The sequence below is a fragment of the Urtica dioica genome, chromosome 5, assembly GCF_054948205.1.
Source record: "Urtica dioica subsp. dioica isolate 48M chromosome 5, U.dioica_male_clone48M_v1_H2, whole genome shotgun sequence".
Taxonomy (NCBI): Eukaryota; Viridiplantae; Streptophyta; class Magnoliopsida; order Rosales; family Urticaceae; genus Urtica; species Urtica dioica.
The window spans coordinates 42,275,316-42,414,757 of record NC_142760.1 but is presented as its reverse complement, the minus strand read 5'-3'; the positions used below and the strand labels follow the sequence as shown (position 1 = coordinate 42,414,757).

The following is a 139,442-nucleotide window of genomic DNA, read 5'->3' as shown; positions in this document are numbered from 1 at the left end:
AAGTTCTTGCTGTAGTAAATTGTAGTTATGTCAGACTACCACCTCCTCCTCCTTTTCCATTTTTCAGCAGTGAAATCATTGATTTAGATCTTTCATACAACAAATTTGAAGGCCAGCTACCCTATCTTTGTAGCAACTCATCAACTAAAAAAGCTTTTCTATGTGACTCTTCAACTCATCAACTCTTGGGACCTCTTCCATTGAACTTATCAAACTTGAGATTAAACAACAACCTTCTTTATGGGACAATACCCACTTGGTTATATTCCCTTCCAAATCTATGGTACTTGGATCTAGGGAACAATAACTTGAGTGGTGTCGTGATATTGGAACATTTTTTAGAGCTTAGAACACTTAATCATCTGGACCTTTCTTTTAATAGCTTATTATCTGTTTTTTCCATCCCCCATTCTAACTACACTGTATTGAAGTCAAATACTCCTTTGACTTTGAGGTTGTCTTCTTGCAATATTTCTCAGTTCCCAAACGGTCTAAAAAGCTTAGAGCGATTACAAAGTTTAGACCTTTCCCAAAACAAAATTGAAGGTAGTATTCCCGCATGGTTGTGGAATCTCTCCAAAGATTCAGGTAGTATTCATCTGAATCTTTCTTACAACTCATTTACACACATAAGCCCAGTTCCACCACTGAATCAAAGCTTCCAATACATTGACGTCCGATCTAACCGACTTCAAGGCCATCTTCCGAATCTGCCTCAGTCTACAGTTGCATTTTTTGCATCCAACAATCAATTGAGTGGAGGAATATCATCTCTGCTTTGCAACCACAATTTTCTCGAAGTTGTCGACCTGTCAAACAACAGCTTCAACGGCAGTATCCTTCCGTGCCTTGGAAATTTCAGCAACTCTTTGTCAGTTTTGGATTTGAGAATGAACAAGTTTGATGGCATTATTCCTTCAGCTTTTTCAAATGGAAGCTCTTTGAGAATGCTAAACCTCAACGGCAACAAATTGGAAGGCCCGCTGCCGCGATCTTTGCTTCACTCCAAGCGTTTGGAAGTTCTAGATGTCGGAAACAACGAACTAAATGGCGTTTTTCCTCAGTTCTTGGAGTCTCTTCCAGAGCTACGAGTTCTTGTATTGAGGTCTAACAGATTTCATGGTGCAATAAAGAATCCCAAGAGTAGCTTTCCTTTTCAGAATTTGAGAATCATGGATCTCTCCGACAACATGTTTGTGGGTGTCTTGCCAGCAAAATATTTTGAGAATTTCAAGGCAATGATCGGTGCGCATGCAAATAAATTGGAATACTTGAACTTCCATGATGAAATGATCGGGCCTGGCTATTATGAAGACTCGGTGATGGTGTCAATGAAAGGAATCTACATCGAGCTGGAGAAAATCCAAACCTTGTTCACAACGATTGATTTCTCAAGAAATGGATTCACGGGTGCGATTCCGAAAACGATCGGGAAGCTGGATTCGCTCAAAGGCCTCAATTTCTCTAACAACAGCATCGTCGGTCCGATCCCACCCTCGTTGGGAGATTTGAGTAATCTCGAATGGTTAGACCTCTCATTCAACGAGCTCGTCGGAGAGATCCCGCAACAACTGGCCTCGAACCTGAATCAACTCAATTTTCTAAATCTCACCCACAACAACTTGGATGGCAAAATACCTCGAGGAACACAATTTAATACGTTCAACAACAATTCATATGGTGGAAATTCGGGGTTGTGTGGATTTCCATTGACGAAGCCGTGTAGCGACGAAGAGGATGACAATGAAGAGGTTGACAATGAAGAAGATGACGATGAAACACTGACGTGGAAGCTATTTGCAACTATTGGATACGGTGCAGGTCTCGGAATCGGAGTATCCATTGGGTATACTCTGTTCTTCACCAAAAGATTCGATTTTTGGCTTCAAAAAAGGATGGCTAGACAACAATACTGCAAATGTCTAGCGGACATAATAAAGCAAAGGAAATAAGGTGTGATTTTCGTTAATTTCCTCTTTGATATATATATATATATATATATATATATATATATATATATATATGCTTGTTCAAATTTTTAACTCTTTTTTTTCCTACCCAGGAATGAGCACGAGAAGTGGTGTTTTCAGTTCTGCGTTTGTTTGAAGATCAATATGTATTTTTTTTTTTTTCATTTTGTTTAAGTGTAATCAAGTTGAAAGTAATTATCTAGATGAATCCCGACTAATTTACATTTTTTAATGAATGAAAAATAAAATCGACGGCGTGATGATATTTCACAAAATCCCATGGTAACGTTACGCAAGTATTTAGTATACTTGTATTAATGAATTTCGACCAAATTACTGAGAGGATATATTTGTATTTTCACATGTTGTCTTTTTGTACTATCTCACCCATTGTCATGAAAAAAAACTACATTAACGATATTTTAATGAGAAAATGTTATTAAACAACTGTTTTTCATGACATTACTGTTAATAGTTTTAGAATAAATGGCTCATATTGAATAATGAGAAAAAAAACACTACCAAGATGTCATATTTTTAGATTTATCCCTATCATAAACTCTATTATTGCTATATAATAATTGCAATTAAAATTCGACAAGAGAGGTTAACCACTTCTCAAAAACACATGGAAAAGGGTAGGTGTTCGGGTAATTAAAGAAATCAGCAGATTCAGAAGAATAGGAAACGGTTATCAAATGTTTCTTTTACCATTCACTACATGTATTACCTAATCGAAAGGGTATAGATTGGATATGCACCGTGACAATTATATAAACCCTTTTTATTTGTTGTGGTATTAATCATATTTTAGGACCTTAAAGGCAGCATGGTAATTAAAAACTAATAGCTAGTTTGACCAATTACTTGGTTATAAATGAGACGTGAATTAAAGGAATAGGAAAGCAAATATTGAGCAAAGAATTGGGATGGTTTCCTTGGGATTGGGAGGGAACAAGACTCTCCAAAGCTTGTAAAATCTTGTATTTTTCTTATTTTGTAGCAATGAAATATTTTTCAGGCGCGTATCATTACCAATATAATAATATTTTGCTGAAGAACATAACCATTATTACGTATTCATTGTTATTACTGAAGTTTTAACCACTATATCAATATAATGTTTAAAAGGAGTTTTGCTTATATTTCTAACACTAGATGATCCTTATAATATGTACTTAATTAAAGTTATACTTATCCCGACATATGTGTTTTGCCTTGCATGAGAAAGATGTTCCTCTCTTGTATTTTTGTGTCTTTAGATCTAATTTTATTAGAATGTTTCGTAGAAGTAATAAAAACAAACAAATTAGGTAATTAATTAGTCTTCCATTATCAATTTTGCTACCTGTTAAAAAATTCATTGGACACGTATTAAAGATGTGGTCCAAGTGATATTAATCCTAATTGAACTGCGATCATACTTGCTATGTGAAGCTCTCTCTACTCTCGCCCTCTGATCATCGTCATCACGGTGGGCGGGAAGAAAAATATCACTCCTGTGAAGCTCATGAGAGAGCGGTTCATATGCTCCTTCTATAAGAGAGTCTTCCCGGGTCACGCTGAACTCGTGAAGCATCAGACGTCTCATTTGAACAAAAAAAGAGAGACTCGTCTGAAATATGCTCACGGCAAGATTTCCAAGATGAGAAGGCAATTAACAATCATCAGTGCTGCAACGCGCATATATTTTGACAATGTTTATACAATGTTCGACTATAATTCACTCAAGAATTCAATTGTAACAACGGAAGTTCGTTTATTATAAAAAAAATCAATCTCTCTCTCTCTCTCTCTCTCTCTCTCTCTCTCTCTCTCTCTCTCTCTCTCTCTCTCTCTCTCTCTTATTCAGAAAAAAAAAAAAAAAAAAAAATTTCTTGAAGACATCGGAGCAAACTTAGACTATAAAAGTGTTCCGTTCGGTGCTTCATAGCACAAATCCGAAGAGACAAAGAGGTCAAACGATTTGATGAATCCATCTTGATCTCTTTTTTTTTTTTTTACAAATAAAGTATCCAGATTTTAGGAAGTTGATATTTATTGGAGCTTGGTAGTTAGATTAATGATTAGCCTAAAGACTAGCCTCAGCATACAAAGCCGAGCGAGCTGGAGTGAGCTGCGGACTTGAGCGATCTGGAGCGAGCTGAGGAGTTGAGCGAGCTTGAGCGAGCTGCAGAGTTGAGCGAGCTGGAGAGCGAGCTGAACTCTGATATCTGTTTTGGCTTGATTACGTGTTATATAAGTAATCAAGGTTATCAGGTTGTTTGTCGTTTTTATTTTTCCCTTTAGTGTCAAACGACTTGTCGTCATCAGTTTGATACCTTTGCTGTATAAAAAGGATTTTGTGATCCTCGAAGTAATACAATTTTCAAATTTCTGTTATTCTCTTATTCTCCGCTTTTGTTTTCTCTGATTCGAGTTCTCAAAATCAATATGGTATCAGAGCGATTCCGCTTCTGAGAATCTCGTTCCTTTCTTCTTTTATCTCTGTTTCTCGATTTCTTCATCCTGTATCTGTCGAAGTTAATGGCGGACCCTGAAATGAAGTCGACGGAGCTCCCAATCATCGGTATCACCAGAAATTCTAGATCGCGATTGACGATTGAAGACCAGTTCTCACCTTACTACCTCCACCATTCTGATTCGTCTGGAGGAAGTCTGGTCTCCAATGTCTTGATCGGAACCAATTACCAGGCGTGGAGTCGATCGATGCTGATAGTTCTTGAAGCCAAGAACAAGCTAGGGTTCATCGATGGAACAATCGTGAAGCCAGAAGATCCAGATCTCCTACGCTTGTGGAGCAGAAACAATTCCACCATCATCGCCTGGATCATGAACTCTGTATCCAAGGAAATAGCTGCGAGCATTCTTTTTGGAGGAACAGCTAAAGACATCTGGCAAGACCTCAAAGATCATTTTCAACAATCCAATGGACCACGGATCTTTCAGCTGAGGAGAGAGTATGTGAATCTTTCTCAAGATCAGAACACCATTGGAGTCTACTTCACCAGATTGAAGTCTGTCCATCAAGATCGAAGTGATTTCAAGCCCGAATGCATTTGTCCATGCAATTGTGGAGAAAAATCCAAGATTAGCGAATTTGAGGAATCAGAATATGTCATGCAATTCCTAATGGGACTCAACGATTCATACACTCATGCTCGAGGTCAGGTATTGCTTATGGACCCTATTCCTCAGATCAGCAAGGTCTATGCTATGTTGTCTCAGGAGGAGACGCAGAGGAGTGTTGGATTGTTGTCCAATGGATCCAATGATCAGTCCAATTCTCTTGCAATGGTGGCGCGTGAAGACCAGAAGAAATTCAAGGGCAAAGAAAAGCCTACATGTACTCATTGCAAATTGGTTGGACACACCGTTGACAAATGTTACAAGATTCATGGATATCCTCCTGGTTACAAGTTTAAATCCAAGAATCAAGTCAATACTGTGGAAGGATCGAGCAATGGTGGCGGACATGACAACTCTGCATCAACCAATCTCTCCAATGAGCAGATTCACCAGCTGATTCACCACCTCTCAAACTAGCTGTCATCCTCCACAACACCTGCCACCAATGGTGAAGTCAACATGACTTTATTCCAAGGTTTATACGGTTTGGTCAATCTAACTCAGAATATGAATTTAGATAGTGAGTCTTGGATTCTGGATTCAGGTGCTTCAAAACACGTTTGTGCCAAGAAACACCTCTTCTCAGAACTCAAACCACTATATAATTCTACTGTTACTCTCCCTAACTTCACTGTTATTCCTGTCAATTTTATAGGAACTGTCAAACTGAGTACTGATCTCATTATACACAATGTGTTGTTTGTTCCCACATTCAAATTCAATTTGATATCTGTCAAGGCCTTAGTCAAGGATTCTAACTTGACAGTCTCTTTTAACAATGATGGTTTTCTTATTCAGGATTCCAGGGACTTGAGGATGATTGGCAAGGGTAGAAGTACTCAAGACCTATACATCCTAACAAGGGAAAGCCTCATCAGTAAGAACACTGCTTTTGTGAATAAAGTGACTGCAAAAGTATGGCATCAACGACTAGGACACTTATCCTCTAAGAGTCTGAGTTCTCTTAGTCATCGGTTAGATTTTCCTAAACATGACATTGATAAGAATCCTTGTTGTATTTGCCATCTTGCCAAACAGCACAGATTACCTTTTCATTCTGAGAACAATTTTTCTGATTCTTGTTTTGATCTTGTCCATTGTTATATATGGGGCCCGTACGAAGTTGCCTCTCGCTTAGGCCATAGATTTTTCTTGACTTTGGTGGATGACTGTTCCAGGTTTTGTTGGATTTTTCTTTTAAGACAAAAATCTGATGTTCATAAAATTGTTCCTGACTTTTGTGCTTATGTTCAAAACCAGTTTGATGTTACTATTAAGAGTGTTGTTACGTTATTTGTTGGCTTTATTTTTTTAGTGCAAGTTGTTTGGAAAGATGTCGGTCTTCATGCTGCAGCTTCTGGTACGACATCTTTTCTCCTGTGTGCAGACTTTATTTCAGGCAAGTTTCCAGGATTGCCAGATTGCTTCGCTGGTGTCTTAATTCTGGGATATTGCCTCGCTACTGCCTTCATTGCAAGATATCTGCCTCGATGCTGTCTTCATTATAAGATATCTCTTGCTGCTGTCTTCATTGCACAATATTTGCCTCGCTGGTGACTTTACTATGGGATTTTCGCTTGAGGTTGGATAAGGAAAACCTAGATTCACTTCCAGGATTGTACAGCTGCTATAAAAGCCCTGCGCTCCCCCCTTAGTAGCTTTGACGCTTTATCAAAACACTTAGAGCTCCTAGACGTGCAAGACCGGCGGATTGGGAGGCTTTGTGTATTGATAAGAGCGGTGTAATTCCTCAAACACTATTCCAGAAAGATTGAGTGTTTGTGAGATTTGGGTTTTGTGTTTGCGTGATTGAAGGTTCACGTACAGTTGAAGACTAAAGGTCATCCGAGCCAGGCGGTTGCTCGAAGGGTGGAATTGAGACGGAGCTCAAATTCAGGGGGAGTCCCTGACTAGGTGATCACTGGTGGTAATAGTCTCTAGGTTTTATTGATTTGTCGATTGTAATCAGATATAAACCTTGTGTGTACTATTGACTACAAGATAGTGAAATCCTTTCCACTGGCAGAGTGCCCCCAGACGTAGGTGATGTTGCACCGAACTGGGTAACCATATTGTGTGTCGTTTATTTATTGCACTGTTTGTTGTTTATCCATAATCTGTGTTCAAGCAAGTTGTCGGACACATTGTCGACACATTGTGTGCGACATCTTGTCTTTGCGATTAATCAGAATTTCAAAGAGTTTTCGATCTGACAATGCACATGAGTTAGTGTTTAAAGATTTTTTTGCCAAGCAGGGAATCATTCATCAATTCTCTTGTGTTGAAACTCCACAACAGAATTCTATTGTGGAGAGAAAACACCAACATTTGCTAAATGTGGCTAGAGCCCTTCTTTTCCAATCACAGGTACCTATCAGGTTTTGGGGAGATTGTGTCCTTACAGCCACTTATATCATCAACCGTATACCTTCTCCTATCTTGGGGAACAAGAGCCCTTATGAGCTTTTGTACAAAAAGATAGTGAGATACCAGCACATGAGAAGTTTTGGTTGCTTATGTTTTGCCTCGACTCTCAAAGCTCATAGGACAAAGTTTGATCCTAGAGCGAGGAAGTGTATCTTATTGGGATATCCTCAGGGGGTCAAAGGGTATAAACTTTTTTACCTTAATACTAAGGAAGTATTCCTGTCCAGAGATGTGATTTTTCATGAGAATATCTTCCCTTTTCATGAAAATGGGAATACTGATGTGGAAAGTGATCCCTTTGAACATGAACCAACTCCTGTTCTTATTCCCAATCTCATTCCTGTCCCTGATTCAGTGGATAGAAGTGTGGTTTATCATGGTGGTGAAACCACTCCTGATCTTGTTCATGAACAAGAAATCCCTGTTATTTCTTCAGAGGACACTCAGACAGATCAGCAGATTCAGACATCGAGAAGGTCTACTCGACAAAGCTTGCCTCCCAAGTATCTGCAAGAGTATCATTGTAACCTCATCAAATCAGGTGGTTTTTATTCCTCAAAACACACTCTTGATAAAGTCCTCAATTATGAGAATATGTCATCCTCTTTTAGGAATTTTGTTTTGTCTGTTTCAGTGAATCAAGCACCACAGTTCTTCCACATAGCTGTAAAGGCCAAGGAATGGAGAGATGCAATGGCCGAAGAAATTGAAGCCATGCACCACAATAAGACCTGGAATGTGGTTCCTTTACCACATGGTAAAACTCCTATAGGTTGCAGGTGGATCTACACCAACAAAATTCATTATGATGGCACATTAACAAGGAGAAAGGCCCGGCTGGTTGCAAAGGGGTTTACTCAAAAACAGGGAGTTGATTATTTAGATACTTTTTCTCCTGTGGCTAAGCTGGTTTCAGTTAAAATTTTGCTCAGTTTAGCAGCTACACAAAACTGGTTTTTATGCCAGTTAGATATAAGCAATGCTTTTCTAAATGGTGACTTATATGAAGAAGTATACATGGAATTGCCAATGGGATATACTGTTCAGGAGGAGTTTAAAAGTCCTAATGCCAAGTTGGTTTGCAGATTGCACAAGTCTATTTATGGGTTGAAGCAAGCTTCAAGGCAGTGGAACCTCAAATTCACTGAGTCAGTCTTAAAAGCAGGTTTCTCACAATCCAGGTGTGATTACTCTATGTATACCCGGGGTCATGGTGATAGTTTTGTAGTTATTTTGTTATATGTAGATGACATCATCATTGCAGGTCCAAACAATGAGGTTATATCTGGTGTCAAAAGCTTTCTCAGTTCCACTTTCAGATTGAAAGATTTAGGGGATTTGAAGTATTTTCTTGGTTTAGAAATTGCTAGATCTAAGTCTGGTATTGTTTTGAACCAAAGACAGCATGCCTTGCAGATATTGGAAGATTCAGGTTTTAGTGAGGCCAAGGCCATCAAAACCCCCATGGATCCTAAGGTTCATCTCAATATGGAAGATGGTGACCTTTTGGAGGATCCTACTGCTTATAGAAGACTTATTGGCAGACTTTTGTACCTGACTATAACTAGACCTGATATCACTTATGATGTTCATTCTCTTAGTCAGTTTGTGCAGGCTCCGAGGAATCCACACCTACAAGCTGCACATCATTTGTTGCGCTATGTGAAATCCAATCCAGGATTTGGATTGTTTTATCCCTCTAATTCTTCTACTCAGATTAGAGCTTTTTCTGATGCAGATTGGGCCACATGTTCAGATACAAGAAGGTCCATAACAGGGTTTTGTGTTTTTATAGGGGATGCTCTGGTAGCTTGGAAGTCCAAGAAGCAAACTACTGTTTCCAGGAGCTCAGCAGAAGCTGAGTATCGGGCACTTGCAGCTACAATGAGTGAAGTGGTTTGGATTCAGGAGCTAATGAAGGATTTTCAGATTCAACAAAAGAGCACGGTTGTTATATATTGCGACAATCAGGCTGCTTTGCTCATAGCCTCGAATCCAATATATCACGAGAGGACGAAGCACATTGAGATTGATCTACACTTTGTTAGAGAACATCTTCAGCGTGGCTTAGTCAAGTTACTCCCAATTCGGACTCAGCACCAAATTGCAGATGCTTTTACCAAACCTTTGGCTTCGCCGGCACTGCAACTTCTCACTTCCAAGATGAACTTGAAGAACATTTTCAGTTCACCTTGAGGAGGAGTATTGGAGCTTGGTAGTTAGATTAATGATTAGCCTAAAGACTAGCCTCAGCATACAAAGCCGAGCGAGCTGGAGCGAGCTGCGGACTTGAGCGATCTGGAGCGAGCTGAGGAGTTGAGCGAGCTTGAGCGAGCTGCGGAGTTGAGCGAGCTGAACTCTGATATCTGTTTTGGCTTGATTACGTGTTATATAAGTAATCAAGGTTATCAGGTTGTTTGTCGTTTTTATTTTTCCCTTTAGTGTCAAACGACTTGTCGTCAGTTTGATACCTTTGTTGTATAAAAAGGATTTTGTGATCCTCGAAGTAATACAATTTTCAAATTTATGTTATTCTCTTCTTCTCCGCTTTTGTTTTCTCTGATTCGAGTTCTCAAAATCAATAATATTCAATGTTTTGGTACGTACAGAAGGGCAGAGCTCACCCCATTTCAAGAAGTCTTATCTTGTAAAAAACACATGAGATTTTCTTAAAGAAGAACATTCGGCTCCAAAACAAATCTTCATAAACGATCCTCCTGAATGCGCTACTGTAGGGTCGTCGTTTTTGGCTAAATCCCCTGATTCTGATTCCGACTTTCCGAGTACACCGAGGAAAGAAAACCTAATGAACACGACGATGGTGGAAGATTGATTTTAGATCCATGCAAGCTTGAAATAAATGGTTTATTTTAATGGTTTTATATCTAATATCTTTAGTCTTTTTATTTTGCTCAATCATTATAAAAGAAGTGTAAATAATATTATGAATTTGAAAAATCTTGACCGTCCATTTTTATTCTAAGGGCTAAAGTAGTGACAGAGATATAACTTTGTAACATTGAATATTTTTCCCGCAACTTTTAAAGAATGAGTATTAAACTGCAACAAATCGTAACCTTTAAGTATTTTTGCCGCCAATAACTTAAAGATGAAATTGAGAATCAAAGAATTTTATGATAAAAATTGGACTTATCGTAATACAGAATCAGGTTATACACATCTAACGACTGAATTAACCTAATATCGCATGGCATTACACTATTGGCTTTATTATAACACATATGCATTTTATGACTATTTAAGACAACACATTTTGTCGACCTTTATATTTTCATACACCAGAAACTTAATAAAGTTTCAAAAGGCGGTAAAATCGGAAAGTGCTTTTGGCCCTATTTTTCAATTCATCATGACAAGTTTTTGGAATTATGAAGTCAAGAAATAATTGAAGTCAATCGGTAAATTATATATGAGATGTACTCAATTTGTATTTCTATTAATTGCCATTCATATCTCGGAGTGTCGCACTAGATATATTTATATCTTTTTTTAGGACAAAAGACTCGGAACCATCTATTAGAAAGTGAGCATAACATCTACAAATACAGCTTTAGACCTTCTTGATTCAAAGAATAATAAAGACCTAAATCGAAAAAGATATACCGCTAGCGCTTACGCCAGATACAGATAAGCCCAATTTGTGCACAAGAGGCACAATAAGAATAGAACATAAATTAAGCTCTTTTCAGGTAACCTTCAATGGATGGTGGAGACCAATATAATGACATGTCTTCAGGCTGTATAGGTAAAAGTCTAAGAGAACTTTCTGAGCAAAAAATAGACGACGGCTAACATGTCTCCAATCTAAAACATAACACAATAGTGCCAACTTAACTTCTTAAAATATAAAGTAAAGATGAATGAGATAATGGAAAAACAAAAACAAATGCAAAACCCAAGGGTATTATCCACAATATGAACCCAAGTCCAAGTCTACTACCACACGAAACCCAGGTTTCCCACGAACCCTTATAAGGCGAAGACCACCAGAGAGAGAGAACCAACGCCGCTAGAGACCACATGAAGTCGAGAGTCATAGCTTCCGTGAGCCAAACGAGGTCGGCGAACCGGAGCTCGCCGAGACTCTCAACAACGGCGACTCAGACCCACGACGCAGTGAACACCCAACACGCAACGTCGACGAAATCGCGGAAATCGACAAGGGAGACGACGGGGGCTGATGCAGAGGTTCTTGCGGGACGAGAGCCAAGGCCAAGGAGTGAGGTGGCGCGTGGACCCACGTGGCGGATCTTGAAACGGTGGAGGCGCATGAGCTTGGCAGCGTCCCGAGAAGCGGATAGACGGAGGACAATGATGATGATGACGTCGAATGGAGAAGAAAGAAAATCTTTAGAAGCGACAAGAGACGTCGTGAGGAATCGCTCTCCCCGAGTTAGAGCCGTGTTGATGACGACGTCCAAAACTCAGAGGGTGTAGGGTTTTTAGAGAGAAAAGGAATTTATGGATAAATAATTTTTATTAGTTTGTTTTAACAAATTTATTTTCCAGGATCAGATTTTAAGCTCTAATCCTAGAAAAAAAAACCTCTAAATCTAAATCTTTTCAATATACAAACTCTCTACATAAAACATGAACATTTAGGCCATGTTTGTTTCTTCATTTGAAAACTGTTTTTGACTTTTCTAACTTGAACAGTTTTATGAAAAATTGAATTGACTGTTTGTTTGATGATTCTCAAAATACAACTCAAAAAGTTTTCAAACTGTTTTCTGTTTTAATGAAGAAAATTAAGAAACAGTTTTTAGGTGTTTTCTAATTTTTTCACTCAACTTTTTTAACTTTTTTTTTTTTTAATAATATATCATATTGACATTTCCTTCTCTCCTATCAACATCATTTCATTTTCCTCACTTTTGATTATCGAATTTGTTTTCGTTCCCTGGAAAACTTAAGTTTTACAATTATGACAAACTTTAAACAATCGGAACTCCATTTTACAAACTATTAATTGGTCGTGATCCTCTCGTCGAACACATGAGTTTTCACTATTTTTAGTCAACATTAGGTATCAAAATTTGATATTTGTTGTATTGACTACAAAGACAAACGGTGTTTTTCGATGAACTTGTGAACAATCATTATTACAAAAGGTACGACCATTATATTCGCAGTAAAGACTTTCAATTAGTATATATCTCGACGCCTAATTCTTATGTTAATTATTACACTACAATTACAAAAAACTGAATAAAAAAAACTGAAATCCTTACCAAACAGTTATTTGAAAACAGCCGCAAAATTTTTTTAGACTAACTATTTGAAAACAAAAACAGTTTGAGTAAATTACCAAACATGCCCTTAAATTTTGACTTAAAAGTTAAAAGTAAGTCAAATGTTTACTATTTAAATATGTTTTTTCATTTGTATATTATATATGTGAAATTGAAAGGGCAAATTAGTCACTTTGCTTGACTATACCAAGCAATCGCAAAGCAATTCTCTTTCTGAAGCTCTCGTCTTCTTCAGAGAGTTCTTTCTCCGATATCCATGTCCGTATACTCAAACCCACTCATGTTTTTGGTCATTGACAATGTCATAGCTTGAAAATAACCAATGGACATAGCTTTAGATTCCTCGAATATCAGCTCTAAATGTCTGACCTTCTTGAACTACAATCCGCGAATTACAGTTCCAATACGAATCCGAAAATTCCCTCGAAGCAGTCGAAGCAATCCGTACCCTTTTCGACTCTCGTCTCCCAATGCAATCGAGCTCAAGAGTTTTCGCTACCCAAAATGGAAAGCAACAGACTTTGGCCTCGAAGCATCGATATCGACAAGAAGCGAAGACAGAGATTTGGGTCCAAGTTCGGAGGTCTTGAAGGGACTGTTAAAACGTGGCGTGGTTTTGGCGGCGATGGTTTGTGGGGTTTTGGTTTGTGGAAGTCAAAGGGCTTTGGCCTCGGAAGGACTAGTCAGCGTTGGCTTTGGGGATTTTGGTCAGAGCGTAGTATTGGCGATGAGAAACGCTTGGCCCAAGACTCTTCAGGTTCTTCAAGTTCTGAAAGAGCAAGGCATTGTGTTGGCTCTGCTTTTGGGTCTCTCTGCGTTTTTTTCCATGGCTGAGACCTCAATCACCACGCTTTGGCCTTGGAAGGTTAGTAATCCTTTGGCTTAGAAGAATTATTGTAGATTGATTAGAAGTTATAGTTAGGGAATGTTGGGGATTAGGCGATTATAATTAGGCTTAGCAAAAAATTTGATCTAGTTTTGAGGGCAGTCTTGGATAAAGTAAGAAAGAACGACAAGAACCAGATAGTATTACTGTATTAGCACTAATATATTGACACTTGACTTAAAGACTGCTTAGAGTGAGATTTTAATGAGTGAGCTGGTTTGCAATCACCAAAAGCATAAGGATTTCACTGAGCTTGTTCAAATTAGTAGGATTTTGGCTAAGTGTCATCTAGCTTGTAAAATGCTTTGGTAGGAATATGATGCTCTAACCAAAGTCTCTTTAATAAAAAAAATTAACATTGCTAATCTCAGAGTTTAACATTATAATGGTTTAGGTGGTTAGCTTGGTTACCCATATAAAAAGGATTAACTCAAAGGTGGCTTTTCTTTAATGCAAAGACAGTGAGAACATAGAGTGATAAATATAAGCAAACGTGTGTGTTAGTTCGCATGTTGGCCGATAGAGAGTCGGAGTTTGAATGTATGAACATTGTAGAGAATTTATAAGAAGAAGTTAAGTTTGACTGTATATAAGAAGAATTAGTAGAGAATATCATCATGAAAATAGTATATGAGAGATTGGTGTGACGAAAGAGATATTCCTGGTGGGAGAGCACAGACCACTTGAGCGTGCGATATCCGTCACTATAATTCCCTTCTTTTACATACTACGTAATATGAGCAAATATATCAGTTCGTATCGGAAACCAACACGACTCTTCTTGAATGTGAAGACAGTTTGAGAACATAGAGCGATCAATCTTTTAGCAAAATCTTGTGTGTCAGGTTCGCGAGTTGGCCGATAGAGAGTCAGAAGACGGTGTGTTCAAAATGCTCCGTAAAGACGTGACTAGATTCTTGACAACCATACTCATCGGCACAACGTACTTCCTTAATTTCCCTCCATTTTATTTTACGATTGTAGAGCGTTCCGATTCTTTGTTCTATCTTGATCTGTTTTTTCTTTTCTTCTTCTTCTACAGCGTTGTCAATATTGGAGCTACAGCTTTAGTAACCGAGGCTGCAACGGCAATATTCGGAGAAGCTGGTATTAGTGCAGCCACTGGAGTAATGACTGTAAGTTCATATTTTTCAAATGGGAAGTTACTAAATTGGGTCTTTAATTTATTTTGATGGGAAAATGACAAACATATTCCCTGAGTTTGGTCAGAGTTCATTTTTTTTTTTCCTTGTATTTTCAGTATGTAACGATCAACCCCGAGTTCTTCAAATTGATTCAAATACATCCCGAACCAACTTTTTCTTGCAACTTGTTAACTTTTAAAAAATTGCACGACTAGATGATGTTGGTATCAATTTATTAATCTCGGGGGTCAAAAAGTGAATTTTAACCGAACTTGGGGGATATATTAATTCCTCACCGAGAACTTAGCAAAAGTCCAGTGCTCTCTTTTGTACATATCTCACCAATGCACTAGTTGTCTTGTCTCTGAATGAAATGTTCCAAGGTTGCGATTTTGCTGCTCACTGAGATCACTCCGAAAAGCATAGCGGTTCACAATGCGACTGAAGTTGCAAGGATCGTGGTAAGTTCTAAGGCTCTCCGACTTTTGTTCTTCGTCGTTCACAATCTTCTGTGCCGAGACTGATTTTTACTTGATTTAGGTCCGGCCAGTGGCTTGGCTCTCATTGGTATTATATCCCGTCGGAAGAGTGGTTACGTTCATTTCGATGGGAATCTTGAAGTTGCTTGGGTTGAAAGGAATCAGGTATGTTTCAGCTCTTTATAGCAAATTCTATTTCGAATTTTGTCGCCGGGTTTGAGAGCTCTAGTGTCTTTTTTCTTTAGCGAACCATATGTTACAGAAGATGAGCTGAAATTGATGCTGCGAGGCGCCGAACTAAGCGGCGCAATAGAAGAGGAAGAACAGGTATTGCTTCCACCAACTTCTTTTTTTCGAGAAACTAATTAAGACCCGAAAAAGGTAAATAAGCTATTTATTTATTCTTTTTTTATTTAATTGTATTATTGTACATAAATAAGTCATTGGGGTGGGTCATTTGAGGTACGATATTGTTGTCCTTTTCACACCGAAAAAGTTGGGCGTTCCAGTCATTAAGAAAATTTTATCTCATTAAAAAAAAAAAGATTTCTTCTAGCCAATCTGTGCCTCAAGCTAATTTGTTTTCCAGTTTTTTACACTAACTACAATTATTTTGTTATTTATTTTTTGGTAGGATATGATTGAAAATGTGTTGGAGATCAAAGACACGCATGTTAGAGAGGTAATGACACCTCTTGTGGATGTTGTTGCCATCGACGCCGGTGCAACGTTGATAGACTTTCACAGCATGTGGTTGACTCATCAATATTCAAGGCAATGCTTCGATAATTACACCTCTTTAAGTTATATATTGCTAATGATCAAAGATGACACTAACACTCAGATATATTTGTCTCTTTTAGAGTGCCCGTGTTTGAGCAACGTGTGGATAACATAGTCGGTATCGCATATGCAATGGATCTACTCGACTGCGTTCAAAAGGTTCAGCAAAATTCCATTTCTATACAAATTTTATAGTTTGTAGCGTTAATAATGTTTTATTTTTTATTTTTAAAAGGGTGATCTACTTGAAAGCACCACTGTTGGAGACATGGCTCACAAGCCGGCCTACTTCGTCCCTGGTAAAAGTTCATCTGAATTTCTCGTGCTACGATTTGTATTAAGATCTGAATATAGTGTGTAAAATCATTTCACGTGTCTTTTGTACGTAATTTACGATTTGTATTAAGATCTGAATATAGTGTGTAAAATCATTTCACGTGTCTTTTGTACGTAATTTATCGACTTAGCTAATATCTGGTTCGAGTCTCGTTTTTTAGAGTAGATTTTAGGGAACGGAAATGACATTGCTTTATCGGTGCAGATTCAATGTCGGTGTGGAATCTTCTTAGGGAGTTTCGAATCAGAAAAGTTCACATGGCAGTTGTTCTTAATGAGTATGGCGGGACCATTGGGGTATGTTTGTATTGAATGACGAGTTATTATCATTATTTAAGTGTTTTAGCTAAATAGTTATTTTTAATTATCAAATTAGATTTATCAGTAGTATATTCGTTTTTTTTTATCATCAAAATAGATTTCTGAGCAAACTAGTTCTCAAACTACTGATTTTGAAGCATTTTAGTCCTTTTTTAAAATATCAAATATGATCTTAACATCTTTTTTCATCTCTCTTCTTTCTTGTATCCGATGTAATCAGTTAGTTACTCTGGAAGACGTTGTCGAGGAAATCGTCGGTGAAATCTTCGATGAAAACGATTCAAAGGTACATTTAAAACAAATAGGGTCAAGAACACAATTCATTCTCTATTAACACATAGAGATCTTATTCTGTCAATGAATAAATAAATAGGAGGAGATTCAGAAGAAAACCGGGTACATCGTGATGCGTGCCGAGGGAATATTCGACGTCGACGCAAATACCTCCATAGACCAGCTCTCTGAAGATCTCAACATCAAAATGCCAGAGGTTTAAAAAAAAAAAAATTAAATTTCATTACTAGATTCGTCTTTCTTCAACGTGTATGAATGAACGAATGTCATGATAGTTTCGAAGCTTGTTTTATCTGTTGTGGTGATTATAGGGTCACCAATACGAAACGGTATCGGGATTCATATGCGAGGCTTTCGGGTACATTCCGAGGACGGGTGAGAGTATCAAAGTGTTCCTCGAAAAAGAGAACGAAGAGGAACAAAACGAGGAGTCCAAACCCGATCACTCCGATCAGAAAGAAAAACATCAGCTTTTCAAGCTCGAGGTACTGTCTCTTTTTTTTTCGCTATGGTTAGGCTTATTTTTAATAGAGGGTTTAGAGCCTGTTATTGCAAGCTCGTTTAATTAAAATTGAATAGCTTATAAGTATGACGTAGGATAATAGCCCTGACAGAAATTTACCTTTAATGGCTTTAAATCCAGGGTCTTCTCCAATTTTTTTTCTAAGTGGATTTGAATTTGTAGCCCGAGTAGTCCCTGAATCAAAATTTAATTAATTTAATGGGTTTTTAGCCAAAAGTCCCTGAATTGTTATACACAATCTTACTCTATTTCTTTTTTTAAAAAATGGGTTTTCTTAGTGGATTCGTAGCAAATTAATTTGATCGGTTTTTAGCCGAAATAGTCCCTGAATTGCTGTGCATAATCTAACTCTAACAATCCAAATGTTTTAACTAAATTAATAAGTTTCTTAGGTGATAGATTTCATTAAAATGACTAGAACAATAAAAAAAATAAAATAAAAAAAACAATAATTTCGGACCGTTTTGCTCAGAAAGTAAGTTCAGGGACCAAAATGCAAACATAGTAACACTGGTTCTGAATGACGTATAACGGTCTAGGCTTTCTCTCGTTGCAGATACTAGCGGGAAATGCGAGGAAGATTAGCGCCGTTCGGTTCGAGAGATTAGAGAACGGTGATGCGGGATCGGAGGCGAAAGAGGTGGCTCGGATCGTACCGAAGATCGTGAAAAGGAAGTGGAACAGCCGAGAAGAATCCGAAAGTACCGAATGTGACGAGGACTCTTTCCAAAAGAGGCACCAAAATAGCATCCTCGAGGAACATGACAATTATGATAGTGATAGTAAACCTTAATTATTCTTCAATTCTTTTTTTTTTTTTTTTTTGTTCCATATTTTTTTTCACAAGAAAGCGGCAGAGGTTAAACCTCAAACCGGTGACCGATTAGACGGAAGAGCAACGAAAATATTTTTCGCCAGTGAAGTAAACCCTAATAAATGTCTTTCTATTCCAACTTCAATGTACAAATTATTTAACCACATTATAAGTTGTGTTTCTAAAACCTCAGTAATAGACATGTCGTTCATTTTTCAAGGAGAAAAACGACGTCTCGTTCATTTTTCAAAGAGACAAACGTTCATTTTTCAAAGAGAAAAACGACATGGCGTTCATTTTGAAGGAGAAAAACGACATTTCGTTCATCTTAGAATAAAACGACATGTCGATCATATTTCAAGGAGGAAAACAACATTTCGTTGGATTAAACGACATGTCGTTTATTTTCAAGGAGATAAACGACATGTCGTTTTTCAAGGATAAAAAACGACATGTCGTTCTCTTTTCAAGCAGAAAAACTACGTGGATTTCTGTCAGTCTATGTAAACGACATATTTGATTTTTATATACTGATTTCTGGTTCTCATCATCGTTTAATTCCGATTTCCAGTTCAACTTCTTCTACAAGACTACAATTCTCAAAAGATAAAAGTTGAACTAAGTAAATAGCAAATAGATATATAAAATGGCCAAGAATATATAATAAAACAAAAATCCAAATCAACACAAAAGGTCCATGAAATATTAGCCTCTTTTATTTTAGGGAAAATATCTAGAGTACCCCTCGTGTTTAATCGAAATGCGAGATTTATCCCCTCTATTTCTAGAAATATCAGACATATCTCTTCAGTTTAATATAAATATCATATATATCCCCTGAAAAAATGTTATATTACAAATATCACCCTTTTCGTTTATTTTTTACAAAAAAAAAAATTTGAACTCCTCAAAATACCCTTAATAGAATAAATATTTATTTACTATTTTATTAAAAAAAAATCAAAATCTCTATTTATAAAAAAAAACCTTAACTTTTTATAAAGAAATTTTTTAATTTAATTTTTTTTGTATATAGAATAGAAAATAAAAAATTATTTCATTTAGGGTATTTATGAGATTTCAAATTATTTTTTTGTAAAAAATAAACGAAAAGGGTGTTATTTGTAATATAACATTTTTTAGGGGATGTATTTGTCATTTATATTAAACTGGAAAGATATGTCTGATATTTCTAGAAATAGAGGGGATAAATCTCGCATTTCGATTAAATACAAGGGATACTCTTGATATTTTCCCTTTATTTTATAATTGTTCTTGATGCCTTGTTCTGCAATACATCTATTAAAAAATAATAATAATAAAAAAAATCAGAGAAAATGCCATTTTACGATACGTCGTTTATTTCGTAGTCTATGGAACGACACGACACGAAGAGAGTAATTTTACGAAAATTAAACATTAATCGTTTTATCATTTCCATTACTTTGAAAAATCACCACCGTTTTCATTTTCTTCAAATTCCCGTCGCCGTCGATCGAAAGTTTTCCGCGAAGGTCTGAGAGTCGTCGCGATTTCTTCTTCCTCTCTTCTTTTAGGGTTCAAGCTCTAACTCTGTGTGTACTTTTTGCTGATGTTTAGGTCAAACTTTGGGTATCAAAAATGACAAAATCGGCGATAGATGTTCCTCCCAAGGGCGGGTTTAGCTTCGATCTGTGTAGAAGGAATGCTATGCTTTCGGAGAAAGGTGTTCGAGCTCCTTCGTACAGGAAGACCGGTACGACCATTGTTGGTCTCGTTTTTCAGGTAAAAACACTTTTTTCCGCTCATTCGCTCAGTATTCATATCTGAATTGAAATTTTGTGGCATCGGATTGGGAATCACAACCGAGATTAGTTGGCCTTTTTAGCTGTTGTTTGACCTAAAATTCTCGTTTAGTTTTCAATTATTTGTATTGTGGAAGAGAAGGATTGGGAATCAATCTGTAATGGATAAGAATAATTGACAATGCTGTTACGATTTCGAAATGCACAACATTTCATTAGTTGTAATAACTCTTGATTCTCTGCCATTTTGCTCGTTCGTGTATATGTAAGTTTTAACCTCTCAGCCAAAATTTTGAGGAAGAATTAGGGTTTATGTGGTGAGCAAATGATTTTGTGCCAGGATGGTGTGGTTGTCGGATATAAAATAAGTTTAGAGTAACACAGATAAGTTTAATTGTAATAACTCTTGATTCTCGTCAATTTAGGAAGTAACGGTGACAGAGATAGGGTTTTAGATGCCAAACCATTATCCGGTGAATTCCACTCATTTGTGTGTATGCAAGTTGTAACTTCTCGGCTAAAATTTTGATAAAGAATTAGGGTTTATGTGGTGAGAAAATGAATTTTTTTTTTCTCAGGATGGTGTGATTCTCGGAGCAGATACACGGGCGACGGAAGGGCCTATTGTTTGCGATAAGAACTGCGAAAAAATTCATTACATGGCGCCAAACATTTACTGCTGCGGAGCCGGAACCGCCGCTGATACAGAGGCCGTAACAGGTAATTTTGTTAAATGATTGCGTCGCTCTCGTGGGTTAATTTTTTAAAGGTGATTTTTGTCGTTTTTTTTTTTTTAGATATGGTCAGCTCACAGTTGCAACTTCATCGCTATCACACTGGTCGAGAATCGAGAGTTATTACGGCCTTGACTCTACTCAAGAAACACCTTTTCAAGTTGAGTAAATTGCTATTAACCTTTTTTTTTTTGTTTCACTTTTTTTTTTATCGTCGAAGATATTGTTCTAATTAATTATATACAATATCGTGTTTAGCTATCAAGGCCATGTCTCTGCTGCTTTGGTGCTTGGTGGTGTTGATGTCACCGGACCCCATTTGCATACCGTGCGTTTTACTTTTTTCTTTCTTTTCATATACTTTTTTTTTTTTTTTTACATTCGCAAATGCTAATGCGATTTTACGTCTTATCTTATGGTAATGTTTTTTTTTACAGATATATCCTCATGGGTCGACTGACACATTGCCATTTGCTACGATGGGTTCGGGCTCTCTCGCTGCAATGGCAATTTTCGAGTCCAAATACAAAGAAGGCCTAACTGTAAGTAAACCTTATTTTCTCAAGCTATATATACAAATGTTTCATCTTGTATGAGCATATATTTACACTCTCTTCTTCCATTTGTTTCAGAGAGATGAAGGAGTGAAAATCGTAACGGAAGCCATATGCTCTGGAATATTTAATGACTTGGGCAGTGGAAGCAACGTGGATGTCTGTGTGATAACCAAGGTATTTTTTTTTTAATCTGTAAAACAAGCGTCGAATTTGATGATTTTAGACTTCACTTCTCGTATCGTATGTTTGTTGTCTCAGGGACACAAGGAGTACCTGAGGAATCATTTATCTCCGAACCCACGTACTTACGTTAGTCCCAAAGACTATTCGTTCACAAAGAAGACCGGTTAGTAAACACATTCTAATTTCTCGACTTATCATAATATATGCTAAAAAGAGACTAATCGATTGCTTTGTTAAAATCTTGTTACAGAGGTTCTTTTGACGAAGATTACTCCGTTGAAGGACAGTGTGGAAGTAATTGAAGTAGGAGATGCGATGGAAGAGTGAAATTTTGACTGGATATTGTCGAGTTTAATGCCAACTTCATTTTAGTTGGATATTTGCGTAGATCTCCGTTTTCGTGCAGAAAATCTCTTGTTAAACTTTCTAATGCAGGCTTTGGATCATGTGAATCATGTGGGTGGTAAAAAGTTATGTTTGATGGTTTCACCGTCTGAACTGTGGGAAAAATTTTCTCCCCTTGTTTTGGGGATTAATGATAATTGTTTGCATGTTGAAACACCTTATGAGTCGTTACTTCTGATGATTAATTATTATTTTTTAATTAGGACCAATTATTAAAATGCCATGATTTTTCGCTGGTTAGAAAGTTTATTCTATTACCTCTTTCTCTGATGTTTTGGTATTACAATCAAATGCTGGCAAAAAAATTAATTTCTATCAAAGTTTGCCGGAAATTTGAAATTTTGGTGGATTTTTTTTTTTTTTTTTATTAATGATATTTTCGGCGATAACCCAGTCATCTGCCGCTACGCTATCGTCTGTCTTTTTTTTTCAGAACTGTCAATCTGAAACCTTGAAGCTCAATGTTTTTCATTTACATGGATTTCTCTTAAATTTACAATATTAATATTACTTAGTCGTTTGCTATGATTACAACAACGGTGGTAAACTAGTAATTAGTTTAATGGGGTGGATTGAGTTGAAATGTAGCACGCAATACTCCAATTTTATTGGATTGATATTATAATCATATAATAATGAGATAACTAGGTATCTGGCATATTAATGTATGGTTATCAATAATGATAATAATGAACATGTTAGGAATCCCGTATTCGATTGGTTGAGCACAATAATCTTATATTTTTGTGTCCAACGTAAATTTGATAATAATATAAAAGTGAGAATGATGATAAAGATTTTTTTTTATTTGAAAATAAACTATTTTTCAATTTATCTATCAAGGTTGCTTTGGTAATCATAATACCAAGTAGTGATTTTTTTTTTTTTTTTAACTATTGCATACCGAGAATCTGATTAGTATTCTTACCCTCAACTTTGTCAAAATTATATAAAAGCTAAAAAAAAAAAAAAAATAGAGTTAAAGCCAATTTTCACAACCGTAATATAAAATATATACCATGAGATTTTTTTACATCCTACTATAAAATCGTCTGAAACCTCTTATTATTTTTGTCGGAACGTTGGTTGGCACGGAGCAAATAGATGAGATGTCAATAACACGCACATTCTCTTAGCCACCACGTTAATTTGTAGTGAAATGTGAAATATTTTGTGAGAGCCTAGATTGATGGGATATATATTGCCTTTTCAAATAGGACTTTTCAATGTCTGTTTGTGTAGAGCGTATCTTATGAAGCCACCATTGTTTCTAAAGCTGATTAAAATAGATTCCAAATGAAATGGAAAAAATTATCAAGACATATAGAGTGGATGGGCAGGGAGTCCTTTGGGGCAAAATGGTCATAGCAAAAAGCCAAAGACAATGGGACAACTACCATTTCAAATTTCCTTACCTTCCACTTTTTTTTTTTTTTTTGGGCAAAGTTTTCAAAACATGTGTCATTATTTATTCACGATATCTATTTGGCTATCATTGTCATATGTGCTTGTTTGATTTGTATCAATCAAGATCTGCTATGTCTTGTAGTAATTCATAAATTCAAAGAAAAGAGCAATATTATGTAGCTAGGTTTGTGTAAATTTAGTCTCTATCAAACTCTTCATGTGTTATTTTATTCCTTTTTCTTTTTTGTTAGTGTGAAAACTGTAAATAGAAAAAGCTGTGAAACGATAGTTAGATACAGGTGAAGAAAAAAACAACAAAGAGGTATACAAACGTTTAACGTAAAGCTCAAACGGATTTTGAGCAAGTTGTGACGTGTCACGATTAGAGTTAGGGTTCTATTGTGAGACTGTTAAAAATTTGTCACTTGAGCTTGGAGAGTTATTGAGCTACGTTGTCTGTAATGTTTGTATATTCGTGTATTTGTATACAAGTGGTTATTTTGAGCGTACGTGGGTATTTCTTGGGAGTTTAAGACTGTGTGTACTTTTATTTATGGGATGATCATGTGTACTTTATTAGTATACGTGACCTCTTATTTGTGATATAAATAATCCCAATAAATTATAATGCAAGTGATCTACTGTGATTGTTGGAGCATAATTGGGAACATTTATAATTGTCTATATCTCTAATTGAAAGAGAGTTTTTTTTTCGTAATGATTGTGCTATATATATATTATATATCTACAAGTTAGACATATTGCATGAAACATAGTACATAGTACCAGTATCCCCGATAATAATAATGTTCAAGTTGTATGGTAAGGTCGTTGTCAACATTGACTCTCTCTCTCTCTCTCTCTCTCTCTCTCTCTCTCTCTCTCTCTCTGCGCCAAGGATTTGTCATCAGTTTTGTGTGCGTTGCGTATGAAATATGTTTTTATGATCGATATTTGGTTATTACGTATACATAGCCATATATAGGAAGTCTCAAGCTTCGAATTTGTCAACGTATATATAGATGGAATGATGATTTGTTTACGTGACCTCTTATATAATATTTGACAAGAAATTGTTGAATTGATCCCGTAGAATAGGGAACTTATTTTCGGTCCCATAATAAACTTTCTAAATAAGGAATTTAAGCACTTAATTTGCAATATTTGAAAAGTCATCATTTAAGTGAACCTGAACATGATTTATGATGGTCCGTCAAAGTACATATATATATTTATATATCTCCTACCAGGAGACATACATTAAGCATTAATTAGTGCAAACATATATAAGCTTAACACAACATATGAACCATGTGTTTTTCCTTCCAATCATTTCTTTTTTTTTTCTTTCATAGGTGAAGAGAAGTGTCAACATCTGAATAATCATCCAAGTTATTATACGTTCTACTACTACTCACTGATGAACCCGTGGATCCAATGTAATTCACATACATAGGACCGGCCTCACCGCCTTGAAACCCACCTTGCTTGCCCTGCAAGTTAGGTTGAAGATAGATAGAGCTTTGGTGATGATGATGATGAGAAGCTGAAGAAGCCCTAGAAGTATGATGATGATGATGAGGAAGGAGAGACTCGGAGTGGAAGAACAATCCCGTCGGCCGCGAGTTGATATTAGTATTAGTCCTCTCGCTCGGCTCGGAGAATAGCCTTAGAATCTCCTTCTCTTTCCTCATCTCTTTTGCTCTTTGCAATTGCCTAAACCTCTCTTGAAGCAAGGCGATAGAAGAACTACGGCGATGGGCAGTGCTATCACACCCTTTTGTGGCCATTGTTGTATTAAGTATTCAAACCCTAGTATATAATGAAATATGAGAGGCTTGTTGTGACCTTTTTCCATCCCACGTTTCTATTTATAGGAGGTGTGAATATACAAGTTTTTTGAAAAAAATAATTTGGCGTAAAGTGGTAGATTTTGATGATGTAAACTAAGAAGGGTGAGAGAGAGATAGAGAGAGAGATCACAAAGTCCAAGGAGAGGCAAAGTTTGGTGAGAAAGATTTGGAGAGTTGAGTTGGGGTTTGGTGGGATGTGAGAGAGAGAGAGAGAGGCCATGCAGAGAAAATGGTGAAGAAGTGAGTCCAAAAAAATGTTGTGGAATTTAGCTTTTGGAGAGGCTTTTCAAAGAGGAATATAGTGGATGGGTGATATTGTGTCGTCTTGTCTTTAAAGAGCTGCTTTGGCTTTGGAGAAGATGTTGTTATTCTTGTTGTTGTTGTTGTTGCCTCTTTTGTTGAAGACTTTTTGGTGGGTTATATCTTGTTATTACTTTGACCTTTAGATTATTCTCTTTTCCAATTTAGTGGACGTGGGAAAGAAAAGAAAATGAAAAGGTGTGACAAGCAACCCTAATATTATATTATTGGTAAGCTTATTCAAATTTCGAACTCAAAGTTCACGTAGGATTGACATACTTTACACACAAGAAAAAAGCATACATCTAATTTTTTTTTTTTTTTGAAGTATTTCATTCTTGTGATAATATTATAAATTAGCTATAATAAATATTACAAATGCAATATATGTGAACTCACGCGTATTGGTGTGTATAGCTTGTTATTACTTTGACCTTTAGATTATTATCTTTTTTTTCCAATTTAGGGGACGTGAGAAAGAAAAGAAAATGAAAAGGTGTGTGACAAGAAACCCTAATATTATATTATTAACAAGCTTATTCAAATTTTGAACTCAACGTTCATGTACAATGGACATTTTTTTTACCCTGAGTTAATTTACTCAAAGCTCATTCAATTCTTGAAAGAAAAAAAAAATTATATACTTTTATTGAAGCATCACATGTACATATTGACAAGAGATTGATCAACATGACTGAATTGAGTGAAGTATGTTTTGCATGTGAAATGGATACCAAAATTAGATAGGATTTGAATTTGATTTATTTGAATTTAACTCTTTGGAGTTTTATAGAGAGGAGAGAAAGAAGAGTACCATAAGCTAAGGCAAAATCCTAATTGCTTCTCTCAATGTCCTTCCATAGAGAGAGGCTAATCAAGACTTACACACACATATTCTTCCCTCTCTTTTCTTCATCTCAACTTTCTGTTTTGTCATCAAGCCATTGGACATGTTGAATATTGATATATTATAATTTTCAATTGGAGCCTCTTGTTTGGCTACACATAAAGCCACAACCCAACTAATTTGGATATAATTTTTTTTAATTAATTTTTATCAAATTTTTCGAAAGGTCAAAAGGAACAAACCACTTTATTATTACATGTATAAATAGAGGGCCTATAATATATGCGTAGGTTGTTTATATATAGATACATGGCACAAATATTTATTGGTAATGGCGTAATATCTGGCAACAATATCAAGGTGGCCAAGCAGAAAAACATTCTCTCAAATACGTAATCCCAAGATTGTGAAGCACAATGTAAAGTAAAGATAACAGTATGATAAGTACAACTTTATGGGGCTTTTGATTGGTATTACATTTTTTTAAAAGATACTCTGGTACTAGTGGGGTATTTCCCTTGCAGATAAATATTAAAATAGTAAAAGAGTAGATAAAAAAAATAAAAAAAAATAATAAATAATAAAAAAAATAAAAATAAAATAAAATTAAAGAAACTGGTTCGGCATCAAGGGGTTTTTTTTTTTTTTTTTTTTTAATCCTGGCTAACAAGCGTGCAAGTTGATTAGTTGATAATTTGATATAGAGTAGCCTAATGAATTAAATTAATCATTGTTGATGGCACTTTCTGCTCTACCTTTTTTTCTCCCATATGTTCTGCTAATTCTATTTATAATCCATTAAAGTGGGCCTCAACTTGAATTATAAGAGATAAATTTTTTTCTTCTTCTTGGAATTGTTCTTTGAGCCTAAACACAACTCATCTATATCAACAATAATTTGGACTGATTTTTTTTTTAAGTGGATAGAATAATCAAAATATTTAAATGCAGAAGATACAAACGCATATGACCGTGACACCAAATTATTCCGTAAATAAAAAAGAAAATTTACAAAGAATATTGATATATAGTGTATATTCTAGATCCAAATGGATCGATTCAAATAGAAATAAAATGTATTAATCAATTACATAAGGATGGTTAACATTTTGATTTCCTTAATAAACATAGAATATTTCTGAAAGCGTAAATATTATACGTACACTGTAAATCAAATTGCCTAGTAATTTAGGTTTAAAATGTTGTGTTATCAACTGCAAATTCAATCGAGTATTAATTAGGTTTAAAATGTGGTATTATATACCTTATAAATATAAACTCAAATTATTTTTTTTTCTCTTTGACTTCTTCAACGCTCACCAAGTCTGCAAAACCAACTTTTTTCCTCAAAGCTTCAGTCAATCCAACTGCATCAACAAATCCCTCTCCGATCACTTCTATTCGGCTTTTGTTTTCGTCAGTAAAACCCGCTGATATAACACCTAAAAAACGTCGTAAAAATGGAAATATAAGATAGCAGAATAATTATGTATACCTACAATATCTCTCAATCATTGTCTTCATTGCCATGGACTTATTTGGTGATCAAATCATAATAAATAAATTATGCATATATTTTTTATGAAGTGATCAACTTAGATTAAGATAAACTACCATCTCTTAAAAATGCAATCTGCAAGGCCTTGGACTGGTATTTCTTGGATTTCATAGCCACATCAATCACCACTTTTTGCTGCAAAAAAAAAAATTAAAAAGTGAAAATTAAATAAATAATTAGAACGAACGAAACGCCTCTCGAAACAAACGTCGAAATCGTTCAAAATTAAGGAAAATTTGACTGAACATGTTTGGTTACTTAGGCATGAAGATACAATTGATGAAGTTTCATAAGAACAAAAAATATCAAAGAGATATGAGTTCAACCATACCTTCATTTCTTTCTTCTTCTTTTTTTCTTCTTCCGGTAAACGATGGATATATTTGATTTAAACCCTAACAATCCAAGTCCTTATATATAAATGAAAATTCTAAACATCGCAAGCAATGCATCGTGTAAGCACGACCAATAACACTCTTCAAGTAAGATCAACACGTGATCAATATTTCTTAAGGAATATAAGGTCATGATCCACTTTTCATGGGTTCAACGCGTTACGTACATATATATAATGTACATACATATATATGACCTGTTCTATATTGTAGTATACATGTATATAGCAGGTATCGTATTTCGCTTGTTCTGTTACAGATTACCGACTTACAAGTCAACTATTTATTTATTAAAAGTCAAGTCCAGCCAATATTTAATGCAAACATCAACACTCTTTGCTAAATTAAGGGAAGAAAAAAAATAAAGCACAGCTACGTAGATAACATGTTTGTATTCACTAAATATATACATACATATATATATATATATATATATATATAGTTGATGCTGCTCGAATGAGAAAGTATATAATGTTTATTAAAAAAAACACTCTGGTCTGTGGTCGGATCTCTCAGATGTCAAGAAATAACATGTAAAACATCTAAAAGTCTGCGATTATTCATTTTTTATTCATGTTGCTATATATAATAGAAAAACTACGATTATACGCGTACATGTAATACATCAAGAAGTCTGCGATTATTCATTTTTTATTCATGTTGCTATATATAATAGAAAAAGTACGATTATACGCGTACAACTGGAAAGATTCTAGGCGTGTCAAATAAAGAAAAAATGGTAACATCTAATATTTCTCAAAAAATTAATACAATAATAGAGAAATAAAAATTTGTTGAAATGAAACTCCTCGGACAAAGATCAGGATATCTGCGCTGGCTCACGTCAATAACACGGCTCCATGAGTTTAGTTACTACGCACACGCGAGTTTAGTAAAATAAAACAAGTTGTGTACTAAAACTATCGACAAGAACGATACATAGATCCGAAGTGTTAATACGATCAGTCGCTTGAGAGTGTTTGGCAGAAATGATCTTCTCGGTTAGAGAAAGATCGGAGAATTCTCATTAGTCGGAAAATGTGTACATTGTGAGCTTAAATAGCTCAAATAACTAACATAACGACTACAACGACACGTGTCTACGCTATTCTAATCGAGACTAACTAAAACTACACCGTTTTAGTCTCTAATATGCCCCCTCTAAGCGGACGATAAATGTCATACAAGGACAACTTGCACATAAAACTCTTCAAAAGTGGCGCCGGAAGTGGCTTGGTCAGTAAGTCAGAGAGTTTTTGACGAGTTCGAACCAGAAGCAACTTAAAAGCACCAGATTGCAGATGCCGAACAAAATGGCAATCAACTTCGATGTGCTTAGTGCGCTGATGAAACGCCTGATTATCATAGAAAAGCATAGCCTTCGTCGATTCCGTGATTCCCAAGTCAACCAGTAATAATTGTAGCCAAACCAGTTCGCTTGAAGCCGTTGCAAGTGCTCGATACTCAGCCTCAGCTGATGATCTAGACACAGTGGTTTGCTTCTTTGATTTCCATGAGATCAAGGATTCACCTAGGAACACACAAAACCCCGAGATCGATAGTCTCGAGTCATGGCATGTGCCCCAATCAGCATCAGAGAAAGCCTTGAGCTGTAGATCAGAATTAGTCGGGCTGAGCCTTGATGTAACGAAGCGAATGGTGAGTTGCCTTTAAGTGATCACAAGGGGCAACAATGAACTAACTCAGAGTGGTAACACAAAAAGTGATATCCATACGCGTGATGGTCAGATACAACAACTTGCCGATAATAAGCTTCCGATAATGAGATGGATCACTAGGCAAAGTGCCATCAGTAGAGTTGAGAGTGAGTCTTGAATTCATCGGACATTCAAGAAATCAATCTTTCAGCAACTGCAGTGCATACTTACGTTGAGAGATCACAATTCCTTTCGATGACCGAGCAATCTCAAGGCCCAAAAAAAACTTCAAATCTTCAAGATCTTTCAGTTTGAATCAAGGATTTAAATGTCGTTTTCGATGCCGTTTCGAGCCTCCTAAGGAAAATCGACACGCCGACGGAAAACCGAGCGAAAAAATGTGGAAAATGGCAAATGAAATACCGTTTTCGATGGAAAACTGACGTGCCAATTTATACCGAATGGAAATAATGTTGCATAATATATTTAAAATATATACATATATACATACATATATTTTTCAATTTTTAAACTTGCAAATTGTTATATGATTTTTAGACTTAATACATAGTATGTATAATTTTAATAAGTAAACAAAAATATTTATTTCCATTTTAATTTTTCAGACCCATAGATAACTTTTTTATTTCATTTTTTATACATTTTAAAAATCTATTTTTTATTTTTGTCTTAATTAAAATAGAATAGATATACTAAAATTGAAAATACAGTGCTCTTGTCACATTTAGTATATGTTACTGTTTACTCTCCACAACGGAGTTTTGCTGAGGCGATTCGACATACGAGAACTGATGGACAATACCTATCTTGGCAAAGAATTCTACAAATACTAGTTCTCTAGCATTGTCTGATCGAAACTATTTGATAACTTTCTCAAACTGAGTCTAAACCATTGCAGTATTTCTAGGTATCAGGATATGCACATAAGCTTTGGTCATCATCATGAAAATCCAACAAAAGCGTGAATAGTCATCCACTAAAGTGAGAAAAAATATGTGGCCTGAGTGAGATTGAACATGATATGGTTCACATACATCACAATGCAGTAAATCAATGGTGTTTTCAGATAGTCTATTAGATGATAGAGATGGTAAACGTCTTTGCTTGGCCAATGGACAAACACTGCAAGGACAATCTTTAGTAATAGAAGAGTAATTCAAAATCTTCTTCAATGGCTCCAACTTCTTGAAATAAAAGTGTCTCAATCTATCATGCCATAGTTGAGAAGATGTCTGGTTGACTTGTGCCTATTGATAGCTTGATAGAGAGAATGAGATTCAGAGAGAATAGAAGAATTCTCATTAACCAACTCTGAACGAATTACAGAGTTTATATAGTAGTTATCAGTTACAACTGATTATCAAAGTACAATTACAGCTATGCCCTTATGCTATTCTATTATTCCCCCTCAATTTGAGCGTCTCCAAATTCTCGACCCTGAGCCTTGATCGCCAGTCAACGAACTGACTGCTTGTAACAGCCTTTGTCAAGACATCAGCAACTTGAGCATGAGCAGGAACATGTCTAACGTCAACTTCCTTGCGTGACACCTTTTCCCGGACGAAAAACAAGTCAAGCTCAATGTGCTTGGTGCGAGCATGCAAAACAGGGTTGGCCGAGATAAGGACAGTGCTCAGATTGTCACACCACACAACAGGAGTACGAGTCAGAGGCAGACGAATCTCAGACAGCAGAGACTTCAACCAAGTCAGTTCAGCGACAGTGACAGCCAAGCTACGATATTCAACTTCAGTGCTTGACCTTGACACAGTTGGCTGCTTCTTCGAGTGCCAAGAAACGAGATTATCCACAAGAAAAATACAGACCCCTGATGTAGAACGTCCATCATCAGGATCATTTCCCCAATCAGCATCACAAGAGGCTGTTAAGTTCAGGTCAGTGCATCGACGGAGATGAAGACCACTCTTGACAGTGCCTTTTAGATACCGAAGTATCCTCTTGACAGCCTTCCAATGTTCTTCAGTCGGAGCCTGCATAAACTGACACACCTTGTTGACAGAGTATGAGAGCTCAGGACGTGTGATCGTGACATACTGAAGAGCCCCCACAGTACTCCGGTAAGCCTGAGGATTTTCAAGAAGGCGACCACCATGCTTGGAGAGTCTGTGATTACTGATCATTGGTGTGTGCATGCTCTTTGCAGTGAACATGTTGGTTTTCTTGAGTAGGTCCGTGATGTACTTGGACTGAGTAAGCAACAAACCCTCTTGAGTTTCAGTGACTTGAATGCCAAGGAAGAAGTCCAGCTCGCCTAAGTCCTTGAGAGCAAAGGACTTGTGGAGAGCCTGAATAAGAGCTTGAACTTCTTCAGCACTTGTGCCTGTGATCAAAATATCATCAACATACACTAAGACATAGAGAGCCGAAGACTTAGTGTGTTTGATGAATAGAGATTTGTCAGACTTGGCACTTTCAAAACCAAGAGAACGAAGTGCTGCATAGAGAGTTTCAAACCAAGCACGTGAGGCTTGTTTAAGGCCATATAAAGCCTTGTGCAGCTTACACACTTTGTGTTCCAAACCAGGTACTTCAAAGCCAAGTGGCTGATGCATATACACTTCCTCGGTAAGAATGCCATTCAAAAAGGCATTATTAATGTCAAGCTGAGCTATACGCCACCCTTTTGAGAGAGCAAGAGTGAGAATAATGCGTATGGTGGCCGGCTTGATAACTGGACTAAATGTCTCATTGAAATCAAAACCTGCAGTTTGATTAAACCATTTTGCCACCAGTCGAGCTTTAAGCTTGTTGAGGGAACCATCAGCATGTTCTTTAACACGATACACCCACTTACAGCCAATGACACTCCTGTCAGAGGGAACATAAACAAGAGACCAGGTCTTGTTGAGCATTAGAGCCTTATATTCCTCATGCATGGCTGTGGACCAGCCAGTATCAGCCAGAGCCTCAACCACAGTGTCAGGCTCATGAACAGCAGCCAAAAGGACTCTGTGTTTGTGAATACCTGCCTTTGCCCTGGTGCACATTGGGTGAGCATTGACAGGAGGAGCAATAGCTTGCTGAGGCCGCAGAACCTCCAAGTCAGTACCAGGTGGTGAATGTGCAGATGAGTGTGAGCTAGGGGTAGCTGGAGAACTCTAGTCTGTGACTGAAGTGCTGGAAGTAGGGTGAGGAGTTCTGACATCAGAGGAGCCAACTGGTGGAGAGGCAGCAACTGGAGGCCTTGGAATTAGAGCAGGAGGTAAGGAATTGTCTTGAGCATGAGACTGATCTGCAGAGTTTGAAAGAAGTAGCTGTGTGTATGGAAAATTACTCTCATCAAACAAGACATTCCTCGAGATGAAGATCTTGCCAGTAGAGTCAAGACACTTGTAACCTCTGTGATTATAACTGTAACCAAGGAAGACACACATCTTTGACCTGAAATCTAACTTGTGAGCATTGAACGGTCTCAGGTTTGGAAAACAGGCACAACCAAAACTCATGAGAGAACTATAGTCTGGCTTGGCTTTAAACAAGACCTCCAATGGTGACTTAAGTTTGAGAACAGGTGTTGGCAACCTGTTTATCAGAAACACTGCAGTTCTGAAAGCCTCATCCCAATAAGCAAGTGACATCTGTGCACGAGCTAGTAAAGTCAAACCAGTCTCAACTATGTGCCTATGTTTCCTCTCAGCCAAACCATTCTGCTGATGAGAATGAGGACATGACACCCTGTGTTCAATGCCTTGTTCAGTAAGGTAGCTAGTGAATGCTCTAAATTCACCACCCCAGTCTGACTGAATAGCTTTGATCTTAGTGCCTAACTGCAGTTCAACACGTGCTTTGAAGTGTAGAAAAGTAGCAAATGCTTCACCCTTGTTATGCAGCATATAGATCCAGGTAAACCTGGAAAAATGATCCACGAAATGAATGTAATACCGGTATCCACTGGCAGAACAGGCTGGCGATGGACCCCATAGATCCGTGTGAACAAGTTGTAATGGATGAGTGTACTGAGTCGTACTAAGGGGATACGGAAGATTATGAATTTTGCCAATGCTGCAGGAAGTACAAAATTCAAAGCTTTCTTTATTCAAAGTAGGAGACAGTTTGTTACAACTAGCCAGGACAGACTTTACAATGGGAAATGCAGGATGACCAAGACGATCATGCAAAAGAGAGAGAACTCTGGCAGAGTCCTGATCTGTAGATCCTGAATTCGGTGCAGAAGTCTGAGCTGCTGTGTTGACATGGCACTTGAGAGCTGTTGAGGAAAGCACTTGTTGAGCAGGACTGAGATCCCTGAGCAGTTTGGTTGCCTCAGTAGGAAAGCAGTAGAGACCATTGATGACTCGTCCCTCAAGAAGAATAGCCTGTGTTCTCAGATCCTTGACAAAACACACAGTCGGATGAAACTCAAAAAACACTTGATTATCCATAGTAAATTTGGACACACTAAGCAGATTCTTAGTTATGTCTGGCACATGTAGTATATTATCCAGTTTCAACAGCTTAGTTTGGCCTCGAGACATGAAATTTGAATGTCCAGTAATAGATATAGAGAGAGGTGTACCATTACCAACAAAAACCTTGTCTGAGCCTGTGTACTGATTCTGATTGACCACATTTGAGGCTGATGGCGTAATATGAGCAGATGCACCAGAATCAGGATACCACATCGGATCATAGATCACCTCAGAAGTGGCTAGATAGGTTTGTGGCCAAGGAAACTGGGAATTGGAGGCTTCAGTACCAGTATAGAGAGCTTGAGGAGCCGGATATTGACCAAAAGTGTTCTGATGTGGTTGAGAATGACCAGCATACACCGAAGGAGATTGAGATTGACCAAAGTACACCTGAGGCACCTGAGATTGGCTCGGCAGTGAAATTCCACGACCAATGCCAGGTGTTTGTGAAAAGTCCTGTACATTTCCGGTGAAGTTTTGATCAAATCTGTACCAGCAACGCATAGCTAGATGACCTAGCCGGCCACAGAGCTGACATTGAGGACGATTTGAGCTATTGTTGCTGAAACCACGGCCACGACCATGAGATTGACTCCGACCACCTCGATAACCACCACGAGTGTTACTGTTGCCAGGGAACTGTTGAATCTGAGTCGATTGAGACTGAGATCGTTGCTGAGAGGATTGAATTGTTGCTGCATTCGCTGAGTGCTTGTTAGAATCAAGATTGCTGTTGTGTTTGGCGACTCGACGCTCTTGAGCTAAGAGGAGTGCTTCAACCTCAGAGACATAGTAAGGTTCCATTCGAGTCTCAACAGACGTGACGAAGGAATCATATTCTGAACTGAGGCCTTCAAAGATCGCATCAATGTGAGCGGAAGCGGAAATTTCTTCACCAATGGAGCCAAGCAGATCGACGATGTTCTTGATCTTCAACAAGTAATCATTCATTGACAGATTTGCTTTGGTTGTTGCAGACAACTGACTCCGGAGCTGCTTGATTCGAGCTTTCGTCGTCACTGTGAAGTACTGCTCCAATTTTGACCAGATCTTGCTTGATTCATCACATCCTATCATCCTCGTGAGAAGATTTTCGGACATCGACGAAAGAAGCCAAGAAAGAAGAAGCTGATCTTGTTGCTCCCAATCCACGAACTCCGGATTGACTTTTCCAAGAGCTTTGTCTGTGTCTGAAAGAAATTCGACAGGTTTCGATGCGTTTTTGATAAAGTGCATCAGACGATGACCTTTGATTGCTGCGAGAACTTGATGACTCCATAGCAGGAAATTTTCGTTGGTGAGCTTTACTGACAAAGAATGCGTGAAGACGACCGGTCCAGATCGTGAAATCGAAGAAGAGGAAGCTCCGATTGTCGCCGGTGAGGAATTCTCCATTGCCGACGCATCGTGCTCTGATACCATGATAGCTTGATAGAGAGAATGAGATTCAGAGAGAATAGAAGAATTCTCATTAACCAATTCTGAACGAATTACAGAGTTTATATAGTAGTTATCAGTTACAACTGATTATCAAAGTACAATTACAGCTATGCCCTTAGGATATTCTATTACCTATGAACACCACATTCCCTCTATGATGTATAGGTCATGTTTCTTCTCATCATTGCCAATCGTTTTCTTTAGCAGTGTATCCTGAATCGTGAAATCAACATATGTGAATGTGACATACAATACATCTTTCAGGATCAGTTCATTACTTAGGGCTATCACCAAATTGGCTCACAGGAATAACAACATGATTTGACACTGTCACAATCGCACCAATAATAGGCTTGAGATCAAGAAATAGAAAGCTATGAGCACATATGTGCTTTGAAGCTCCATAATCCATAATCCACAATGTATTTGCATCAGAGTTGGAGCTGGAGAACATGGTCATTAGCTGGTTACACTGAACAAACAACCGTGAAGTCGTCAGTTGGCCATGATCTTTAGGCTTCATAGGCTGCTCTTTGACTTTAGTGCAGTTAGCTTGACTCTTAAGCTTCTTGTGTCCAGGATGATATCTATGAAGATTGTAGCACTTGTCCATGGTGTAACCTAGAATTTTGCAGTGTGCACAGACAAGCTTAACCTTCTCTTTCTTAAGTACCTTCTTCTGCATGTCATCCTTCACTACCATGGCCATGGTGCTGTTTTTCTCTGCAATGCTTTGCTCATTTCCTATACTTCTTTGCTTCTCTTCTTGAGTCATCAAGGCAAAGACCTTATTGATCGCCAGGATCGTATCCATCAGCAGCATCTAACTCTTTATTCCGGCAAAAGAGTCGTTAAATCCCATTATGAAGCTTATGACGTACTCTTTCTGGAAGAAATCGTTCATTCTCTTTACTCCTCCACATTTGAAAGTTCCACAGGTGCAATTTGGGCAAAAATTGTTCAGTTCCACATTCCAATTGATCTCTGATTTTGAGATAAATTCGTTAACTTGCGTTTCAACTGTAAAATTCTCAAGATTGTTCGATGGTTGGAACCCCTCATTCGAATCGTTCCAGATCTCTGCCGCTGATTCACCAAACAAGATGCTCGATGAGATTTCCTTTGAAACCGAGTTCATAAGCCAAGATATGACTACATGATTGTGCGTCTCCATGAATTCAACAACCGAGGGTCAGATCCATCAGGTTCATGACAGATCCGTCAAGAAAACCTGATTTGTTCTTTACCGACAACACAATCAACATCGAGCAATTCCACGAGGTATGGTTATCACCATTCAGCAATTGAGATACAAGTACTGTACCTGGATTGTTTTGAGTGATGAAGATAGTACACGCTCAGTAGATCGTCAATTACTGACCTTCGTGAAGCTCCAAACGTCGAATTCTCCATCGATGTGTTGCTCTATTCGTCCATTTCAGAATCAGCGAAAACCCGAGTATCGTCGAAGACTGGAATTCAGTACTGGCAAAGCTTCAAAATTCTCAACAATGGCGGAATTTGAGCTCTGATAGCATAATATGATCAGTCGCTTGAGAGTGTTTGGAAGAGTTGATCTTCTCGGTTAGAGAAAGATCAGAGAATTCTCATTAGTCGGAAAATGTGTACATCGTGAGCTTAAATAGCTCAAGTAACTAACATAACGACTACAACCAATAATCAACGGACACGTGTCTACGCTATTCTAATCGAGACTAACTAAAACTACATCATTTTAGTCTCTAATAAGTGTCAATAAATAAAGCAAGGAGTAATACTCATATGTCAAAGTTATTTCCCTTTATCTGAGGAAAAAAAGTTATTTATCTTTTTTATGAGTGATCTTCAACATGAACATGATCTCTCTATATAGAGCTTTTCTGGGCTCATTATATATATTTATATATATATATATATATATATATATATATATATATACACACGGTTGGAAAAATTTGGTGTTAATGTATATATTTAATACTATATAAATTGGCTTAATTTTTTTGCAAGTGTTCGAGTGGGATACTCACATGCCAAAACGGATGGATTTAACTAGATTATTATTCTTAGTAGCGAGAGGTGTAAAAGTTGTTTATTATTAATTTTTCAAAATCAAAGATAAGATAAATAAATAAAAAAGAATGATCAAAATGTGCTAAAAGAATCACAAATTCGTGAAGGAAAATAGAAAAATCAAAGTCCTACATAAGTGGACAAATTTAAAGTGGGATGAGTTTAGTCAAAACCATCTTCTGGTTTTTGCTCTCACGTTGTCAAAAACGCCGTTTGCACGAAAAGTCGCAGAAATTTTTCATATTTTTTCTCTCAATGGTTGATCTGCAAGCTGATTTTAATAATTATTTCTTTGAATTTCTAAGCTGAATGTAAGTACCAGCGATCATTGATGCATAGTAATTTCAAGTGTTTGTAAGGTTGAAGAAATCTAACATTTCAAACTGGGTATGATGTTTCAATTAGTGGTCATTGACTATCAACTTTCTATGCCTCTTAAAAATCTAATTTATATCAGTAGATTTCATCGATTAGTTGTGTTTCATTTTGTATTTTGTTTCCTCAGAAAACTGCAAATTGGAAAAAAGGTTTGCAAGTTATCACATATCAAAAGACCCCCAACTGATCAAAAGAGATTGTTGGAATATTCTTAAAATGTTAGCCTCTCAATCGGAAAATTAATTATGTAACATGTTTAGTGATTGTAGACCTTTTTAAAGAAATCATGTTAGACTCGGTGAATTTTATCACCCCAAAATTTTAATTTAAGGGCAACCCACTTAGGAGATGGGATGTGTCGTTTTCTCTGATGTTGTTATATGGGATTCTCTTTGAATACTTCTCTAAAGAAGTTTGGGCCAAATTAGTCAGAAAGTCGCAAATAACAAACATTAGCCCAAAGAAGGCCCATAAGAGCAAAGGCTATGCTCATTGTTGGCCCAACTGAAAAATTCCACAAACACCTCCCATGGAATATATTACCATCTGTCACTATCTTTCTTTAAAAAATTAAAATTAATTTTTTTTTTTATCAACGTCCTACATAAATAATACCCTTTCAAATACGTCAATTCATCCACCACAGTCCACACCATATGACAGGCCAAATTTGAAATCCTTTACAATCTTTTTGAAGCACATGTTGTGGGACCAATCATTTTTTCAGGTTATGGTCTCCAACACAAATATCCACACCCGCCAAAAAAAAAAAAAGTTGTTAATAACACAAGCAAAAATGTTCTGTTGGAAACAATGAAGTATTTGAAATAGTTTGTGTTTTATGATGTAATGTGTCAAAAAATATGATTTATGATGACTTGGCTTGGCTTTGTAATATTTATGTGTGTGTGTGTGTGCTTGTCTGTGTTTGTCCCCACAGTTATCCCATTTGCCAAAACCTCATCCTTTGTCTCATAATTGAATCTCACCACAAGTTGTTTTAGGGTTTATCCATTTGTTGCATAAATGACCTATAATTATTTTTGTTATTCCATTTCATTTATTTTCTCCTCTTCCCATAGACCTAGACATGTTGTTTCATAATTTAGTAATTCGTTGAAAAAAAAAAGTATCACGTACAAGACCCCACAGAGTTCGTTATAATGATGTGACGTTTAGGGTTAACAATTTTCGACCGTTTAATTAGGGTTTCAACTATTAACTACTAACTTACGTACTATTGTTGCCCATTCATATACTCTACTAACAAGTCAAATAGTGTCAAATTAATAAATCTATTTCTAATGGATTGTAACAATTGCTGCAAAATATGTATTGAATAGTACTAATGTTCCTAGCAAAGGGAAAAAGGCCAAGATTAAAGTACGTGACAATCTAATGGATAGAAGGTATTGGTGATTGTTTGGATAAAATTATACTATATATCAATTCCATTATTGATTGAAAGAGCGCTTCAAGTACACACTTTGTCCAAAGGTGTCAAATAAAATTTCAATAATTTTATGTTCTTTTTTGTTCTGTTTTATTTATTTATTATTATATACTACTGAATTAATTTTCAGAGACATGTCCATGGTGTCAAATAAAATTCAACAATTTTATGTTGTTTTTTGCTCTTATTTTTAGTTATTATTATTTATTATTTACAACAGAATTAATCTTCAGATACATGTCCATGGTAACTTTTTATTCCTTTTTTGTTCTGTTTTTTATTTATTATTATTGAATTAAGCTTTTAGTAAATGTTATAATCTCGTCTCATGGTGGGAAGAATAAAACTAAAAGAATAGAGGGTAAAAAAAAATTATTCACTTGGTAATAGCTATATATTAAATATGTAACTTAATAGAGTGAACAAACGCTAGGAATTTGGTCATCGGTCTAATTTAATAAAATTTAATTCAGTCATCAATAGTGCAGCTAATAAAGATAAAAACTCATTTACATATCAACAAAGTGAGTTCCCACTTCCTGAGGGAAACAGCAGACTATAGGACTTTATATTGACCACTTAAATTTGAACCATGCAAAGCAAAATATTGTATGACTTCATAATGACGATAATAAAGTTATATTAGGTTGGTGATGGTCTTAATTAAAACATACAAAAAAATAAATAAATAACATAAAGGGTCTCATAATAATTAGGACCCCTATTCTAGATATAATAACCACAATAAAGCTTCGTACTTGACCATCACATTTTGAGACATACATGCTTATATATGGAGTGTACTTATCCTCACAATTAACAATAATAAGCAGAAAAAGTTAAAAAAAAAAAAAAAAAAAAAAATTGATTATTGGTGAACTTGAATGTTTTTTTTTAAACCCAAGATATTATTTGGTCTCTTTTTCAGGAAAAAAATGTATCAGGTGTTTGATTAGTAGACAATTTGAAGATTTTTCTTTTCCTATTCTGTATACACCCTTAAATTTAGATGTTGATTCACATGTGACATTTTGGGCTATATATATAAATACAAGGAATGAAATTTATAGCTTGTGATGTCAAGAAAAACATAAAAGCATTGTGGAAAAAATATGCTGTATGGCATCAATGATGACATTGGATGCCAGACAGATAGACAAATCAATGTGTTTTGTAGAAAAGGAAACTATATACAGACTCGTTCAGGTTTAATTTTGTTATTATTATTTTTCTTCTTTCTTTTTGAACTATGGTTTTTTTTTCAACAAGAACCATATGTTGCTCGGAAAGATATCAATGATTAGGTGAAGTCATGTGAAGCAGCTAAGCAATGAAAAAGATAAATAAAAAATAAAAAAGGTAACTTGAATTCAAGGAAAAGTGCAAATAAACACTATGCAATATACTATAAAATGAAAGTCCCATACAACTTGGAAAGCTAGTTGGGGTTTTGATTAGAACTAGCTTTTTAGTCACATAACAAATATATATTTGGCTCACATTTTTTTCATATCAAAGCTTCTTTATATATATTTGGCTCATATTTTTTCATAGCAAAACTTATTTATATATCAAAACGCTTTCTACCACAATCCCCGCCCTATTTGGACTTCATACACACTAAAAAGTCAATACTCCAATCAAAACTAGACTCCTTTTTATCATGAAATGAAATACATCTTGATATGTTTGGTTTGTAAATATAATAGATAATAGTGGAATATAGCTTGTTTTTTTGTGTATTCATAGTATGCCCTAGTTGGGTTTAGCTGTGTATATCCTTGCAAATTTGCAATCAAAACTTAAGTTGCGGAAGAAAAAAAATAATTAAAAATCAATATGAGGATAACATCATAATGATAACTACGCTTTCCCTATGAAAAGGGTTAGTGCAACATCATGCGTTTTTGCTCACCCATATACAATGACACCACAACCATATATACATATATATACATATATTATATATGAATTTCATTTGAAGTTCTTATCAGAGGCACTACGTACACCGTTTTGTTTTCATGTTTAACCACCACAATTATTTAAGCCCTCCAATTGGAACTAATATTCTAAAAGTTTATTGAATTACACGAAAAATTTGGTTTTAAATAATACAAATATTAGCATTAAGTAATTGATTCCCTTCTCGTAAAATTTGAAAACCATCCGCATCTTTCCAATTTGAACAAAATACCATTAGTGCTCAATACTTCACATTTTTCTCCTTATTCTAATATTTTTTTTTTCTTCTCAATTTCATCCGTCCATATATCTTGTTTTTTATAACTTAAGTCTAATAACCATATTCAAATTCATTTCCAATCAAAACTTGGTTTTAAATAGGTTCATTTGTGCATGGGTCTTGGTTTTAAGGATTTGACATATTGGTCCCTATTTTGTTTCAGATAACCGTCATTTGAACTTTAAAAACTTGACACTACACGTAATACTTTTTGTTATTTATTTAATTGCTCGAGGGAATGACCCAGTTAAAAACTTCATAAAAATTGGTGTTTACCGCAATTTAAAAAAAATATATATATATAAATAAAATAAATTTAAATAAAAATTAGAAAAACTTATTTTGTAAATATTTATTATGAAAATCTATCGATTTTCTGAAAAATCTTTGTAAACCCTTGCGGTAAAAGGTATACTCATAAAATTTGAGTCTCGACACGGTCACGATAAACGGTATCTCAAACTTTGTTTAAAACCATATAGAAGACTATTTGACTGATTTTCCAATGTGGGCAAATCTGTTCTGAATTTTAAACTAACCCATATGTAATCTTAAACCATCAACATCAAAATAACAATAATATAGAGCAAACAAGAATATGAAATTTAAAGGCTTTGTCCACTTGATTTAGTGGATAAGCTCATGGTAAAGCATTGCAGATTGTTGTATTTTAAATAATATATAGATTAGTATTAAACAACGCTTTGAAATGGCTGCTTTGTAGTAGGGTATACTTCATCGACATGACAGCCATGAAGCTTTTCCCTTAATATTTTAAGGTGTATTATTGGATTATAAGCAACAAGTTTGGTGTTATCAGCTAATTTGTTTATATTCTTGTTAATTATCTGCTAAATTGATTCCCATGTTCTTTCCATAGAAGAGGAAGAAAATAAAAGGAGATTGCATATATATATATTAATAAAAATTTAATAGCGTATATTTCCTTTTATATGTGTCCTTTGCCTTTGGCATATAAACTTTATTAATACGTCTTGATCCTTTTGACCTACCAATAATTGGAAACCACTAATTTTTTGAATTGAAACAATGACTTTCTCAAATTAATTATTAAACATTTAAACACAAATTACAAGATATAATCTCCAAATGTCAATATTGCGTTTTCTAGATATTAAACTATCATTTTCTTGTAGAGGTCATTTCTAAGGCAAATGTCTTGCCACCTAAACTAAGTTCTTGGGGCGGTATTTTTTTTATAATTAGTGATAATATAATGGTTAAATTACTTATAATATGATAGATTATTAGAAGACTTTCTCAAGTCATTAGTGGGCAAAAAAAATTGGCTACCTCTTTATTTATGACACTAATGCACGGTCTATTTAGTTGTATTTCTCTCTCAATATATATATATATATATATATATATATGAATCCGTAAGAAGAAAGAAAAGAAAAGGTAAATGACATGTAGATTAATCTCCATTTTTTAGAATTTATTCTGTGTAATGCTTTTTTAAAAAGAGGAATTTAACTATATTATCTTCGTGAAGATATTTAGAACCGAAAATTCATCCACTCATACAAACACCATTATAATTATATATATATATATATATATATATATATATAATTAAATTATATGGGCACTAGTACCAAGTACTAACCTTCAAGAAGACATATATTAATAATATATAAATAAATAAAATAAAAGTTTTTATTATATCAACTTATCAGCAGGTATCACAAGATCAAAGTGCTATGTGGTCTAAATTGTTGTTTCTTGATTTTCACATGTCAAAGTCTTAAGGAACTTGATCTAAACTCTAAAGGGAGTCAAAGAAATATATATCCAAAAATGAAATCTAATAAAATAAAAACAAAAACAAAACAGAAAGCCCTATTCTTACTCAACAATCATTCCGGATATATCCAATGATAAAAGTTTACTTTTAATGAGTCGAAATTTATTTAATAATTATTTACAAGTTAAATCAAATTATATATCCTTTAATCTCTCCCCCTAGGATCTTCATTGATACGTTGACCGGGAAACTCGCCTTTATCTAGCCGGTCGAACCGGTCACTCTCTATTTATACCAATTACCCTTTTTTTCCTCTATATTAGTTATTAATTTCCTCATAAAAATTCACCAAAAAAGGATATATAGATATAGACTATATGTAATGAGATTATGAGAAATAACCATTTATAGAAGAAGAAGAAAATTAACACGGTCCTTTTTATATTAGTATGTTATTTAAGTGAATTACTGCCTCTCTTCGAAAAAAAAAATTATCTCCAAATAGAGAACGTGTTTAAAATAGTCTCCATAGAAATAGAATAGTATATCAAAACAAAATTTGAATTAAGTTCAAAAGAAATCTCCAACAACAACATAAGGTTGACTTTGTTTACGAGTCCTCAAACAAATATATGTACTTACTCAAATCCAAATGCCATATTATATAACAAAACATTTTCTTTAAAAAAAATATTGCGGTTTCTTTCATTTTTTTATTATTTTTTGAGGGATTACTTTATACATCTTAGCCTTTGTTTTCGTGAAGTTTTTCCTTTCCGTTTTATTTTTGGTTTGGAAGTACAATCTTATTAATAGCAAAACTCCGAAACTCACGTGTTGATAGTATTTTTCAAGAATCCATTTAACACACAAACAAGCCAACATTGAACAAAATAAATAGGCATTGGACTTTGGCGCTCAAATGCAATAATATATGAATGACATATGGGTATTTGAGCAAGAGAATTACCCTACGAGATAGCCGAAGGGCCAATATATAGTTCATCTAGTAAACATATAATAACAGTGTTTGGTTCGGATTAAAAAGTCATGTTTTTGTTTTTAGAAAAAACTAAACTGCTTATTTTACAAAAAACTTCAAAAGCGATTTTATATTTTGTACATGAGATGGAAAAACTAGGATTCTTAGCTTTTCGAAAAAGTGTTTTAAGTTTGGTGTATAAATTACTGTAATATCCTCATACAAAATATTATTCATATATATGTATATAAATAAGCATATTATTAATTATTAAGAACATGTTTATTTTAGTCTTTTTACTATAATATATTTATTTTATCAAACGCTAAATCAGTTTTTGTAACCAGCAACAACTGTTTTATAAACAGTTTACCAAACACCTTGTCAGTTTTTGAAAAAAACTGAATCTAAAAACATTTTTTTTAAAAAAACAAAGCTATGCCAAATGGGGCCAATATATGTGTATAGATTATTGTATAATACATAGCTTTTTTTCGTTCTTTATGAATATTTTTTCAGGTATGTATACATGATAGGTAAGTATATGTGGTAGATGATATAGTATGTGTGCACCACATACACAAACTACACACTAGCTCCAAAGAAAATAAAAGATGGACCCCACAATTACCAACGCTACAAATTTGGGACCCATTTTGAAGCAAGTTGCCTTGTCATCATGCTTAATGATCAAAACACAAAATTGTATTTATTTTGTGTGTGTGTGTTTTTGCATATATGAAGGTTCATAAGCTAAGTTGTGTGTTTGTATATAACTATAACTATAGATGTGAGCTAGAGCTCCACATGCACGAGTGCTTCTTTATTTGTAGATTAACTTATAGAGTCAAATAATATATTAATGTATTTAAATATATTTTTGTAAGTTTAAAGACGATGATTGTCATATATATAATCAGTCGTAATACACAAAAAGTAGTATACCCATAAAAGTAAAAAAGACAGCAGAAAAAAAGACTTGGATTACAAAACTTAAACTCAAAAGGAAAATTCAAAACTCTTTTAAAAAAGAAGATGAAAAATAGATTACTTGTCACAATAACACAACCAAATAAAAAAAAAATAGTGTAATATAAACACTTAGCTATTGTTGAAAAAAAATAGTGTTATAATAAATATATCTTGTTCCCATTACTAGCTACTTTGCTTAATCATTCCCATTCAAATTCACCTTGTGCAAATGTTGTAAGGCTATATATAAATCTAATGTTTTAAGCCTAGATATATAAATCATATTGTACAAGTACTCACAAATTATAACATAAGAAAATAGATTTATCGGCGACAGGTAGGGAATTTGAGAAGCTGTTGTGTGATGTTGATGATTCAAAATTTCAAATGTTAGCTTTTTTAGTGTTTTAGTTTCATCTGATGTTTTTTCTTTGGTTGTATTTTATAGTGTTTTGTTTGAGATTTGGTTTTTATAGTTCCATATCAATTGTGGATATGTTATTATGAAATAGGTTTTTATAGGTCTAACCAATCTTTTGACTTTCTTTGTAGTTCCGTCTATTAAAAATTTATACACAATGTACTATCATTCATTTGATTCTCTAATTTTGAATATCGTAAGCACTGAATCGGAACTCAGTTCCAATTCTTGTAATTTACGATTATGTGAAGCTCAAAGATGATCCAACGGTGGAATTATAATCTGTCCAACTCAGTTCATAAGAGACAAAAACCCATCCACGTTTGTGCCACTCAAGAGGTTTAATTTGCCGACATGTGTATTCTAAATATTTACCATTTTTTTTGTCCCATTGGTATTCCATGAATATTTTTTTTTACTGTTTTTATACAACGTTAATTAAAGTATCAATAATAAAAATACCATAATTAATGGGATATGTCCATTTAATTATTTATTTTAAATTATTGAAAATTAATGAAAAAATATAGTATTTTATCATATGTTTATTTTTATGTAATTCAAGTACTTAATTGGACTTTCTAGAGAGCAGCAGTTATAAAACCAGTAACGAAAATTAAGGAGATTCTATTGCCTTATTTATCTGATTTTATTTTATTTTATTTTTAAATGTGCAAGCTGTAACCTTTTCGTTTAAAAGATCTCGTAACTTTGAAACAGAAACAAGAAGAAACTCAAAGGTGAGATTAATTTTTTTTTTTTTTTTTTTAAGGAAGAGTGAAGTTTTTTCTGTTCTTTTTCTTTCTCTCCATCGATTCCAAGCGAGTATTATTACCATCATTCCATTATTTTGTGAATTACTTTTTTTTACGCTCTCTCTGTGTGTGTGTTATTGACCTGTATATTTTATTGGAATTTTGTTTGGTTAAATTATTAATATATAAATATGTTTTCTGAACTCGAGTGTGGTAGTCCTTTAAAAGCATAATTTCTTCTGTCAGTTTGCTTTTTTGAGATTAACATGATGTCCTTGTTTTGGATAATTGAAAAGGCTTTAGAGTGAGAGAGAGAGAGAGAGAGAGAGAGAGAGAGAGAGAGTTTAATAATAATAGTACTAGATAGATATGGTGTTTGAAGCTCTGGGCTATTATCTTCTCTGACTGTTTCTCTTTCTCTAAAACCAGTGACTGAATGGGTTTATTGGTGCGTTTTTTTTTTAAAAACCCTTATGTTTCCTCTTTTCTGAGTAAAAAAAAAAATTTATTTTGGTTTTCTTATTTTTATTAGTATTTGTGTTTGGTTTGAGAAAGAATGTATTTTTAGATTTGGGTGATTCGTCTTCTATTCTCTGCTCATTCAATTCAAAATTTTTTTTTTTTATTATTATGGAATTGAAATGAAATCTCGTTCGAGTTCTTGTTTGAGAAAGAAGAAAGACGGTTCACTATTCTGTGTTTTTCGACCATATAATTGTTAATATTATCACTAATTGTTCTACTCCTCCAAAGTGGTCTCTGCGTGTGTGTTGTGTGTGTTTTTTTTTTCCTGTACAGTTCACAATGTAAATTTGTGTAAAGCTTGTTTCTTTTTTAAAGCCTTGTCATTTATTTATTCACAGAAAATCAGTCTCTTTACTTTCCTTTTTTCTTCCCTAATTCGGAAAGAAAAAAAACCCCATTTCTGTGCTTTTGGATTTCTGATACATTTTCAGATTGTCACATCTTTTGTTTCCCCTTTCTCTTCTGTCTAATATTTCCATTCTCATTGTTTTTTCCATATAATATAGTAAAAAAAAAACCCCTCATTTCAGTGCTTTTCTGATTATGATACATGTTCAAGTTCTCACATTTTTTTTTTTTTTTTTTGCAGTGGTGAGAATATAAATGATGGATTTCTCAGAGTCAACAAAGATTCTGTTCAACAGGATTCAAGAAATCGAGCCCGAAAACGTCACCAAAATCATCGGATATCTTCTCTTGCAAGACCACGACCGAGAGATCGCCAGGCTGGCCTCGGCCCCGGACCACCTTCTCCGCCAAGTCATCTTCAAAGCCATGACAGACCTCCAATCCCTCGCCACCTCATCGCCCCCGTCCCCGTGGGACCCGCCTCCCCAACCGGAGCTCCAAAACGACGCCTTCTATCCCGACCCGAGGCCTCACCGGAGATCGTTCTCGTCGAGCCAAGTCGTCGCCGCGCCCGAGTTTCTTCCGATCAAGACTTGCCATTACTTCAACAAGGGTTTTTGCAAGCACGGGAGCTCGTGCCGGTACGTCCACCACGGACAATCGTCGTCTTCGAACTCGCCTCCGCCGCCGGAGAGCTTTTTCTCCTCCGTCTCCGGCGGAGGGTTCGAGGAGGTTCAGCTCGGGATGTTCTCTCCCGGGTCGCTCGAGAAGCTCGAGGCCGAGATCATCGAGCTCTTGAGGTCGAAACGGGGAAATCCCGTGTCGATCGCGTCGCTCCCGGCTCTGTATTTCGAGAAGTACGGTCGGTACTTGCAAGCCGAGGGATATTTGACCGAGAGTCAAAGGCACGGGAAAGCCGGGTACAGCCTCACCAAGCTCCTCGCCCGACTCAAGAACTCCATTCGATTGATCGACAGGTAAATAACTCTGGTCTCTCTCTCTCTCTATATATATATATATTCCCTTTTTTTATGATGAATGATTATGTGTTGATAGAACTAGTCTCTTAGTATTATTAAGGTTGGTTTGTGTTTTTATGTTTGTTGGTTGATTATGTGTTGTGTGTGATTAGAGATGAGGATGTTTGTTGGGAACTAGATATTGAGGGTGTAAGAATAATAAGAGATGATGATTATGGGTACATTTGTAATATTTAGAAAGTTATTTAGCTTGTAAATAAGAGGGTTTAAGCATAGAAATGGGAAATTGTGTGAGAAATTAGAGCAGTGAAGAAATTCCAATTTGGCCTCTCGGGTGTCCGATATTGAGGGTATAAGAATAATAAGAGATAAATATGGGGTTAAATATATCTATATATATAAGTACAAGTTAGTTAGCTTGTAGATAAGAGGGATTTAGCATTGAAGTGTGTATATGGGGATTGTAATGAGAAATTAGAGCGAGGAAGAAATTCCAGTTCGCGAGAGCACGGACCTTCCAAAAGTCTGATATTGAGGGTATAAGAATAATAAGGATAATTTGGGGGTCGAAAATATAATGTTTTTGAAAGTTATTTGGCTAATAAATAAGGTGGATTTAGCATGGAAATGGTTGTATGGAAATTGTATGAGAAATTAAGGCGAGCGAGAAATTCTCGTTCGGGAGAGCTCGCAAAAGTCTAATATTGAGGGTATAGTAATCAATAAGAGATAATTAGGGGGTTAATTATATAATATTTATAAAGTTATGTAGCTTATAAATAAGTGGGATTAAGCATAGAAATTGGTGGATTGAAATTCCAGTTTCGAAAGTCCGATATCAGCTAATGCATGTTTTGTTTATATCTCAATAAATCCGAAAGAGATCGTATCAGTATTTCAGAGACTCTAAAGGGCTATTTGGCTAGTTTCATAGTAAATCCCAAACTATGGCTAATGTTTAGGTTTCACATTAGGCTTTAGGATTGTCCTTTCGGCTAGTTTTCAATAGTAAATCTCAATCAGTGGCTAATTTTTAAGATTCGTGTGACTTCATTTAATTGAACAATAGTCACTAAACTTAATGGATTAATCAACGATTTGGTTCTATTCAACAGAAAGCGCATTAGATCATTATGTTTAATTTATAATAATATGTATATAGAGAAAATTTTCTGATGAAACTACCTCAAACCAACTCGATTATTTTCCGGTCTGGCTTTTGCGTTCCAAATCGGGTTGGTTTGGATTTTGAAAATACCAAATTAATTTTGTCTGTTCGGATTGACAATGCATGATAAATAAATAAAAACCAACCAACACAACCCCGATTAACTAATGGCTAATGTTTAATTTGGACTCGATTATTTACTAATGTTGTGAAATTTATTACGGTTGAGCTAGCAGGCCTCACGGACAGCACGCCGTGATTTTGGCGGAAGATGCGATCAAATACGCCGAGAGCCGAGCCGAGAAGAGCGACCCGGGCCCGATTGTTAGTGGGTCCCGCCAGATTTACCTCACCTTCCCCGCCGACAGCACTTTCACCGAAGACGACGTCTCAAACTACTTCGAGTAATCATGCTTTTTCCCGATTTCGATTTCGATAGTGTGGCTCACTTTTAAAAAAAAAAAAAAAATCTAATTCGATTTTTTTTGTTTAATTATTTTTTTGCAGCAATTTCGGGCCCGTGGAAGATGTGAGGATTCCGTGCCAACAGAAGAGGATGTTCGGGTTTGTGACTTTTGCGAGCTCCGACACGGTCAAGATCATCTTGGCAAAGGGTAATCCTCATTTCGTCTGTGGGGCCCGGGTTCTCGTCAAGCCTTATAGAGAGAAGTCAAAGCTCACCGATCGGTACGTCTAATTTATATTCTTTTCTTTCTTTTTTTTTGTGTGCTTTTCTCAAGTCTTTTTCGCTTGATATCACTTTTTTTATTCGAAACGCAGAAAGTACTTTGATCGATTTGACGGTCCGGTTTACTACCCTTCGCATTATTCTGATATGGAAGCCGAGTTTCACGCAAGTGAGTTGATTAAGAACACAATGATTTCACGAAATTTCTCTTTACGAAACAATGAATTTAAAATTTATATTTATTTATTTATTTTATTTATCTAGTGTCGAGAAGCTACGAAAATTCTCGGTTGATGAGGAAACAAATGATGATGGAACAACACCAACGAGCCCTCGAGATTGAAGCTCGACGGCTCTCGGAGGTACAGCTGGCGGCCAAGCCCGTTAACAATCATCAACCCTTTTTCGGATTTTCCATCGACGAGTTCAAACAAGGTTTGTGATTGTCTAAGAAAAGTAAAAATATTTCCGCAAATTATTTTACTAAAGTCTCATTATTATTATTTTTTTCCATGTAGATCCTTTTGATTTTCAAACACCGGAACGGTTCACGAATCTCTTCGATGTTTTTGGCTCACCGAGCAATGACCAATTCAAGCCTAATATAGCTGACCAAGAAAGGTTTATTTCTCAATAAACATTACCATCGCTTTGTTACGTCTTGTATTTCTCTTCGGTGTTTATTTATTTATTTTTTTTAATTTTTTTTTGCAGCCAAGTGCTTAATCTTCCGGATAGCCCTTTTTCGGCTTCGATAGCTAGTGGAATCTCAACAGTTATATAAAGGGAAAAGAAAAAAAAAAAAAAAAAGACACAGAAAAAGATTTATATAGAGTTTTTGGGTTTAGATTACTTTTTTCTCAAAGGCACACACTAAAATCATCAACGAAAAAAAGGATCGGCTTTTGGTCGATTTTTCGGTTTGAAGTTTTATTTTTTCTGCGAGTATATAAAAGAAGAGCCGTGGACGAATACCTCGGGTCAAAGGACAGACTTAGCAACAAAAGAAGAAGAAGAAGAAGATATGATACAGAAAGGAAGGTATATATTTATATGATATTTTATAAGAGAAGAAAGGATTTTACAGTTTCTAATGTTTTTCTTAACAGAAAGAGAAGGCAAAAAAACAGAGTCTTTTAAGTCTTTTTTTATTTTAGTTTAAAGAGGCTGATATAAATATATAATATATAGCCAGTCGTATTACTATTAGTGAGTACAATGCAGTGTCTGTGAGAGGTTTAATTATGTCTTTGAAACTCTCTGTAAACACCGAGCAATAGTTGAAATAATAGAGTTTATTTTAGTTTATTTATTAACTATCTAATTTTTTTTATTGCCTATTTTGCTTCATCTCATTATCAAAGTCATTACCAGCACTAACAAAAGTTCAAGACTATATAACGTGACAAGTTCTAGGTGTTAATAAATAAGCAATAAAATTGTGTTTGTAACATTCATTTGCTATTTCAAGTTGTGAGCCGAATTGTTTTGCGACGTTGACAATGTGTGTAATTATAAACATATATACTTTTGGTTCTTTACGATAAAAATATATATATATATATATATATATATATATATATATATATAATGGACGGTTTGCAATCAAGTGTATAGCTGGAGAGAGACTCAATCAAACGCCATAATCTAAGGGTAACAGTGACTATTGAGAGAGTGACATGGCAACAAAAAATGCGGTGTTTGTTTATATGAAATCAGAGATTTTTATTTTATTTTTCAGAATGGTGACAAATGAAATTGGAATGAAAACTTGAGAAATCAAGCTCAATGTGACTTAACATTTGAAAGTCAAGTTACATGTTGAACATTTTAGTAAAATTTAAATTTTGGGTAGGTAAAATATCTAAAATACCATTTTTAAAAAATTTCAAAACGATTAAAGAGGCCAAAATATTCGAAATCACTAAAAAAAATAAAGCAAAACATTTGAAGATATAAAATAAAAGCAAAAACTTTAAAAATGATTATTCTGACGATAGTAATTTCGTTTGTCTTGAAATTTTTGTCTTCATTTTTTCATTGATTTCAAAAACATTTAGAAGAGTATTTTCGACGTTTTACTTACCTAAAAATTTAAATTTTTTTTTAAAGTATTCCATATAGAGCTTAGTTTTCAATTGTGAGGTAACTACTCCCGAGCGGAAGATAAATTCATATGAGGGACATTGTGGTAGACTATTATATTGTATTATATGTTGGGGAAACATATTAAATACATTAAAGTTATCTTTTTGGAATAACCCGGATAAGTTGTATTATATTGCTACTGAATACTAATAGCGAATTGAGATTATTTTAATATTTCACTACTACCAAGATTAGCCAATGAGATTGAAACACGTCACATAGAATAAATAGCTCTGTACATGACTTAGCTCCAGGTTCTATAAGAGTAGGCCAATCACAAATCATTTAGGTGCAACCAAATCTTCCTTTATAACCGTTGGAATTTAGCAAATAAATTAAAAAATTCCATGCTCTGTGGCCATTTATTTGAGTTAAATTTAAAGTTGATGCAAGGAACATATAATATCCAATACCAACTTATGTATGAACGAGAGAGCAGAGTGAAATACACAGTAAAAATGTATTATAAAATTTATATTACAATAACTGAATATTTATGTACCTCAACTTTATACAAATAAAATACAACAAATATACCTCAACTTTCCGGGTCAAAATTTTTATGGTGAAACACAATTATAGCCAAAAATTACACGGACTCGTACACAAGAAATACGAAATAAACAAAATCTTCAGTTAGTACTCTTTCTTTATCAATCTGTCAACTCTTTGATGGCTCTTAATTTGACAAAAACCCTTCATCAGACTGAAGAACTTATTGATGAATATTAGTTTGATCAAAACCTGCATCGGATTAATTCCTCATTAAAAAAGACTTGCTAACCATAGAAAATACGTAAATTCAAATATTTTGTGATGTTTTATCAGATTAAGTAGAGAATTGTACCTTTCCTTTACAGCTCCGCGCTTCAAATCCTTGCCTATACGGACAATTTAGTCGAAAAAAATATGAATATATTTTCACTTAACTCCAATTCGAAATGCACTGAAGTCGAAGTTCTCGAGAGAAGGAACATTTTCAGAGTCTCGAGTCGCTAATTTGGCGCGTCGGTAATTACTTTCTTCCGTATTTATCCGCCAAATCGCTGAGAAGTAATCTCTGGCGAAAGGCAATGTATTTTTCGATGCTAGTCCCGGCCCATTGCTGGCAAAAGCTTTCGTCGGTCGGAACGAAGGAGCTCAGAGGGAACGGCCCTTCGGGCGCTTTCTTAAGCGAAACCAGAAACCGGTGACGTGGCCGAATTCTCTGCTCGAGAGATAGGCTTAGGTACATTGGGTATTTGGTCAACATTTTCACTTCGTTGTTGAGTTCGTTGATCAAGTACAAGTACTTGGGCTTCAAGTTATCCTCCAGAGACAGAGATAGAACCTGCAAATAGTACACGGGATTGGTATAACACGGAAGTAAAATAAATGGAAAACGAAAAATAAAAAAAGGATGGATTGAAAGGTTGATTTTGAGGAGGAAAAAATTTGATTTTTTTTTTTTTTTTCGTTTCTACCAAGCAGTCATGTTTTCATTTTCATATTGAAAATACACTCAACTCTCTCTCTCTCTCTCTCTCTCTCTCTCTCTCTCTCTCTCCACTTTACAATTACAACTCAACGGTGGCGACATTTTTATAACAAAAAATTAGCCAAATAAGCCACCGAAAGTCTAAGAATGGCTAGATAGATAACCTTTCGTAATTTTTTTTATAAATAGCCATCTCAACTTATTTAGGCACTAAAAAAGACAAAAATACGCAGAAACATTCCCGCCTATACAAAACGTTATAAGTCAAATGGCTATTTACAGAAAATTTACAAAAGGTTGGCTATTATACAAAACGCTATAAGTCAAATGACTATATAGCTAAAAGACCCTTTTTATAATTGGTGTTTGGTTTTCGGACATCTGAGTTGAGTTGAAAGGTACTTTCTCGTATAGAGAGAGAGTTCGTGTTTTGGATTTGGACTGAAGATTGTAACCCATATTAAGACCTTCCGATTAGTGCATAGCTCTCGCCAGTGGACCGGGAATCTCGAGTTTAAGAGAGACATAAATCCCAACAGCGATAAAAGTAAATGAGGCGAAGAAAAAAAAAACGGACCTGTGTGAGGCTCGTAATGACTTTCAAGATATCGTCGTTTCTCATCCCAATGCTTCTGAAGAAATTGATCCGCGGAAGCAACCCGTCGTCGATGCTGTAGTGAAGAAGCTGAGGATGCTTCGTGACCATCTTTACGATACTGTCCCTCGGCGCCCCGATCTCGTTCGAGAGGAAGAGGTACCTTGTGTTCCAAGAAACGTCGATCCGCTGAACCAGAATCTGAGGGCTCAATTGCACGACTTTCCCGAGATCCTTCTCTTTGATCCCGACCTCCTCGATCAGATACCGGGCCGTCGGCTTCAGAGAATTCTCGACGCTGTAAGAGAAGAGCGACGGCGCGGCCGATATTATCTGACCGATTCTCGAGCTCGGGATTCCCAGACCGGACAAGAAAGCGACGTGAGACTTCAAGTTGTTCTCCACCGTGTACTCGAGAATTTGAGGCTGTCTCAATAGTATCTTCTTCACGTCTCTCTGTTTGACTCCGACGCTCAGAAGATATTCCAACCTCTCTCTCGCGGACCCCACGTTTATCCGAAAAGATGGCACGTGTCGCTCGTAGATCTGAATGAAGTGCGATTCTTTGAGCCCGAACGTGCTCAAGTACTCGATTAAAGGTAACCACCGATTGTCTATGTTGACCTCTTCGACGAGCCGAGGATATTTCTCTTCGAAAGTTCTCCTCTTATTCACCTGAAAATATATAGAGCTAAATAAATTTCAGGCACTTCAATTATTACTCTGATTCTTGTCCACATTCACGCTAAAACGTGTGTTTTTCTCGTAGATTCGCGTAACCTTTCCTTTGCGTGAATCCACGGAGCCGAATGACTCGTTGGGGATTTTGGTGTGAGTTTTCTCTACCGTTTTCTTGTTATCTTTGCCATTTGTGACACCTGAGAAAAAAAAATGAAAAAATCCTTCAGAGAGACGTTTCCGATGAATTACGGCTAAAAAGGACTGTGCGTTCGAAGGAAACTTTCTTCTTCTTCTTTTTTTTCGCTGAAACGTACTTCCGTCAATCTTTTTTTTAGACTTGGCTTTCTTTGACTTTCTTTTAGTGTCTGCAACAAGTTCATCCTGGATAAATTCACACGGCGAAAATCAGGATTATAAAGTTATCTCTTTTTTTTTTTGTAACAAAAAAAAAAAAAAAAAACAAAGGACTTTTAAGCTTTGAATCTTCTGTTATGAGAAGCTAAGAAGCATAATGTAAGTTGTAAGTTGTAGAATTCAACTGAAACATATCAATTTTCCAAACATTATAAGAGACTAACTTCACTACTTCCAAAAAAAAAAAAAAAAAAAAGCTCTAAAAATCTTCCTAAAAAGTAAAATCCAAAACCTTTTATCTGTCTAGTGACTCTACACTAAATTAACTCTGTCAAATAGTTGCAATTCTCTTCAAATTCTCCAAAGACTTAACAATTCTTCCACAGAAGTGAACTCCATCAAATGGTCATTCTAAATTTAATACAAAACTTCACATTTCATATCATTTAAATTTATTAAGACGAAATTAACGAACTGAACTTCACAATTGGTCTAAATTCATTATTGAAAGGAAAAAAAAAAAAAAAAGGCAAACTCACATCATTGAACCAGTCATCCACAAACAAATCACCATCTTCATCGTCTTCGTCGGAATCCTCGGAATCATCGGAATCGTACGGATACAGAGATTGGCCGTGCCTGGATTTCCGGTTGGACTTGAGAATCTTCGGGTTCGAGTGAGTCGAAAGCTGAACCGCGAACCTGCTCGGACCGGTCTGAGCCGGAGCGGAGAAGCCATTGGAGGAGCCGAGGACGAAGCTCGATACTGGACAGAGAGCACAGAGAGTCATTGATTGGGTTTCGTTAGATAGAGAGAGAAGAGAATGAACATACTCAAAAACCCTATCTATACCCATAGTAATGGCTTTTTGGCTCTGAGTGGACAAGGACAGGCTTGCTTGAAAAATTATGTAGATATAATTTTTATTTTTATTTATTTGTTTTGTGATTGTTTCGCGGTTAAGAAAAGATTTAATTTTGTGATTAATTTGGTTCTAAAGTCTAAACACAGAACAGTCAACGAAAGCGAAGCTAGAGTTGACTTGTATCCCATAGATTCAGCTTCTTCATTCCTCTCCTAAGCTAGATTCTGTTTCAAGAATTTTGGGGCTCATTCATGTCGTTTGTTCCAGTTAGATTCGACGACGTGTCGTTTAATTTTACATTCTACTCTAGGGAGATAAACCTTTATGAAAATGAGAAATATAAAATTTATTTTAGCTCAGAAAGAAATAAAGAGTTTAATTATTTTCTTAATACTATATTGTTACATCGAGCGAAGTTAATTAGATCATACATTCAAATATAAAGTAAAATAAATAACTTTTTAGCGACACAAATTTTATTTTTATTTACATGGATATAAACTCTCATCCTTGAGATATTTGCCATTAATTTAAGAGTTTAATTAGTTTATACATTGCCAAAAAAAAAAATCATCTAGCGAGAGAGTTAAATCATACATGCCATCTTATATTAATTCGTGACAATAACATTTGGAAAGAAAAAATAAATAAATAAAAAAACAAAAACAAGTTCAATAATATCCTTATTTATAAACCAATCAACCACTCACGCACATGTCAAAAATCCCAAGTGGGTCCTTATTTTTATGAGTGTGTGTGGTTTGGCGCGAACGAACCTACGTGGCCAATTTTTAAAACGGTCATTAAAATATACCTAATTCTCTCTCTCTCTCTCTCTCTCTCTCTCTCATCTAATAATGTCTTCCTCAATTCTCACATCTCCAACGAGCTCAAGCACAGTCTTCAGAACCAGCCTCAAACGCACCCCAAAATCACACTCCGTTTGCGTCGCTTGCAAAATCAATAACAGCCGTCCGATCAGAAGAAAGAGCCTACACGTGACGAAAGTTGCAGGGATCGATGAGTTCTCAGTCACAGCAGATCAGGCCTCATCCGCGGGGCTTACGTGGCAGATTGTGGTTGGCGCTTTAGGTATGCTAAATTGCTAATCTATGTGTAATTTAAAAATAATTTCAATTTTTTTTTTTTTTTATGATTGAGTGTGGCGATTTTTTTTTCAGCTGGGGCTACACCTTTCATGGTGGCAGGGATTGAGTTCAGCAAAAGAATTGTACGTGAAGTAATTATATAATCAAAATGATAGAATTTATTTTATTTATTTGATGTTCAATTTTGTTTTAATCGTGTGAGATATAAAAATAATAGATGGCACAAAAGAAATGTGATTTGTGTGGAGGATCTGGGCTAGTTTTGAAGAAAGAACTCTATGTTCGATGTCCCGGTTGTGGTATGACTTGATTTAGTATTTCTTTGTTGAGTTTCAATTTTTTTTATTAAATTGATTTTAAGTACATAGTTCAATATATTGCAGGTGGATTTCTTCCTTGGCAATCATGGAAGAGATTCTTTATGGGATAAAGCCACATCCTTCGTCCTTGGAATGTCAAATATATTATTCGTTTGCATATATATAAAGTAATGTAATATGTTAATATTTGGCTACTCTATCAATTAGTATACACATAGAGGATTCATCAATATCATGAGGAGAGTTTTTTTTAGCATTTCAATCCCCTAATGTTCGCTGATGGCACAATTTTTTTTTTTTTTTTTTTTTTTTTTTTTTTTTTTTTGCCGAGCCTACAATCTTAATGCGACTTGAAAGTGTGTAGAGAAATATCAAATGTGGTCCGGTAAGAAAAATAACCTCGTCAAGTTCGAGCTTGTATTCTCCAAGAATTGCTCTTGAGAGGCGAAGCGAAGTTTTATTGTGTAGACTTGAAATGGGTGTCTGTGAGAAAGATCTCAAACATTTGCAAAATCTTTTACTAGTGTGTGCGCCGAAATCTCACGTCTAGTTTTGTTTATCTAAAGAAGAAGGTTTCCAGTATATTAGAGCGGTGGATTGAGAAAACTATTTATAAAGATAGAAGGCCTAATTTTTTTGACAAAGTCTTGCTAGCGTCTATTGGGAATTTTGATGGATCGGAGTTCGAGATAAAGAAAGGTATATCTTACGACGAGAGCATGAGATAAAACATGTAAAAACCTAAAGGTGTTGGTGGTTTGGGTTTTAAGAAGTTTGAGGACACGAACAAGGCCTTGCTTGCGAAGTTTTGATGACATTTAGCAAAAGAGTCCAACATGCAATGAGTAAATATTATGAAGGCGAAGTACTTCCCCGACACAAAATTAAACAGATTTACTACGCTATTGTATAATGTATGTGTGCATTGTGAGTATTACGTATATAATATGCATAAGAATAATTTTTTTCTATATTAATGTACACACTTGCTCACCAAGGTAATTCAAACTCATAATTGTCAAACTTAACGAAAATCATTGACAAAACTATTTCAATGTGTATCTATCACACCTATTTACATGTTTCTTATTATTTTTAGTACTGCCTCTTTATTCTCTTCCATGTCCATGTGTGAGATGTAAAATGACAAAAATAAAAATAAAAATTAATAATCTAAATGACACGTGTTTATGCGTAGTGAGAATAGTATGTAGACAGGAACAATTATATCTATTAATATACATACTTACTTATAAAGATAATCCAAAGTCTCAATAATCAAATTTCATGAAAACACTACTGCCAAAATTGTTTAAATATTGTATTCTTCTTTTCAATTTTTTTTCATGTGTGACATGTATCATTGTTTAGTTTTAGAGAATTGTGTATTGTATTTATGAGTATATATAACGTGATTTTTTTTTTTTTTGTGTGTGTGAATTCCTTTGAGACAATCACACTATACATAAATGCTTTTCATTTTTTTTCTCAATTATGGAGTTGAGAATCCTTCGGAACAGAGTATAAAGTTACGCAGTAGATATGAATTGTAATTTCAATGGCATATTTGTCTGAATATTTAAATCGTGAGATATTCATATTCGAAGAATAGTTTCAAACATGAGGTATTTACGATGTATTCGAAGAATAGTTTCAAACGTGAAGGTATTTGGGCCTACAATATCGAGTGAAAGCCCAAGAGATCAGAAATGGGAGTCTCTTCTAAGAAGTAAGAACCACAAAACATCACTCGCTCGCTCGACTCAGCTCTCAACTCGTCTCTAACCCCTTCAATCTTTGATCGATCAATCCTCTTCAAGCTCGAGAGAACCAGCAATGGCAGCGAAAGCGCAGTTATTTACGGGATTGCCCTTATCTTCCTCTTGCTGTACCGTCAAGGCACGGCCTCTCACGACGTCGTTCTTCTCCACCGGAGGTTCTTCTCTCTCCTCTCTCCTCTCTCCTCTCTCTCTCTCTCTCTCTCTCTCTCTCTCTCTCTCTCTCTCTCTCTCTCTCTCATATCCTCAGAGAACTATTTACGTTCTCAATACTCATTTATGCTTTGCTTTGTGAATTATTTTCATTTCTTTCGTTTCATACATACAAATTGTAATATGACAAAAAAAAGTCCCTTTCTTTTCCTGTTTGGTGAATTTCCCAGCAGAGAAATTCCACTCAAAACTCATATAGGTTGATTCTTAGTCAATCAGTTAGGTTAAACCGTCCGACTTTAAACAACTGAAACCTAGCTCAGGAGGGACTAAATTGCAAGAAATTGTTGCAGTTGGGGGATTAAAAGTAGAAGTGGTGAGACTGGTCAGCGTCAATAGAAAGCATGGCGTTCGAACCGGAGCTCTCGGTGCTCGGATGAATCTTTTTGACCGCTTCGCCAGAGTCGTCAAGGTCCGTTTTCTCGATCAATTCAACTAATTTCGCATCGAATTCGAGTAGGTTTTTTTTTTTTTTTTTTATATATATATATTTTTTATTTCATTGCAGTCATACGCGAACGCGGTGATAAGCACGTTCGAAGACCCCGAGAAGATCTTGGACCAAACGGTGATCGAGATGAACGAGGATTTGACCAAAATGCGACAAGCCACGGCACAAGTGAGTGAAAGCGATTGTGTTTAAGCTTTCCTTTTTCCTCGGATTTTAGGTTCGCTTTTGTTTCGTAATCTTCTTTGTTGTTTTCCAAAGGTTTTGGCGTCTCAAAAGCGGATGGAAAACAAATACAAGGCCGCCCAACAAGCTTCCGAGGATTGGTACGAACGAAAGAAGAAAAAAAGTGCGAGTCTTTCTTGAAATTTGTTTTTTTTTTATTTATTTATTAAACTTTCTCTCAGGTATCGCAAGGCTCAATTTGCTCTCGGGAAAGGAGACGAAGAGCTCGCTCGCGAGGCTTTGAAGAGGCGTAAATCGTTTGCGGTGCGTTTTAATATAACTTATGTTCGGTTGTCTCAATTATTAGTATTTTAATATTATACTTCTTCATTTTGCTAAGGCTGTGTATGTGTATTTTATTTTTTTATTTTATTTTATTTTTTGTTTCAGGACAATGCCAATGCTTTGAAAACTCAGCTCGATCAACAGAAAGGCGTCGTTGAGAATCTCGTGTCTAATACACGAGTGAGTTCTCTTTTCTCTCTCTCAATTTTTCTTAGTTATCGTTGCCTTGGCTTTCTTCGAAGAAAAAAATGTGTAATATCGCATCATTTTTAGCAATGATAATTTCTCTTCTAAAAAATAGTGTGTTTTAGGGAATCGCGAGTTCAAATAATAGCGGTTTCAATAAACAAACGCTTTCATATACCAGAGCTATACATTAATTGAAGCACGAGACATTTTTTTTACGTGGTTATTATGACTAATGTTATAGTAATGGGAACTCTATTTATTCGGTAGCTTCTGGAGAGCAAGATACAAGAAGCGAGGTCGAAGAAAGATACCCTGAAAGCTCGAGCTCAGTCCGCCAAGTTTGTACCCGAAATCTTTCTTTCTTTTTGTTCATTCCTCTCTCGGAAATCTATTGTCATCTTTGAGATATCTCATGTGACAATTCATTTCCGTGTTCTTCAGGACCGCGACCAAAGTGAGCGAGCTATTGGGAAATGTGAACACGAGCAGCGCTCTCTCTGCTTTCGAAAAGATGGAAGAGAAAGGTAAAAAAAAAAAAACTTTATTAAAGACCGCTTTGAAAGTTTGAAACTGAACACGGATATGTGAGATTGGTTGCTTAAGGAGAAAGTTATCTGTTTCAGTGATGACGATGGAATCCCAAGCCGAAGCCCTCGGTCAGTTAACTTCAGATGATCTGGAAGGAAAGGTAAGAATCATCGAAAAGATAAGATTTTCGATATTTAATTAGAACATGTTTCTGTAACGTTTCGGAGGCTTTAAAACCCTAATATGGAAAAAAACGAACGGTTCATTATCGCAGTTTGCATTGCTAGAAGGCTCATCGGTCGATGATGATCTGGCGGAATTGAGGAAAGAAATGTCTGGAAGTTCAAAGGTATCGTCTGAAAAAATATAAAAGAAACCTATGTGATCATGTTCTTAGTTATGTTTCATCCGGTGATTAAAATGCTAGCTGCCGATAATAGCGACATAAATTTTAGGGTTTTTTTTTTAGCTATATAGCCAATTGAAATCAATGGATTTGCAAAATAGCCAAGTTTCTTCTAAGGTTAGTGAAGTAGCCAAATTTTACAAAAAAAAAAAAAAAAAAACCCTCTCAGTAATCTTTTTTCCACTGATAAATGGATGGATCAGTATTATGCTAAATTTGGAGAACAAAACTTTCGCTTTTATGCTAAAAACTTAAAACTTTTGGCATTCGCTAATTAGTCAGTTTCAAATGACGTTTGTTCTAAACTTTATAATGCTGATTTTTGTTTTTGCTGAGAATTTCAAAATTTTACCGGTTTTCAATGAAAAAATCGTAATTAGAAATGATATGGCCAGGTTTTGCCGGAATTTATGCCAGTTTTTTTACGATTCTTTTACAACAAAATGAATGTAATGACTTTGGCTGCCGGTAACCACGGAAAAATATTTTTTCTTAAAAAAATTACGACATTCCCTGATTTGAAATCCGATCTTTTATTCATTTAGTGTTTTATATTTTTAAATTACGGTGCCCAAACAGAAAGGAGAATTGCCACCGGGAAGAGTTGCGAGTTCAACAAGCAATACGCCATACCCGTTTCAAGACCCCGAGATCGAAAGAGAACTCAAGGAGCTGAGACAGAAGACCAGGGACTTTTAACGAGCTTTCGAAGGCAAAGCTCGAACTTCGCTTCGTTTCGATCGTGTTTTTTTTTTAAAACATATTTGTATAGCTGCTATTAGCGAAAAAGGCCAATCGGGTTTTCATTCTGTAGATACTAGCATTTGAGGAGAAAGAAGTGAAGAAAAAAAAAGAGTATTCATTCTACATCTGAAGCAAGTTTGTAATTGTAAGCATCTAAATATACATTTTTTTTTTTTTTTTTTGTGCTACGAAATAAATGTTTCTCTTGTAATGTATTCAGGGCCAAATATATTGAGCCAGGGATGGCAATGGGGCAATGGGTACGGTTTGAGTGAGGTCCTATAAAATCAGACCTTATTTGCGATTTTTTTTTTTTTTTAAATCATATCCTACTCATGCTCATTAAACAATTAGGGTCCCGTAAAGTTAAATCCTATGATTTTTTTTTTTAAATAATATCTTATTTGTACTCGTATATTTTTAACGGGTCTAAGTCTGGATAAAACCATAGAAGGTGCATGGTAATTTATGAGTATGTTTTTACATATTTGATATTTAATTTTTGATAAAAACAAATAAATCTAAAAAAAATACTTGAATAAAAAAAAAAAAATCTAAAAAAAATATTGAAATGAATAAATACGTATACTATAATTTATTTAAAAATTCATAAATATAGTAATAAATTTTCAAGCCGGTGGAGTATGGGTAGAGTCTTGCATAGGGTACTTAAAAAACATACCCCATTTATACCCATATAATTTTTAAATGTATTTTATTGTACTTTATCCATTACCCATTTATGCGGGTAAGCCTTACCGTAGTAGGTAAGATCTTGCCGGTACGTGAGTACATGGATAAAATTATCATCGAACAACTTTATCAAGAAAAAAAAAGAATACGACGATCCTCTTTTTTAGGATAAATGACAATTTTTAAAAAACGACATGTCGTAGGAAAATGTCAACTTGCTTTGGCCCTTGTATCAACAATAGAGGTTCATACTTTGAAGTTTCGCTATCCTTTCTGCAAAATGTAAGAATTTTCTGATTTCTAACGATAAAAAAAAAAAAAAAAAAAAATCGATCTGATTTCTAATTTTCCCTTTTTTTTTTGCACGCCCCTAAAGAAAGAAGGTCGAATCCCGTTTTAACCCGTTAACTACTCTCTGTGTACAAACAAATTTACAAAGCCAATTTGAGATTAATGTAATAATGCACGTATATGGCTTAAATCATCTTGAAACACTTAATTAATAAACTCATGGATGGTTTTGTTTTGAACTTTGAAGTTTGAAGGATGAGTTCTTACAAGGAAAAGAGTGCCTTGGTGTCTTCTCAATTCTTGGCCAATACAAATTTACGCGTGTGAGTCATCAATGACGTGTCATCACCGAAGGAACACTTGATTTCTTATGCCAAATTGACTTTACTCCTCAACAACACGAACTATTTTAGATAAAAATTAACCTTACATAAAAAAAAATATTATATCATGTAATTTCATTTATTTTGATATTGCAAACACAAAGTTTTACCTCAAAGAAAGAAATAAAAAATTTTATTTTATCTGATTCTATTATATATCATTATTTGTTAAGCTTACACCAGGTACTCTCCCTTATTTTTATCCTCGTAACAAATATATTCGATATTAAAAAAAAACAAATAATATTTTCTCCCCTATTATTTTTCTAAAAAGTCGTTTAAATATGTTGTAGCGTTATTTTATATCATAGAAAACAACACTCCTACTAAAAAAAGGGTCTAAGATCAAGACTCAAAGACAAATGCCTCACTTCATTTGCACCTTCGAACTAATATTGAGCGTCAAAACGTAGATCGTGAAAACACCCCTGCCCCTCTTAGTTCATATTTCTCTTCTTTCTTAGAAGTCAAAAGATTTTACCATCCTCTAACTCACATGCATCATAGGGTCAAGTCTTTAGATCGAACCACGTGCGATCTAAAATATTGATCGAAAAATGATATTAACAACATAAGTATCATATTATGTGCTAGATTGAATTGCATATTAACGTTTTGTGTAATGTATATGTGTGTGTGATTTTGGAGATATCTGTTTAATTATTGAGAAATTGTCCCATTTGTCACCAATTTCGTAACATTTTCCAATTTTCCACGAAAAGACTAATTTGACCCAAAATGTTATCGATATGTCAACAATGTTGACATCTAATAGTGAAGGGCAAAAATAGATGTCAACATTATTGACATAAATGATGGCATTTTGGGCCAAATTAGTCTTTTGATGAAAAGTGGGAAAATGTTATGAAATTGGTGAAAAATTGGGCAATTTCTCTTAATTATTTTAACTAAAATAGGCGATATTTAAATAGTACAAACTAACTACTTTTGCACATAAATAAGACCTAAATATATATTATCTATGCTACGAGCTCCTTATTTACACGTATTTCTACCATCCTTATGCCACTTACTAAAACAAAAATTGAATTCTACAACACAAAAAGTTGTTGTACAAAGATATGGTATAACCGTCGTAGAAACTAAACTTTAAAAAATTAGTACAAAAGTAGAATTTTCATCGGCGCTATATGTTAGTTGCTACAGCGATTTTTTATAGCAGTAGAGTTCTATTGTTTTATGTTCTCGCCGCCACGAAATATTAGTTAGTTGCGGCGATATTCTACAAGGGTTAAACGTATTATTGTGTAATCTTCTTGTTGCAACGAACTGAATTTTCGCTGGGCGAGACGTAAAATTTGGGATTTTTCTGTAATAGTTTGAAAATTATTAAATTGTCTAACTTCTACGAAGGTTAAAATATCTTTGTAGAAAGTAGTTGTTCAGTTTGTAGTTCTGATTATGTCAAAATGAAAAGGAAAATGAAATAGTGAGAATTTAGATGGAAGTACAAAACAACATTCACTACTACAAAAGACTCAACAGAAGATAGCGGACTTGAGTTGTGTACCTGTTGGCGGTGGTCGGAGAGAATGAAGGAGAGAGAGGACGGTGGTGAACGCTCGGATTGGTGGTGGTGGAGGCTCGGTGGAGGACGCTCAGAGTGGAGTGATGGTGGTGTTTGGGGAGAGAGAGAGAGAGAGAGAGAGAGAGAGAGAGAGGAACGGAAAAGTAAAAAAAATGGAGGGACGGAGAAGAGGGTCGTGGTCGTTCTTGGTGGACTTTGTGGGTAGTGGTGGTGTAATGTATAAACTTTTGTAAACGCTCGACTTGTGAATTTGAATAAAATGGACGAGTTTTAATTCAAATTCTTGTTGCATATGAGACGTCCTTAAATTTTAAATATCTTGGAAAATGATAATATTTAAGGTCGATGAAATTTCGGAATGAGAATATTCGAGTAATTCAATATTATTATTCGGAACATACTCGGAGATTTAAAAATCTCGAGAGTAAAAATAAATTCCGAAATCCCTTAAGTATATTCAAGATAACGGGAAATACTAATAATTTTCTCGGTTATTTTTCAAGATTATTTTTTTAATTAATTAAGGACAGGATTGTGAGATTTTATTTTAAAAGGACTTATGTGCAACATTTTGAAGGACGAGATTGAAAGAAAAAGAGGAAAAGGGATCGTTTTAAGAGAATCGTGCACATGTGGCATGACGAGAGAGTGCCACGTGGCCATTTATTCCACTTATTTCACCAGTCACCGAGCCTTGCCATTCTTCCTCTCTTCTACCTCGCGAGCTGTCGGCCGAACCCCTTCACCACCGCGCGCGCCAACTGAGGAGAGACGACGCCGCCGTGAGCCGCCGCGACGCCGGACCAAAGGGTAATCACCGGGAAGAGGACGAGGAAGCTGTGAGACCGAGAAATTCCGTGGGTCAAGGTGAGAATTTCTCTTCCTCGGATTGATTCATGGTTAGGGTTCTAAGATTCAAAGTTGGGGTTTTCGGTTCCGGGTTGAATTCGGTGAAAGTGGTTGGGTTTATGTGTTGTTTGGACTCGATTAGTGATGTTTATGGCTCGAATTTAAGGATTGATTCCGAATTTCTTTGGTTTGGTTTGGTTTTGGCCGAAAATGTGATGAACTAGGTTTTATTTGGGGCTTTTGATCTCTGCGTGTTTAGTGATGATCTTGAGCTGTTTTTGAGGTTGTTCAATGTCTGGGTTTTGGTTGGAAAGGGCTGTTTATTGGTGATTTGAATTTTTGTGATCGTTTGGGCGTGTGACTTGTTTTGGCCGTGAGCATGAGTTTTGGCTGATTCGGTCTATTTGTGTTGTGGTATGATATTTCTGAGCCTCGGTTTGAGTTTTTTGTGATCGTTTTCGTGTCATGACATTTCCGGTTAGTAGGATTCGGGTTGAGTCGATTGAATTGGTTATGGGTTCGGGTTTTTGAATTGTGATATCGGGATTTGAATTTTGAAACTGATAAGAGTTGGAATTTAAGATGTTAACTCGTCATCGGATTCCGGGTTTGAATTACAGATCTTGACGAACTGCTATGGTCTGAGATGATTTAGGTTGTTAATCTTTCTGGATAGTAGACAAAACAGAAAACGAAAATTTCATAAAATAAGGCCTAACTTGCGGATTTCATCTTCATTTGAAATGTTTTAGAACTTGGATGACTGCAATTTTGCTTCTTTTATAGTGTTTGAACTTTGGAGTTTGAATTTTTCATTTAAAAACTACTGATTTTAGACGAGTTTTCACATTTTATAAGAAACTGGTTCCAACCAAATTTGAACCTCCATTATATTCAATCAAAACCCGTTAACTGAGTAATTAAATAACCAAAATCGAGTTTTCTGGTCAATCTATCGGTCCCTGCTCGTAAATTTTAAAACCGAAAAATTTGATTTCGGTTTTAAAAAATAGGATAAACCAAACTTGATTAACATGTATACAACCCTAAATCTATGGTCACTGTTAAAATGTTTATCATTCTGTAATATGTACATCAAATATCATTTTGTTCTACAAAGTATGACCACTAGATCTCTCTCTCTCTCTCTCTCTCTCGAAAAATACACTAGGTTTGCAATGAAGAAAGGAATACATCCTCAGATGCAATGGGTGTCGGTGGTGACTCAGGACGGACGATTGATGATCTCGTTGATGCCGAAATTGTATCATATCAGCCAAGTGTACCAATTGAAAGCCAAGCGCCAGATGGCAGAGAGTGTCAGCCGTATCGCAAAGTTCAGGCAGCGCTATGGTTTGGGAGACCCTACTGAGGATTCCTCAACTCCCAACAAGCCCCAAAACTGATCTTAGAGAACTTTTTGCACCTTGGCTCCTGATTTTAGATTTTTCTTTATGCATGGATTGAAGTCAGATGTTTTTGTTGAGTTTGCTTCTATTTTTTTTCGCAATAATATCATTTTATCTATGTATTTTAGTTACTGTCAAGTTTGTTTGCTTCGATAGTCTCTTTTCAATCAGGAGATTTAGTCAAAATTCTGATGTCATCCGATCTATAGATTTTAGGTACTATCAACCTAATCTTTCTCGAGCATCGAGTCAATATTAAAATTCATGAACGAGGTCTCGAATCTCAAACAAGCATTACGAATGGAGTTAAATAAAGCACAAGAGAAGATGAACACGAAAAATACTTAAATTAATTAAATATGAATCCACAACCATAATCACGAACACTAATCACGACCGTTAAGCCATCACCCTCTCGGGGATTAGTTTATGGTGGCAACAAAAAAAAAAGAAAAAAAAAGCACTCTCCAAGAAAATCAAACCAAAATAACAAAGTATAAACGAGAGTTCCATAGAATAAAGATAGAAGGAAAAAAACGATGAATCGCGATGGTGAACGGCGACAAATGGTGATCTTCTTCTCCGACTTCCTCTTCTCTCCCTACGAGCCAAACAAACAAAACAAAACTAAAATAAAACCTAACTTGTGTTTTTAGAGAGTCTAAATTGTATGTGTAGGTTTCTAAGGTGTTTTTGGGGGCTATATGGACCGTTGGATGGGATTTAAAGCCCAAGATTACATTTAAAATGAAAAAAAACTGCAATGTTTGGGCCATGTGCGCTGCACAAAATGAGTGTGTAGCGCACAAAACTTTCTGATAAGATGTGCACTACACTAGGGCTACACAACGGGCGCACCGGGTCCTCTGAAATAAATTAACACTTCATTTTCTGCTTCTCACATTTACAGTTTTCAAATAAATTAGAAATGATCCGAAATTAAAATAACCGAGAATTCCAAACGAATAATTAAATTAAATTCATAAACATTATTAAATAAATAATTATAAATTATTTATTTAAATACTGAAAGTACATAATATAAAACAATCTAAGAGTATTTAAACGCTATAAGCGATTTAAAACTCACGAGTTAATCGAGCTTTATTTCGATAACTCTTTTATCTTGATATCTTCAAAAACTGGTCTTGTCGTCTCCGACTCGTCTGGTTCTCGTCCGTCGGAGACGGCCTCACCCAGGCTGTGCGACCCGCCGGCGTCCCCTGGTCGGCCTCGCCTGCGCGAGTGGCATAAAAAACTTGGGGGCCTAATAGGGATAAGACATCCACAATATAAAGTTTTTGGTCCACGCGTCGCTCTCGCACGGAACAAAGGCGGTCTACGCGACCCAGAGCAAAAGGTGACTCGCGCTTGAATAAGTTTAACTTTTGAAACACCGAGAAATAATAAATTAAATTCTCGATTTCCGAACCAACTCTAATCCCGACAACGAACCCTATCCTCTTTAAGTAAACTCGAATCCAATAACTAACGGATATTCAACTCCGGATACTAGTTCTTTTGACGTTTCGACAAGTGCTAAGTGCCTCGAAGAACGTGTGAAGCAAGACATCTTCGAGAATCGTCGAGCTTTCTGTCGAACAATTCCGGGTAACTGAGGAGACATAAGTCAACTACTTACCAAGGGGATAACCTTGTTTGTTTGTGCATTTGCTTGCTAGTAAACAAGAGTAGGTGAAGCCCTAAAATGAATAAACTCGAAAGTTAAGGCTTCGGCCACTCTTGCTTGAAAACTTAGCTCGGGTACGCCCGTTAGGTTCAAACGCTAACTTGAACCAGCCACGTTTGCTTTGTGTTTAGTTAGACTTCTCTTCTAACTCTAGGAAGTAGGTTATAATCGAGAGGACAGAAGAGCGATAAATCTCAAATTCAATCGAGAGTAGAGAGTTCGGAAGTCACATTTCGAGCTTTCAACTTAAAACACTTAACGAGCTTCAAAGGGAATCAATAATTTCTTTCGGGGTTTATCCCGTTACGCTCTTCCGTATATAAGTTTAACGTGTACGCTGCTAGCTGCAGAGTACCCAAACTTTAAAACTCGTGTTGGTGGTACTCACAAGTCCACGACTTTTGCTTAGCAGGCCATGCCGGTCCGTGCACCGAGTACTCGAAGCAATGGGTGAAGGTCGCACATCGAGAGCTCATTGCTAGCTGGAAGACTCACCGGGAGCTGCCTTGAGCACACCGGGGCGTAGTGGGTGAAGGTCGCGGTTCGCAAGCTCACTATGCCAGAAACCAGCTGCGCTGACGTCATGATGAAGAAAGTACCACTGGAGGATCCCAGACAGGTGTTAAAACTTAGATCAGCTGACGACTGCTGCTCGAAGTCTGAAACTGGTCTCTAGTCGGACCAGAGGTTATAGCAGTGAGGAGTGTATAACCTTGGAGACGGCTAGTATTTTAGGATGCGCGCTCATTAGTCACTTTTAGGTGATAGCTGCATCCTGTATTCTTGTTTGCTTGTTCGCACGTCATATGTTTTGCATTAGCTGCTTTTCTTTCCTAGGCTAGACTCCCGCTTGCTGAGTCATTCGACTCATAGTTTTATGTCCCTTGGTAATGTAGATAAGGCCAAGGTGGCAATGTAAACAACTCAGAAGGAAACCGAGACGGGACGAGTATCTCTCACCTACGGGCTATGGGTTCTGGCTCGGGAAGTAGACCTCTATATATAATATTTTGAATAATATCGACTCTTCTTAAAATAATATCCCGTGTATATATGTAAAGTCGGGAGCTTCTATGTACACATGTGAATATGTATAAGGGTCGATATACGACTTCTAGTTCTAAACGAAAAACGAAAAATTTCTCGAGATTTTTGATAACCACTTTTGTTGTAAACGTTTCCGCACTTTTAATAATATTGTATTTCGTTTATTATATGTTTAATAAATTTTATATTTACTTTAAGTGTTTTATTTACATTTCATTATTCATAAGTGATATGCTCCCGCTACATGATATTGGTTCCGTCGAGTCGCGGCTTGCGGGCGAGGTGACGACGCTCACGGGTCGTGACAGGTGGTGTGGTGGTTGTCGTGTGGTGGTGGTGGTGGTGTTGGCCGGAGTGGTGGTGGTGGTGTGGATTAAAAAAGAGAAAGAATGAGAGGGATCGGTGGTGTAGTGGTTCGTGGAGACACCGACGGCGGCAGAGCTTCAAACACTCACCGAAGAGTCGGAGGTGAGGTGGCGGAGGTGGTGGCGGAGCTTTTTAGGAGAGAAAAGTCGGAGGTGAGAATTTGGGGATTTTGAAATTTTGTGCGGGAAGAAGAAGGCGAGGCTTTTATAGTCCCAGTTCGACCTAGATTAGAAGCGACTTTAGGAGAGGAAAGTCGTTTCTAATTTTAAGGTAATTCAAAACGATGTCGTTTCGTGTAAAAAATGAAAAATTGGCGGAAATACAAAGCACCAAAAAAATTGGGGGTTTTTAAGCGACAAGTCGCCGCTAATTGGCAGAGAAATTTAGAATCGACTTTTATTGCTTTTAGTCTAAAAATTTGGACTTTTTTAACGTGGACTTCTATTGAAAAAATATCGTTTCTAATTAGAAGTGATTAGTCGATTCTAAAAGTATGGCTCGCTTCTAAAAATACTTTTTGTAGTGATCATGGACAAACAAATTTAACTCATTGCTAAATACAAACATAAAGGAAACGATATAAGTGAAACACTCGTGAATAAAAAAATACAACCGAGTCATCAGACATCAAATGTTTTTTTTTTATACATATACGATTGCTACTCATATATAAAGTGGCTTGTAGTTATTTGATGTGTTTGTAACTTTGTATATCATATCACATGTCATGTCCCAATTGAAGATAAGATTATGTGTAGTTAGGGCTTCAATTGTGCAGGTGATTGATATCTTAATACTGCCCAACTAATTAATTAACAATGATTAGATTATCATCTTTAAACACAAAATGGATTTTCTCTTCTTTATTTTTATTTTATTTTTTGCAAATTAGTATTTTCTAGGTCATTTTTTTCCCTGTTATAACATGATATCTCTTGTACGTTGGTTATTGACTTATAGACTTTATTCAACAAAAATATATGTTAATATTGTCGCATACTCTAATTTCTTTTTAAAGACCTTACAAGGCACAACAATTTCAAATATCTTCAAGAACGACTTGAAAAGTTTTTTTTTTCCCCATGCATGAATCTGCATGACATTCTCGCCGTGTCAAACAGCTAAGGAGGGGAAGAGAAAAAAAGAAGAAAAAAGAACATATATTTCAGGCTCAACTTTTGCTAATCGAATCCCTGATTAAAGTGCTTAACGTACATTAATTAATTTGGCAGCTAGCCCTTTTACTATTTGATATCCCACACGTAAACTGGTTATTATATATATTATATATATATTAAAACCAAAGTCATCATCTACGTGAGACATAGATTTATCCTTGATTGATACAGCACTAACTTTTAAAAGAAATTCGATCTACATAAAACAAAATATTAAACATATATCCTTCTTTAAGAAAAAAAAAAGTTGAAGATAACTACTAGGCTAAATTCCCAACAAATAAAAATAAAAATAAAAAGTTGCAAATAGTGTGATATAAAGTTGGTGTCTAATTCCCATCACAAACTCTTCACCTCAACGTGTTGCAGAAAGGTTTGACTTATACGCATATAAACATCCAAATTTGTTGATGTTTCTTTGTGCACAAATGACCAATTTTTTTTTTTTTATTCTGACTTTCTCATTGGCTTTATGACAGGAATGTTTGATAGTATCAAGCTTTCAGCAAGCAGAAGTGCAGAATTAGGGCCACAAAAATCTAAATACGACGTAAATGTCATAGAATTTGACTTTCTTCATATGATAACTCCATATATATTCTCTTATTATGGTAAATAAATAATTGGACGCTACAATTAATAATTAGGACAAAATGTACTCTTTTTTTTTCGCGCGTGTATGGATTTCTACAATTGTTATTTGTGGTTTTTATATATCAACACACATCAACGAGAAAACTAGAATATTGCTTATCAATTATGATTATATTATTTATCGAATTTGCGGGTGAGTAAATATTTATAAAACTCACTGCATAAATTTCTTGCACGATGGTCTCTCCTGGTCAAATAAATTATTATGCAACATTATATGGATGTAAATTTCAAGTCAGAAATAAGAGTAACTAATTTGTAATAATAATTATTCTTTGTATGACCTTATATATATTTTGGTCCTTTAGAATATAATATGGTTTGACAAGTTGCATGTGGTTGAATGAGATTTTCAAGGCTTTCTATTTTGAGTCTTTGACTCAAAATACATGTCGACGAAAATCAATTATAAGAAGAAGAAAAAAAAGTGTAAAATGAAATAAATAGGACCTATATTGCAATTGCATGACATGTTGCTTACGTAAAACATTTGTAGACTTTGATTTTGAATGGTGCACTAGAGAACAAATTAAATTAAAATAAAATAGATAAAATAAAACATAAACCATGTGTCATGAGTTAACTTTTCTTGAAAGTCGTAGATTACATATATTATGCACGCACACAGTTTTTTTATATGTTATTTTGTTAACATATATAACATATATATTAAACAGTTTGCCTTTCTATAATAAATATTTTTAAAAAGAAAATGTACCATGCGAGCAGTCTATCCATATGAATTGAAATGTCTTATTAATTTGTCAAATTGTCCTTTTCTTGGAAACCATGAAAGTCAAGACTCAATACTCAACGTGGCTTATTTTTGTTTTCTGATCAATATTATCTTTTGTTAATAAAAGTACTATTAGTTAGCTTTTTTAACTTAAGAATATGCATTATAATTGTAGCATGTAGATATGGAAACGAGAATATTGAGCCAAGACTCTTATAGAAAATTGGAGCATGGTCATTGTTGCAAAATAAGAACTAGATTTATTTCTAATAGTAACTTCAGGCTATGCGACATAACTATATGATCGTACAAAAACAAATTTATGGCTGTGTTATCATGAATGACGTGTCATGATATTGGGACCAATAATTGCACCATAACTAAAAGATTGATTGTTGCCTTGGCAACCAGAATTCATATAACAGCTTGAATTCGGATTTTTTTTTAGTGCTTTGCTAAGGAAAAAGGAAATGAACCCTCTTTTTATTAGCTTACTTAAAGTATGTTTGGCCAAAAATAGTCTTCTAAGGGCTGACCAGCGTTGGATTATTTTCTATAAATTAGTGCAAAATATGGTGTGGAAGATAGTATAACACCAAATTTGATGTGAAAGAAACACATTAATTCGGTGTTAAACTTATTCTAATTATTATACTATCCCACAAATTTTTAAAAAATTAAATGTGATCCTAATTTAATTATTTAATAAAAAATAAATCACATATCATTAACAAAAACAGCTATATATTACTTGAACTACATAATATTTAAGGTTCCATATGAAACCGAGGGGTTGATATGAAAGCAAGAGAAAATCATATTTAAGTATACGATATCATATATTTTATGTGTTCAAATAGAGTAATGATTTGCAAGTGAAAATACGATTTGATGTGATGAATACTAGATTTTTAGTGTAAACTTAACAGCACAATAGAGTATTGATTAGAGCTGGTCTAAAATTTAGTGATGGTCTCTAGAAAACTATATATTTAGACTAATTTTCAGAATATATACGTATGTGCTCGTGAATTTTGTGAAGTTATAGGTAGATTAACCATATCTTAATTTTGAAAATTTACGAACGCTTGATCCTTTTATCTAATGTCTATCAATTTATAAACGGAATCTTGAGTGTCCAGCCAAGATTATAATTTTTGTTTGTAAATGGTGAAAAAAAACACGTGCAAAGCAAAACCCGTGATTATTAAATCAATTTTGGGACATGATATAATTTCAAATGTGCGACCACAAATTTGTTGTTGAAATGACATGAATATGTGTTGGTGATGGTATTTTGCATACGAATTGCCGATTTTAGCATATTGAATAAGGTCATCTAAGTCGTATACTTGATCGACTCCGTCTCAAATTTTACGAAACTTGGGAAAGATGGTCACATGTGCCAAGTTTTTTAAGTGAAGGAACTTTCGTAAAGAAATAAGGACCAAGTTATGAATGATCAAGTATTATTGACTCGTCAAAAAGGTTTCGGTCTATGCATTTAGTGATGTCGATAATAGTTCTGGCACTAGAACGCCTAATCCAAACCCACTTGATCAATGTCGAGGATTTCTCAAGTAGCCAACGCGCCAAATCTAAACCCATTTGATCAATATTTGGATTCTTCGAGCGCCCAACTCGTGCCTCATGTTCATAATGTTTGGGGCAATGCAATTTGGATGAACACTAAAAAAATTGATCACGCCTAGACTTATATTAAAAGATATATTTTTATAATATATATGGACTATTTGTGTTCTATGCCTCTATGGATTTGGTTATGGTGATAATGTTAACTAATAACACTAAGTAAATAAGCTAGTTTATATAATCTACTCCAATTATATTCGGATTGTGATGGGGATTAATATAACAAAAGTTTAATTCCAAGAGGAAAAGAGTGGGAAAGAAGGGATCGGAAATTCTTGGTAATAAATATAAAGTGGAAGTGTTAAAAAAAAGGTTCGAGTATTTAATTGCTAAAACCGTGTGGGCCAACACCCATGTTACAGCAAGTGAGATCCTTGATTACATATATGAATGGTCTTCCTTTAATCAATTGGAAATAATAAATAAAACTCCAATGACAAAATGGTCCTTGCATAGGAATCCACTTAAAATATCATACTTTACATATTAAAAAAAAAAAAAAAACCATTATCTATATAGTAGCTTTAATGGGTCTTATTTACATTTTGTTTAAACACATGTGATGCACATTAATATTTGTATTAGACAGATTTAACATATATATTTCATCACAAGTTCGCAGTTAATATACGCGCGTCTCTTATAGAAAAATTAAATAATAATTTATATTGTTCTGGCTAGGGGCGGCCATTCGGGTTGCGTGTCGTGTTCATGCCGTGTCTTATTCGTTTTCATGTATTTTTTGACAGACTCAGACTCGACCCATTTATTAATCGTGTCTAGGAGCAAAACTCAAAACCGACCCACTATTTTTTTGCCAAACCCAGACCCAACCCACCCATTTATTAATCGTGTCTTAATGGATCACGTAACCCACGAACCCACTTAGATCCACGGACCCATTTAGACTACTAAACCCATTTGAACACGCAAATCGGTTTATGCCCTTAGACATGTTTACTTCAAAGTATTGAAATTCTCTAAATCAAATTAAATAACAAATTAGTTAGAATAAGTAATTAATAAAAATACTCCATATAATCAACTAAGCCATCAGCATAATACTTTTAATACAAAAGAGAAGTTCAAACACAATCCATTTGAGTCATTATGGGTCTTGATCGTGTTTACACATTAACAACCCATTTAATATTCGTGTTTAATTGGGTCCCAATGGGTTGTCGTGTTAGTGTCGTGTTCACCCGTTATTTAATCGTGTTAATCATGTTCGACACGGATGGACCCAGATCCATTTAAGGTCGACCCAAACCTATTTACACCGTATCGTAACCGTGCCGTGTCTCGTGTACGGTCCCAAATTGCCACCCCTAGTTCTGGCATATCATTCGTGTACCACTATTAAATGAGACTATCTTAATCTATTTATGGTATTTTGCATGTTCGTCAAATGATATCACAATTACACTACATTAGACCAGTACCCAAATATACATTTTAGCTAGAGTGCAAATTTGTAGTTAATGAAGTAATAATCATATGCCATTTTCCGTAAAGTTCAAAACTTTAGCGACACACGTCAAAATTTGTGACTCGTTTCGTCTAAAATAAGGCAATAAAATTTGTGAATGATAAACATGCATAGTTAACTTGATCAATAAATTAACATGTGGTGAATTATAGACGATGTATTATATATATGTATATATTAATATATATTAGATCATCACATACGTAAGTGAGGTAATAACTCTATGTCACGTCCGACCAATATTTGGTTTGTTACTTTGTTATATGTGAAACCGTGTCTAAGCGTTCAAATGTTTTAATGGTTAAGCAAAATAGATCTTTATATATTGCCAGTGAGTCCCAAGTACCAACCAAGGCTGGCATAGCTTTTGTCAACTAGTAAATTGGACTATCACCATTCACAAGTCAAAGCAACTTCTACAGTCAAACGTGAATCGTCATATCTAAAAATACGTTTACATGAAATGACAAAAGTACCCTGATAGCTGAACTAAATGACATTTTCATCGTTACAATCTTGTACATATGATTATGAGCGTCTGTTAAATCTAAATAAAAAATTAATAAAAAAAATATGACAAAAACCCTTATAAAAAATACAAAGCAAAAAGCCTTGGAGAGGCTGAGGAAAAAACTAGTGTTGTTCATATAACCCGCCAACTCAAACAACTTGAATATTCAAATTAAACCACAATTTTTATTGAATCGTCTCATTAAAACTCCAAGAAATTTGAGTCTTAACCAACCCGCAAATGTTTCGGGTTGGTTTGGTTTTTGATATGAAATTGGATTGAATCAAATCAATCCGATGACAATAATTCCTTAATTATTTTTAAAATTGAAAATATTTTATATCTACAATTATTAAAAGAAAGTATCATTTTATTAATAATATTACAAGAAATTTTGAAAAAATACTTATTATTATAATAATTAATTGCGAATACGTGAATAATTGATCATTAAAAGTATTGGTAATTTAATTTTAATATGTAAAATTTCTAAGATAAGCAAATTTTTTATTTTATTTGACATAGAGTGTTAGATATGATAAACGCACATGATTTCATTCGAGTTATAAAATCATGTGTCGAGAAAAATAATCCGAAAAAACCAATCCAAACCAACCCAATTATTTTTTGTTTGGTTTAGTTTTATCTTTCGATCGGGTTGATAGCGATTCGGATTGACAATACACGAAAAAAAAACCGACTAACCCAACCCGATTACACCCTTAGAAAAAAACTTTGTATTTGAGGCTTGATTTTGCTTGAGACTTTTTCTGGAGGAGGAGAACCGGCGAAAAATTATGAGAGAAATGATATTATTTAAATGAGATTAATTTTATATTAAGCGTATATTTAACGTTATTTTTGTCTATTTACAAAACGAAGAACCGTATTCCAAAATGTATGACGTTTTGTTTCTTTGTTTACATCGTATATAATTAATTTTTTTCCTCTAAAGACTAACTTTGTAACGTTTTTTTCAAACAAATAAATTTAGCGCTTATAAATATGTTTATCACCCAAATAATAGAAAGAAAAAATGTATGGTTGAATGTTTTTTATGGTTATGTTACAGATCAAGTAACCTAATTATTTTATGGGACAATTAAGTCAATAGTTCAATAGCTCATTTAAAAAAAATAGTCCAAATATTTTATTAAGAAAATAGCCCACCAAACCGAAATAAATTAATTAATTGGTTAGGTTTTTTAATTTATTTTGGAAAATAGTCTTTCAGACCAAAATAAATTAATTAACTTGGTTATGTTAATTAATTTATTTCGATCTAGTGAACTGTTTTCCTAATAAAATGAAACTTGGGCTAAATCTTTAAAAAAATGATAAAAAAAAATTGACTAATTGTAACAAAAACTTGTTATTTTATTTTCATTCAGTCAAATTCCTAAAAAAAAAATCATTCAATAATGATTAATTGTTAACTAAAATTTCACTATGAGATAAAGAAGTTTTTTCTATATGGATATACCACTTACACCGCAACCTCATACAAGGAAATTGGAAGAGTAAAGATATATTATTTACCGGTGGCATGAAAAAGATTATCAATAGGTTGTGTATGTGAATTAGAAGAGTAAATATGTATAAGAAGGTTATCTTGCATTTAAATTATTTTAAGGAGTAATTAAGTCAGTAGTCCAATAATTCACATTTTTTTAAAAAAAATAGTTAAAGTTTCATTTTATTAAAAAAATAGTCAATTAGGTGGAAGTAATTAGATAAATTTAATTTAATTCAAAAAATAGTCAATCCGGTCGAAGTAAATTAATTAACCTAAACATTTAATTTAATTAACTTCGGTCTGTTGACTAATTTCTTAATAAAATAAAATTTGGACAAATTTTTTTAAAAAAAAAGTAAAAAAAATTAGCTAATTGCAATAAATACTCATTATTTTAATAGAACTTAGTGATGGAAATAAAAGTGAAAGTAAGAAAATATATATTGTTTTTATTCACGATGATTATTGTTTATTGGGTTGAGGAGGTTATTTTGGTCTTAAAACACTAAGACAAAAGATAGAGAATTAGAGATAAACAACACGAATGAGAATCTCTTGTGTCGGTTATACAAATGTAATATTCGGAAGTAATGGGGTCTTTTGTGAAAGAGAGCATATATATACGTGGAAGGTGGTTTCGGTTTGGATTATTTTAACTCTCTGGTCAGATATTCAAGCAAGTGACTTTAGGATTGTCATTTCTTTGAAGTATCTAAAAAAAAAGTAAGAAAGAACTATGAAAGCTTAGAAGAAGAGAGTCTCTCCAGAAACATCTTTCATCACAAAGCAGGTATGTATTGTTGTCACCAAAATTATGTAAATTAATTAACTTCAAACTAATTTTGATGTTGGGTATGGACCAACTTCCCATTTATTGATGCTAAAAGTTATGATCTTTGATGTGAAGTGGAAAAAGGTTGGTCTTGTTTATCATGAAATGAAATAATTGTGCTTTTAGGGAATCGTCCGAGAAAATAAACATTAGTTGTGTTGATTGGATCAGCTTATTTTTTTCAGCTTCATTCTTTGTTCATTTGTTAAAAGATCTTCATCTTGAGAGAGCTCAGAAATAGTTAGTCCAATTCTCTCTCTCTCTCTCTCTCTCATGTAGTTGTTTGTAAAGTTAAATGCTTTAGGAGTGCTTAGCTTAAAAGGAATAGGCTTTTGGTGATGAATATTTGTGGGCACTTTTTTACTTCTTTTTATATGTTGAGATCAGACATTTTTTTGGTGATTTTTCAGTCTCTGAAATTCTTTTGGGTATGCCTTCATGGTGGGTTTTTTTTTTTTTTTTTTTTTTTTTTTTTTTTTTTTTTTTTTGTAGACAGAAATTAGTAACCCAAAGCCCTAAATCTTCTCCTCAACTCTAAAGACTTTCTTAGCATATATACTTCATTTGATACATACATACATACATATATAGTTGTCCTACTCAATCTTTTAGTGTAACCACCCAAGTTTTAGATTTTTCAGCAATGAAATTAAATGGTATCTTATCTTATTCTTCACAGGAAATTATATTCCTTTAATTTTTTTTTCCTGGGTGTGATTCGGTGGCTGGCTGGTTGGTGTTGACTTTTTGACCAAGTCATACTCAAATGAATTTTCTGGTTTTTAATATGTTTTCATTCATAGGCAACCATAATTTCTTTTTTAAGCTTTCCTAGCACTTTCAGGGCTTTTATTATTTCACAATAAAGGAAGATAATTATGAGAAGTTTTGATGAACAATGATTGGATTCAAAATAAAGACCCCTTCTTATCATTTCTTTCCTGTTTTCTGTTTTTGCGTGTACAATTGAAGGAATTGATTAGTGTTGGTTGTTATCAACTGTCAAGTATTGTTTTTTTCTTTGAAAATCATATTTTTGGATTTGAAGTTATTGAAATGAGAGTTGGGTGTTGAGTTGTCACAATCTGACCTCAGTAATGACCTCATCTTTTTGAAACAACTGATTTTTTTTTTTTTTTTGTTTTTTTTTTTTTTTACTTCATTCATTAGTAGTTGCTTGGATTAAAGACCCCTCCTTTATATCTCCCTTTCAAGCCTGCAAAAAAAAAAAAAAAAAAAAAAAAAAATTCCCTCAAGATTTGGGAATCTTTTCACTGAATTAGATATGGCTTCTTGCAACAAAAATATCCCAAAACAGAACTCTTAGCCTTGTTTCAAGCTTCAACATAACTCTTTTCTAGTTCGCTCTCTAACGAATCGAACGCCCGTTATTCACTTCCTTGTTCCGTTTTCCTTTGCAGCGTTTTTCGACAAACAATCGGAACAAGATCATTTCAGGCTGTATCGGTAGCAATAGAGCCATAGACTCGTAACCCCCTTTTTTTTTTCTAGTTCTTGACATGAAGGAATCACAAAGTTATCGGTTCTACGAATCGACTCCGGTGGAAGACCCGTCGTCCTATTACTGGGCCGAAATCAACGACCCGAACGAACTCGTCGTAGCCTCTTCCAAAAAAGACGATATTGCCACCCGGGAAGAAGAATCCCGTCTCTCGACCGCCAAAGCCTTCGAGCTCTTTTGCACCCTCGAATCCTCTTCGGGTACGACGAGCACTTATAACCCTCCTCAGAACTCGTCCTCCTCCGTGAGCTTCTCCCCCGGCGGAAGCCCCTCGTCGCAGCCCGAGACACAGTCGAGCCTCGCCGTCGACGATTCGGCGGACGACTTGCAGCACAAGATAAAGGAGCTCGAGACCGCCATGCTCGGGACCGATGACTTGAGGCACAAGCCGTCGAACGAGGGCCCGCCGATCTCGTCGTCGTTCGAGGAAGAGGAGGCTTGGAGGCAGACGATGGAGACGGTCGCGTGGGGAGACCTCAGGGGATCGCTCTGCGCCTGCGCGCGGGCGATCGACCGCGGTGACGTCCTCAGAGCCGAGTGGCTGATCTCCGAGCTTCGCCAGATGGTCTCGGTCTCGGGGGACCCGCTTCAGCGCCTCGGCGCCTACGTGGTCGAGGGCCTCGTCGCCAGGCTGGCGCGCTCGGGGAGCTCGATATACAGAGCCTTGCGGTGCAAGGAACCCGCGGGCCCGGACCTACTCTCGTACATGCACCTATTGTACGAGATATGCCCGTACTTCAAGTTCGGCTACATGTCGGCCAACGGAGCGATCGCCGAGGCTCTCCGAGACGAGCCGTGCGTCCACGTCATCGATTTCCAGATAGTCCAAGGCTCGCAGTGGATGATCCTTTTGCGGGCCCTAGCGACGAGGCCCGGCGGGCCTCCGAGGGTGAGGATAAATAATTGAACCGGTTAATTTTAGGTTAACAAAAAAGGGAAATTGACAGCAATAATACCAATTTCTTGTCACTTACCAAAAATCACATAAAATCCAAATATTGACACATTTAGTGACCAAATGTGTCACGAAATAAGCCAGTTATGTACTACATATGTCAATATTTGAGTTTTTGGTGATTTTTGGTAAGTGTCAAGCCAATGGTATTATTGCTATCAATTTCCCTAAAAAAAAAAAATCCAAAATATTTTTTTTTAACCGAGAATGTTTTTTTTAGGTGAGGATCACGGGCGTTGACGACTCGGCCTCGGCCCACGCGAGGGGCGGCGGGCTCGAAGCCGTCGGGCTGAGGCTCGCCAAGGTGGCGGAGGCGTGTGGGATTCCGTTCGAGTTCCGGGCCGTGGGGCCCGCCATGGCTGACGTGGAGGCTTCGGATCTCGAGGTCCGGCCCGGGGAGGCGATCGCGGTTAACTTCGCCATGGCTCTGCACCACGTACCGGACGAGAGCGTCGGAGGCTTCAACCACAGGTAATAGCGATGAATTTTTTTAGTTAGTTTCGGTTAACCTAATACTCACAAAAAAATTCTGTAAATACCCAAATTTTAGTGGCTATTTATCTATAATTAATAAAAAGTTGGCTATTTAGTAATTCACAGTGTCTTAGTACTTAGAAATTTGCTTACTTTAGTAAGATTGTTTGGTTGATTAAAGATTCTCTTGTTCAGCTAATTTACAAGCAAACTTTTCTGCCAAAAATCAATTGAAGTTAGGTGTAAATTTTCATTTGTTTATTTTATAATATATATTAACAAAAACTAACTACAATCTTGTGTTTTTAAATATAGTTTAAACATATATATATTTCTGCATAATTTCGGTTAAAAAAAACAATCTTGAGTAAAATATTTATAATAAAAAAAACTTAGGTAACTAGCCAATTAATACGTTTAGAATTGTTAAATAGTCAACGTTTCGTAAATCTTATGTAATTAGCCATAAAAATGACGTGACATTCATGATTTGCCCTTCCATTGAAATAAAATGACGTGTTATTTACGTCAATTTACGCGTGTAAATACATGGACGTGACTATTTACCTAAGATTTACAAAACGTTGGCTATATAGCCAGTGACAGAGCCAGGATTTCAATCAAGGGGGGGCAAATTTGAGAAATATTTTTAGGAGGGGAATTATTGAAAAAAAACTTACGAATTTGGGTCAAAAACATAATTATTAGTAAAATTTAGGGGTAAAATTATAAAAAAAAGTATAAAAATTTAGGGTTAAAAAAATAATTTTCAAAAATTGAGGGGGGGCATTGGCCCACCCTGGTCCCCACCTAGATTCGTCACTGTATATAGCAATGTGAAACTGTAAAGATCCTATTTTTAACCGTTTTCTTCATCTCGGGACCAACAGAGACCGGCTCTTGAGGCTGGCGAAGAGCCTATCCCCGAAAGTGGTGACCCTGGTCGAGCAAGAGGCGAACACGAACACGGCTCCGTTCTACCCTCGATTCGTCGAGACGATGGACCATTACATGGCCGTATTCGAGTCCATCGACGTGGCTCTCCCGCGGGACCACAAGGAGCGCATCAGCATCGAGCAGCACTGCCTGGCCCGGGACGTCGTGAACCTCATCGCCTGCGAGGGACCCGAGAGGGTCGAGAGGCACGAGCCCCACGGAAAATGGCGGGCCCGCCTCGCCATGGCCGGGTTCAGGCCGTGCCCTCTCAGCCCGCTCGTCAACGCCACAATCCACGCCTTGCTCGCCGAGTACAACCACAAGTTCGGGCTCCAAGAGAGCGACGGGGCTTTGTATCTCGGCTGGGCCGATAAGCCTCTCGTTGTCGCTTCGGCTTGGAGGTGAACACACATTCAAAAAAAAAAAAAAAAAAAAAAAAAAAAAAGAAGACTGTTGTTTAGTTGTTACTTGGTTGTCAAGGTAAGTCTTAGAGTGTTATGGAGTAATTTTTTTTTTTTTTTAGTTGTACCTTTTTTTGTCAAGACATTTTGCTAGATAATCAACGAGCCAAAAGCTTTATAGCTCTTGTGTCCCATACTTTTTTTTTTGGCAGCTGATACTTGTGTAATGTAACTCGTACTTGTTTATTTATTACTTGGGAGTCAAGTTAAGTCTTAGAGTGTTATCAATGGTTCTTCTAATGAGGTTTTTTTTTTTTTTTACTTGTACTAAGACATTCTGCTAGGTAATTTATGAGCCAAAAGCTTTAGCTCTTTGTGTCCCATACTTTTTTTTTTTGCAGCTTATACTTCTGTAATGTAACTCATACTTGGGTGTTAAGTTAAGTCTAGTGTTATCAGTCTAATGAGGGGTTTTTTATTTTTTATTTTTAGTCAAGACATTTTGCTAGATAATTGTTGAGCCAAAAGCTTTAGCTCATTTGTCCCATACTTTTTTTTTGCAGTTTATACTTGTGTAATGTAACTCATACTTGTTTGGTTTACTTTACTTGTGTCCTTGACTTTTTTTGCAGCTGATAAATCTCAATGTGTTCATTACTGTTATTTAATGAAGTGGATCAGTGCATAATGCATTTATCATATTCTATTAAGTGCAAGGGTTTTTCGCCGGCCTTTTTTTTTCCCGGTTGGATATAACGAAAACCAACGAATATTTTTATTTTTCCCTGAATTTTTTTCAGAGTTTCCATGGAATATATTACCAAAGAAAAAAAAAATGAAAATCGACTTTATAAAATTTTCATCGACGTTCCCATCAGGTAGTTAATTTGGGGGCAATTATCGTAAAATAGAACCATCGGAAAATCATCAGAAACCACCATTAAAAACTCTACTTTGTACTTCAAAAAAAAAAAAAGGCAAGAACTTTCAGCTGAAAACTATGACAAAACAAGGAAGAACAGCTTTGGGATTACACACAATAGTATTATTATTCCCCGAACAGTCCGATTCCTTACTCGCCGTCGAATTCCCGGCAATAATTCTGCAAACTATCACAGCCCTCTCTGCGCTGATCCTCTTTGCCACGCTGTCGCTCGAGCCATCATCGCCGCCGCTGCACGAGCTCAGCGCGATGAGCTCGGCCCCGAAGTTGGAGCGGAGAATCTTGCAGACCCCGCAGGAATATTCCTTGCAGAGTGCCGAGGCCCGCCACCTGGACCGGCGGGCCCGGCACGAGATCGCGGTGCCGTAGAAGCGCAGGACCTCGTTCCCGTCCACGGCGCCCCTCGGGTTGGGACCCACGAGGGTCTTCACGGTCTCTCGGTACATCTCGAACCGCTCGAGGCTCTGCGCCGAGTTCCTCACTTTCATAACGCTCTTGATCGTCCGCTTCTCCGGCGAGTTCGTGTTCGTCCACGCTCTTCGGAAGATCATCTCCACGATTTTCCGGGACGGGTTTTCTTTCTCTACCTCTGCAAGAGTTCCAACGTGTGTAATGTAAGCACATTAGTTGTGAAAATTTTGGAAAAAAAATATATACAATGTGGAAATTGATTTCGTAGCGATTTTCTTAAACTAATAGTAAGAATAGCGTGTCTAAATTTTTTATCGCGAAAATAACGTTTTTCAACTTATAAAATATATATTTTATTTACAAAATTTGTATATCGTGGGCTTTATTTAACTTTGTTTACCGTTTACAATTTTTTTTTTATTTTTTTTATAAAGAAAACAATTATTTACAATTTTAAAGAAATACTATTCTCAAAAGATTCAATACACTCGCTATTTTGAAAACATTATAGTTTTAAAATACTATACATACTTTTAAAAATATTCAATAAGAATAATAATAATAATAATAATAAAATTATACCTGGTTTTATTTTTTAGTAGTTAACTTAGTGCTATTAGGCTTATTTAGAGTACATTTTTAGCATTTCAGTCATTCATAAAAAAATAAAAAAAAAATAAAATAAAATAAATTGTATACTATAAGTAAAAAAAATTAGTAGTTATACTATATAATCTGTTAGTAGTATAATTTTTTTTTTTTTATTTAAAGGAAAACTGGACTTTAATTAAATAGGAATCAGACCAATGTCTAATAAATACTCATTAAGCGGAGAAAATGCATTGGTGATGAGAAAGTGATTTTGTTAGTAAACTAAACTAATCTTATAATTATAATATTTCTAAAAGTACTCATTAAACAGCCTTTTAGCCATATACTAACAAATTATGCTATAAACTAACTGGTATATAAGTTAAAGTAGTTAAATTAGTGTAAGCAGAGAGATTGGCTATCGGATTACGCTAATATTGTCGATTGTATTTCCGGTCCTAGCCATAAATAGAAAGACTAAGCAAGTAACCGAACTAACCGTAAAGCCAGGTTTGGTTGTGATTCTGCCGGAAAATGAGCTCGCGAATCGGGGTTGATATCGGATGGACGGTTTTTCTGTCGAAGAAGGTCTCTTCTGAGCTCAAGCTTTTTTTGTTGCAGTTGTTAAATCTTTCTGGTATACAAATCACATCAGAGAGTCTAGTTCCACACTTGACATTTTCTTTCAAGTAAAGCCACATCCCACTCATTTCTCTTCTTTTCTTTTTGAGCTCTAAAAGCACTGATGTGTGTTCTCTCTCTCTCTCTCTCTCTCTCTACCTCTGAATCAGTTTCCAACAAAAGAGATGTTAATGATTGGAAGAAAATCTGTAAAGAGTGTGTCCATATATGGATGGTGTGTTTTGCTCTCTGTTCTCTTCTGTTGCTTTGTCTCTAGTTTTGTATTGACATGTATCACAGGTTTCATTATATTTATTTTTATTTTTTTTATTTAAGATTATTTTATTTGTGACAGTATGTTGATTGTTTGTACCTTCGTGAAAATCACGTTTGCATTATGTGGGGTAAGCTTTCAACTTTCACATATAGATAATCATATAACAAAAAAAAAATGAAAACAAAAGTCTAAGAAATTGTTTTTCTCAAAACTAGTATTGTTTTATGACTGCGTTATGGCGAAACTAGCCACTGATGAATTTTATGACAAGTTTCGTCATAGAAAATTATTTGGAAAAACAAAATTCTAAGAAATTGTTTTTCTCAAAACTAGTATTGTTTTATGACTGCGTTATGGCGAAACTAGCCATAAACTGATGAATTTTATGACAAGTTTCGTCATAAAAATATTGGTTTTGAAAGCGAAGAAAATTATTTGGAAAAATTATTTATTCTATGTCCATTTTCCAGTAATCAATTCCAAAGTATTAAGACAAAAAAAATCAACACTAAACTGATTTAACACTTCTTAACTGATTTGATAACATGATATAAGAGAAACCAAAAGTGACAGATGAACTCTGTTTTGCGACAGTTAAACACTTTTTCAATATAAAGAAACCCAGAAATGAGGTTATGAGATAAAGTTTGTAATTAGAGAAAAAGAAAAAAAAAAAGTTCAACTTTGAACGGTCTACATAAGATTAAGCTCCGGTGGAGATGCTAGACAAAACGTGGCAGAACAGAATACAATATAATATTAAACGGAGTTTATAAGGAAAAGAAAATGAAGCGAATGCAATAAATGTTTTTTGGATTCAACAGGTCTATTTTTATAGCATCCATGGGCTACCATATTCAAATACAAAAAGCTCCAAAAGCGCGCAGACAGACTGCCCTGCAAAAGAACAAAGCCACAATCTTCAAGAAACTTACCAGTTTTGTATTACTATACAAGGCAATTAATACAATCAAGGACAGTTCAAAAAATTTCCTGAATTCAGTTGTCTCATTTTGTACCAGCAACATTAGTAGAGTATAATAATCATATTTCTTACTCAAGAAAAGCTTTGGGAGTTTTTTTTTTTTTTTGTCAAAAGCACTCGAGTTACATTACATTATCTCGGGTTAAAATTACAAATATCCGTACAGACCGATTCATATTTGTACAATGTATTTCCAAAGAGGCTAATGTTTGCAACAAACACATAGTTCAAGAGAAAGAATTTTCAGCTTTGAGATCAATCACAGCATTTTTTTTCTTCTTCTTCTTCTTCCCTACTTCCAACATTTTTCCTGTACCGTCCCACCGGAACAGAAAATGAAAAATAAATAAATAAAACATTTTATATATTTATATATAATTATATTATTTCCGTCCCTGAGTTTTACACCTAAGAAGATTTACGGACCCATCATAATCCTACCCATATTCGGAGGATACGGATACGAAGACGGGTTTCCTCCGCCGCCGCGACCGTCTGCGATATTTTCTCGGGACCCGTACGGATTGTTCATCATCCCGTAAAACCCCGGCGGGACCTGATTTTGGTGGTGAATCATGTTCATGTTCATATTCATGTTCATGTTCATGTTCATGTTCATGTTCATATTCATGTTCATGTTCATGTTCGTGTTCATGTTCATCCCGTGGTGGTCGGGCCGGCGATCGTTGTTGGGCCTGTGATCGGAGGCAGAGTTGCTGATTCCGACGCCGAGGTCGAGGCTGATCGTGTCGGCGGGGACGGAGGCGGGCTCTTCGGGCCTCATGTGCCTCGGCGGGCCCGCCATCTCGTGGCTGGTGTTCCTTGCTGTCGGAACGTCGTGGTTGTGTTTTCCCTCGTAAGTCGTTATCACGGCTTTCGGGTCGTGCGAGGCTCGCTCCACGTGTTTGCGTACGGGACACCCGTTGTTCGTGCACTTGTAATAGCTCCTGCAAATTATTATTCTCATTTATAATTTCATTTGATAAAAAACAAAAACAAAAAATCATTTGACGAAATGGCTCGGATTTCTTCAGGGACAGACCCGGAAACAATGTATTTTTTAAACTTGATTGTAACCCATAACCTCATCTAGAGGGGTTCGGGTGCTAGACAAGTCTCTCTTGTTCATAAATCAAACTCAAGGGGGCCAAATGTTAGAAATTAAAATTTACAAGGGACTGAAACAAAATAAATAAAACCCAAGGGAATTTGACGAAATGGCTCCTGCAAATTATTATTATCATTTAGAGTTTCATTTGATCAGGAAAGAACAAAAAAAAAAAACGATTTCATTTGACGAAATGGCTCGGATTGCTTCAGGGACAGACCCAGAAACCATATTTTTTTTTTATACTTGATTGTAACCCATAATCTTTATCTAGAGGGGTTTGGGTGCTAGACAAGTCCCTCTTGTTCATAAATCAAACTTAAGGGGGGCAAATGTTAGAAATTAAAATTTACAAGGGACTGAAACAAAATAATAAAAAAATTTGGGTTTTAGTTCGTTTACCTTGGGTTGGGATTCCCTCTCACCACTTTCTGGCCGTATTTTCGCCAGCGATAACCATCGTCCAATATATCGACCTCGCTCAGGGTTTGAACCACGACACGTGGCTCCCTGATGGGCTTGACCACCGGGGTGATATCGATACCTCCCATTTCCATTTTCCTGCACAAAAACAAGTTTCCATATTTTGTTCGTTAAGCTTAAATATACCACCACTTATGGGGGAAAAATCTTATAATTGACAACCATACCTCCGTTTTGTAAATGGATCATCTTCGTCCATCTCATCGTTGATCCGATTTGCTTCGGCACCATCATCGCTGTTTGCAATAGGGGACATGTCTGGTGTGCCGTTCGGGTCATTGGGATTAGATGTTTGCCCATATATATTGGGAGATTTATCTGAACCAGAAAAAAAAAAAAAAAAAAAAAAAAAAAAAAAAAAGCACGTTACTGATCCAATCGAATACAAACTGCAAGGATAAACGACTGACATACTAAGAGAATATATTATTCCTTCTTACCATCACGCCCAGCTATGCACAAGTATTTGTCGGATCTTTCATCCTGGACTGGGATGATAGTTCCCGTGTTGTATCTCCGACTGGGCTGAGGTTTCGGATGATCGTGTGTGCCTTTATAGATGATCTCCGTAATCTGTCCGTCATGAGAGCGCTCGAACAGCTTTTTCACTTCACAGTTGGGATGTGTACACTTGTAATAGCTACGCGGAAATTCGCTTCCCTTAACATGCTTTTGCCCGTACTTTCTCCAGTTGTACCCGTCGTCGGAGGATATGACCGAAGGTCCGCTCACTTTCTGATCAAACGGTGCCGATTGGGGATTGGGATTGCCTCTCTGGCTCAGTTCCTCAGAGTCCCCATCGGCGGCGGGGCCGCTATTTCCAGAAGCGGCAACACTCACCGGTGCCGATAGACTCAGTTCGTTCGAGGACTCGCTTTTAACTGAGGGATTCGATGCAAAAGGCTGTGATGACTGGCCATGGACTTGTGAAGACATGTGATAATTGTTTGGATCTGCAATTGCCTTCAATAAATGAAAAACATCAGGCAACAAAACAACGATTTTAATGAGAAACAGCTGATCAACACAGTAAAATTTCAGGTGAACTCGGAGAGATTTGAAGATTTGAGTAGGCACATGATAATCAAGCTCACTGACTATACACACAAAAATAAAAAAAAAATAAAAAAAAAAGTACAGTATGGAAATTACCATATCATACCATATTTGGAAATTATGGTATTTAAACACTGTCAAATTCTACATCTATTCTACTAACTAAAACATCAAGGTATTCAAACACTGTCTCATTAGGAAATTACCATATTTGGTGAACCGTGAGGCTTAAACTCGAAGGAGCTCGAAGTCATCATACCAGATGTACTGATATTTGAGCAAACTGTGGTTGCCGAATACATAGCAGAGCCAACAGAGCTCTGCACCATTTGATTAAAAAAGGTTCCGGTAGTTGGGGATGGTTCTGCCTGCAAAAAAGCACACACAAAAAAAATCTAAGAAATCCCAAACTTTGGGTCTCTCTCCAGAGAAAGTATAGCAAAACAAACAATAGACTTCTAAATGCTAAAAGTAGTATAAATTTTAGTCTAACATGACAAAGAGGAACATGTGCTTTACAAAACTCCTATTTACGGATCAATCACTAAAAAAATAACCCTAGGAGACCAGAGAACTTGCAGATATATGCGTAATTTTAAGGACCTGGAGTGTGGTTTAACGAGAGCTAAAAATTATGCGTCTCAAACGACCATTGGCGTTTTTAAAATACCACGTACTGAAAGACAAACTACAAGAAACTCTATGAAAGGTCAATTTCTATATTGAATTTTATAATAATGTCAGCCTTCCATTCGATCTACGTTTCAGCACATTTCGATAAAAAAAAACAAGTTGCACTATCTCATGCTGATGTATTTATTCTTATTCCACTTACATAAAAAATAAAAAAATAAAAAATAAAAAAGTTTCACCGTACACCCACTCACACCTCAAAAAAGGATAAACGGAAGGACCGAGCACCACCAACGAAAGAAACGATTCATTATGTGAAAAAACAACACAGGCGATAATCAAAAGTAGGGGAGAAAATGCAGAGTTCTACTAGAAAGAGCATATTCTAATGCAATTCGATGGAACACTCTATACGGTATATAAAAAGGACACAGTACTACAAACAATAATCTAAATCTAATATCAAGCATCAGAATCTTGATGTCCCATCATGAACATTATGCAATAGCCCATCATCACAGATCAAATAAAAAAAAGCTAAGTAACGATCTTTTCTAGACACTCGAAATTAATAATAGCAATACATATTCTCAATTATTATTATTATTATTATTATTATTATTATTATTATTATTTTGCAAGATCAAAGAGAATCTTGATAGTAAGCTCACTAATTATCAATCAAGATTTCAACATCATTCACCAAAAACGATAGTATTCTCCACTACTTCGTCACAATTCACAAACCAAACAGAAAATTCACAGATCATATAGAAGAAACAAATCGAATTCTATATATAATCACTGAGAAAGTGCAAAGAGAATATTGGTTTCAAAATAAAGTTAAGCTTTTCCTTTTTCTTTTTCTCAGCTAGGCCATGTTCAGACTTCAAAATTCAAAAAAGCTACAACACAACTCAGCACTTCCTTTAGCTGAATCCACTTCTATTGTCAACCAAACAGAATTTTCTCGCACTTAAATTACGTGACCTAATTAACGAAAAACGAAATTAAATTTATTCCTACTCCTTCTATAAACCGAGCAACCAAAACACAACCTAACATTTCCAAAACGCATTAAATTTTCTTCCCATTTCCTCGGCTACCAAACAAAAACCGACGAAAATTGAAACGAAAACTCCGATCCGAACCCTCGGAAACTACCAAACCAGTTTTGTTACCTTCATATTTGAGAGCATGACAGGCGATTCCAAAAACGATGACGGACTGAGTCCCGGAGGAATCGTGAGGCAAGCGGACCTCGAGATCGGAAGCTTCGCCGGAGATAAGAGCTTGTACTTTGCTCCACCGGAGCCTGACGGAGGTTCCTGAAACTCCGCCGTGCACGGATCCATTCCGTCGGAGCTCCGTCGCTCGGAGTTCTCGATCGCCGCCATTAAACCTTCAGAGAGAGAGTCAAAAGAGCGAGTGGAGTTTTGTAGAAAAAGAAGAAGAAAAATGAAAGGGAAAAACAGTCATTCGAGAGAAGAAAAAGAAAGAAAAAACGAGTCTCTGAATTAGAGAAAAAAAATTAAAGGATTTATGAAGAGGAAAATGAAGGGGAAGGGTAAAATTGTCATTTGAGTTAATCCTCTCTCTTTTTTTCACTCTCTCTGAACTCTCTGATTTGTAGAAAAATTTGACTTGAGCAGCTATTTTTTTTAAGTAAAAAAAAACATGAAATAGGGAAGAAGAAAAAAAATATTGCCCTTCAAAAAAAATATTGTTGGGTCATTGTTATATTAATGCCCTTCAAAAAAAATTAAAACGTTTCCCATGTAATATAGTGTGTGATGGTTAAACTTCAAAGCAACAATAGTCTATATTTTGTCCAAAGTTTTTATAATAATAATTATAATTTTTAGAAAAGTGTATATATATATATATATTGTTGGTTTTTTGTACTCTTGTGAGTCTACAGAGCCAAAAGCCAAGCCGCAAAGGCAGTGATTGAATTATGGTGGTCATCATAATGGTGGTGAATTGTGGACATTTAACCTTATTTTATTGGATAAAGAACATAAAAAGTAATGTTTTGCTTAATTAAAGAAATGAAAAATTATGAGGATATTGGAATTTTGTATGAAAACAACATCATTTCGAATCTTTGCTGTCTCAACTCTATCATCTGTAATTTATTTTCGTTTTTCCATTTTGTGGGCATATATCAACATATTCTTGTTAGGAGATTTTTAGTTGAATAAAATTTATTTAGGAAAAAAGTTTAATGCGTGGCACCGAAATCGGATGCTAAGATTAGAATAAAGTGAACCCAAATTACAATAGGATGTGCAGTACGAAATTAATAGTATAATTACTTTGATTTATTTTTATCGTTTCTTAATCGGTTGAATTTGTAACTGAAATTGTCATTTAATATACATCAAACAATAAAATTCAAATTATAACTCGAAAAATTTGTACAGCCAGAATTAACAACCAAAAAAAAAAAAAAAAATTCACACATTTTGAGCTATTTTTAATATGTTTAAAAATCAATTAACCTCCACTGAAAGTTAACTGAAGTTTACATTTTCACTACCTCTAAATATAAGGGGACAAATAAATTGTGGTCATTTGTTGGAGATTTTTTAGTGTCCTTCCTTATATTGTTTGTCAATAGTTTATTTATAGAATAGTAACACATTATCTACAACTTCTAGTTATTGTTGCTATACTCTTTCTATTTTTGTTGTTAAACTATTACGTTTAGCAACCTTTTAACTAATATGGTTATATTGACAACATTATAACTTTGTGTAAACTTATATCTAGTAAATTTACGTTCTTATAGCTCAAGATCATCAAGTAAAGTTGTTGGGGTTAACGGTCGAGTTCCAAGTTTGAATCATAGAGAAAAAAGAAAAAGATAACAACTTATCATATGGATCAATTAATATTTGAAAAAAGTTTGATACATATCAATTTAGGTTGCAACTAACTTTGGACTGTCATTGATTGTATTTCAATTAACCACACAATAATGTGAAAAGTATTAAATTAATTCAAAATATTGAAGCCCCCGATTCAATGTTTCTCTTTCTAATATGTTTTTATTTTTATTTTTATTTTTGTCTTTTTGGTAGGTCCACAAATTATTTCATCTATATTAACATCATGACAAGTGAGGTTTCCACGTCTATGTTCATTGATAGTGGTACAAACAACACAAATGCTAAAACAATTAACACAATGAAATTTATAATGATAAATAATAATTAAACACAGACCTTATCCTTGAAATATAATATGTCATATTAACTTGAGACTTTATGCTTACACAAACTGAAATATCTTAGAGGAAACCTGATATCACTATGACTTTGGGTTATAATATATATATATATATATATAATAAATAGAAGTAAAACCAAGTTAATTGGTACCCCCATGAATTACAAAATTCGAGCTACTCATAATAATGCCCATAAATATTAGGCATTAGACGACAAAAATTAAAAATTCCTAGAGCAGAGATTCCAGAAGCTATTGTCAGTCATTATGTTATTTTCCAACCATCAACGTGAATAATGTTGAGACTTGTGACTGAAATAATACACAAATATAGGACCACTACTATATTCAGAAACATTATACATAGCTCTATATACATACAAAAACATACACACACACACACACACACACACACACACACACATATATATATATATATATATATATACATATATTATATATATAAATCAATCCAAAAGTGAACAAGCAGATGAACCATAAAACAAAGCACCAAAGGAGGGAACAAAACTATAGGTCGCTATAACGTTTAAATGTATATAACTACAGTCCCTACGACTTAATTACTCATGATAATGCTATTAAAAGTTTATATGCCATTAAAAGTTTATATGCCATTAAAAGTTTACGAGTTCCCTTGATGAAAAATAAACAAATAAATAAATGAATGTATCGCTTGAAACAGAGATGGGATAGACAAATACAATGAGCAGCCAGAACAGTAACTTGGAGTTCCATACACATATATTATGGAACAATTTAAATCAGAATATATAAATAAATAAATAAAAAGAGCTCTAAAAGACTTCAGAGAGGGAAAAAAATAAAAGTGAGTATTCAAGAATACATCCTCAGAAAGGATGTTTTGAAAGAAGAAACAAAATTATTCAATCTAATCTAATCTAATCACACAAAACCAAGTGATAGCATGGTTATGAGACTCATGACCATTATGTAAGTTCTTTCCATGATTTTGTTTCAGTTCTTGAGAAACAAAAACAGGAGAAGAAACGCACTCGTTTTTCACTCTGATCGTTTCAGATAATCTTCGGAAACCACAAGCGCACAAAGCATAAAATAATCAATCAGCTAGGCTTAAAAAAAGAAGACTCCAGTGAATGGATCATCAATTAAGGTTTAAAGATCTCCCATTTTTCGAAGCAAAAACCCGAGAAAATCGGATGCCTCAACCAAGAAAGAAGAACAAAAAAACAAAAAAATACCTATAAACTACACTATAAAGAAGAAGAAGCAGAAAAATCCTCTCTAAGAGCAGAAAATATGGGCTTGAGTGGGTTAAAGCATGTTGATTCAGAATCTAAACCTAAACAAACAAAACTAGAGCTCTTCACAAACAATGTAGCTAAACTTATAAAATATATATAAAAATATATAATATAAATCAAACCAAGGTTCTTACACAACCTTGAACGCAATTTGTTCCATGTTCGAACAAAAAAAAAAAAAAAAAAAGCTCCACAGCAAAGAGCGAATAAACTTAGTACGTAAAACAGATATAACCTGTCCACGAGATTAATTACGCACAGTGATGTGATCACACACACCTCGTTTCTAAAACGTCACGAAACTCTAGCTTTTCCGGTACTCTACTAATTACAGTCACGGAGATCATCTCCGTTTCGAAAGATAGTTCACCCAATACCACGGTACTGGAAAAAAAAAAAAAAAGGGACGCAAAATTACCTAACCGACCCCACTACTGCGGATAGTACGACGGAGGGTATTGCTGTAAATTATACCCGGCGTAGGAATTTCGGACGTCGTAGTAGTTGCTTGGCGGCGCGGCCGTTCCGGGCAAACTATACATCCCTGCCGTTGTTGGGCCTAGGCCCGACATGACATAAGGCCCAACGGGCTGAGCGGGCCCGGGAGCGAGGCTCGGCGGGCCCGACCGGTGAAAACGGGGCTGTTGTTGGTATTGGCGGTGATTGTGGCTGTGGTGGGACGGGTTCGAGGCTCTGAAGGCTTTGCGGGCCGGTTTCGGGACCGAGTGCGAGTCCGTTCTCGGGCGCTTGTTGTTGTTGTTTCCGTTTTGGTGAGAGGGTTTCGAAACCGGCGCCAAAACAGAAGACGAAGTAGAAGAAGGAGCGGATTTTTTCCTCTCCAACCTCTGCTTCTCGAGTTCCTCGATTCGCTTCGCGAGAAGCTCCGGCGGGTATTCCGATTCGAGCTTCCGATCTTCGATGACTTTCACAACCGATCTCAGAGCGCTCACCTCTTTCGCTGTGGCCTCGTTCTGAAAAGCGAGGCGATGAACACACACACACGCACACGCACACATACGTAATATGATTATTTATACGCTTATTACCAGGGACTTGAGAGAGTTGTTTCCTTCGTTGATGAGCCTCTTTGCGGTTTTCTTCGACTCTTTCACGTGGGACTTCAAGAGAGGAACCGGAGGGAATTTCTCGGCCAACCCGAACTCGAACACGAATTTGACGGCCAATATGTATTTTCCTTTGCTTATGAGCTTCTGAACGAGATCTGAAACCAACATGACAGAAGAATTACAATTTTTTCTAAGAAAAAATAATTATCTTCATATAGTTTTGAAGTTTGTACACTTAAACTCCAATGTCAACTACACATTCATTATCAACCACTTGCAAAAACTCCATAATTTTCCACTACAAACCTCTTCGAATCAGGACTAGTTTTTGCTATCTCAAATTCCAACTCGTTTCGTCCACGAGTACAAACCGAAAACGAGAAAGAAAAAAAAAACTAGACTTTACTCGATAGTCCAATACCTATTTCTTTTCAACAACAATCATCACTGCTACAAGAACAACACATGATATTCAGATTCGACCTTTACCTTCAACTTTATCAATGAGTCCGATCTTCCGGCAAAGCCCGACCGCTTGGCGATACTTGGCCACCACAACGAGGCAATCGACGACCTCGTCGGAGTCGAACTCTGAAGCCAAACCGAACGCCGCGACCAAATGCAAGAAGCCCAGAGCCTCGAGCAAGCTCTTGTCCTCGTCCGCCGCGTCCATCTTCCTCCGCCACTCCGCCGCCAGAGCCGCCGCCGTTTCCCTCGTCTCTCCGCCGGCGGTCGCTCCGACCGCCATCAGAACCTCCAGCAACAGAACGCAGCTCCGGCGAAGACTGCTCAGCTCCAGATCGTTCTCCGCTCCGCCGTAGTACCTATTAGAGGAAATCGAGACTAAAGACTAAACTAAACCAATACATTCCTCATCTATATACTTTGCAATTCGTAATCGTACCCTTCCATCGCCCGGAGAACCATCGCCGCCGCGTCCGGAGCTCGCCGGACAGCGCTTGGGAGCTCCGCTCTGACGGCGCTCCGATCCTTCGCCGTTTCGCTGATGTAACGCCTCAACCCTAGCCCGTCCATCCTCTCGCAGAGCGCCACAAGCTCGGGCCTCGCCGCCGGCTCCGGCGAGGTCTCCATACTCTCCGGCTCCGGCGCGGCTCCGACGGGGGCGGCGGACAAGGCCTCGAGGTCTCGGAATTTTCCGGCGAGAGTGAGCTGGACGGCGGAGAAGTGGGATTCTAGGTCGGACCAGGAGAGAGAGAAGCTCGTGAGTAACGAGGACTGCGATTGGAGGTCATCGAAGGCTTTCTTGAGGCTCGCTTTCTTGTAATCGATCTGGTTCAGCGAGTCGGAGATCGATTTCAGCGTCGTCGTCGTAGAAGAAGACGCCATTGGAGCTTTGGCTTTGCGGGTGATTTTGAGGTTTGTTGAGAACGAGGAAGATTGTGAAACAGAGCAATCTCTGTTATTGGGCTTTGCGTTGGTTTCTCTAATTTGGGGGTGAGATTATAAATTATGGGCCGAGATTTGCTCACTAAAAGCCCAATAATAGAGGCTGCTCTTTCATCGGCCCAATATTTTTTTTAGAGAATTGCACGACTCACTTTTTTTAGAGACTTCTTTCGAAAATAACCGCAATTTCAATGCATGTCAGAAAGAAAGTTGTTTTCAAATGTTTAGGACGATAATACCTTCGGTATACATTATACGATTTTTGGTAATTAGTATACAATTTTTGGTATACATAGAATTAATATATATTTAAGTAGTCTATATTTGTTACGTTATATTTTCACAAGGTTAAAACGAGACAGAGAGAGAAAAAATGACAAAGCAAGTCAATGCACAAAGTCCAAGTCTACAAACAATTTTTTTGGACAAAACCTCAAACTCTCGAGTCAACCTTTCGACCAAAGTCTCCGAATCAACCTTATGACCGAGAATCTCTTTCCGGCGTGACAAGGATAACAAGAATAGAATATTTCACCATACTCCAACCTACGTGCTATCATACGATTTGGCTCTAACTAGATCGAACTCATGTTTCTTGTTTTTTAGGTGAAGAATACAACAAACACAAAGAATACGAAAGACAACACGTGACGAGACAAAGAGGAATCGAGAACTTTTTTCCGGCGTGACAAGGACAACAAGAATAGAATATTTAATCACACCCCAACATACGTGGTGTCATAAGGTCTGACCCTAACTAAATCGAAATACAAACAGTCCTAAGTGTTGACTTTGGCGTTAAATATCTATAAAATATTTGAAACACGCATTTTAAATGTGCACCAACACACAACTATGATACAATATGCATTTATAGTATTGTATACAAAAAGATCAAACTTATGAAAAATAATAGAGTATACAAAATAATTAAATGAAGATAAAATTGACACTTCACTAGCTATTTTGATATAAAATGATAACGCATGATATTATCCTTATAGCTTCTTCTTCTTTTTTTTTTTTTTTTGCATATGTAACCGCAGAAAACATTCATAATAAAGTTCGAACTCAAAATAGAATGACTATAACTCTATATGATCATATGATCAGTGACCTGTATGGATAATATTTAACATATTATTTTAAAATTGACTTCATCTTAACTTAACCGGTTTTCATTTTTTGTTTGTTATTTTTTTTATCAGAGTTTGGTTTTTTTTTTTTTTTTTTTTTTGGATATTATGATATTATATTAAGTTTAAATTAGTTTCATAATAAATCACATTGAGCTATAATTTTATAAATTTTGGTAGAATCTGTATATATTCGCTATTTGTTCTTCAATGCGAGATCTTTATAAACTATATTGGATAAGATTTGATCAATTATCTCATCAATCAATTATTTAGAATATTGACTATGCAATTTTCTTCATTTCTTTCTTTACCGGTAACATTTTAAGAGATGGGACATACGGATATATATCATGCATATTGAGGGCCTAAAAAAGGCGAAGAAATTTTAGTACTGAGGGAAAGTTGGATAAGATAAAGTCCTTGAAAAAATTAATGTGTAGTTAGTTACGAGATATGTAGAATTAAAGTACATCTATCAAATTGAACCTAAATTATCTATGTAACTATTATTCAAAAAGACCTCTCTCTTTCAGCTCTTGCTCTCCGACGACTGATCCGCGTGATATCTTGATTAGGTAGGATTTTGGGGTTCTACAAGCTTGCATCATGTTTTCTCTGCGTATCAGAGTAACTCGTCTTGAAGCGTTTTCTTCACCGAAGATCTATGGAGGACTTTGTGTGACATATGTGCCTCATTGAGAGTTGACGAGGATGAGGAGGATGTTGTGTTTGCAGCGGAGGAATCGAAACTCGAGAATGCAAAACAATCTATGGGCAATTCGATTCACGAAAGACTTATGTGCGATAGAGATTTCAATCGTTGGGCTCTGAAATCGTTTATGGGTGGGCTTTGGAACACCCACGGTAACATTGATATGCGGGACCTTGACGATGGAGGATTTTGCTGTAATTTTGAGCGAATTGACGACAAGAAAAAGTGATGGAGAATGGACCGTGGCTCTTCGATAAGATGCTTTAGATTCTCAATGACCCGAATGAGGAGAAATCTTCAGACGAATAATTTCGATACTCAAAGTTCTGGGTTCAATTCCATGGCATTCAGTTGTTGACAAGGGCGACTAGAATGAAGGAAGAAGGCAGGTGTAGAGACACATGAATCCAGATTCGGGTGCTCGTGGATATTCTAAAACCAGTGAAAGGAGGAATTAATGTGAAATTGGGATCAAGTTCTAACACATCCTGGATTGATATCTGGTACGAGCGGCTCGCCGATCTTTGCTTCATTGTGGGTGGATGGGTCATGAATAGAGGATTTGCAAAGCCCCCGGAATCTCTGTCGATAACTCTCTGAAACATCATTGATTTGGAATGTGGCTGAGGTGTGAGGCTCCTAATCTCTTTGTGAGCAGCCCTTTCTGTGTGAAAGGCTCGATGAGCCGGAATGATGAACGCCGTAGAGGGGCTCCACAAAACCCATATCAATGGCGAAGAGCGGAAGGCCATGGCACCAAGCATAACTGAGCTGAGATGGGAGAGCAATCAATGGCTCCGTATCCGTCGCCGACACCGGCAGCGACTGGTGACGAAGGCTCCCAAAATAGACAAACGACGGCAGCTGAAAACATGCATAATCAAGAGAAGAGAGAGAAAGGCTCCATTGCCGATGATGATTTTAATTACAGCAATAATGAAGCCTCGGTTTTGGAGGGTGCAATTTTTCCAAGATGAATGTCTATCATTCTCCTGGTAGCGGGAATGTTGAGTTAAATGCGAATCCCACACGCGTTTCTACTTTCAATCTCAATACCAGTGTACGCGGTAGGGTAAAGGCTCTCCAGCCTGAGGGCTAAAAAAAATCCCATTAGTGAAAGATAAAGGTTTGGGGGGGCAAAATTAACTCAGGCCAAAATCACCTTGGATCTAATAGTGACCCAAATTTTGGAGTCCACGATACTGTTGCCCAAAGTAGTAATAATACTGTTGCTTATGTTTATGAGAATATCAACGCGAAAACAGGTTGAAAAACTGGCAGTTCTTCCTGGGTAAAGAAATTGACGAATGACCCATCTTTCTGATCCCTTCCTGAAAAATGGCACTAAGGCCTCTGACTCTTGCCAGCTTTTCCTCTCCCTGAGCGTTATGATCATGGCGACGATAGTGCTTGGGCTTGCAAAGGATCTGGTTATGGCTGGAGGTGTCGATCATGACGATGATGATGAAGCGGCGAGGAATCCACATTGAGGAAGAGAAATCCCACTGGCGAACGCTATGGTAGACCAGACGAGCAAGATAGCTAGCAACGACAAGAGTTCCATTAGGGAACCCGAGTTTGAATTTAATTCAATAAATGAGTGTGCTTTCTTTGTTGGAAAAAAATTGGTCAAAATCTGTATGGTCCCAGAAAGAGGGAACATGTTGCTCGAAATCTATAAGGTGATTTTCAAATGTCTTATGGTTATAACATCTAATCTTGTCGTATCAAGCGATTTCGTTTTATCGATAAGCTTTTTTTCGGTGTTGTTGAAAGGTACGATAAAAGGCTTGACCACTAAACAGCTCGAGGAGATCGGTTGCCAGATAATACTCGGAAACACGTACCATTTGGCTCTTCGACCGACCTCTGAGCTCATCGAAGACTTAGGTGGTCTCCACAAGTTCATGAATTGGCCCAGAGCATTGCTCACCGATTCTGGTGGATTCCAGATGGTCGGTTTTCGAGATCCGAAAATCAAAAACTCTTACACCGGCTAAGTGAATTCCACAACTTTTTTTTCTCTTGATATCCGCAATATTGTTGTGATGATGTTTCAGGTATCTTTACTACATTTAGCTGACATCACATAAAAAGGGTGTTACATTTCAGGTTAATTTATTTTTTCTTCCCTTCACGTTCTTTTTGTGCGAGAATTTTAAGAATGTTGGAAAAAAGGGGCAATGGCGCCCACTGTCTCTGAAAACCAAGAGGTTTTTGTTGGTGGGCGACTGATTTTTATAACATTATGGTGTGTTTCGAGGGGATTCTCACCATGAACCACTGTTGTTTTGGTAATGGTATAAGTGCGGCCTCAAGATGGACATGGCTAAGGAATACGACCATGTGGAGTGGCCATTCTTAGAGGCGATGATGGTTAAGTTGAGCTTCGATAGGACTTGGGTGGAAAATATCATACGATGCGTCAAGTCAGTTAGTTTCTCCTTCAATATCAACGGATCGACATGTCACGTGGTTCATTGGAGAAGTCTCTGGCAAGGTTACCCACTTTCTCCATCCTTATTCCTTTTTTTGCTTGGAGGGTATATCTAGTATTCTCTGAGCCGGGGAACTAAGAGAGGATATTAGGAGGGTAAGATTCGATAGAGGGGAGTTTTGGGTCTCTCATCTACTCTTTGTGGAAGATAGCCTTATTTTCTTCCGTGCATGTATACTGTAAGGCAGTGGATAGAAGCCTTCAGTTGTACTTTGAGGCCTCGTAGCAAGCCATAAATTTCTCCAAGACGGATGTTTGTTTTGGGTGTGATGTGCCGGAAGAGACTTAAGAGATGATTGCGAGCCATCTTGGGGTTACTATTACGACTTGCCATCAGAAATACCCCGGCCTCCCTACTTTCACAGGTATGAGGAAAAAAGAGCTCTTTGATTTCTTATGAAAATCAATTTGGGATAAGATTAAGTCTTGGAGAAGGCTTGGTTCTCGCAAGCCGGGAAGGAAGTGTTTATCAAGTCTAACCTTCAGGCGATCCCGAGCTATGATGTTAGTTGTTTTCGGCTCCCGAAAGAACTCATTAAAAATATCCATAGCGACGTGGCTAGTTTTTGGTGGGGCGAAACCAAAGACAAGCGCAAGATCCATTGGTGTAAATGGAAAAAAAGTTGGTTAAGCACAAAACAAAAGGCGGGCTAGGCTTTAGGGACCTTGAGAGGTTCAATCGAGCCCTCATCGCGAAGGATATGTGGAGACTCAATAGACAGCCGGATAGCCTTGTGAGATGTGTCTTTAGGGTGAGTTATTTCGCGGATGGGGACTTGTTCCGTGCGAGGTGTGGGTCTAACGGGTCTTCTATGCGGCGTGGCTTGGTGTGGGGTGATGAGATTGTATATGAGGGATCACGATGAAAATTTGGAGATGGCGAGTCAGTGTTGGTCCTTTGGGACAAATGGCTCCCTAGACCTACTAAGTTCTCGTTCATTGACCCTCCCTTTATCCCCGAGGAGATAAAAGTTACGGAACTCAAATGGAGATATGGAGATTGGGATGAAGAGTTGATCTGTAATATGTTCGGAATAGAGGATGCGGAGACGATTCTTAGCATCCTGGGTAGTGGTGCGGGTATGAACGATGTACTTCGTTGGCACTATAAGAAGGATGGAGAATACTCGGTTAAAAGCGGCTACAAAGTTGCCATTGGCTTGGGTCTCGAAGCGAGCTCTTCTTTTCACTCCGTGATGACATCTTGGTGACCTGCCTTTGAAAACTGGGGGGTGCCCCCTAAGGTATGTTTATTTGTTTGGCGTGTGTGTAAGGGATAGATTCCGATGAAAATGCTTCTCGAAAGACGAAAAATTGACAATGACGCTTGCTGCCCCTTTTGTTTGGGTGGTCCGGAGTCAGTGGTACATGCGATTTAGGGCTGCTGCCGGTGGTCGCGAAAAGTTTGGAAATTGGCAGGTTTGAGATTTGATTAAGCAACTCCATGGAGACGACGTCGTCGACCTCTTCCTCAAGGTTAAGAACTCTACTAAGGTATGGAATCTCGATTTATTTGTTATCTTGGTGTGGGAGATTTAAAATCATAGGAACAATGTGGCCATGGGGAAAGCGTGGTGGATGCCAAGAATCTGGTGACCTAGCCCGGTGGCTATTTGGAGGAGCATAGGGCTGCCATGGAGGATAATACAACTCATGCGCAAGTGGTTGAATATCGTGGGTGGGATCCACCTCATGAGGGGGATGTTGTAGTCATGGTCGACGCGGCCATCGATCAATAAGAAAAATGCTACGGAACTGGGTACGTTTGTAGAGATCACAAAGATATGGTTATTACTTATGGTATTTGTTTTAGAAACCATGTCTTCTCTCATCCTCTCGCGGAAGCCGTGACCATATCCTCTTTGGAGCGACTGTGCCATGTTAACGAGGATGGGAGCGTGTTCTTCTCCAATCGGATTGCTTGGACGTGGTTAAAGCTATCAAAGGGGACACCATCCCGGCTACGGAACTCGAGACCATTTTGAGAGGTATCAAGGTTATTTCTTCGTGTTTTAACTCTTGTAATTTTATGTTTCTTTTTCGGCCCTGTAATGAGGCATCTCATAATTTAGCTAAATATGCTTTTAGAGTTAGGGAGAATGTTGTTTTTCGGGTCTTATTCCACCGTGTGCTATGAATGAGATCATTGTTGATCATAGATGTTTATGTGTGACTTTTTTGTAATCACGGTAATCATCCGTTTTTAAGCGAGAGCTTTAATAGAATTTTCTTTAAATACGTCTATCAAATTGAAAGAAAATTGTTATTCATGATCTACTTTAAAAAAGTGAGGAAAATCAAAGAGGGTGTAGTTGGATAATGATAAAGATTAGAAAGATAAAAAAAAAGGTTCATATGTAGTTAATTATATGAGACGTTGAGAATCAACATATATCAATCAAGTGGAAAGGAAAAAAGGCATATATATATTGGGAAAGAACATGGGTGTGTCCCAATATAGGGTAATCAATATAGCTCATGGTCATGGACTTTATGTGTATTGAAGGTAACAACAAAAAAGTGTATGTGTTTTATATATAAAAAAAAAAAAAAGAAAAAAAAAAGTGTTGGTGTAAATGACCGATTCAAGTCACCACTCAAGCTTCCAACTCTTGTGACCTGCTAGCTGTGATCCATTGCACTTTCAATTATATATATATATATATATATATATATATATATATATATATATATATATATATTAAATGTATTAATACCCGTTTAAAAAAAAATCAGTACCATATCAACATATAGATGCTAGTTTTATTGATGTCAAATATCTCGGCTATACACCTCATATGATTGGGATGATATAGTATTATTCACAGTTAGCGTGAAATTGGATAATAACAATCTGTTGAGGTGCATAAAATTATTATTTGTTTTTTTTTTTTTTTAATATTTTATTGTATTGGTGTTTCATATGTTTTTAATTTATTTTAAGTTAGCTTATCTTTCATTCGATCTGTCCAATTCCGATGCTTTAACTAAATAAATAAATTGTGGAGGTAAGGTAGAATCCATAATATTCCAAAAGCTACCTAGCTGTTATCAGCTTGGTTGGAGTACTTGGAAGTTGGAAACTTATATAAATTTTATATATATATATATATAAAATTCAAGTCTGATATGCATTAGAGCTTAAGTTTATCTGATATACTTAGGCCCGAAGAGATCAAAACGTAGAATATATAGATGTAGAGCGATCGTGCATGTGAGAACATATGATTTCACGTCACATGCAAATGTCACGTAAATAGTTTGCTTATTGATATCTGTATAAATTTACAAGAATTCTGCTTTCCTATATACATAATTCAATACTTTCGGTCACATGTTTCTTATTTGTTCATAATTTCTTACGCTATGAAAAAAGCATGTTGTCACAAGAGTACATGCACAAAACCTATACCTATCTACAAATAGCTACAAGATCACAGCCAATCTTATTGCCATCATAATTAGTGTTTTCACTTTGAAATAAAATATGTAGAGATCAGATAAAAAAAATATTACCAATTTGCTACACATGTTTACTTTGGAGCCTCGAATTACCACCATAAATTTTAACAATTTTTTTTTAATTTATATTTATTTAATTGGGAGATGGCCGGTGCTGATTTATTATCCATATAAACAAATTGTTGTGATATTCCCTGGTTTGAGCTCTCAAAATAGAGATGCCTCAAACGCAAGAAAAATCAGTGGTCGTGCTCGTCGATGTAGACTGGGAGAAAGGAAGAAGAAAACACAGAGTTTTTACCCTGACGACCTAGTTCAGCTTCTGATCTTCACTATCAACGAATTACAGCTTACAAATGAGTTTTTAATTTCCATAAAAGAAAACACTAGAATTACCCCCAAAATCACGATTATGAGATCAATGTGGTTCTCTCTCTAATTCTCTCTTTCTCTCTCTAATTCAGACCCAGTGGAATGTCTTACCTGTGATTTTCCAATCCAATGCATTTTATTTAAAGCCGTTAGACGATATCTTGTATTGCACACTACCGTTGGATTATGATCCAACGGTCACCTGCGAAAAAAACTGAAACCATTTTTATCTAATATCTTAGCTTACATGTACATGCTATTGATGTTGTGTTCAAAAGCAACACAAAGGAAACGTTATAGTTCTTTAATTTTTTTCTTTCTCTTTTTGCTAACGTACCAAATAGTGATCAAACGTTGAAATTTCATTTTCTTGAAAGGTAGGAGATGGCATCATAAATAATAATAATTAAAAAAATTTCCTTGATGCAAAATAATAATAATCATAATCCTACCTTGTAAGAGTAAACAAATAAAATGTAACGTATTATCTTGCCATTTTAGAAAATAGTAGAGAGGGAGGGAAGTAATATTCAACTTTATTTTCCAAAAAATCTTTGGTATAATTTACATATATATATGTAATATATTAAATAAAAAGATATGGTAAGAAAGATGACTTTTATTTGTTTCCTTGTTGGTCCATGCAAATATCTTTTTGTATCTACTCTAAACGGAATTCACTGAATACTAATAGAGTATCGATATCAATATGAAACGAGAAAAATGAATATTTCCACATTTTTGCTCCGGACGAATAATTCCGCAATATGCAAACAAGATATCTAGCTTAATTTGGACCGTTGATCTTCTCAAAAGTCCAACCGTTCAAAGGCTCAGGTCTCTCCTATCCTTGGCGCCAAAGGCTTTGACTTCCAATTTCCCCAAGGAAGAAAAACAAAAAAAACCATTTGATAGCAACCGAATCAAAATATCTAATTCAGTAAAAAAAAAAAAAAAACAATAATAAACCATTTTTTGCGAATAACATGGTACGCATTTACACGTGGCAAGCACCCATTTCATTTCGTTTTCACGTATAGGATTTCCAAGGACTTTTGTTTATAATTGTTTTTTTTTTGGTCAGATGAATCAATGTCAGTCATGGGAAGTTGAGGATTTTATTTTATCCATTTATTTATTTATTATTTGCAAAATGGGAAATTGAGAATTTAATAAAAGTTTCCTCAAACGCTTCATAAAAAAATTAATTACCCCCCCCAAAAAAAAAACATTAATATCTAACCATGGTTAGTTAATAACTCCCACTTAACCCAACCAAACCCTAGTCACACATTCCACTATGTATAAAACTCCCTAATTCACCCATTATTATTGCATGTTTATTCATACCCAAAAAAAAAAAAAAAATGCCTTCCGATGATCAAAACTCCGAACCCTTCGCCGAAACCGACCCGACCGGAAGATACGGCCGTTACGACGAGCTTCTCGGCTTCGGCGCCGTGAAAAAAGTCTACCGAGGGTTTGACCAAGAAGAAGGAATCGAGATCGCGTGGAACCAGGTCAAGCTCAGCAACCTGAATTACGACACGTCGGTCGTTGACCGGGTGTTCTCGGAGGTCAAACTCCTGAGGTCGCTGAAGGACGAGAACATAATCTCGCTCCACGGCGCGTGGCTCGACGCGCAGAATCGGCGGCTGAACTTCATCACCGAGGTCTGCACGAGCGGGAATCTGAGGGAGTATCGTCTGAGACACAGAAACGTTTCGGTCAAGGCTCTGAAGAAGTGGTCAAAGCAGATTTTGGAGGGTTTGGATTATCTGCATAATCACGAGCCTTGTGTCATTCACAGAGATCTCAATTGCAGTAACGTGTTCGTCAATGGGAATATTGGCAAGGTAATTAATAATAATAATAATGTTTTCTTTTTTTATTCTTTCATGTATTTTTATTTTTTATTTTTTGCGAGAGAAATAGGAGAGGTTGTTATTACGTATTATTATTATCCTCATGAATATACCTAAAAATCTTAGGAAGAAGAATACTATTTTATATATTTATTTATTTCTTAATTTTGAAATCGTGGAATCATCTAATATTCCGATATTATAAAGAATATCTAACTTTTTGACATTTCTCTTAGAAATATTGTTTTTTTTTTGTTAGTTTTGATTTGCTTTTTTCTATTTTCTCCATATTTTTTCTGTCGTACATATGGCCATGCCGAGAAAACATTATTTGTTATACTTAGTCTTTATAGTTTCAATTTAAAAAAAAAAATGATTTTTAGTTTTTTGGGAGAGAAATCGGAGAATTCGTATAGGTTGTTATTATTATCTTTATTATTATTACTATTATCCTGATAAATCCCTAAAAAACGTAACAAGAAATTCATAAGAGAGAGAGAGAGAGAGACAGAGAGAAGTACTATTTTTTATTTATTTGTTTTAAAATCGTGAAATCATCTATTATTTCTAAAGTTTTAAATAATATCTTTTTTTTTACAAGATTTTAAATTATAAGTATTTGTTACAACTAACCAATCATCTATCTCCTTTTAAGAATCTAGTTTAAGTTTCATTTTAGAAAATAGTCTATTAAATCGAAATATATTAATTAATTTAATCAGGTTAATTAATTTACTTTGGCTTATAAGACTACTTTATGAAGTAAATTAAATTAACTTAATCATTTAATAAATTTATTTTGGTTTGGTGGACTATTTTCTTAATAAAATAAAACTTGAACTATTTTTTTAAGAGGATGGACTATTGGCCTAATTGCTTCTAAATTAACACTTATCAATTCTCTTAGAAATATCTAAGTTTTTTTTTTGTTTGTTAGTTTGATTTAGCCCTTGCCGATAAAACATTGTTTGTTAATTTTAGTCTTTATACCTGCAATAATTTAAAAATTTAGTTGGATATACATTTACAGTAGGAAAGTATTTGCATAATCCAAAATATCAAGAAGAAGGAGAAAAAAAAAGAGTAGATTTCTGAAAGTAAAAAAATACAATGTAGTCTAAGAAGAAATATACCCTACTGTTTATCAACAACATATTCGACTAATGATCAGCTAATTTGTCACCCAATTATCATTAATATTTATACAATGCCCACAAGCAATGATCTTATCTTGCAAAATACTGTATTTCTAACATTTGACTTTTTGTTGGGAATTCAACAATTTCGGGATATGTCTCATATCCTCTCCCTTGCAGGTTGATTATCTAATATCTAAATCTTTCTTGACACACACGTATATATAACAATGACCTATATATATATATAGGTCAAGATTGGTGACTTGGGTTTGGCTGCAATAGTTGGGAATAGCCACTCAGCCCATTCGGTCCTTGGGACTCCGGAGTTCATGGCACCCGAGCTCTACGAGGAAAACTACACCGAAATGGTCGATATATACTCGTTTGGCATGTGTGTCCTTGAATTGGTCACCATGGAAATCCCTTATAGCGAATGTGACAATGTCGCGAAGATCTATAAAAAAGTCTCTTCGGGAAGGAGCCCAAATGCCCTAGCCAAAGTCACCGACCCCGAAATTAGGGCTTTCATCGAGAAGTGCATTGTTGCGCAGCCTAGGGCTAGGCCCTCCGCGGCCGAGCTCCTCGACGACCCCTTCTTTGATGACATTGTTAGCGATGATGATAATCGTGACGATGATCATCACGGTAATGTTGTTGACGGTGATGATGAAGATGATGATGAAAACAATCATTAGGAACTAATTGTCAATATATGATATATCTAGTAATTATTATGCATATTTGAGTGTTGGGGTTGGGATATTCCTTTATCTACTAGTCCTTTGGTTATTGTTGTTTGTTAGGACTTGGTTTTTGGGTATGGTGACTTGGCTTGGGTCCTGCTTGTGAATTTCGAACTCTTCTTTTCTTCCTTCAATTTTAGTTGGGGAGATAAGATAATATAAACAAATTTCTTTATGTGTGTTTTGAATATTGGGGAAGGTGTTTCTTATTAGATTTTTTTTTTACTTTTTTAAAATTTTAAATTATATTAGTTATTATTATTATTTGGTGGATTCTTTTTTTTTTTTTTTTTTTTGAAGGCATTATTTGGTGGATTCTGTGAGTTGACATTTCTTTTTGTGACTATTATGATTTATTTTTATTATATATGTGTATGCGAATTCCTGATTTCGGCCGGTCTAGATGTTTGAAATATTTTTTAAAGGTTTTTTTTATATTAATTAACCCCGCAAAATCTTCGAACCATAATTAATCGCATCAGTTCAATATTTTTAGTATGTACGTGAAAACATCGTTTTCAACTTTGATATGAGGTGATATATCCAAGGATTGAAGATTTCAAAAAAGTAATATTTGAAATTTAGAGTAATTCACACAAAGTAAAACATAATAATTTAATAAGAAGACAAATAGTTGAATATATAGTCATTTGACTTCTATTAGCATGTTTATGAGTTATGACCATGTTATTAACGAGCAAAAAAAAAAATATTTTGTTTTGAAATTACTAAACGTGTGATATCAGATGCATGTGTGATGAGATGATTATATATTCAGCTCTTAAGTGAAATAAAACAATCAAATGTAAGACACAAATACAACAAGCAATCAACTAATAAAAAAAAAAATAGTAACTTAATTTAGTGACAAAGCAACTAATCTAAGTAATGTACTAATACAATCAAAGGCACAAAGACTCAGATTTGCATAACTCAAATTGTTGTCTCTTTCAATTTTCTGATGAAGTGCTATCTAAGCTCTCATTAGTTCAAAGATCTCTTTCTCTTCTATACTTAGTTCTCAGACAAACGAATCGAGTTTTGAGATTCTTACCATATCAAACAGAGATAGTGAGAGACACAAGAATCATCCCCAGGCACGTCACACAAATATATGCCCTATTTTATCTCACGTTTTCTCGCTCGTCTCTCAAAAAAATTAATTTTCCCGACCATAAATTCGCCTCTTTTCAAGTCAATTTCGACCAACATCTTATGAGCCTGAGCTCAAGCGCGTCCGATCGAAGGAATATCCTTGAACATGCCATGTATATCCTCGGGCTAGAGCCCAAATTCTCTATTGTTTTCTAGTGATATCTATCTTTATACCAGCTTGTACTTGTTTATTCATTCTAGAAGATGTATATTCAGTCCAATTCCGAATCAAAGTAGGCAACTTTGAGATTTTTCAACATACCAAGAAAGCTAAAGTACTGCCATTCAAGAAGTAAATAAAAATTCTCAAGTACACAAGATGTGTTTGATATCAAACTAGCTCATTTTGTATATAAGTTTGATACATATAGCAAGTCCAACCAACGATGATGGTCTTACACATCTTAAAGATGGTGCGGTGATTTTTAAAACACATTTACGATTCAGCCGGAAAAAATCTCTATGTAAAAACTAATTTCAGCATGTCCGCATTCAATTAGAAGTATGTCATGATAGTCAAAAATGTATTTTTGTTCGAAATAGGAACAATAGTTTATTTTAAATATTTTTAAAGTAAGAGGTCTAATCTTAATATTTTGTTAATTTTAAAGTCAATTTCTCTTTTTGAAACGAGTTAGCTCAAAAGATAAGGAAAGAGTTGACCGATAATATGGGGCCAATGGGCTTTTCCGTTACTCAATGTGGCTCTCAAATGCCTGTCCAAATTGACCAAAAATCAGCCCATTATAGCATTATGCTCTAGGGTTGTCATCTTCAAACAATAGTGACACTCCAGGTTCAAATAATTAAAAACTTATCTCCCAAGTAACCATATTCTGTGAAATTTAATAGACATAAAAAATTTCCTCTTTTTTTTTTTTTTTTTTTGTTGTACATCAATGAATGTGAAACGCCAGTAAAATTAAAAGCATGGCAGTATAACAATAATCTTTTCCAAACCATGGCTAGAACTACTTCAAAAGGGTCAAGCTATATATAAAGTTGGAAAATATCATGTGCAACAAACTTGTTAATTGAAAATCATATGTTTTGGCCAACCGAAGCGCCAATTAGTGCTTACTTGTGGACCACGCAAGCTCTCTCTAATATATGTTGCTTGAACATCATATTTTGATTATTTGTAAATACAACAATAAATTGAAGGAACAAGAGCATGTGATGGGTTATAAATTTATACTGTATGCTTATGCTATAGTTTCTGATGTTACAGGTATTTTTTGTGGAATTGGATATTTATGTTTAATTAGGCTTCAAATAAGCTATGACTCGTACTCTATGAGCTGGCTAGAGGTTTAACTTTAAATCAACGAACAAAGAACGCAAACTTTTTTTTTTTTTTTTTTTTTAATGAGGCTGTTACGCTATCAAATCCATGCCACGTGTCAGTTTGGTGTATCATGTTCAAGATCTGATAAGACTTCTGCTAGCTAATTAAACATATACCAAAGTGGATTATTTCTCAATTGTTCATTGAGAATATCCAAAAAATAATAAAAATAAAAATCGATGTGGGTTTTTTAAGATGTGGTTGGTGATGATGAAAATTTTACAATAATATACATAAAATAAAATCAACGTTAATATGAATTCTCACCTACCAACTCTAAGATGTGAACTTGATGGTATATATATATATATACAAGGAAGTAGTGTCTTGATCAATTTTGATATTGACCAAAAGGCTTATATATAACTCTAGATATGTTTGGTATGTTACCAATTCAGTGGTTTGTGACACCGTCCAAATAATCTTTTTTTTATTTACCCTATTTTTACTATATATATTTGGGTTCTTTATTTCAATTATTTAATACATATATCCATATATGCGCAGATGTGTATGTGCAGAGAGTTGAATATATTGGATGACAAAAAAGGTACATTTATTTTTATAAGTGGTATGGAATTGTCCTTTCGATATTAAAATGATGATGTACCGATTGAAGTTATTCATATAACACGCCTGGTCAGGGTACAATATGTATATATATATATATATATATATATATATATATATATATATATATATTTGCTAGGAATACAATATGTTGAATTATATTAGCTCGGCATTGTTAAGGGGCAAATCTATCTCTCTCTCTCTCTCCATTTTTTTTTGTTAACATCGATAATCAAACCGAACTTTTGATGTCAGCTCAGAATTTAGAAATTGTTTATACTTGGAACGAAATAATAATTTTGCATAACCAAAATTCAGGCTTAGATATTATAGGATAACGCATTGCTATAAATATATCAGCTATTAGTCCATGACAAATTGAAACCAAAGACGATCGATTTTAATTAAAATTTGGTTTTAGACCAAGCTAGATCGGTTTCGATTTAAAATTTTCAAATATCGTATTTAGCTTCGGTTCAAATTTTCGCCAATATAATGAAGGGAACCGATTTTATTTCACCATATGCATAGTACAAACATGAAATCATGATAGTTTAAATAATTGTTCATATAACTTAATTGTATTCTTATGAATACTTTCAAAGAATTTCTTTATTGAAGAGTTACTTTCACGTTGATGAATATATTACTCAAGCAATCTGTTAACTTCATTATTTTAGCCCCTTTTTTGTAGCAAATGTCACACACACACACACACACACACACACACACACACACACACACACACACACACACATATATATATATATATATATATATATATATATATGAAATTACTGAACCTGCGCAGCTGTTGCAAAAAGGGTTGTAACAGACAATGCAACAGTTACTGAAATTTAGAGAAACACGAGATAAACGATATGAGTGCGGAATAATAAAGAGACACCAGAGTTGGTAACCCAATTCGTGCCTACGTCTGGAGGGCCTTTGCCCGGTGGAAAGCAGTTTACTATGATAACGTGGTACAATAAGGATTTACACTCAACGACTCCCTCGCTACCCAACCTACGTCTATCCTCTTCAACAGCAACTTAGGCTCCCCCTAAGTACGAGATCCCCTCGATTCCCACAGAAAATCTCTCCCGAGACTTCTAAACGTGTTTCCCAACAAAAACAATTGAAAAACCTAACCTCTAGCTTCTAATACAATCACCCGTATATAGGCAACAAAGCAGAGGTAAAAGACACCTTAAAAGCTTGAACACAGGTCGTTCTAAGCTCAGCTAAACACTCAAATAAATCTCTCAAAAGGCGTGAGTGTAGAAGGTGAGGTGATGACCTATTTATATGAGAAAACTAGGTCAACACGAATCTTGAAGTCGGATTAGGAAGACCAGCCAATTATCTCATTAATCCACGCTGGAATCCTTCTTCAAGTCGGAGTAGCGAAGCCCAAAAGTCAATGGGCCGAGACTGTTATACAGGACTGTTACAACACAAACTGCGACACTTGCGACCAAAAATTGTAACAAAACCCAACGCTACCCGATAATATATTCCACGATTCTATATTATTTTGCCAACATTAAATCGCCAATTAATGTAACAACAATATATATATATATATATATATATATATATATATATATATATATTTTAATATGAAACTTGTCCAACTTTTGGCCAACTTTGAATGGAAAAGACTTGTGGGACGTTCAAATTGATGATTTAACTAGGTTACGATTAAGGATATCATACAAAAGTTAATAATATTAGGTTTCATATTTTATTGGCCAGTGGTGTAAAAAATAAAGTATACCCACCAAAACTCAAGTTCCATATGAGATGGGAGTCACATTTTTAATAATAATAGCAATAAAAAACTTATTTCAATGGATCAAAGCTTCTAGCTGGGTATTGAAAGACAGTATTGTTAATAAAGCTTGCTTGGTATTTTTAGAGTAGGCTCGTATGAAACTGATACAGATTTGTGTACATATAAAACGCCACTAATCAATGTGTATTTTATTTTGTAAACGTTACATTTTCTCCACCGTAAATTTTGGACTCAAAGATCAGAAAAAAAAAAAAAAAAATTAATGGTACTTAGAAAAAGAAAAGCTTACTATTGTAGTATTGTTAATGCATCGCATATATTTAAAAGTCAAAACATTTGACTTAGTTAACAAATACAACATATAAATCGACCTCCTTAAAAATAAATAATAATAATAATAATAAATAAATAAAGTTGGCATATCTACAGTATTAGTACTTTGCTAAGGTATTGGAAAATCTGTGGAATTATCACCTGATAAGGATAAAAATGCTTACGGATTACAAATAAGTTAAAGCATTATAGGTAATCCTAAACATATACCTTTTAAGGATAACAATAAATTAAGAGAGACATTTCCCAATATCAAGGTCTACTATTGATGGTAGGATAGGAAAAAGAAAAGGAGACTTTCAATTACAATAAATTGGCTCATGATAGTTGTACTTCACTCCTTTGAACAAGTCTTAGAGCACCTCCAATAGAGACACTAAATTTGATGTAATGTTCACATTAAATTTAATGTAACATTTAGACCAAATATATATTTTACTCTAATATGTTACACTATATCTTACACTAAAAAAATATTCTAATAATACATTTTTTTATTAGACTTTTTAACCTAAATGCTTTTAGATTAAGTGTCTTAATTTTATTAGTTATTTGTAATGTCTAATTAGATATATAAAAATATAATTTAATTTTATTTATCAATTATGTGTAAAATATAGTATAAATAAATAGTAAATTATTTAAAAATAAAAATGTAATTAATAAAAGTGAAAATGAATAAATTTTATTACATAAATACTACAATATTTTTTAGAAAATAAATGATACACCATTAAAAAAAATATAAATATGAAAATTACATATTACTAATTGAATTAATTTCTATTCATATACTCATTAATTATCGGTTTATTTTGATTTAATATCTATAATTTTTTTTTTAATTATTGGCTTGATTGAAGTGTTATTGAAGAAATTAATTTGGATTATAAACAAAACTTCAAACAATTAAAAACATATTGATTAAACTTGGATCAAATCATTTTGGATTATAAATAAAACTTCAAACAGTTAAAAGGATATTGATTAAACTTGAATTAATTAAAATATGTAATTTTAATTAAAAATTATGAATTAATTAAATTAAACTTGGTGTAACACTATTTATTTGGTGTCAAAATTACACTAAAAATATAGTTTTAGAATTTTGGCGTTTTTACTATTAAAGAACTCTAACTTTATTTATATAGTTTTATATATATCCATTGCAGATGCTCTTATTAATAAATTCTTCAACTCATTCAAAAAAATAGGATCACTTTCTACAACATTTGTGTGATGCTGAAGTTTTAAATTCCAAAAAAAAAAAAAGTAGTAAATGTGGTAGCGTCGTCCACTTGATCTTAATCTTTGCTAATTTGTATAAAATATATTTATATTAAAGTTTAATTTTGATTTTCTTTGAAGATTCAATATTTGTTTATTTTCCTATAGACAACATCTAAGAGAGCCAGCGAAAGAAGTTTTCAAGTACTAATAATAAGTAATAAATTCTAATACTATAACATAAATATTTAAGCAAAATAATAATAAGAAAAACAAATACCTATATATTTATTCTCAAGTTGATTTTGTTTTATAATAGAACTTTGTCACAGGTGTAATTCTAAATAAATATTAAATAAAATAAAGGAAATGAGTTGCCAAATTGCTTATATTGTGGTCACCACAAAATATCCCATAATAAGATATTTCAAGTCTTCAACTCGACATGAGGTCCACTATTTATAAAAAGGAATTAGCCAACAATTTGGTGCCAAGAAAACTTCTCTAATTGAATGGCTTTAATCCATTTGTACCGCAAGTATTTCTCTTACAAAAGTCTAATTACCATTAAAGAAAACAAAAGCATGTGAAAAAGAAAAATAGGCTGGATTATACTCAAGTGGTCCAAAAAGTATGATGTTCCATAAATCTTATAATAAAAATATATAAATATGTAGAGGCCAAGTAGAACGAACGAGATTGCTTTAACAAAAAAAAAAAAAAAAAAAAAAAAAAAAAAAAAAAAAAAACACATGCAATTTATATCATAAAAACAAAAGCGTACGTAAAAAGAAAAAGAAAAAAGAAAAAAAAAATACCTGCCTTATGCTTGCTGATGCCTCTATGGCTATGGCAAGGTAACAAGCTGTGTGACTGGTTTGGTAATGTTACAAAATATATTATATAAAATTATATTTTCTTTTCCAAAGCTCAATTTTTTTAAGCAAAGAAAGATCATCATCAACTTCTCTCTCTCTCTTTGCCTCCTCCAAATATTCTTACACCAGAGGATTTTGCCCCTCTGTCTCTGTCTCTCTCTCTATTTATAAATTTTAAACTTTGCCCATCACAGCTTCAAATTCCATTATTTTTTATTTAATTAAAGGGAAGTGGAATAACAAGGAAGAGAAGAGAGAGGGATATAATATAATCCAAACAAAAATAAATAAAGGAGAGAGAGAGAGAGGATGAGCACTTCTTCTTCTATTCTCATTACAAATATTCTTTCTCTTCATAGATCTTAGCTTCTTTCCACTTTCTCATCTGGGTCCTCTCAAATGGTAATTATCTTCCTCTCTATATATTTTTTTCATTTCTGATTAATCATAAAGTTTGTGTCTTTACGTCGATCTCTGTCTAGTTTCTGACGGGTCTCTTCTGATTCTGATCCACAAAGAGCTTATTTATTTGAAATTTAATTAATTTTTTTTTTTTTTTTTTTACTTTGTTGGGTTTTGGTTTTCTCAGAAATTCTGGTTCACTATGCTCTTCTGATTGGTGTTTTGCACAGAGGATCCAATGTTCAAAGATTGAATTTTGAATTCAATAAAAAAAAAAAATCCCGTATTGTTTTTTTGTCTCTGATCGGAGCATCGATCTGGGTTCCGTCTGAATTCACAGATAAGGTAATGCTTTTACATTTCCATTCAATAAAGCTGAGATTTTTATTGGTAAAGTGTTCATCTTGGTCTCTGAATTCACAATTGTACTTTTTGTGTATAATTGGATTGAATTGATTAGATTTAGCTGTGCCTTGTGCAAAATATGAATTGAATTGGTATACAGTTTAGAAACGATGGAATCGGATCTCGGCAAGCTCTTCATCGGTGGGATTTCGTGGGACACGGACGAAGAACGGCTCAAGGAATACTTTAGGAACTACGGAGAGGTCGTCGAAGCCGTGATCATGAGAGATCGAGCCACCGGTCGTGCTCGCGGATTCGGTTTCATCGTGTTTTCGGATCCTCAGGTTGCAGAGAGAGTCATTATGGATAAGCACGTGATCGATGGTCGAACGGTTAGTACTCCCATTTTTCTACACCAAATCAAGTTCTCAACTTTCGTGTGTAATCCTTGAATGAATCGAAACATTACCATTAAGAGTGGTTTTGGAATAATTGGCATAAAAATCATATGAGAGAGTGCCTTTTTTTTTTTTTTTTTTTTTTTTTTGGCATTCAATTGGTGGTCAATTATTACTTCCATTTTCGATATGTTTCGATTTTATAAGCAGATGGTTTGAATGAATTGAAATATTAGCTCAACCGATAAGATCTTAGGAGTAGTTTTCGAATAGAGGTTCTTAGCATCTATTTGGTGTTTTTTCATTCAGGTCGAGGCAAAGAAGGCCGTCCCAAAGGACGATCAGCAACACATCTTGAGCAGGAGCGTGATCGGGATCCAGGGCTCTCCGGGTCCCGCGCGGACCCGAAAGATCTTCGTGGGAGGCTTGGCTTCGACGGTGACAGAGAGCGACTTCAAGACTTACTTCGACCAGTTCGGGTCTATAACGGACGTGGTGGTGATGTACGACCACAACACTCAGAGGCCGAGGGGCTTCGGGTTCATCACCTTCGACTCCGAGGAGGCCGTGGACATGGTCCTCCACAGGACGTTCCACGAGCTCAACGGCAAAATGGTCGAGGTCAAACGGGCCGTCCCAAAAGAGCTCTCGTCTCCGAGCCCGGCCCGAGGAAGCCCTTTCTCGGGAGGGCTCGGGTTCGGCTTGGGCCGGGCAAATAGCTTCCTCGCCGGCTACGCCCCGACCTACAACAACAACAACAACAATACCAACAACCTTAGCCCGGTCGGAGGGTTCGGAGCGAGGATGGACGAGAGGTTCGTCGCGAGCCAAATCTCGAGCTCCCGAGCCGAGTTTTCCCCGTTGTTCGGGTCCGCCGCTCACTACTTGGACCAACAACAACAACAACAAGGGCTTAGCCCGAGCTATAGCGCGAATTCCGTGGCCAACAGTAACGCCCTGGGCTACGCTCGGATGCTAAGCCCTTACTACGCTACCAACGGGAATCGTTACAACACCCCGATCGGGTACAATGTGAGCAATGGAAGGACCAATTCCGGTCTTAGCTCCTCCGCCCGAAACGCCTGGGGAAACGGCGGGCCCGGCGTCCAAAACGGGCCCAACCCAGGTAGCCCCGGGGCGTATCTGGGCTCGGGCAACGGGAATTTCGGCGTTTCGTTCGGGAACAACAACAACAACAACAATGCATCGAATTGGGGTCCCATAAACAACGCCGTTTCGGGTCAAGGAGGCGGAGGAAGTACTTTCTTTGGGTCCGGAGAGGGAGGCTATGGAAGGGCCGTCCAATCCTCTTCGGCGATCGGTTACGATAGGTTTTATGGCGGCGGTGGTGTTGGGATAGTTGGGGATTCTTCGACTTGGCGATCGACCACGCCAGAGCTAGACGGCTCGGGCTCGTTCGGTTATAGCCTCGGAAACATAGCGTCTGAAGTTGTGGGGGCCAAAAGCTCCGAGGATTATATCGGAGGCTACACTGTCGCTGCTAATAGACAACCGAATAGAGGTAAACGAACATAAAGCTTTGATCTTTGCCCGAGTTGGGAATGTTTTGATTGATTGGGAATAAGGTCATTGAACTTCTTTTTTCGGGTTGAGTCGAGGATATAATAATAATAATAGGAGATAGTTAGGGGGTTATAAATATCATACTTAGAAATTATTTAGCTTATAAATAAGAGGGATTAGCATAGAAATTCTCCTTTGTCTCGAAAGTCTGATATTACCTATTGTATTCCGTTTCGTTTATATTCAAGTAACACAAAAAAACCAGTTTGTATCAAACTGCAGAATAGGCAAATGAAAATACAAAAGGTAGAATAGTTGAAATAGTTTGATAGGTGTTGCGCTTATAGATTTTTTTTTTAATTTGTAATTTTTTTTTGTTATATTTGTGTTCTCAGGTATTGCTGCTTAGGAAGATTTATTTGTTTGGATTAAAAGAAAAGAAGAAAGAAAAAAAAGAGGTGATGGGATAGTAGGTGAAGAAGAGAAACAGTTGAAGAAGCATTTGTGAATTTTATACATCTCCCTTATATTATATACATATATATAATATTCAGCTTATGAGAGGAAAACTGATCAAGTATAGTTCTAACGGGATTGCTTCGGTTCCAAGTCAAATACATATTCAGAGAAGGAGAGAGATAAGAGATAAGAGATAAAAGGCAGTTTTACAAGGGATTTTGTGTAAGGTTTGGGATTTTTTTTATTACTTAATCTTTAGGTTCTTTCAAATTTGATTGAGATGGTATGTACACAAGCATCTCCAGAAGGACAAAAGTCAGCTTTTAATATTATATAAAAAAGGAAAAAATAGGATATTAATTTTTTATTTTATTTTTTTACTTATAGTTTTTATGATTTTCACCATTATGTAATATGACTGGCAAAGTTGCTGGCTTTTCCCCACATTTCTTATGGGATTTGTTATCTCAAATTGTAAGTGAGATTTTTTTTTTATGATTTTTTTTTGTGTGAAACAATTGAAAGATGTCCATATATGGGGTCTCCAAATAAGTAATTTCATAAACAATTTGATTCTTTTTTTCATTTAATCATTAGCCAATTAGTTATATTCAACACTCGAGGTTTTATTTCCCTTTTGTGTACTAGTCCCATTGTGTTAATGTAACATTTTTTTTACTCTTTTTATATGTCATAAATATTGGTCTTTATATTTTAATAAATAGCCAATCTTTTCCTAGGACCATTGGAATGATATATGTCTCTATTGTGGGTTTCCCATGATAATAATAGATTTTGTTTCTAAAATTTCTCTTCTTTAAAAGGCTCTTATTCTATGTGGCCACACTCACTCTTATCCTTTATCTTCTTCCATGAGATTAGGATTACATGCACTTTGTTTCTCTCCTTTTGTCTCTCCGAATTTAATGCCTGTGGTCCTCTCTCATATACATATATATATATATATATATATATATACATATATATAAATATATAGCAAATTCAAACTATGAATTTTGCAAAATAGCCATAGTTTCATTAGATATAGCAAAATAGCCAATTGACTTTTAATCCTGTCTCGATTAATTTTAATTCAGCCTTCATAAAACTTACATTTTATCTTTATAGTTCGTTGGGATTAAATTTAATCCAGCCTAGATTAATCTTACTTGGACTAGTTTGCTTATAGTTGACAAACTATGACTATTTTGCAAAAACTTAAGTTTTATTGGGCTATATAGCCGCCGGACCTATATATATATGACACACATACAAAGGAGTAAGGACAATGATATGGAAGGTTAAGCTTAGCATATTAAGAAATCAAGAACATGGGCATTAATGAAGTAATGGTGGAATGAAAATCTTGACCACTTCTTGGGACACACGTCAAAAAGGAATGCTTAATTTTGTGATTAAATTAAATAACAATTAGTTAGGACCGTTTAATTTGGATAAAAAGTTCTTTTAGTAATCTTTCTTAGCCTTTTTTTTTAATCATAATTTAATCCTCACCAATAGAGCTAGAAAGTAGAGCACTAGAGCTATTTATCATCCAAATGTTAAAGGATAAAGATAGGACGGTCCAATTTGTTGAGGCCAGCACATACCTACCTATGCTTCGAAATCTTAATTTTTATTAAATTACGGCAATAATATCTCTTAATTACACTAATAGTAAATACATACTTTAACAATTTACACACAAAAAATAATAATAATTATGTCACATTAATGTGGGTCCTATGTTCTCGTACACTGAGGAATTCATGCCGTTGTTGAGTAGGCAAAACTTGGTTGTTTTCCTTAATGACACGCAAATATTAATAAACTATTTTATAGTGGAGAATGTATGGAATGATAAATATTTTGTATCATAGTAATAGTATCATGTATTAGTTGAAGGATTATTCCTCAAATCTCCCACCGTATATCTTACAAAAGCTACGGTTAAAATGGAAAAGATTTCATATCGTGTAAAGGTCTAATGTATAAAATCCATTTTTTTATATTGAGTAATATATCAAACTCAAAATTTTATTTCAATGAGTTAATTTTTTTTTAGAACAATCAATGAGTTAATTTATATATATATTTTTTATTTTCTTTCTTCTTCATTTATATCTTAGCTATCTTTAGAAAGCTGCACAAAAAGTCCGATGTCACTATTTTTTGTAGCGCTTGTCTCCGAATAGAGTTCAAATTTACCGCAATAATTGTGATCCTCTAAAAAAAGAAGAGTGTGATGTGTTGTCACTGGAAAAAAAAAAATTCTAAATCCCAGTGATGAGTGATGACGTGAGTCTTAAAATTTTAAAAAAATAATTATATTGTGATATATTTACTTTCATCGTAAAAAAAAAAAGGTAATTTGTCCAACACATTCTATATTACTCTTAAATCTGTCTCTTTTTTTTCTTTTTCTTTTTTTTTGTCTACTTTATCGGATTCTCATATTTATTCTGCCTAAATGGGGAAGCAAAGAAAGGAAAACAAGAAATAACACAAGAAATAAAAAATTAAAAAAAAAATCACTTTTGTGTACCCCAAATGTCAACAATGTAGGCCATCTAATAATCTCTCATCAAACCCCATAAGAACATAAATAAAAAATAAAAACAAAATTCAATCATCGAGATTTCTCTTTCCATGGTGATTCAGTTCTTACAGAATAGTACAACGAGTGTGAAACCAAAGAAGAAAATATCTGAGAAGATTTCAAATTTCAAATCACCATATTTCAAAAAAAAAAAAAAAAAAACCATAAAAACTCATATTGCTGCAACAAAGAAAGGTATGAACATATTTCCTTCTCAAAGAAGCAGAGAATATAACCCACATGAGTGACAGTGATTTCTTTCTTTCTTTCTTTCTTTCTCTTAAAAAAACATCATATTCACAACCCTAAAGTTGCAATTTGGAACAACTCACACCCTTTTCTTTTTTCCTTTTTCTGAAAAGCCTTTTCTTTGTCATATTGAATCACTTGAGAGAGAGAGAGAGAGAGAGAGTTCTTTCACTAAATGTGAAGCTAAAACAATGGCTTCTTCAACAAGCCAATCCCTTGTGAGAGATCTCCAATGGCTTCTAGTGGCCTTGAGATCAGAGACGTTGATCCTCCACAACGTCTCTTTTCACCATTCCCAGCCATCTTCAAACTGCCACCAAGAGACCGAGAATTCGATGACCATCAACGTCTCGAGAGAGGATTCCTCGAAGCTCGCCGAGCTTCTCTCGGCTCTCTCGACGTCGCTCAAATCCCGCCTCGAGAACCTCGAGTTCCACCGAGCCGAATGGGAATCGCGGGAAATGGAAGCCCTCGGGGCTCTACTGGACGGTGACTTGTGCCCCAAGCAACTGGTTTTCAGGAGAAACAAGCTGAGCAGAGAGTGCATGGTTGAGCTCTCCGAGGCCTTGAAGAGAAACAGAGAAGTCAGAGGGGTCGTATTCTCCGAATCCGCGATCGGCCACGTGGGAGCCGAGCTCTTGGCTTCGTCGCTGAGAGAGAACGAGACGCTCGAAGAGCTCGAGATTTGGGAGGACTCGATCGGGACGAGAGGGTCCGAGGAGCTCTCGAGGACGATCGAGGTGAATTCGAGCCTCAAGCTCTTGTCGGTCTTCGATTCGAGCTACGTCGTCGCTTCTCCGTTGATCTCGGCGGTCTTGGCTCGGAATCGGTCCACGGAGGTCCACATTTGGAGTTCGACCCGCGGAGATCGGATCAACAAGACCTTGTCGAAGGTGGTCGAGTTCTTCCCCGAGAACGGAACCCTAAGAATCTACCGCGCCGACGGAATCTCGAGGCTCGCTTGCTCTCTCGGCCTCAACTCCACCGCGAGATCGCTCGACATGACCGGAGTCCGGCTGAATTCCCGGTGGGCCAAAGAGTTCATGTCGGTCTTGGAGCAGAACCAAACCCTAAGAGAAGTGACGCTCTCGAAAGCTTGCTTGAAAAACAAGGCAGCCGTGTACTTAGCCGCGGGGCTATTCAAGAACCGGGGTTTGGAGAGCCTAACTCTCGACGGAAACCGGTTCGACGGAGTCGGGACCGAGCACTTGCTATGCCCGTTGAGCCGATTCTCGGCGCTCCAATTCCAAGCCAACACGACTCTCAAAGCCTTAACGATCGGCGGTCCGAGGAGCAAAATCGGGAGAGACGGCTTGTCGGCGATCCTCCAATTCTTGACCACAAACGAGACCGTGACACGGTTCGGGATTCACGACGACGAGAGCCTCGGTCCTCGAGATTTCGTTAAGATCTTCGAGGGTTTGAAAAGGAACGCTTCGCTGAAGGGCTTGTCTCTGAAACGGTGTAAGGGCGTTCGTGGAGAGGCGGTTTCGGAGGCGATAATGGAGGCTTTGAGTGTGAACCCATTTTTGGAGGAGATCGATTTGGAGGGAACGGCGTTGCAGGGCTCGGGAGAGGCCGAGCGGATTCTTCGAAGGTTGGGGCAAAATGGGAAAAGTGAAGAGAGTGAGTCTTTGGACTCATCTCTGGCTCTCAAGGACATGGCTTTGATGGTTCCAAAGAGTTGCAGGGTTTTTCTCTGTGGCCAAGAATATGCAGGTAAATTTTTATTTTATGACTTTTTTTTTTTTTACTTGATGGTTGGTTAATATCTTGAAAATATTACTTGAACATAAAAAAAAAGATGCATAACATTTGAAGCTGTAAGGTTTTAAGATATTTCAATGTAAGCATGAACTTGTTTCAATTTGAGCAAATAAAACACATGGAAAAGAAAAAGCTTTTTAATTAGTGCATTAAAATTGGTCACTCTCTCATCAGAGAGAAAACTATGAAATTCTGATATATTCATTCATTGGTTGATTCCACTATCAAGCTAAGAAGACTACTTAACTATGAAATTCTGTTACAACAAACAAGCCTGAAGAAAAAGCATTAACTTTCTGAACTTTTAAGTGAAAACCAGATAATGCAACTATCATATATATGGAAATTTTTAGTACTTTTTGAAGTGTTTTATATTATAGTTAATCTTTTGAAAAATTATACAAGTGTCTACATATCTATCAAATCATTTACTTGAACATAGAAAGGTAGATATCCTTTTAAATCTGCAACGTTTAAGATTTTAGTTTCTTCTTTTATTTTTCTTTCTTTCTCATTATGAAAGTAAGATGAATCAGCTTAAGAAAACTGAAGTACTGAGAAAGAAACTACTTAAAGTGTAAAAAATGGTCATTTTTTCAATCTGATATTATGTATTCAACAACACTAGGTAAGACTAAAGTATAAATTCCAGTGTCACAACAAAAAAGCCTGAAGAAAAGGCTGTCACTTTTTTGAACTTTAAAAAAAAAAAAAAAAAACAGATAATGCAATTTCATATATTTTTTTTGACAATTTTACTACTTTTACAAGTGTCTACATATCTATCAAATCATTTACTTGAACATAGAAAAGTAGATATCATTTTAACGCTGGCAACGTTTAAGATTTTAATCTCTTCCGGCTAAACACATTTCAAATACAGATTTTTCTTCCTTGCTTTTTTTTGTTCTTTCTCATTTTGAAAGAAAGATGAATCAGTTTAAGAAAATCAAAAAATTGAGAAAGCAAAGGCCTGAAGACTTAATTAACAAACAAGTCTGAAGAAAGTGACTTTTCCAGCTAATATTTCCATCCCATTTCTAAGGTAAGACCAGATAATAAATTTTTTTTTTTTTTTTTTCTTTTCCTCAGGAAAGTCTACACTATGCAACTCCATATCCCAAAACTTCAGTGCCTCGAAGCTTCCTTACATCGACCAAGTGCGAACCATGGTTAACCCGGTCGAGCAAGCCGTGAGGCCGGTCGGGATGAAGATCAAGACTTTCCGAGACGACGAAAACACGAAGATCTCGATGTGGAACCTCGCGGGACAGCACGAATTCCACGCTCTCCACGACCTCATGTTCCCGGGCCACGGCAGCGCTTCTTTCTTCTTCATAGTCTCGAGCCTCTTCCGAAAGCCGAGCAACCGCGAGCCCAAGACCCCCGCGGAGATCGAGGAGGACCTCCGATACTGGCTCAGGTTCATCGTGTCGAACTCGAAGAGGGCGGTCCAACAGTGCGTTTTGCCGAGCGTGACGATAGTCCTGACTCACGTCGACAAGAGCGACAGAAAGATTCAGGGCTCGGTCGAGGCGATAGAAAGCTTGCGCGGCAAGTTTCAGGGTTTCGTCGAGTTTTACCCGACCGTGTTCACGGTCGACGCTCGGTCGTCGGCCTCGGTGAGCCAGCTCACCCACCATCTCCGGAGGACGAGCAAGACGGTCCTCCAGAGAGTTCCTAGGGTTTACCAGCTCTGCGACGACCTGGTTCGGGCGATTTCCGAATGGAGATCGGAGAACCAGAACAAGCCCGCCATGAAGTGGAAGGAATTTTCCGAGCTCTGCCAAGAGAAGGTTCAGCCGCTGAGGGTTCGGTCGAGGAACGACGAGAGCAGAGAGAGAGTCGAGTCGAGGAGAAAAGCCGTCGCGACTTGTCTCCACCACATCGGGGAAGTGATCTACTTCGACGAGCTCGGGTTCTTGATCTTGGATCACGAGTGGTTCTGCGGGGAAGTTCTCGGGCAGTTGATGAGGCTCGGGGCTCGGAGACAAAGCTCCGGATCCGGAGGTGGATTCGTCAGCAAGAGAGAGCTCGAGAAGATTCTGAAAGGGTGTTTGACCAGCCAGATCGTCGTTCCCGGGTTGGGCTCGTCGAAGGTGCTCGAGAGCTTGGACTCGAGCGACCTCGTTAAAACGATGCTCAAATTGGAGGTTTGTTACGAGCAAGACCCGAACGATCCGAACTCTCTTCTCTTGATCCCGTCAATGCTCGAAGAAGGACGAGGAAGGGTTCGAAGATGGGAATCGATCGGCGCCGAGTGTGTCTTCGTCGGAAGACATCTCGAGTGTGATGATTCGAGCCACGTGTTTCTCACTCCCGGATTTTTCCCGAGATTACAAGTAAGCCTCGATATTCTCTCGCGATCTTTTCGGTTACTTTCTGAACAAGTAACCATTCTCGTGACCCCGATTCTCTACACAGGTAAATCTTCACAACAAAATCACGGGTTTGCGAAGCCAACACGGCGCCACGTACAGCCTCGAGAAGAACCTGATTTCCATCACGACAAACGGGATGAACATTAGGGTTGAGCTCGGAGGACAGCTCGGCTACTACATCGACGTCCTTTCTTGCTCGACAAGAAACGTCTCGGAAACGCTCAAATTCATCCACCAACTCGTGATCCCGGCGATCCACGCCCTCTGCGGCCACGGGGTAACCCTAATCGAGGGCGTGATCCGACCCGATTGCGTGAAAAACCTAACTCCCCCGAGGCACCGAAAGACTCAATCCGTACCGTTGAACCGCCTCAAATCCGCTATGCTCTCGGTCCCGGCCGAGGGAATGTACGACTACCAACACACTTGGGACGAGGTCGTGGACCCCGGGAGCCACCAAATAGTATTGAAACCCGGATTCGATTTGGCCCGAGACCTTTTATCGGACGAGGAAATCCGCGAGGTCTTGCACGGGAGATACCACGATCTATACAACCTCGCGGTCGAGCTACAAGTCCAACCCGAGGAGGGACAAGCGTCAAGCGAGATCTCGGACTCGACAGTGGATCCGAGCTTGGGCGGGATCGCAAAGGGTCTAGAGGTGGTCCTCGAGAGGCTCAAGATCATCGAGCAAGAGATCAAAGACGTGAAGAAGGAGATCCAAGGGCTGAGGTACTACGAGCACCGGCTCTTGGCCGAGCTCGGGAGGAAATTGAACTATTTGGTGAACTTCAATGTCGAGATCGAGGAGAGGAAGCTCCCGAACATGTTTTTCTTCGTGAGGACCGAGAATTACTCGCGCCGGCTCGTGACCACCGTGATCTCGGGAATGAGGGCTCTCAGGCTTCACATGTTGTGCGAGTTCCGACGCGAAATGCACGTCGTCGAGGACCAATTGGGGTGCGAGATTATGCAGGTTAGCGCGTTCACTTTCTTAATGAAGGCCTAGTTTAGTTTATAACAAATCTCCTTAAAATGACTTTGACATGCATATTATATACTTGACACTTGGTTGGATAAAAAATAGATATAAAAGATTACCGAACAGGTTTTATACGTATATTTTCTGTTATCTACACCTCCATCAACTTCTTATGTACATTTTGTTTTGCTATATAGACTAAAATTAAATAATTTTTTTTTTTAAATATGCCCCCCTCGGATCATTTTTTTTTTCTTCTACGCCCCGCCTCGCTAAAATAAATTTATAAAAAGAAAAATTATACAAAATAACCATTTGAAACTTATTGATTAGCAAAATAGTCAAAGTTTCAACTTTTCAGCAAGTTTTCAAAAAAAATTTGACAGCCAAGATTAAAATTTTTTACGATTATTATAAACAATTTATCACTTTCAAAAAAATTAATCTTTGAGTCAAATTTTTTTTTTAAACCAGATTGCTGCACATTTTGGCTATTTCATTATGTTAAGACAAACCTTGACTATTTTACAAATTCATAACTTTGAATTGGCTACTTAGCTACGTCACCCTTTAAAAAAATACTATTTAAAACTTTCGTATTCTATTTTTCTCATCATATATTCTATGATCCCTATGTATTTTTCATTTTCATATTCTATTTTTTTTTCTTATCACACATTTTTTTTTTCTTTTCAGATCGACAACGTGGCCGTGAAGAGCCTGGCTCCGTACATGTCGAAGTTCATGACGCTCGTGACTTTCGCGTTGAAAATCGGGGCCCACCTCGCGGCGGGGATGGGAGAGATGATTCCCGATTTGGGCCGAGAAGTGGCCCATCTCGCGCGCTCGGGCTCGCCCCTCCTTTTCGGGGCCGCCGCTGCCGGGGCCGGGATCGCGGGGGCGGCCGCCGTGGCGGGACAAAGGTCTCGGGGACGGGATGTCCAACAAGAACACGGGCCCGCGAAGCAATGGGTGGCCGACTTTCTCCGGGAGAGGCGGTGCTCGACCGGGAAAGACATCTCCGAGAAGTTCGGGCTCTTTAGGGTTCGGTATACGGACACGGGCCACGTGGCTTGGGTTTGTGCTAGGCATTTGAGCTTGAGGGCTCATGAAGTTGTTGAAGTGCCTATTTGAGTTGACTTGTGATGCAAGGCAAACAAAACAAAATAAAATTTGGTAGATATATTAGTAATCTCGGGCATTCGGGCCAAACCGGAATTCGAGGGTTTAATGGAACGGGATTTTTCGGTTTGAAAATTTCCAATTTCGTAAACAGTACTGGAACAAAATTTCGGTTCCGTTCCGGTTGTCCATAATTATATATTAGTAATTAAACGAATTACTAATAAATTATGAAAAAGAAAATAGACAATAAAATTAAAGGCCTACATGAGTGACATTACATCATGATATAATGTAAGAGACCTAATGATTTCATGTGATTTTCTTTCCTCTTTTTATCACGATCCTGTTGAATTGGTCACCACGTGAATGTGGGACCAAAACCGTCATTCACATGATTATGTATATAATTAGTTTAGACTTTTTTTTTTTGGGTAGCAATTATTTATTTCAACAAAGAAAAGGAGAAACCCTTTTAAGTCCAAGCCAACCAGTTCATGATCATCTCATATAATATGTAATCAAAGTACTATAAATATATAGAGAGAGTTTTAATCTTCATGTCATAATCATCAACATCATAATCTAAGCAAGGAAGAAAGAAAGGAAAAAAAAAAGTCTCAACTGCAAAAGGAAAATTACAACACTAACATGACAACCGTTATTATTAGAGAAAATTAAGCAAACTTAAAAAACATTAAAAAAAAAAAAACACTACCATTAGTCTTCCATTTTCTTCTACTAAAACCCTTCTAAGCAAGTCACTTTTTTTTTTTTTTTTTCCTTGTCTTAATCTCAATAAGTTTTTTGAAGCTCAGTCACAACTCACAACAAGAAGAAGGAGAAATGGCTCAAAAGAAAGCCCTGCTTCCATAGAAAACCCGGTTGCTCTTCGGAGTCTGACCCGCCTTCGGATCCGAGCCCGAACTACTATCCGCCGCCGAGCTCGCCGCCGCCGCCGGAGACGAGCTCGAGTTCGTATTCGCCGGCGACCCCGCGGCGGTGGTGTCGATGATGTCCAACGGAAGCTTCATCTTCGCCAACGACTCCGTGAATTGTTGCATACTCTTCATGTACATGTCAACTATGTCCTGCTGAACCACCTTATTCTCCGGCGGCGGCTCTATCTCCATCGCCGGAGACTTCTTAGCCACCATCGCAGACTCGCCCTCGCTTTTATCGCCCTTCTCTTTCGCTTCCTCGGACGAAGAAGAGTCCGAGGCCAACGAAGCTCCTACGCCGCCACCACCATCCACGCTCGCCGGAGAATCGGGCTTTTGAGTGTGAGCCTCGACAGTCTCGGCGCTCTCTTCGACCCCATTGTCGTTACCAGCGTCCGAGTTCGTATCGAGGCTAGTACACGGGTTTCCGAGCATGTACTCGGAGACCATGATCTCGTCCTCGTTCACGATCTTCGGGTCGGGAAATTCGATCCTATCAACAAAAGTGTGCAAAAAAGGTTAAACCTTTAACTGTTTTATACGGCTAACCATCCAAAAAGGTTAAACCTTTAGCTATTTTACCTGTCGAGCTCGTTCGGGGAGGACAATGCCTCGGAGATCTCTGAGTCCTCCCTCGTGAGATCGGTGACCACCACGGCGGGTTTGGCGCCGGAATATTCGATCGAGAGCTGAACGAAGCCCGACGGAGAGTGAAAGAGGTCGGTCGAGGAGAGAGTGAACTCTTTCCTCTCGAGCTTCCCGTCGTTGAGCAAAACCTCGGACAGAGGAACCAAAGCGAAGCCGAGGAGTTGGTCCTCGAGGTAGTTTCGGACGCGGCTCATCATCCAGATCTCGCACTTCAGCGAGGTCTCGGCTCGGGCCACGTTGAGCCGGACCGTGTCGTTGAAGACCGGGTTTTGGCCGCCGCCGTTGATGATCGTCGAGTTCACCGAGTTTTCGGGGTCGTCGGTGAGGGATAGCTTGGCGTACACGTCTTGTTTGTGGTATATGCAGATGTTGAGAATCTCTCTCGCCGAGTGGATGTGAACTTCTAGGGCACCGATAAAGCTCTTGTCTTTATTGGTGACATTGTTGTTGTGGTTCCCATTGGGCTTGTTGGTTTGGGAGGTTTTCTGTGGAGAGATCACTGATTGTGGTGAGTCCATGAGGGACAACAAATTCAAGAACAGCCCTTTTGAATCTTGTGAGAAACCTGCAAAAAAAACAGAAAAAAAAAAAGATGATGGTAAGATTTTTCTCTGGTGGAAAATTAAAAGGCTTTGTTTGTTGGGAAAGGCTTGAAGAGGGTTTTCTGAAAGTGACACCAAGTTGAAAACTTTGGTTAATATGCAAGAGAGAGAGAGAGAGAGAGAGAGAGAGAGAGAGAGAGAGAGAGAGAGAGAGCTCTAAGCAAAGACTAGTATTTTGTTTTCAATGACTTTCCAAGAGTGTACCATATTGAAGAAATGGCTATATAAAAAAAGTCTACAAAAATGTAAGAGCTTGTTTTGTTGATTGTTCTTCCCTGAGAACCAAATCTAGAGACAGCTTAAAAGATTTTATAAATCTTTCAAGTAATAATTGGAAGTATGTAATAAGAATTTTGGGGAAAAAAATTCACACTAAAATAGATTGAAGAGCTGAGATAATTTTTTTTAACAAAAGGAGGAAAAAAAACAAATTTAGAAGCTAAATCCACAAATGTGTCTGGAGCATAACATGAACTAGATTCAACAAACAAACTCTCGGAAGCTTAATTACCCAAAAATAAGAAGAATGAGCTGATATTGACAGAATTTTGAACTCTCAAAAGCACTTTTTCACATCAACACGCCAGTTAAAGAAAAAATTAAACACTTACCAAATTCAACTGAGATAAGAACCCAGGTGAGCTAGAAGAAAGAATAACTGAAATTAATTTTCTAAAAAAGTATAGATTTATTTGGAGTGAATTTCCTTCAAAAACCCAAAAGACCTAAAGCAAATGAAGACCCAAATTCAAGTGAAGCCACAGATTGTTTACAGATTCCAATAAAGCGACAAACTTTATTTTTAGTTTCAGGCTCGGCACAGAAACACTATACCCGGAATCCAAGGAAATTAAAAAACAAAATACAAAAAGAAAAAAAAATAAAATAATATCTGAAAAACAAATCCCGATTAAAATTCCCTTTCTTTATCGCTAGCAATTCTTATCACATCTTTCTATTTTGTCGCTTTGTACCTGAAAAAGTCAAAGTTGGGAGAGGAATCAGTGGCTCAAAGCCAAGATCTGTCGGCGATGAAGAAAGAAATTCCCAGTTTCGTCAATCGAGAGACTGTTAGAAGCGAACGCTGCTTTACTTTTTCTCTTTCTTTTCTTTTATTTTGTGTGCCTTGAACACTGCGAATTTGTGTATATATATGTATACATATATATATATATGTATGTATGTATTTGTGTGTGTGTGGGGACAAAAAGGAAAGAACAATAAACAAACTGATTATGAAGAGGAAAGGGGCAAATTTTCAGATGCGTGTGTTGAAGCTTGTCGGAAAGTCTCTCTCGTTGTGTAGGTGTTTATGAGTGTATATATACATATAATATATATACCTTTTTTTTTTTTAGAAATAAAATCTATTATTAATTACAATATTTTCTTTTATTAATTATAGGCTCTATCGAAAAAGAAGTATCTTCCAACCAAATGAGCATATAATTTATGAAAATAGCTTAAGTGGAAAATAGCTTAAGTGGCTAAATTATGAGTCACTATCGGACCGTTTGATTTAGTTTTCTAAACTCGTTTTTTTTTTTAAATTATGTTTTCTGATTCTAATTTTTAAATTTATGAAACAGATTTAGAATTATGTTTCAGAATATTTTAAATGTTGTTTGGTTATGTTTTCCATTAAACACATTTTTCATTGTTTTCTGTTTTCTAAACAAATTTCAAAGAAAAAGAAACATGATTCTAAATTTGTTTTCTAAATACTACAAGCAAACATGTTTTTTAGAATTTAGAATAAAAAAACAGAAAACAGGTTTGGAAAACATAACCAAACGGGAAAATTAGATAATAAACTAGATACATCCGACAAAATAGAACCAAACTCATTTTGAAAATAGAGTGTTTCTCGATAGCTTGAATCACCGTCTTAGCATCTGATTCCACAAAGTGTATAGGCGAAAACACTTTTCAAAGCCCATGATAAGTCGAGGCGGAGAGCGAGAGCTTCAGCTTCTTTGATTCTGAATTTGTCCGAAAGACTTTTAACCAAGGCAGCTATATTACCAAACCAGAGCAGTTGCGAAAAAGCCTCCGACACCGATGCTACTTGAAGATTTTGGAATTGATGCATCGATGATGCTGAGAATGTAGTGGTCGCAACTTTGTGGCATCTATCTAGCTTTGAAGCGATTATATCCGGGTTCAAGATGTGAAACGGTTACCAAAATTGAATAAAAATTAAAAAGAGTTAGTATTTCATTCAAAGTTTAGATAAAAATAACATAAAATGTGGATGATAAGCTGATTTAAAGTTGAAGAAAAGAGAAACAGCTAAAGACATGAAAAGTGGCAAAAAGTTAGTATTACATTTGAATGCTAATAAATAACAGAAAACATGGATAGAGTAATTGATTTGCGGATTTTAAGTTATTGAAAACAAATCAAGGAAAAAAAATTTGACATGAAATTTGAAACAAAATTCTTATTATTTATAAAACTTTGAAAAAAAAATTGTAATTAATACTTCCATAATTGTATAAAAAAGCGACAATGAGGTCGTATTGGAAAATAGAAAAAAGGTAAGACGTAAAAATAAAGGAGTTCGGAAATGATCTAATTTTAAAATAAATTTTGATTTAAAAAAAAATAAATTGATGGTGATGGTGTGTGTGAATTTTTTTTTTTTTTTTTATAATAAAACTATAGTAGGTAAGATAGAGTTAAAAACAAAATTTGTTGTTCAAAATAAAGTTACATAAATTTTTCTAAAAAATATATAATATATACCTGTATTGACGGAATTTTTTTATTATTTTTTTTTTACTATGAATCATTAATAAATGTAAAAGTTTATGCTAAATTTTTTTATACCGTTTGAATTCAGAGCTAAATAATCAATTCGAATTAATAAATAAGAGAAATAGTTGATGTGTCATCAATTTTCTTACACCGATAAATTATTTATACATACAAATTAATTGACACTATCAATAAAAAAATTCATTTTTTTCTAATTTAAAATTTCAATTATTTTATTTATAATTGTTTGTGGTCTACTTTTCATTTTCTTATTGTATTTTTTTTTTTTTTTGCGTTATTTTTGTAATTTAAGCTTTGGCTTTTATTAATATATACTTTTGATAATCTCTTTATACAAAAAAAAAAAGTACTGAATTATTTATATTTTACTAGAAAAAAAATTTGATTTAAAAATTATGACTTAGAAAGTGAACTTAATTGTGGTATACTCGTATCGTCGCCTAGTTTTACTTTGAAAAATATAAACCATTGATATCTTTCTCTCAAGATTGATTTATTTCAATTTTGTATTTTAGTTCTTTCCTTTTCTTATACCGAGACAGCATGATCACTCCCAAAGACTATATAATATCCTAGTGAATAATCTTCTTTTTTATTTACTCGACTTAATAGATAATCTGTAACTAATGTTTTTTTTTATCTCGGTAATTCAGGGGGGGAAATCATAAAATAACTCGTTATAATTAATTTTAGAAAGAAAGAAAAAGATTATGTTTGTTTACATATATATGGCTGCATTTGCAGGTTCACCGTCCCACGCGGAAAGAGATGGACCAATCAGAACACGCTTTTGTGCTCTTGTGGGCCCAACATCTCTCTCTCTCTCTCTCTCTCTCTCTCTCTCTCTCTCTCTCTCTCTCTCTCTCTCTCTCTCTCTCTCTCTCTCTCTCTCTGTAATCTGACTTTTTATCAAACAATAAAATTGATGGTATAGCGGTAATCCGTAATGCTACAATTTTAACATTTTCTATACATAATTTTCGTGTGACTATTATTTTATTTGCAGACATACCAATTTTTTAAACATTATAGTGTTTATATTACACGAGTTGACGATAAAAACAGATTATATATAACATATTTCACCAAACCAATTATGATATTTTTGTCTTCTTCTTTTTACTTCATACAATTGTCATGAAACATAGAGTAAATTGCAGTCAATGCACTGAAGATTGAGGTGTAATCTAATTAAGAACATAATATGTATTGTATAAAAATAATGAAGTAGTGTCTCTATCATCAAGTGACACGTATTTAGAGTAAATGGACATGTTGCTTCAAAGTTCAAAGAGCTTAATTGTTCTTCTAGTAAAAAGGGATCTCATTCTTCTATAAATAGTACCGGATGATACTAATATAAAAATAAAAACTCAAACAAGTTTTTTTTTTTACTAAAATGAAAATATCGGACTAAAAGTTTATACGATGATAAATGTAAAAGGAACCCTAAATATTGTCAAGCCGGTAAATGGAATCACTCGGTACATATAAAAAAAATCGAATAAGAGCGTCGCACTGAATAAGATATATATATATATATATATATGTATATGTATATGTATCTACTAGTTTTAGAAACACGCTCGTGCGCGTAGAGTGATAGAGATCGTAAAAAATGTAGAAAAGAGAGGGGAAAAAAACACTAAAAAAATATTTCGTAAAAAAAACAAATAAAAGTTGTCACATGTCGCCGTTTGACGAAGTTACGTGTCAGCTTCTGGATGAAAATTGGAAGCGGGTTTTTTTTTATTATCTATGTAGGAATTTATATATGAGTTATTGGAGAAGACTGAGAGCTAATTAATAATTATGAATATAAAATGAAAAAACACATCTTTAGAAGAGAGAAAGTATATAAATTTGATGAATCATGTAATCGATATTTTTAGAGAAAATTATACCAATGTGACCAGCGATAAGAAATTATTCAAACACAAGAGACTCTCTCGCGAAATTTATGAATTCCGAGGTTAAATGGACGGTAAGTTCTTTTAGCATGTTAGATAATCTCATAAAATATAATGATTTTCCCATCTGTTTTTTCCTTCTCAATATGACTTAGAAGATTTGAAAATTACACTTCAACACGCACAAAAATTGTATGTTTGTGTTTCTTGTCTCGTCCCAAGACTCAGCGATATTAATCTATATTAATGTAAACAATAAGTATAATATAGGATGTATGGTAGGTTTATTGTATAATAAACACTAATAATTGAGCCTGGCATTGTTGCACAGCATTTCTAGCGTGGTCCACGTAGTTACTATATTAATTTAATTTAATAACGTACAAGTTGGTGTTTTTGAGCCATGCCCATGAATATTTTCTAGCTAAGAAATTCTTTTTTTATATTGGGTATGTAATCATACTCGGAGATGATATATATTTTGCTCTCTCTTTTAAAGAGAGCCGTGAATCTTTAGGTTTTTCATGATATATTTTTATTTTTAATAACTCGGTTCCACCGCCAAGTATTGACTATCTAGTTACAAAATTGAACTTTTTTATCTTATTTTTTACGACCGTTGTTTATTTTTATCCAATTTTTATAAAATGAAAAAGAATAAAAAAAAAAAAAAAACAAACCGTTAGTAACACAAAAAGAAAGCAAAGTTAAAATGTCCTTAAACAACGAAGAAAGCCAAATTATTGGACTTTATTAAATAGATACAAAGTGGGAAGAAAAGGACAAAGAAGTTGGTGTTTTTTTAGCTGCCTTAGGGATTGAATTACTTAGGCAAGCAATGGGAGGAAGATAATAAATAAGACCTTTTTCAACAAGAGAGAATAATAATAGGACTTTCAAGGCAAATAGGTTGTTTGATTTGAAGTTGGATAACATAAAATATGTATATATTTCTTATGAAAAAACAAAGATGACAAATGGAAAATAGAAAATTAAATTATTCAAATTTTGCATGTGACTTCCACGTATATATAAACTTTTTGTTCTTCTTTTTCTTGGCCATTGATGACAAATAAGAAACAAAAAATGAAGGGGAGATAAAATTTGCAAAAGTGAATATGCTAGACTAATCAAGATGCCCAAAAGCAAATGATGAATGACTTTGATGATTCTCACTTTACTACCCAAAAAAGTTAATAAAATATAAAATATACCATGAAATAAGAGTAAAATTGCTTCTAATTTCTTCTTCTTTTTTCCTCCAAAAATTATATATATATATATATGTATATATATTTTTGTTTTTTTGTAACAAAAGGATTCTAGAGCACATTTATAATGCCAATTTTGCTAATTTTGAAATTCCGATAACAAGTTGCAACAAAATTATGAACTAAATAATTGTGGTGGGGTCTTTTATATTTAATCTCAAATGCTTTATGGAGGGGGAATAAGTCACTTAAATGATTTACAACCATCTTTTTGAAAACTTAGAATACATTCAAAGTAGACTTTTGCTTAGTTACAACTTACAACCAACGGTCTTTTATTTTTGCTTTTTATTTTCTTTATATATTTAATTTCTCTCCCAATTTATCAAGGTACCCTTTGGCTTTTAAAGAGTCACTCATGTTTTTCATGATAGGGATTGGCAAACTTTATTCACTTCTCTTATAATTGTCTTTTGCCCTTAAAATATTTTCCTTTTTCCCTTTTCGGATAGATATATTGGATTAGGCATGTTAACTTCGCCTCTGCTCGATTTCGCCCTTACCCTTCCCGCTCCGACGAAGTGCGCTGTTCTTCATTTTTGTCAATCTCGGCGATATCTTAGCCGGTTGAGTCAGACTAATGGAGTCTTGGTTCACTGGCCCCTTCTTCGGAACGAGACTCACACTCGCCGCGCATATCGTCTTCTCTCCTGACTCTCTCGACAGCGCCGCCGTGGCCGTCCCCTCTCCCCGTCTTCCTTGGTGCTCGCAGCTCCATGCTCTGATTTTCCGCACACCTTCTTTGCTCTGGTAGTTGTCGTTGCTTGCTCTTGTGGATGGTGTTTTACAGATGATTTTATTTTTAGTTTTAATATTAGTGGTCTATTTTGTTTTCTGAATTTGGTTGTAATGGTTTTTATTTTCGTTGATGTTTTACTTAGTCTAAGGTGCCTCTTGAATTTAATATGTTCAGGTCTGGTTGAACGGTCCACATTGTTATTATGATTTTTGTGTCCTGAAGATGGATTAGCCATCTTTCAGATTTTGATCTCGGATTTTCAGTTGAAATTTTGGGGTACATGTATTTGAATGTCTTTCTCCACGGGTGGAGGTCCTCGAGCACACCTCGGAGGGTAATTGGAAAAAGCCATTTAGCTGCTCGAAGTTTAGTGTGATATATCTTCCGTTTGCCGAAAATTCACACACGTTATGCTATCACTTGATTCTAAGTGTGAATCATTGTTACTTTAAAGATCGCTTCTTTTTTTTGAAAAATGTAGGATGTTTGTATTTTTAGGTATTTATTTTTCCATTATCTAATAGAAAGCTTCAAGATATTATTCTAGGAAAAAAAAAATTAAGGGTTATTAAGTTATATAGCCACACGGATATAGTGGATTGAGATATAGCCCACATTTGGTTAATTTCTTGTAAATAACCAAGTAAACTTATTAACAAATTAATAAAAGTCTTATTTAACACAACCAAACATATATTTTAGGCAGTTAATAAGCTACCACGTATGCAAGTTGGCTATTTACAAATTATTTACCAAAGG

At 35.8% G+C, this 139,442-nt stretch overlaps 19 protein-coding genes across 24 annotated transcripts in view; 11 read left to right on the top strand and 8 right to left on the bottom strand.

Moving 5' to 3' along the window:
• LOC149398700 (receptor-like protein 47) overlaps positions 1–2,346 on the top strand; it is a 2,958-nt gene extending 612 nt beyond the window's left edge. Inside the window, exons 2-3 of the mRNA XM_089614643.1 lie at positions 1–1,953; positions 2,063–2,346. The exon at positions 1–1,953 is cut by the window's left edge and continues 445 nt beyond it. Of these exons, the coding sequence (XP_089470769.1) occupies positions 1–1,952 (1,952 nt within the window). The 3' untranslated portion in view covers position 1,953; positions 2,063–2,346. The remainder of the gene's footprint in view (positions 1,954–2,062) is intronic.
• A 10,637-nt stretch (positions 2,347–12,983) lies between these two features.
• On the top strand, positions 12,984–18,542 carry LOC149398699 (putative DUF21 domain-containing protein At3g13070, chloroplastic). Its single transcript, XM_089615408.1, has 14 exons — positions 12,984–13,664; positions 14,531–14,628; positions 14,728–14,821; positions 15,214–15,291; positions 15,371–15,474; positions 15,555–15,636; positions 15,944–16,083; positions 16,173–16,251; positions 16,328–16,391; positions 16,634–16,725; positions 16,970–17,035; positions 17,123–17,239; positions 17,355–17,528; positions 18,123–18,542. The coding sequence occupies exons 1-14, from the start codon at positions 13,122–13,124 to the stop codon at positions 18,357–18,359; spliced, it is 1,968 nt and encodes a 655-aa protein (XP_089471534.1). The 5' UTR covers positions 12,984–13,121; the 3' UTR covers positions 18,360–18,542.
• Positions 18,543–19,752: 1,210 nt separating this feature from the next.
• LOC149398698 (proteasome subunit beta type-7-A) lies at positions 19,753–22,199 on the top strand. The gene is made up of 9 exons (XM_089615735.1): positions 19,753–19,894; positions 19,980–20,144; positions 20,743–20,884; positions 20,962–21,058; positions 21,157–21,226; positions 21,336–21,440; positions 21,531–21,629; positions 21,714–21,801; positions 21,889–22,199. The coding sequence occupies exons 1-9, from the start codon at positions 19,754–19,756 to the stop codon at positions 21,963–21,965; spliced, it is 984 nt and encodes a 327-aa protein (XP_089471861.1). The 5' UTR covers position 19,753; the 3' UTR covers positions 21,966–22,199.
• Positions 22,200–24,661: 2,462 nt separating this feature from the next.
• On the bottom strand, positions 24,662–25,289 carry LOC149398697 (uncharacterized). Its single transcript, XM_089615955.1, has one exon. It carries the CDS (start codon positions 25,238–25,240, stop codon positions 24,800–24,802), a length of 441 nt encoding a protein of 146 aa, XP_089472081.1. The 5' UTR covers positions 25,241–25,289; the 3' UTR covers positions 24,662–24,799.
• A 2,197-nt stretch (positions 25,290–27,486) lies between these two features.
• LOC149398696 (heavy metal-associated isoprenylated plant protein 46-like) lies at positions 27,487–28,369 on the bottom strand. Its single transcript, XM_089616010.1, has 3 exons — positions 28,340–28,369; positions 28,065–28,143; positions 27,487–27,892 (listed from the first exon to the last, which is right to left on the bottom strand). Exons 1-3 carry the CDS (start codon positions 28,343–28,345, stop codon positions 27,735–27,737), a joined length of 243 nt encoding a protein of 80 aa, XP_089472136.1. The 5' UTR covers positions 28,346–28,369; the 3' UTR covers positions 27,487–27,734.
• An 8,406-nt stretch (positions 28,370–36,775) lies between these two features.
• On the bottom strand, positions 36,776–37,126 carry LOC149398695 (uncharacterized). Its single transcript, XM_089614642.1, has one exon. It carries the CDS (start codon positions 37,124–37,126, stop codon positions 36,776–36,778), a length of 351 nt encoding a protein of 116 aa, XP_089470768.1.
• A 9,788-nt stretch (positions 37,127–46,914) lies between these two features.
• LOC149398694 (zinc finger CCCH domain-containing protein 18-like) lies at positions 46,915–52,038 on the top strand. Of its 3 annotated transcripts, none has more exons than XM_089615293.1 (8): positions 46,915–46,981; positions 48,111–48,846; positions 50,251–50,421; positions 50,525–50,704; positions 50,798–50,874; positions 50,970–51,140; positions 51,224–51,326; positions 51,420–52,038. In XM_089615293.1, the coding sequence occupies exons 2-8, from the start codon at positions 48,125–48,127 to the stop codon at positions 51,487–51,489; spliced, it is 1,494 nt and encodes a 497-aa protein (XP_089471419.1). In that variant the 5' UTR covers positions 46,915–46,981; positions 48,111–48,124; the 3' UTR covers positions 51,490–52,038. The 3 variants fall into 3 exon arrangements, with proteins under 3 accessions (XP_089471419.1, XP_089471418.1, XP_089471420.1); XM_089615292.1 differs by lacking the exon at positions 46,915–46,981 and adding an exon at positions 47,032–47,444; XM_089615294.1 differs by lacking the exon at positions 46,915–46,981 and adding an exon at positions 47,033–47,444 and having other exon boundaries at positions 50,254–50,421.
• Positions 52,039–53,312: 1,274 nt separating this feature from the next.
• Positions 53,313–56,845, bottom strand: LOC149398693 (Mitochondrial transcription termination factor family protein). Of its 2 annotated transcripts, XM_089613950.1 has the most exons (7): positions 56,814–56,845; positions 56,500–56,726; positions 55,921–55,987; positions 55,706–55,803; positions 54,908–55,600; positions 53,701–54,183; positions 53,313–53,597 (listed from the first exon to the last, which is right to left on the bottom strand). In XM_089613950.1, the coding sequence occupies exons 1-6, from the start codon at positions 56,815–56,817 to the stop codon at positions 53,869–53,871; spliced, it is 1,404 nt and encodes a 467-aa protein (XP_089470076.1). In that variant the 5' UTR covers positions 56,818–56,845; the 3' UTR covers positions 53,313–53,597; positions 53,701–53,868. The 2 variants fall into 2 exon arrangements, with proteins under 2 accessions (XP_089470076.1, XP_089470075.1); XM_089613949.1 differs by having other exon boundaries at positions 56,500–56,835.
• An 806-nt stretch (positions 56,846–57,651) lies between these two features.
• Positions 57,652–58,563, top strand: LOC149398692 (uncharacterized). Its single transcript, XM_089615667.1, has 4 exons — positions 57,652–57,918; positions 58,008–58,057; positions 58,153–58,234; positions 58,319–58,563. Exons 1-4 carry the CDS (start codon positions 57,684–57,686, stop codon positions 58,363–58,365), a joined length of 414 nt encoding a protein of 137 aa, XP_089471793.1. The 5' UTR covers positions 57,652–57,683; the 3' UTR covers positions 58,366–58,563.
• A 1,428-nt stretch (positions 58,564–59,991) lies between these two features.
• LOC149398691 (membrane-associated protein VIPP1, chloroplastic-like) lies at positions 59,992–63,379 on the top strand. Its single transcript, XM_089615640.1, has 12 exons — positions 59,992–60,191; positions 60,540–60,658; positions 60,755–60,865; positions 60,956–61,020; positions 61,102–61,183; positions 61,310–61,384; positions 61,661–61,731; positions 61,835–61,917; positions 62,017–62,081; positions 62,196–62,270; positions 62,907–63,039; positions 63,142–63,379. The coding sequence occupies exons 1-11, from the start codon at positions 60,092–60,094 to the stop codon at positions 63,024–63,026; spliced, it is 966 nt and encodes a 321-aa protein (XP_089471766.1). The 5' UTR covers positions 59,992–60,091; the 3' UTR covers positions 63,027–63,039; positions 63,142–63,379.
• A 4,628-nt stretch (positions 63,380–68,007) lies between these two features.
• Positions 68,008–68,442, top strand: LOC149398690 (Ribosomal protein L31). The gene has a single exon (XM_089614702.1). The coding sequence runs from the start codon at positions 68,015–68,017 to the stop codon at positions 68,240–68,242; it is 228 nt and encodes a 75-aa protein (XP_089470828.1). The 5' UTR covers positions 68,008–68,014; the 3' UTR covers positions 68,243–68,442.
• An 11,200-nt stretch (positions 68,443–79,642) lies between these two features.
• On the top strand, positions 79,643–84,505 carry LOC149398689 (scarecrow-like protein 21). Its single transcript, XM_089615097.1, has 4 exons — positions 79,643–79,875; positions 81,339–82,328; positions 82,615–82,865; positions 83,759–84,505. Exons 2-4 carry the CDS (start codon positions 81,438–81,440, stop codon positions 84,207–84,209), a joined length of 1,593 nt encoding a protein of 530 aa, XP_089471223.1. The 5' UTR covers positions 79,643–79,875; positions 81,339–81,437; the 3' UTR covers positions 84,210–84,505.
• A 672-nt stretch (positions 84,506–85,177) lies between these two features.
• On the bottom strand, positions 85,178–86,911 carry LOC149398688 (uncharacterized). The gene is made up of 2 exons (XM_089615819.1): positions 86,650–86,911; positions 85,178–85,737 (listed from the first exon to the last, which is right to left on the bottom strand). Exons 1-2 carry the CDS (start codon positions 86,858–86,860, stop codon positions 85,193–85,195), a joined length of 756 nt encoding a protein of 251 aa, XP_089471945.1. The 5' UTR covers positions 86,861–86,911; the 3' UTR covers positions 85,178–85,192.
• A 1,418-nt stretch (positions 86,912–88,329) lies between these two features.
• On the bottom strand, positions 88,330–93,061 carry WRKY20 (WRKY family transcription factor family protein). The gene is made up of 6 exons (XM_089614704.1): positions 92,495–93,061; positions 90,887–91,048; positions 90,065–90,587; positions 89,792–89,942; positions 89,544–89,702; positions 88,330–88,980 (listed from the first exon to the last, which is right to left on the bottom strand). Exons 1-6 carry the CDS (start codon positions 92,708–92,710, stop codon positions 88,452–88,454), a joined length of 1,740 nt encoding a protein of 579 aa, XP_089470830.1. The 5' UTR covers positions 92,711–93,061; the 3' UTR covers positions 88,330–88,451.
• Positions 93,062–95,929: 2,868 nt separating this feature from the next.
• On the bottom strand, positions 95,930–98,348 carry LOC149398686 (truncated FRIGIDA-like protein 1). Its single transcript, XM_089615910.1, has 4 exons — positions 97,823–98,348; positions 97,408–97,742; positions 96,898–97,073; positions 95,930–96,822 (listed from the first exon to the last, which is right to left on the bottom strand). The coding sequence occupies exons 1-4, from the start codon at positions 98,263–98,265 to the stop codon at positions 96,283–96,285; spliced, it is 1,494 nt and encodes a 497-aa protein (XP_089472036.1). The 5' UTR covers positions 98,266–98,348; the 3' UTR covers positions 95,930–96,282.
• Positions 98,349–107,794: 9,446 nt separating this feature from the next.
• LOC149398685 (Protein kinase superfamily protein) lies at positions 107,795–110,464 on the top strand. Its single transcript, XM_089615197.1, has 2 exons — positions 107,795–108,363; positions 109,760–110,464. The coding sequence occupies exons 1-2, from the start codon at positions 107,875–107,877 to the stop codon at positions 110,204–110,206; spliced, it is 936 nt and encodes a 311-aa protein (XP_089471323.1). The 5' UTR covers positions 107,795–107,874; the 3' UTR covers positions 110,207–110,464.
• Positions 110,465–117,427: 6,963 nt separating this feature from the next.
• On the top strand, positions 117,428–121,188 carry LOC149398684 (RNA-binding (RRM/RBD/RNP motifs) family protein). Of its 2 annotated transcripts, XM_089615088.1 has the most exons (5): positions 117,434–117,965; positions 118,153–118,310; positions 118,471–118,702; positions 119,018–120,230; positions 120,628–121,188. In XM_089615088.1, the coding sequence occupies exons 3-5, from the start codon at positions 118,481–118,483 to the stop codon at positions 120,639–120,641; spliced, it is 1,449 nt and encodes a 482-aa protein (XP_089471214.1). In that variant the 5' UTR covers positions 117,434–117,965; positions 118,153–118,310; positions 118,471–118,480; the 3' UTR covers positions 120,642–121,188. The 2 variants fall into 2 exon arrangements, with proteins under 2 accessions (XP_089471215.1, XP_089471214.1); XM_089615089.1 differs by lacking the exon at positions 120,628–121,188 and having other exon boundaries at positions 117,428–117,965; positions 119,018–120,244.
• Positions 121,189–123,554: 2,366 nt separating this feature from the next.
• LOC149398683 (tornado 1) lies at positions 123,555–130,077 on the top strand. Its single transcript, XM_089615265.1, has 4 exons — positions 123,555–125,258; positions 126,399–127,648; positions 127,731–128,663; positions 129,366–130,077. Exons 1-4 carry the CDS (start codon positions 123,731–123,733, stop codon positions 129,801–129,803), a joined length of 4,149 nt encoding a protein of 1,382 aa, XP_089471391.1. The 5' UTR covers positions 123,555–123,730; the 3' UTR covers positions 129,804–130,077.
• Positions 130,078–130,397: 320 nt separating this feature from the next.
• Positions 130,398–133,302, bottom strand: LOC149398682 (Calcium-dependent lipid-binding (CaLB domain) family protein). 2 transcript variants are annotated; one of them, XM_089615181.1, is made up of 3 exons: positions 132,957–133,302; positions 131,315–131,945; positions 130,398–131,225 (listed from the first exon to the last, which is right to left on the bottom strand). In XM_089615181.1, exons 2-3 carry the CDS (start codon positions 131,896–131,898, stop codon positions 130,643–130,645), a joined length of 1,167 nt encoding a protein of 388 aa, XP_089471307.1. In that variant the 5' UTR covers positions 131,899–131,945; positions 132,957–133,302; the 3' UTR covers positions 130,398–130,642. The 2 variants fall into 2 exon arrangements, with proteins under 2 accessions (XP_089471307.1, XP_089471308.1); XM_089615182.1 differs by lacking the exon at positions 132,957–133,302 and adding an exon at positions 132,594–132,766.
• Between the last annotated feature and the right edge of the window lie 6,140 nt (positions 133,303–139,442).

Bases quoted from the DNA above. Each gene is read 5' to 3' on its own strand.
- LOC149398699 (XM_089615408.1), top strand. From the start codon at position 13,122: ATGGACATAGCTTTAGATTCCTCGAATATCAGCTCTAAATGTCTGACC. The intron at 15,637-15,943 runs GTATTGCTTCCA...ATTTTTTGGTAG, and splicing joins CAATAGAAGAGGAAGAACAG to GATATGATTGAAAATGTGTT. The intron at 17,240-17,354 runs GTTTAAAAAAAA...TGGTGATTATAG, and splicing joins TCAACATCAAAATGCCAGAG to GGTCACCAATACGAAACGGT.
- LOC149398698 (XM_089615735.1), top strand. From the start codon at position 19,754: ATGGAACGACACGACACGAAGAGAGTAATTTTACGAAAATTAAACATT. The intron at 19,895-19,979 runs GTCTGAGAGTCG...GCTGATGTTTAG, and splicing joins ATCGAAAGTTTTCCGCGAAG to GTCAAACTTTGGGTATCAAA. The intron at 20,145-20,742 runs GTAAAAACACTT...TTTTTTTCTCAG, and splicing joins TTGTTGGTCTCGTTTTTCAG to GATGGTGTGATTCTCGGAGC.
- LOC149398697 (XM_089615955.1), bottom strand. From the start codon at position 25,240: ATGGCCACAAAAGGGTGTGATAGCACTGCCCATCGCCGTAGTTCTTCT.
- LOC149398696 (XM_089616010.1), bottom strand. The intron at 27,893-28,064 runs GTAGTTTATCTT...GACGTTTTTTAG, and splicing joins GATTGCATTTTTAAGAGATG to GTGTTATATCAGCGGGTTTT.
- LOC149398695 (XM_089614642.1), bottom strand. From the start codon at position 37,126: ATGGAGACGCACAATCATGTAGTCATATCTTGGCTTATGAACTCGGTT.
- LOC149398694 (XM_089615293.1), top strand. From the start codon at position 48,125: ATGATGGATTTCTCAGAGTCAACAAAGATTCTGTTCAACAGGATTCAA. The intron at 48,847-50,250 runs GTAAATAACTCT...CGGTTGAGCTAG, and splicing joins TCCATTCGATTGATCGACAG to CAGGCCTCACGGACAGCACG. The intron at 50,422-50,524 runs GTAATCATGCTT...ATTTTTTTGCAG, and splicing joins GACGTCTCAAACTACTTCGA to CAATTTCGGGCCCGTGGAAG.
- LOC149398693 (XM_089613949.1), bottom strand. From the start codon at position 56,817: ATGGGTATAGATAGGGTTTTTGAGTATGTTCATTCTCTTCTCTCTCTA. The intron at 55,601-55,705 runs GTTACGCGAATC...ATATATTTTCAG, and splicing joins TGGATTCACGCAAAGGAAAG to GTGAATAAGAGGAGAACTTT. The intron at 54,184-54,907 runs GTCCGTTTTTTT...TACTATTTGCAG, and splicing joins TCATTACGAGCCTCACACAG to GTTCTATCTCTGTCTCTGGA.
- LOC149398692 (XM_089615667.1), top strand. From the start codon at position 57,684: ATGTCTTCCTCAATTCTCACATCTCCAACGAGCTCAAGCACAGTCTTC. The intron at 58,058-58,152 runs GTACGTGAAGTA...TAAAAATAATAG, and splicing joins TTGAGTTCAGCAAAAGAATT to ATGGCACAAAAGAAATGTGA. The intron at 58,235-58,318 runs GTATGACTTGAT...AATATATTGCAG, and splicing joins TGTTCGATGTCCCGGTTGTG to GTGGATTTCTTCCTTGGCAA.
- LOC149398691 (XM_089615640.1), top strand. From the start codon at position 60,092: ATGGCAGCGAAAGCGCAGTTATTTACGGGATTGCCCTTATCTTCCTCT. The intron at 60,659-60,754 runs GTCCGTTTTCTC...ATTTCATTGCAG, and splicing joins GCTTCGCCAGAGTCGTCAAG to TCATACGCGAACGCGGTGAT. The intron at 60,866-60,955 runs GTGAGTGAAAGC...TGTTTTCCAAAG, and splicing joins TGCGACAAGCCACGGCACAA to GTTTTGGCGTCTCAAAAGCG.
- LOC149398690 (XM_089614702.1), top strand. From the start codon at position 68,015: ATGAAGAAAGGAATACATCCTCAGATGCAATGGGTGTCGGTGGTGACT.
- LOC149398689 (XM_089615097.1), top strand. From the start codon at position 81,438: ATGAAGGAATCACAAAGTTATCGGTTCTACGAATCGACTCCGGTGGAA. The intron at 82,329-82,614 runs GTGAGGATAAAT...TGTTTTTTTTAG, and splicing joins GGCCCGGCGGGCCTCCGAGG to GTGAGGATCACGGGCGTTGA. The intron at 82,866-83,758 runs GTAATAGCGATG...CGGGACCAACAG, and splicing joins GTCGGAGGCTTCAACCACAG to AGACCGGCTCTTGAGGCTGG.
- LOC149398688 (XM_089615819.1), bottom strand. From the start codon at position 86,860: ATGAGTGGGATGTGGCTTTACTTGAAAGAAAATGTCAAGTGTGGAACT. The intron at 85,738-86,649 runs GTTAGTTCGGTT...GAACTCTTGCAG, and splicing joins CAACCAAACCTGGCTTTACG to AGGTAGAGAAAGAAAACCCG.
- WRKY20 (XM_089614704.1), bottom strand. From the start codon at position 92,710: ATGGCGGCGATCGAGAACTCCGAGCGACGGAGCTCCGACGGAATGGAT. The intron at 91,049-92,494 runs GTAACAAAACTG...GCTTTTTTGCAG, and splicing joins TCATGCTCTCAAATATGAAG to GCAGAACCATCCCCAACTAC. The intron at 89,703-89,791 runs GTATGGTTGTCA...GTTTTTGTGCAG, and splicing joins GATCCATTTACAAAACGGAG to GAAAATGGAAATGGGAGGTA.
- LOC149398686 (XM_089615910.1), bottom strand. From the start codon at position 98,265: ATGGCGTCTTCTTCTACGACGACGACGCTGAAATCGATCTCCGACTCG. The intron at 97,074-97,407 runs GTAAAGGTCGAA...TGTTGGTTTCAG, and splicing joins ACTCATTGATAAAGTTGAAG to ATCTCGTTCAGAAGCTCATA. The intron at 96,823-96,897 runs GTAATAAGCGTA...CTCGCTTTTCAG, and splicing joins ACAACTCTCTCAAGTCCCTG to AACGAGGCCACAGCGAAAGA.
- LOC149398685 (XM_089615197.1), top strand. From the start codon at position 107,875: ATGCCTTCCGATGATCAAAACTCCGAACCCTTCGCCGAAACCGACCCG. The intron at 108,364-109,759 runs GTAATTAATAAT...ATATATATATAG, and splicing joins TCAATGGGAATATTGGCAAG to GTCAAGATTGGTGACTTGGG.
- LOC149398684 (XM_089615088.1), top strand. From the start codon at position 118,481: ATGGAATCGGATCTCGGCAAGCTCTTCATCGGTGGGATTTCGTGGGAC. The intron at 118,703-119,017 runs GTTAGTACTCCC...TTTTTCATTCAG, and splicing joins ACGTGATCGATGGTCGAACG to GTCGAGGCAAAGAAGGCCGT.
- LOC149398683 (XM_089615265.1), top strand. From the start codon at position 123,731: ATGGCTTCTTCAACAAGCCAATCCCTTGTGAGAGATCTCCAATGGCTT. The intron at 127,649-127,730 runs GTAAGCCTCGAT...TTCTCTACACAG, and splicing joins GATTTTTCCCGAGATTACAA to GTAAATCTTCACAACAAAAT. The intron at 128,664-129,365 runs GTTAGCGCGTTC...TTTTCTTTTCAG, and splicing joins TGGGGTGCGAGATTATGCAG to ATCGACAACGTGGCCGTGAA.
- LOC149398682 (XM_089615181.1), bottom strand. From the start codon at position 131,898: ATGGACTCACCACAATCAGTGATCTCTCCACAGAAAACCTCCCAAACC. The intron at 131,226-131,314 runs GTAAAATAGCTA...TTTTGTTGATAG, and splicing joins TCCCCGAACGAGCTCGACAG to GATCGAATTTCCCGACCCGA.